The 144179-nt window shown below is 42.1% G+C and overlaps 3 protein-coding genes across 3 annotated transcripts; 2 read left to right on the forward strand and 1 right to left on the reverse strand.

Annotated features, from left to right (window-relative positions):
- Positions 1–5405: 5405 nt before the first annotated feature.
- NR2E1 (nuclear receptor subfamily 2 group E member 1) lies at positions 5406–27148 on the forward strand. The gene is made up of 10 exons (XM_060272279.1): positions 5406–5459; positions 10502–10693; positions 13912–13999; positions 16005–16240; positions 18491–18637; positions 23436–23532; positions 23932–24081; positions 24997–24999; positions 25099–25204; positions 26431–27148. Exons 1-10 carry the CDS (start codon positions 5406–5408, stop codon positions 26591–26593), a joined length of 1236 nt encoding a protein of 411 aa, XP_060128262.1. The 3' UTR covers positions 26594–27148.
- A 3020-nt stretch (positions 27149–30168) lies between these two features.
- SNX3 (sorting nexin 3) lies at positions 30169–51786 on the reverse strand. Its single transcript, XM_035109284.2, has 4 exons — positions 51377–51786; positions 32802–32897; positions 32371–32495; positions 30169–30367 (listed from the first exon to the last, which is right to left on the reverse strand). Exons 1-4 carry the CDS (start codon positions 51536–51538, stop codon positions 30262–30264), a joined length of 489 nt encoding a protein of 162 aa, XP_034965175.1. The 5' UTR covers positions 51539–51786; the 3' UTR covers positions 30169–30261.
- Positions 51787–60723: 8937 nt separating this feature from the next.
- AFG1L (AFG1 like ATPase) lies at positions 60724–116924 on the forward strand. Its single transcript, XM_035109283.2, has 13 exons — positions 60724–60942; positions 62886–63109; positions 67991–68042; positions 68824–68925; positions 70778–70908; positions 78600–78699; positions 84011–84069; positions 94828–94910; positions 98029–98099; positions 98356–98456; positions 108323–108463; positions 112138–112251; positions 114578–116924. Exons 1-13 carry the CDS (start codon positions 60831–60833, stop codon positions 114713–114715), a joined length of 1428 nt encoding a protein of 475 aa, XP_034965174.2. The 5' UTR covers positions 60724–60830; the 3' UTR covers positions 114716–116924.
- The last annotated feature ends 27255 nt before the right edge of the window (positions 116925–144179 follow it).

Below are 144179 nucleotides of genomic sequence, written 5' to 3' on the forward strand. Positions count from 1 at the left end.
GCTTGATGTAAGGCGACTGGTGGGCCAGGTCATTTTAGGGCGAGAGCGCGGGGCCACGGTGACATTTTTTTTTAGCAACATCAAAAATGCCTTTGGAAAAAGAGAAGCACGTGCGTGTAGAAATGCCCCCCCTCAAAAGGGCGCATTTGAGCTCACAAATCGTCTCCCTTTATTTCCTCTCCACCCTCTTCTTCCTCCTCTTCTAGAGCGTGTGTTGTTTGCTGTAACTGCAGACTAACTTTATTCCGAATTATCTGGCATCTCTCGATATTGACTCGCCTTCGAAACTTTTCCCCAGAGAGCAAAGTATATAAAAGAGGATATTATTCTCTCTCTCTCTCTCTCTCTCTCTCTCTCTCTCTCTCTGTGTGTGTGTGTGTGTGTGTGTGTACACCACCATTATCACGGCAAAAGGAGAAAGTAAAGTTTTTTTTCCTGTATTTGAGGATCACCAAAATATAGTTTGGGGCTGGGAGCGGGGAGGTTAGCGGGATGGATCTGATAGCAAAATCCCTTTGGGTCGATCTGAACAAATCTCTCCCCTCTGTTTTCCCGCAATCCTTGGAGGGGTCAGGGGACGGGACATCCGCGTTGCTTGTGGCAGGGGACATGCAGACTGTTATCTAAAGACAGGTGGAAATTATTCTCGGGCCAACTTTGTGAAATTATGGAGCCTGTGGATAATTTACTCAAGAGTAGTTCTGCTTTCAATGGAGCTTCCTCCAGGTCACCTTGCGTGGAACTGCCGCCTTACAGTTCGATTCTTTATATCTGTGACCTTAGAATTTAGTCGCCAGGATCCAGTGGGCGTGTGTTCAAAGTTGGTGCAGCTTTTTGCCGCAGTTCCCTGAGCTTGGCCTTGTTGTTCCACTAGTCCCTGGGGTTGAACCAAACTGCCTCGGGGAGATAGGACTCCCCAAGTGTCCCCGTTACCTCCCCTCCTTTGGTCTCTGTCGCCTCTTACACTGAGGGCCATCACAGGTTCTTTCGGATAACTTTATCCCTAAGGAGAAATAAAAAATTGTGGTGTAAACCGGGAAGGGGTGTGTGTGTGAGAGAGAAATGTGTTGGGACACTTTTTCTTTCTTTTCTTTTCTTTTCTTTTTTTTAACTAAATGCGATTTCTGTGACCTGGGAATGAGATCCCTAGAATGGGGTCGGGATGTTACTTGGAAGTAAGTTTCCTTCATTTCAAGGAGGGGAGACGGACTACTCCTGCCCCGTCTCCCGCGGCTGCAGCCCGCCCGGGATAGTTTAAAAACAAAATTAACTTGGCATAACGGAATAAACGCCGCTGGAAGATTAGCTCAGGGGGAACTCCGTCCCGGTCAGTTTCTGTTTGCTTGCATCTTAACTTGCCATTGATCCGCCTTAAGGCTCCAGAAATGATCCAAACGCAACGTTTTTGCAACTAGGAGAGTTTTATTACGTGGTCAGCGAGTTCTTTCCTCCAACCAAAAAACAAAAACGGACTCTGTTCACAATCCTAACTGATATCAATAAACAAAAAGCAAGCGCCATTGGTTTGAATGACATTGGGTTGCTCTCTGGCACGACAGCCTTGATTTTAGGTGATTGGTCTCAATCTGCGGTATGGGGGGATTCAAATGGATTAAAATAATAATAATCAACCAGAGACTTGAAGCTGCTCGGGTCTATTTGGATCGTCCCCTGTTTATGAGTTGGGGAACATTTTCTAATTCGGGGTATGCGCAAACTTGGTTATTTATTCTGCAGGATAGAAACTCTGGCTTCTCACGCCATTTCCCCCCTGGCGGACCCCTCCCCACTGATCCCTCTGGCCTTTACTCCCCCGCAGGATCTCGGCCCTGCCTTGAGGAGGACCGGGGTGATCTCCTGCGCCCCTTGGAGGGAGGGCGCCCCTCGCCAGGCCTTGGGGCAGCCCGTCTAGTCCCGAGCCGTGGCGCAGAAGTGGCCGCGTCTCCTCCAGCCTTTGGCGCTGGCTCCGCTTTCCCTTCCGCCAGGCTGGAGTGATGTCAGATGTGATCTCTCTGCTTGGGTGGTAACAAGACCCCGTCGAGGAGTCCTCGCAAAGCAGCCTAACTTCTTTCAACAGCCTCTGATGGTAATTACAGTAATCGAAGCTGCCATATATCTTTAAGCAATTACGAGGCGCGCACACACACAAAAAAGTGCCCCCGCCCCGGACGCCCCGTCGAGGGATGTTCCAAACGGTTTCCCAGCGCCGCCCGAGCCGCGTTTGTCTTTCCCGTTAGACTTCTGGGGCCTTTAAACAGGGGTTAATCAGTTATCTGGTGACCTCGTGTCAAGTTAACGGGGTCCCTCGTTCGCCTGGCATCCTTCGGAATTTTATTCTCAGCACAGGAGCCATGGTTGCTGGAGGTTGGGGGGGGCAGATTAATGGGCTGAGAGACTGACACCCACCCTCTCCAAATGCCATTAAAATGGTGGAGGGGGTAAGCGGAGGGCAGTGAGCCAAAGTTTGGAGCAGAAGAGGAAGATGGCGAAGGCGAGAAAAGAGGCACTGCCGAAGTTGAGACCCGCAGGGTTTCAATGGCGAGAGTTTTTAAGCTTCTCCTTTTGGAATTCGTAGGATTTAAACGGGCTGGATTGTGGCTGGATTGTTCCCCCCCCCCCGGCATTTATAGTAGGCTACTCTGTTGCCTCTTTCGGTGTGCAATGTTTAAGCTAGTACAGGAAGAAGAATAAGGAAATTATAGAGACAGCGAATCTAATATTCAGCTGATACTATCTCCTGTCTGAAGTGGGTGCCTGGTTGCCAAATAAGCAGGCATATTCAACGGGCACCAATACAATATAAGCACTTAAAATAGAGCAGAAACAAGAGGTCAGGTATAGCTAGCTACGTTGGGCGTCGGAGAGAGGAGAAGCAATACAAGAACATAGCAGAATCGATCCAAAATGTGGACAGGGCGAGCGGATCCGGAGGTGTTTAGAGGAATCCTCCCGGGCATTAATTAAGGCCATTAGTTTTTCCGCAGGCCGCGGGAAGAAATTCCGTGGGCGTGTGTTTAATATAAACAAACTTAATTCAAATAAGGAATATACAATATGGTGGAATACGTGGGGGTCCCAGTGAAATTAAAAGTTAAACCGCGGCTGAATTGGCTTGTCAAAACTGCATGCCTGTTCTGGGACGCTAAAACAGTTGTGCGTGTTCCGTTATTCTGTATTCGCCGCTGGAATATTTTGCCACCCTCAATTTTCCTAGGCACTTTTACTCTGGATTAGGATAGCAGAGCGGCTTACTCCCAAGTAAAGGAGCAAAGTTTTACCATCTTAATCCTGTGTGCACGCGTGTGTGTAAAAATACACGTGGAAATAAATCTCTTTGAACTTAGAATAACTTTCTGTTTCAGATGAAATATTATTAGAACCCGGCTAAAAGTATGTAATTGCACTTATGCTGCATTCAGCCCCTGAGGAGTAAATTGGGCAGCTCCGAAGTAAGAGCTATACATTTTAAAATATTTAAATTTAGGAATTTAAATGTTTTTTTATTTATTCTAGATATACAACTAGGGGCTTTAATGGTTATACCTCAGGTAGTCCTAAAAGAGCTATTTCAGATTTTCTAAAATAGTTATGACTCACAAGGTTATAACTATTTTCCTATTTTATTTCCCCCTTTCTTTTTCTTATTTTTTTAAGCAAACCCCTAGAACCAAGGTGCTACGATTTGGGGGAATGGTATCTCCAGAAATACTGGGAAGTAAACTGGTTATTTACTTTACACTTAATATGATGTTTACCGCCCTCTAAATATATTTACGAGATCCTCTGTTGGCTCAGAAGGAAATCGGATGGATTTCAACGCAACTGGAAGCCTGGTTAGACTATTTCAAGCCAGCGGCTCGCAGTCCCAGGGACGGCTTTGAGTCGGACGCGTTGGGGGACAGAGCCACCAAAAGGACACCCCCCCCCCTTTCTGGAGAAATGTCGCGCCCTCAAACTCGATCCTCTGAGGGTTTTTTACTCGGAAGGTAGCTCAAGGATCCCTCCCCCCCCCCGGTGCAGGGGGATCTCATCCTCGGTGGCATGGCACCTCCCGCCTGCACTTCGACGTGAAGTCTTATCGATCTACGCGGGCATTTGAAATCGGTTTGTGGGGCAGAGACAGTGAGAGATGAAAAAGAGCGAGGCTGAGATGCGCGTCCTCTGTGCAAGTGCAAAAAGAAGCGAGGAACGGGGGCAGAAGCCCAGAAAGCGAGTTTTGGATTTGCATAAGAAGTTGCGCGCGTTTTGTCCGATTAAGGAGCGGTGACATCCAACGCCAGGGGATCGCACCGTGGCATGTCCGATTTCCTTGCCTTTTCCCTTTTTTGAGAGTGTAAAGTCCAGCAGTGGCTGCCTGAAGGACTTGTGTGTGTGTGTGTGTGTGTGTGTGTGTGTGAGAGAGAGAGAGAGAGAGAGAGAGAGAGAGAGAGAGAGAGAGAGAGAGAGAGACGGCCAAGAGCGGTGTGAGAGGCAGGGGAGGGGCGGGAGGGGGAGTCGAGTGCTCTCCCCTGTGGCCATTGTCTGCAATGCGAATTCCCATGCTACTCTTTTTGACGGGTCACTGGTGACCCAATAGGCAGGTGGCAAGGAGGGCGTGTAATTACACAGTTCCAGAAGCCAAGCTTGGCTCGCCCGGCTCTCCTGGAGATCGCTTACCTTCCCGCTCCCCCCCCCCGCAACCACCACCCACATTCACACAGCAGCCAAACTTCACTTTTCAACTCGAGGGGGAGGGCTGAAGATTCCTGAGCACTGTCCTTTCCCCGGACCTGTTGTGACTGATCCCCCCCTCCTCTCTCTTTCCCTCCTTCTTGGAAGGATCCCTCCCTCCTTCCCTCCCTCTCTCGCGCCCCCCTCTCTCCGCTTCCCAGCGCGCCCCACCACCTAATCCCCCTTCCTCCCGCCGGCCCCGCATATAGCAGCTGTCGGGTTTCATTTGGAGGAGAAGCGGGCCGCGGTTGGCAGCTTGCGCTGATTGGAGGCAGTCAAACGAGTTCTCCATAGGGGGAAATCATTAAGTTAACGCGTTATCTAATGTCCCTATTGTCTGCCGGGGAGGCATTGTTTCAGGGCCCCGCCCCAAGCCCAGAAGCCAGGTCTCAGAGCAGCGCTCTCGCCGGCCTCGCTTCTCCAGAAAGCGGAAGAATCTGCTCGGAATTCCGTGCCCCCACCCCCGACGCCATTCGGGCAACCAGCCATCACACACACACACACGCACATACAGAGAGAGGGGGGGGAGAGGTAAAGGCTGGAAGCTCCGTCTTCTTTTGCGAATATTCCTCTTGATCTCAGCCTGCTCAGCTGCAAAAGGATGGTGTCTTGCACCTAAATCTTCCAAGTCCCTTCCACTTCATTGCGCCCCATCTTAAGAGTTTACAGCTTAAGGCTGCCCTCCCTGCAAACATATGCCTGCCCACTCACAAGGGAGCCCCGCTGAGTTCAATGGGACTTACTGCCAGGTAAGTGGGGATTGGACTGCAGCCTAACTTGGAAGCAAGCCCTCTGCAGTTCTAAGGCCACACACCTCTGCTGTACACCTTGGACAGAGGAGGTCTTTCCTCTGGGTTGCAAATGTATGGGACCCGGCACGAATCCGATCCAGTCCTCCTCACTTTTTACAATACCATTATTATTTTATTCTAACAAATACATTTGCTCCAGAGCATGAGCGTAGCCATAGGAGTGAAGAGGGGACAGCTGCCCCCCACCAAATCAAGTAAATAAATAAAAAATACTTAACTAACTGACCAATTGCGTCGCAGGTAATTCGGTTCTGCCCCCTGCCCAACATAAAGCCTGCCCCCTCTAAAATAAGTCCAGGCTACGCCCATGCTCCAGTCCAGAGCAACCCTCTTAGGCGCAACGCAATCCTTCGAATGCCTTCGCTGTTTGCAGAGTGTATTAGCCCGCATTACGTACCGTAGGATTGCAGTCTCCGTGGTGCCTCCAGTTGTGGCGGGGGTGCAAGGAGCTGCAGCTTCAGAGATGAAACTGCTGGCGCTGGGGCATTCAAAACTTTTCCTCGAGAACTACCCGTTGACCTTTGAAGTGCTGCTCTCCTAAGCGCCTTGAATTTTGCCAGCAAGTTCCAGCGGCTGTAACGTAGCTTCCGGAGATGCTGCTTGCCCACAATCGCAGGCTGACAGCTAAACACGATCCCAAAGGCATTTGCAAGGAGGGCTTGGGGTCTTCGGAATCGCCCCGGATGAAACTATGGTGGGCTGAGATGATCGCCCAGTAAATGCTGGTGTTTGCAGGTATCAGCTTTGAGCCTGTTCCTTTTAGTCAGGTGAGGACGCGCTTACTTGAGAGTAAGGACCGTTGGCATCAATAGGACTTTCTGGCTGAGAAAGTTCAAGAGTGTGGGGTGAGAAGACAACTGGGGTGTATTATTAGGTGAGCGGTTTTTCTTCGACACAGAACATTAAGGCATAACCCACCTAACGCGAAATTCTCGTCTGGGCCTGTAAAGCACCGGCTGCGCACCAGAGGATGGCGCAGCGCAATCCTAAATGTGTTTACTTAGCAGTTTCCCACAGAGTATGACTGGGCTTTGCCCTAGTCATCGGACAAGCCTCTGCCTGCTTTCTCGTAAGCAAGCCCCATTCGTTCCCGACTTCCCGTAGGACTTAACACCTGACAGGTGTCTTTAGGAATGTACCCTTAATCGAAATAAAACCTGGTTGATTTTAAGAGCTGTTCCACAGTGGCTGCCTCCGAGAAGGTGGTAGATTCTCCTTCTTTACCAGGTTTCAGTAAGAGCGGATTGGACACTCGATGCTCTTTCAGGTTCCCGCCAGCTCAGGATTACATATCATTACTTCCAAACAGAGCTAGAAGAAGAAGGCTGCACTCCCAAGCAAGTTTACTTGGAAGAAAACCCCCCGGGCTTCAGTCTTGCTTCTGATTAAACATGGATAGACTGAACTATAAAGTTGTTGCGTGTAGCAGCGGCGTGTTGGATTAAGGGCTGGCGAGGCACCAGTTAAAATCCCCACTCAGCCATGAAGGTTCATGAGCGACCTTCTGCTAATCACTAATGTTTCAGACTAACCCACCTCGCAGGGTTGTTGTTAAAAAAATGGAGTGGGGAAAGAAACTATGCACACTGAGCTCCTGGAAGTTAAGGCAGGAGATGAATGTAAGACATAAATTAAATCCATGCTTGTTTGAACAAAGAGTAAGCCAATGGACCGCTTTCCTAGTCACTTGGGGATCCTGTACACATTCGCCCGGAAGTCCTGCTGAAATCACTATTGCTTCATTCCTAGAGAACGTGCAGAGGCTGGGGGTGCAGGAGAGCTTAGGGTAGCAACACTAAGGAAGTACAAGTTTCTGTTTCCAGAGGGGAAGTGAGGACTTAACTGCCTTGTAGGGGATGGTTGTCTTTAGATAGGCAATGGCTTCTTACCGGTACTTCACTTCCTCCACAATGTGATATCCCAACCCTGCTGCGTTTGAGGGTCCTCCTCCTGCTGGATGAGACTCTGGACTACTACCCCAAAGTCCTGCCTGAGTTTACCACCGTCTAATTCCCGCACCCTGCAGCCAGAATTTCTGCTGCTACTCTTGTAACATGGCACGAGAGGACTTGCAGATGCTGGCCTCCTGATCAAAGCAAATGTAGCCAGAGAGAAGTCCCCGAAAAGCTGGGTGCAGACAGTGGTGCAACAAGTTAATTTTATACCCTGAACTTAATGTTTTTTTAAAAAAAGAGGAGCATGTGTATTACTTTAGTTGTGAAGCCCACCGTTAACACCGATTTTCTCACCACTACCATCACCTCCTGGTAATTCCATGTTTTACAATTGTTTCTACAATCCTAATATGTAGGACTGCTTTATTTATTTTATTTTATTTTATTTACTGGTCACTTTCTTTTTTACCAAAGTAACTCTAAGTTACTTACAATATAAAACAAACAAATACATTAAAGTCAGGTTAAAAGAAAACAAAAAAAAATCTAAAAGGCAATTCTATTTTTAAACAGGTGGATTGAAACATCCCACTCAATCATGGAAGCCATGATAATGAAAAGCCAAAAACCTAAATGTCTGCCCCCACCCCGTGCCTAAAAGCTATGCAATGATGGTGCCAGGCAAGCTTCCCTGGGAAGAGATATCCCTACATAGGGAGCCATCACTGAAAAGTCCTGCTCTTGTGTTGCCACCCTCCAGACCTACAAAGAAGAGCAGGTGGGGAGAGGTGGTCCTTGAGATTTGGGGCTCCTAAGCTTTATATGTCAGAACCAGTGCTTTGAATTGGGATCAGAAACTAACAGGTAGCCAATGCAGTCAAGCCAGGATTGGTGCAAGGAAATTAACAACTATCTGACTTTTAGAAGACATCTGAAGGCAGCCCTGTTTAGGGAAATTTTTAATGACTGATGTTTTAATGTATTTTTAATATTTTGTTGGAAGCTGCCCAGAGTGGCTGGGGAAACCCAGCCAGATGGGTGGGGTATAAATATTATTATTATTATTATTATTATTATTATTATTATTATGCACTCAGGCTATCTTGCCACAGTGAGCAACCTGGCTGCTGAATTCTGCACCAGCTGCAGTTTCTAAACTGTCTTCGGAGGCAGCTCCATGTATATGCATGCTGAATAAAATAACACAGCACGATGGCCAATAGCAATGGCACTAAGCACTATTTATAAACTAATATAAATGATCAGCTATTGCAACCAAAGTCTCTAAATCTTCTTCACCAGTCGCGGTAGAATAATTCAAAAGTTCAATATATACATAGTCTGTCACCAAATATCGCCGGAACAGAGTTTCTGGATAACCAATCTATTTCGTTCAATGCTTCATCAGCCAATATTTAGCAATTCTTCATCAGCCAGACTTGTAAGAATTGATATGAGAAGTTTCTTAACAAGTCAATCTTACATGTAAGTGAATATAAACGCTGTAGAAAATATGCTCTGGATCAGTGCTCATGTGATACTGTAGTCACTGATGTATATGCATTGCAGTAATCTAACCTAGAAGTTGCCAGAGCGTAGTCAACAGAAATCAGAAGTTTGCTGGGCCACCAGCCAAAGCTGATGGAAGGCACTCTGTGACCCTGAAGCCACTCAAGTGACAATGATGGAACCCGAAGTAACCCCAAGCTACTGCCTGCTCCTTCAGAGGGAGTGTAACCTCATCAAGAGCAGGCCACCTCCCATCCTTCAAGTCTCAGGACCCATTCACTACCAGGGCCTCAGTCTTATCTGGATCCAGTTTATTGCCTCTTATCCAGTCCATTACGATTTAAAAAAAGAAAAAAAAACAGCATGTGCATTTAAACTCACTTTAAATCAGCGTTTCTCAACCACTGTTCCGTGGCACACTAGTGTGCCGCGAGACGCTGGCTGGTGTGCCGCGACGTGCGGCGACGAGAAGGGCGATTTGCATTGTCACGTGCCTGGCGGCCGCCAATATACACCACTGACCCACCGGAAAGCAATATTTGGCAAGTGTTTCTTACAGTCATAATTATAATATAGGGCGGCACAGAGTTAATTTTTTTAACTTTTTTAATGGTGGTGTGCCTCGTGATTTTTTTCACGGAACAAGTGTGCCGTGGCCCAAAAAAGGTTGAGAAACACTGCTTTAAATCACATCACCACCATGACCTTTGGAATAAAATGGAATAAAATGTTCCTGCTGCCCTGATGCTAACTCATTCACTTGGGAACAAGTACCGTTTTCTTGCAGAAAAGGGCAGTACTGTATATTTTAAAATGAAACTGGAATCAGTAACCATGATCATGCATCCTGCAACTCCCTGACTGTAAGTTTTAAAAAGAAGAAGGAATACTGATGCCAGTCCTGTTTGATGTGCCCCCTCTCCATTCATCTGCCAATCCCTGAGTAGAGAGAGCCAGTGTGGTGAAGTGGTTAGAGCAGGCTTCCTCAACCTCGGCCCCCCTCCAGATGTTTTGAGACTACAATTCCCATCATCCCTGATTACTGGTCCTGTTAGCTAGGGATCATGGGAGTTGTAGGCCAAAACATCTGGAGGGCCGAGGTTGAGGAAGCCTGGGTTAGAATGTCAGCCAAGGTCCAGGGAGACAGCTGGTAGAGCATGAGACACGTAATCTCAGGATGATGGGTTCGAGCCCCATATTGGGCAAAAGATTCCTGCATTGCAGACAGTTGCATTAGATTAGATGACTCTCATGGTCCCTTCCAACTCAACAATTCTATGAAATCTTCGCTCAGCTGTAAAGCTAATCTAGGTGACTTCAGCCAGTCACTGTCCCTGAGCCTAACCCTACCTCGCAGGGTGGTTGTGAGGATGAAACGGGGAGGGGGAGAGCCACGTAAGTCGCCTTGAGCTCTTTGGATGTTAGGTGGGGTATACATGCCCTCCTTCTCATCATCCTTGTCATCAGCAGGAGGACTTGCCTGGACTTCGGTCTGAGGTCGAGCCGCATCACTGGTTGCTGGAGAGGCCCCCGTTATCCCGGCTTTGATGCCCATCACGGACTTAACCATGCCAGAGGGCTGACCTTCTTTTCTCTCTCTTTCTCTCGCCTTCGCCCTCAGGCCGGATTTTAGACATCCCGTGCAAAGTGTGTGGGGACCGCAGCTCCGGCAAGCACTACGGCGTCTATGCCTGCGACGGCTGCTCCGGGTTTTTCAAGCGAAGCATCCGAAGGAACCGCACTTACGTCTGCAAATCTGGGAACCAGGTACCGTATTCACCCCCAGCCTCCTCCTTCCGCCCACTTGCCCTCCTTTCGGGGCCAAAGCCATTCCTCGCTTTTCTGGGCGGGCGCAACCAGGGGAGGAGCTCGCGATCTCCACCACCCCACCCCACCCCATCCAGTGGGGCGGAAGGTCGAGGGGGCGGAGTGAAGCCGGATACGGAGGCCGAGGAGTCTCGGGTGACTGGAAGAGGAACATCACGTAGAGGAGACTTAAGCGGAAGGGGGTCGGGAGGTCGGCTGCGGAAAGAAGGAGCTTTTCTGTAAGCCGCCTGGATCTCCTGTCAGGGGAATAGGCGGCGTCCAAATAATAGGCCACTTCAGAGTCCAGACACAGGTCGGAATGCTCCCCAATAGAAAAAGAAAAGAACCCCCTGCAAATAGAAATCTAGTATAGCAGGCTGGACTGGAACATTTCTCCCCGTTTTCTACTTGCAGGAAATTTTGCCTTTTTTCAGAGGGGCTTTTCAAAGCAGGGCATCCAGCCTGCAGGATATCCGACCAACTTTAGGACCCCGTTTCCACCATCTAGTTCTGCTGCAACTGCAGACCAGGCTAGAGAGATAGACTTTGCTCTCCCTGAACGTTGCGTTGGGTGTTTTCCATCGCTGCTGAGTCCCTTGTTCCTGAGTGTGCTTGGAAGATTCCTGGTAAACCATGGGATTTCCAACCACCAAGTTTAGGGTGGGGCTGCCAAACTCAGTTGGAACAAAATTTAATTAAAACTCCCTTTGCAAGAAACCAAACAGGATTTTTTGAGCATTTAAATGGCATAGTTGCAACTTTGGTGGGGTTTTTTGGGGGGGAGGGGGTGTTTTAAAAAGAAAATCTCAAAAACATCCATATTTTGATCTCTTTTTCTCTCTCCACCCTCGCCTCCCCCCCCTCCACAAAAGTTAAACAGCCCTCGAACAAAGGAGAAGGATTCTTACAAAATGAATAGAGGGATTAGAAGGGAGCTCGGGGGCTCGAGAACAATCCAAAACTCATTGTAAAACAAGCTACTTTAAATACTGAGCATTTCTTCATTGCCTACACTCACAGGCCAGTGATCATTTCAGCCTCTAACAGCCATACTCACACGCCCATTATTCCCTGAAAAAATGGAGCAGAACCAGGGATTGATTCCAAAGTAACCGATTACTGCTGTTGTAATGACCGACTACAGCAGCATGTGTACCAGGAAAGGAGTCCTGCTGGAAACCAAAGGGGACTTGTTTCTGAGTAGACATGCATGGGATCCGGGTACAGATCTTTTACAAAACAACTCTTTTCCTCAGCATGCTTTGGCCACGGGGTGCGGGGAGAAGCCCTCAAAACAGAGTCAGATTTGCTTCCGAGTAGAAAGGTGCAAAGCTACCACCATAGCTGCCAAGTTATCCCTTTTTTAAAGGGAAATTCCATTATGCTGAATAGGCTTCCTCGCGAGAAAAGGGAAAACTTGGCAGCTATGCTACCACCCTCTCGGTGCAAAGCTAAGGCAATGCTGGGAATTTACTCTCGCTCACACCCTGGCAGGCAGCTCCCCCCTGCCTTTAACCGAGGTGTGGCAAATGGAGGTTTAAATGGGTGCAGCTCGCTTCGAATTGTGGCGCAGCGGTTGCACGTATAGATGAATTCCGGCCAAAATCCACTGGACCTTGCTTGGCCAGAGGATTGGAGGGAGTGTAGCTCAGCGGCAGAGCATCTTCTTCGCCCATAGAAAATCCCAGGCGCAATCCCTGGTGTCTTCAGGTAGGGAAGGTCCTGCCTGAAACTGGAGAGCAGCTGCCAGGCAACTCTGGACAAAGCTAGACGAACCTGTGGTCTGGCAAAGTATAATGCAACTGCTTCTGTTCCTATGGCTGTTCTCTTGGGCTGCAATAGGAGTAAGCCTTGTTTTGAGCCAAGTAATGAAGGGATTCCAGTATAGCAGGCGTGGAGAAGCTCAGCTGGGGCGCTCCAGATGTTGTCCAGCCTCAGCCAGTATAGCCATTACTCGGGGATGGTGGGCATTTTGGTCCAGGAACATCTGGATGGCCACAGGTTCCCCATCCCTGAAACAGAGTGCAGTGATGCTTCGGAGGGCATTTAATAAAGGAAAACAGTTTCTTTTGGTGATCGTTAACGAGAAGATTATCGTCTCCAACTGCCTTGCTCAAATAAGCTGAGGGATGCACGAAAGTGGATTCAGCTTTGATTGCTTGGATTAATGTTCCCAGACTAATACATCTGATCTTACAGTGAAATAATACAACGGGCAGCTTCACCTTTCTGGTCCGTTGCTCGATTTTGAAAGGGAATGGGGGACTGAGATATCCGAGGGCACAATTTAGCGAAAATGAAGCGCCTTCGATTTCAGTGGGGGGGGGGGGGGTAAAGCGCATATCTACTGAGGAGTAAGTCCCACTGAGTACCCTTGGCCTTTCTCCTATGTAGGTATAATTATTGCGGTTTCCATCTATCCTACATCCTACTTAAAGGAGACTTAGCGGCACTTAGCTTTGGTTGGATCCTGCCCCAAATTCATACCAGCTCCCTCGAGCCTGAACCCTCAGATTTCAAACACCTACCCACAGCTCAGCAGGTGATGTATTCTGCACACCGAATCCTAATCATAGTCTCCACGCAATCCTATAGGACTGCACCCTCAGTCTATAAAGTCTATTTAGTAGTCAGGTTCAGTTGAGGTCTGGATGCCTAGGGCTCAACTAAAACCAAATCTCTAGGGAAATTTTTCGAAAGAAAGATGTCCGGGATTTTTATTTTGTTTTTCTGGCAGCCACGTTGTTTGACACAGAAGTCCTGCTCTTTACCTTAGGCGCTTAGGTATTTATGACTGCGGGCAAAGCAAGGGGCAAGAAACCGAGGAATACGCGAGGGGAAGAAGATACTTTCTAGGGCGGCAGGTGGGGTGCGAAGCTGGAGGATCGTGATCAGTCGAAGGCTCCAAGTGCCAGGGAGCTGTCCCGCGTGCTGATGTCTATATAGAGATTTGTAGAACGCCCCTTTAATGTTTACTCTTCCCCACGGAATTTTCATAGATCCCTGGGAGGGCATCATACTTCTTTTTCTGGCAATAATCCAGCACAGGTTCTAAAAGAAGTGAGAGTGGCAGAAGGGAGAAAGGGTCTACACATCTTAGTAGGATCCCCAGACACCTTCCTGTTTCAGAATTTCTTTATTGAGACCCACCTTTTCAGAAATATGTCTCTGTTTTTTAGGGGGGCTGCCCAGTGGACAAGACGCATAGGAATCAATGCAGGGCATGTCGGCTGAAGAAATGCTTGGAAGTCAACATGAATAAAGATGGTACTTGTGCATCCTTCCACCACCACCACCCCCACAAAAAAAAAAAAAACAGAGAGAAATGGACAGCAAACATATCAAGCGCTTGTGAAAACTATTGTCCAGAGAATGGATATGTCCTTAGGGTTCCTATCAATATTGACAGTCTCCCAAAATTCTCTTTCTATGACCCCTCCTAAGTAACTATATTTTCACTTTACAAAGTTAAACCTCTTAATCTGCCTATATTTTTGGCTTGCAAGTAACTTTCCATAATCAGACCCTTTTGAAATACAACTACTGATCAGGAAAATGATTGCTATCCTAAATTACATTTTAAAGGCAGCAATCCTATGCAATCTTGCCTGGGAGTGAGAATCACTGAACTCAGTGAGACTTGTTTCCAAGCAGACATGCATGGAAAGATTGCATACAAATAAAAAATGAAGAGCTCCCAGATATGTCAGTAGGACAATATATCAGGAAATGGACCCAAGAACCTCAAACAAAAGCTGTTAAATAGCTACACTGACAGGGTCCCAGAATTCTCAACAGTCATCCTTCCAGCAGGACACGATTTCAACTTATCATGGATGATAAAGCAAATCCAGCTGCCCCATCAAGCAAGCGATTGCCACTCACAGGGTATGCATGTGCAAGTGCAGGTTTGCATTCGATGCTCCTACCTGCAGTCCAAAGATCTGCTTTTCCCATGTGCATATTGGTTACAGATGCCGCTGCACATAGGAGAGCCAACATCTTAATCAGTGATAGGGAGCCTTTGGATCTCCAGATGTTATTGGACTAGAAATCCTATCAGCCCTGACAGCTGGCCATTCTAATGGGAGCTGAAGCCCAAAGATACTTGGAAGGTCCTGGGTATCCCATCCCTGATGAAAGTGAGTGGGTGTAGATTGGCAGGGACAATATGCACCTGTGCATCTAGAGGAGCATCATCTAACTGTTATTACATTATTGCTGCATTAGTGTTGATCAGATTTGGGTTACCTTTGGCCTTCTAGATGTTGCTGGATTACAGCTCCCATCATCCCTGGCCATTGGCCATGCTTCCTGGGGCTGATGCAAGTTGCCGTTCAGCAAACTGTGGACAGCTAAATGTTCCCCACTGCTGGTAGATGAAAGTACATATCTTCATTTCCATGAAGTTGTCCTGGTAATCAAACACTTCTTTTCTCCACTCTCTAAAATGGGACTAGGATGCTTTACTTTTCCCTGTGTCAGGCAATTAATTTGAATTAGAGCTACAAAAAATAGAGATTCTAGTTCTGCTCATATCAAAGTTACAATAATCAATATATATTTGAATAATGACTACCCAAACAGGAAAGCTATTCATTTTCTTTGGTGATATTCCTGATGTGGTTGTCTATATTGGAATTATGTTAATTTCCCTTTGAAGACTAGTGAGGCTGCTTGATTTGTCAGTTATTCAGTCTTGTAAGCAGCAAATGTTTGTCTCTTTATGCTTTTTATGTTTCATGTGATCACTGAATATTTGAATCCTCCCTTAGTCATAATTTAAAATAGTTCCATATCACTGGGGATTTGACGCTGAATATTTGATCACATTACTAGATGAAATTCAGCTCCCACCCTAAAACAAACTCTTTATTCCTGCTGCCCCCTCATTCCACATCTTTAATTCTCAAAAGATCCCTTGTCTAACACATTACTTCTTTCCCCAATATAGAATTGCTGTATGAGTTTCCTTCCTAGCCAAATTAATGTTTCACTTTCCTCACAGAAGTTATACCATGTACTCAATTGCTCTTCACTCTCAAGAATTAGAACATATATGAGCATGTCATGACATCACAGCAAGTCAACAAATAGTGAAGTGGTGCTTGAATACTGTATAGCAAACAACCACCAGAGTTTAGCCTCTTTATATATGATTAGAGATGTATCGCATAGCAAGTTAATCCCATTAGAAGTTTCAGTGGGCTTCAAAAAGATTTTTCCCCCCCCCAATTCCAAGTAGCATGCTAATGCAGGTTTTTATTCTCAGCTGTTCAACATGAAAGGGGACCAAGAACTTCCACAATAAGGAAACAAGTCGCTCTGTATTTCAGAGGACACAAGGAGGATAATGGAGCCACGCCACATTTCCCCTCTGCAGCTCTACCTGCCCCAGCTTTCTTCACTGCTGTTACTCAGCTGGAACCTCACAATCTAGAACTGGCTGCAGTTTCTACAACATCTGAAAGGCAGACCTTGGTGGGTCTGGCTCAACCAACTCCAAAGGTCAGCTCCTCCTTCTTCTTGATTCAGGGGAAATACATCATTATCCTGAGAGACTTTAGAAAAAGAAACCAGACCTTTTGTGATATTGGTATGGAATGAGGCCTCCTCAATCTTGATTCCTCTTCATTTGGCTTGTGCAGCAATTACTTCCTGATAAATTAATGATGCTATATTTGTGAAAGCAAGACTTCTGCACAATGCATTGGAGTAAAAATGAAGGAAGTCTCAGTGGTGTTTACTTCCTCGGAAGCCTCTCCAGGATGGCAGCCTAAATCAATAGTAAAATATTCACTGTATGTCTTAAAATATGATGCATATTGCAAAGTTAAATGATTGACATGACTGGTGTGCCATGTGGGAGTAAATTGGTCAAGCCATATGAACCATACTGCATATTGGTTCCTTTTCAATGCTAGCAGTTATCCTGGTAGGTGTTCCAAACTGCCAGATAGTTCCAAAGTCATCAGAATGCCTTTAGGGTAGAGCACAGATGGGTGGTCTTCATTCTTACTACTTATTCATTGACTGTGTTTGATAAAAGTATTTATATGCCACCCTCTCACAAAAGATCAGGGTGGTGTACAGCAATGTAAAAACCTTTAAAAGCAATATGAACCCATCATTAAAATTGTTAAACCATACGATTGCCATGCTCAATTTCCACCCATTAATGTATGGAGGAATAGTTTCACATGATGGCACTGCTGCAAACTTGTTGCTAGGGGCTCCAGCCCAAGCATGGGGCGTGGAATTCAAGGTACCACTATTACAAACATTCCAACTGTGCAAGCATATCAGCTTGCAAGATAGAATCCCACCACTACCCCCCTGTGTGCTATTCTGGGGGTTCTTCTGACCCCGTGGGAACCAATTTCCTGGGGCACCTGGAGGAGGAGAGGGGGAAAGTCTCTTAATACTTGCCAAGTTAAATCAACATCCCTCACTAACTGAGTCAGGACTGAGAACCAAGATAGATGAGATGCAGATTGGGATTTTTTTGGGGGGGAGGGGGACATAAAAGGGGGGACAATCTGTAATGGGACCAAGGGCAGGGGCTAGGGGGACTTAAATCTTTTGCCTCTTGCTGTGGTCCCAATTTGAATCAGCTCCCAACACTACTGGCTGGGATTTTAAAAAATTATTTGCTGCCTGCCATGTGAGCATTTCAAGGTGCTACATATCACAAAACATTTCAAGATGTTGAATCAAGTTCAGTCAAACTGTCAGTGGAATACTTAAAATTCATCAGATAGCAAAGGACGTGGTGAACAAAAACATTTTACCTTGCAGTAAAAGACATCTGGCAAACCTAAATTACCTTGCTTTGAGAAACAGAGTTTTACAAATATGTCAGGATGTCCCAGTTTTATTCTGACCAGTTTTAAACTGTTACAGTATTGACAGTGGAATCCAAATTGGAAGTACAGTACTCACATAATACTTATGCCTGATGGTTACGGCATATTCTTAGTGATGGTTACGGACATTTCCCTCAAACATCGTAATGTTTTTTTCCTGTAATAACTTACAGGAACTGCCCATTTTTGCCCAAATTCACCTCTGAGGTCTGGGCTACATATGCAGCAGAATAAGAGAAGGGGTGCATTTTTGAATGCTTCACCACATAAGAAAAAAAAATCCCCTTGCAAGAGGAAAATGAGCACATCAGGGACAAAAAAATCCAGCATGGCCCTTCCTCTGACTGTGCTAGTTTTTTACTTACAGGGAGAATGTTATGTCAGGAAGCATTTTAAAACACCCTTCACCTATAGTCTGGAATGGTAAAGTATATTCTACTAAAACTTCATTCTGTTGCACGTGTAGATTTAGTCTGAGCATCAACCTTCCTAAATACAGGATCCACTTACTGACTATGCATGAAGCGTGAAAGGCAGGATGTGGTGCCTCTTAAGCACATATTCAATTCTTCAGTTTGACTTTTAATTGTGTATTGCCTTGATACTTGTCCAAACCAAACAAAATATTTACCATTCACTTTACCAAAATTGAGTAGCTATGTAAATCAGCTTTTTCTGGGGTGGGGGCGTATCGTAAGATAGTTGGTTAAGCCAGTGGTTTCTAAAATCCTCCACAACCATTTTTCTTCTTTCTTTTGTTTTGCTGATATTCTCCTTTGTAAGACCCAGATTCAATAATCAAGTACTTAATTAAATAAGCAGCTCTTTGACAAACATAAGCTCATGCCGATTACCTCCTAAAATATTTTTTTATGCAACCTTTTAATTTTAGTACCCACACGAAGTCAGTGGCACTCCCATGTATCTCTACGAAGTGGCTACTGAATCTGTTTGTGAGTCTGCGGCAAGGCTTCTCTTCATGAGCATCAAATGGGCTAAAAGTGTCCCTGCTTTTTCTACTCTATCATTACAAGATCAGGTAAGATTTACCAGTATATAGAATTGGGTGTGTGGGTGTGGGTGTGACAACATTTCTCTTAAGCTGATTGCTCTGTATTGATTTAGACCATGTGATTATCAGTGCTGTTGTTAGCCAAGTGATGGATTAAAACATATATACTTCATCCAGTATATATCCAGTATAATTTAAAAGGTTCCTTTCCAGTTGCCTTCTCTCATAGTATGAGTCTTGGCTCACTTAATTATATAAGATGAGCCTGCTGGATCAGGCCAGTGGCCCATCTAGTCTACCACCCTGTTCTCACAGTGGCCAACTGGATGCCTGTGAGACACCGGCAAGCAGAACCTAAGCATAATAGCACCATCCACTGCTGCTGCTGTCTCCAGCAACCAGTATTCAGAAGCATAATGCCTCTGACAGTGGAAGCTGAGCAAAACCATTGTGGTTAGTAGCCACTGGACAGCCTTCACCTTCATGAATTGCTTGAGTCACCTGCGGCTGATTGCAGAGCAAAACCCCTTCTGCAGAGCACCTCCTCTTTCTTTGTAGCACACCATGTGCTGCAGTGAGTTGTTTGGTTGGAGTTTGTGGTTAATATTCCTGGCTTTTAGTAGGATTGCTAGACTGGATTTATTTGTAAAGGGTTAGGTGGGTAAAACATTCAGAACAATAGGGGGTGTAATAGTCAAAGTCATAGCATAATTGAAAACAAAGGCAATCATTATCATGAAAGGTTACCAAACACAGTCCCTGGCAATGTCACTTGCCTATTCTCTACAGGTTTTTTTGGGGGGGGCAAGCCTCCATTGAAGGTGAAAGAGATCCACAATAGGGGGGGCATCAAAGAGAAAGCTTCACTTAGGGTTGCCAGACACCTGGAACTTCCCAGACATATACAGAATCAGCAGCAGTATCTGGGCAAAAATCAGTAAAATGTCCAGGAATATCTGGATGTACAGCAGCCCATGTGGGCAGCTCAAAAACGGCATTTTATTTTATTTTATTTGTTGTTTTGCCAAAACTAAAAAAAAAAAAAAGCTCAACAACTTTTCTGTCCAGATTTTCACTGAAATATGACAACCCTGGTCTTGCTTCATGTCTTAGTTCAGGGGTGTTCAGGCAGACGTGTTGCTTTTTAAAATCCTCAGGAAAGCCGTAAGAGTTAATCAAACTGATTGTTTGGGTAATGCTTGCAGTTTATTGGTGTTAGCACAGTCCATTGCCACCCCAAAACCAGCTTGGTTGGCAGAAACTCCCACGTGATCCCTTGCAGGAAGGTGTGGGGCCTTCAGCAGACTGTCAACTCAATGGGGATTGCATGAAGGTGTCATTTATTTATTTATTTATTCATTTATTTATTTTGGGATGATTCCTCCAGGTGGGGGTATGCAAGACTGCTGAGATTTGGATACTAAAGGCATCTGGAAATGCAGAAACCATGTTAGCAACATATCTGCCTCCATGTGAAGCTAACATTTAATACAACTGGCTTCTCCATGTGATCTGTTGGAGCAAGAGTTCAGTGGTGCCCTGTGCGCTCAAGGCAGACTATATGTGTTGGAGCCCCTAAGCATCTGAACTGTGGCGGTGTTACACTCGTGTGCTACTGAAATCAGTGGGACTCTAGTTAGTCATGTGCCTCCCTTCTCCCACTGATGTCAACAGAACTTAGGCAAAACTTTACTTGCATCAGGGCTTCAGCTACATTGATTCACATTGGTATAGGAGTGGGCTATGTTTCTCATAGCCAGTGGTTCCCAATTGGTGGTCCGAGGACCCAAGGGGGACCATGTAACCCAACCGGGGGGGGGGTCTGTGGCACCATTCACATAACAAAAACTACCAGAGATTTCAAAAGTAGGGGGTCCATAGCTTGGCTTTTGAAAAACAGGGGGTCTGCAGTACTTAGCTAATTTATTTATTTTTGATAGCCACATTCCCCCTCCCCCACCCCCCAAAACCTGACTTGTTTTAAACAAGCACAATTCAAAGTATTGGTGCTGACCTTTAAAGCCCTAAACGGCCTCGGTCCAGTATACCTGAAGGAGCGTCTCCACCCCCATCGTTCTACCTGGACACTGAGGTCCAGCGCCGAGGGCCTTCTGGCGGTTCCCTCACTGCGGGAAGCAAAGCTACAGGGAACCAGGCAGAGGGCCTTCTCAGTAGTGGCACCTGCCCTGTGGAACGCCCTCCCATCAGATGTCAAAGAGAACAGCATCTACTAGACTTTTAGAAGACATCTGAAGGCAGCCCTGTTTAGGGAAGCTTTTAATGTTTGATGGATTACTGTATTTTAATATTTTGTTGGAAGCCACCCAGAGTGGCTGGGGAAACCCAGCCAGATGGGCGGGGTATAAATAAATAAATAAATAAACAAATAATTACTACTACTACTACTACTACTACTATGTCAGCTTAAATTGGGTGTGAGCAATAAGAGCATTAGCAATCCTAACCATGCCTACTCCCGTTGAATTAAAATGTTGCTTACCTTAAAGCAAGCAATCATCTCTCTGCTTCTTCCTGCCTTATGGGAAAGACTACGTATTCTCCTACTGTAATTAAATTAGTTGCAACACCCCATCCTCCACATTCTTCCTTCCAGTGCAAATGCCCTGCCACCAGCAAGGGTGACTTCTAATTAAGGGAAGGCTTCGTTTGCTTTACCGCAGAACTTTCTCCAAAGAACATACCAGTTGAGAAACTGAGACCTAGGAAAAGTAAAGGGGGAAAGAAACTTTCTCAGAAATGAGAGTCCCATCAATATACAAGGAATGGCTTAGTGCAGATTAACGTGATCACTGAACAGATCTCTGTAAAATAGGCCTATTATCCATGTCAGGAATCAGATTATCCTGTCATTTTAAATGAACTGGCTGCATATCTAACATTCAAAATTAAAGGCAAGTTGCATGAATTGTTACATGAAATTAATCCCTCTTTTAAAGCCCAAGGATTTCACTAACTGCACCATTATCCTCTCTGGGCTTTATAGACCAGACTGTCAGTTGCAAAGTTTTGGCTTACCCAAAATTCTGAACTGTGGGTTTTTGTCTAGACATTTTTCTTCTGCTGCCCTCCCACTTACATCAAATGCAAGTCATAGTTCCAATAATCACAGTCAGTAATGAAGGAGACAGAAAACAAAGAATGTGTTCTTTATACTTAAATTATTCTGTTGTTTATAACTTAGTCATTTGCACCTCAACTTGGGAACAGCAAAGACTTTATCTGCCCACTGTGCACCTCCTATTATCATAGATGCTGCATTCAGCTATGGGGGAAGATGTTGTGGCATCTTCAGCGCCAAAGTAAGATTCTGCTGCCTGTCCAATTGGATTCTGTATGTGGAACAGGAATGCAGTGTCTGTCTTGTCCTTTGCCCCAGACAGCAAAATATTTTGGGCCAGCAGAGTGGCTGGTCTTCAAAACACTGGAGACCGATTTTGTCAATATGGGAAGGTTGTCAAATTTTGACTCCCAAAGGGCTATCAGGAATCTCAAAGTCATATAGGAAGGTCATCTCTGGATAATCTTGGCTCCCCAAGGCTGGGAAACCTGCGAGTTTTAGCCTTCTCCTGACCAGTGGAGAATGGGATGGGGCTTCATACACAGCTGAGCAGCTTTGTAGCAAGTTAGCCAACATTACCACCACCTGGTGGCTGAATGCCATCATTATCCATAGAAGTGGTTGACAGTGAAACCATAGTAGGGTTGCCATATTTCAAAAAGTGAAAATTTGGACACAGTAAAATTACCAGATTATTTTCAGTGAATTCAGGGACGCTTTTCAACTTCCTACTAAATAGATGGATTTGGTCAGGGGACTTATTTGTAAATCCGGGGATTGTCTCCGGGAAACAGGGACATCTGGTAACCTTACACAAAAGTATGGGCTGCCATACGTCTGGATTTTCCTGGACATTTCAGCGATTTCCCGACCGGATGGTGCTTAAGGGGGACTGAATACCAGCTATGTCCAGGAAATTCCAGACAACCCTATTATACAGCAGGGAGAACAGCACCAAGGGATGCAGGAGGCCCAGTTAGTTACAATGTCTTCTGGTCCCTTTTGTCCAATATTTGACAAGCTTTGTGTGCATCTATCCTGACAAAAGACTTTGCGTAACACCAGCACTACCTGTGCAATCCACGCAACTGATTTAGTCCAATGGGCCAGGTCTGTCCTGGAGAGAGGAAAAGTACCCTGGAACCACATGCGGCTACCTAAACAAACCCAAGGAGAAAGGACTATCTGCAAGCTCTATACAAATTATAATAAAACTTGTATGGTAGTCATTTGCTTCCCTAACCAGATCAATTTATTATATTACATCACAACTTCTTTGAGACAAATGATGACAAGAAGGTTGCAAAAACAAAGAGGATGCTTAGTTGTGGAAGTCAAATTCAACCTAGAAAATAGGTTCTCCCCCCCCCCCCCAATATTTTCAGTGGTGGGAGAAGGAAAATAGCCTGGATGGGCAATGTTCATTTTATATAGAGTAGCGCTTTTGTGCAACTTTCACAAGAAGAGCTTCATGTATTGTTGGTTTTATGCAGGAGCTTACAGCTGAAGCCATACCTTTCAAGCAGCACCCGAGCATCAAATATGTGGTGTTTTATAATATCCATGGATGCTCTTAATCAAGATGAGAAAGCGAGAACTAAAATGTTCCCGGCAGGAGTGGGGATGGGAGAAAACAGCGCAGGCATTTTAAAGCCATTTCTAAAACAACAGAAATTTACATAGTGAAATTGTTTATCAATCTATAAATTATACACCATGTTATATCGTACCTCTATTGTATGACAGCTGATGCTTTTGGAAGACGCTTGGAGGGAACTGTTTGTTCTAGGAATAGCACAATGGGCCATTCCAGTTGATGCTAACACTCTACTGGCTGTGTCTGGTAAGAATTGCACAATTTAATGACTTTGTTATAGAAATTACCATAAAAATACATTACTGAAAAAAAGGACAACATGTAAAGAATAACAAATCCCTTCCGAACAATAGAGTATACCTGTCATTTATAAATCTATATTTAAATGCAAATAATGTTGTTTTGTTGCATTCACGACTGCTTGCATTGTCATTTAAATGCAAATTACTGTGTTTGTTATCATCCAACAGAAGATTTCATACTAACTTTCCTACATTATAGTTAGTTTTGTGTTGAAGCGGATCTCAATGTAACAATGGAATAGCTATTGATACATGTGATTTTTAATTTTTTTTCCAGAAATCAATCCATAAAATACATTCAGATGACCTATTAGTGTATTTATTTCCCATGTTTGTGTTCCAGGAATGAATGGAGACAACACAGATTCTCAGAAGCTGAATAAGATTATCTCAGAAATACAGGCTTTACAAGAGGTTGTGGCTAGATTTAGACAGCTTCGGTTAGATGCTACAGAATTTGCCTGTCTCAAATGCATCGTCACTTTTAAAGCTGGTAAGGGGAATATAAAAATAGCCTTTTTGGCATCTATCAGTAGGCTGTGCAGTGGCCCAGTGTCCTACCTCCAATAGCAGATTACAACGAACATCAGAGATTAATGATGTGGGCTGAAGTGCAGAGCCACTTCTCAACTGGGACACGCAGAAAATTCCAATATAAAATGAGTACCAATCCTTGTTCCTTGAGATGGGCTCTTTTAAAATTCCATGGAATACAGGGGGCTTTTTCAGGAAAGCAATTGTGTCCTCAGTTGCTGAAGAATTAAGCATATTGGTATCTTGATGAGTCTGAGAAATTTTGTATTGCAGAGACTACTGGGGGCAGACCTATAAACCCCTCAATAGCTTGGGTCCATCATACTTAAGAGTCATGTCTCCCTTTTCATCCTATTGTGAACTTTATGATTGACCAAGACTGGCCATCTAAATGCTGCCTTCCACACACCATATTTGGTGATCATAAGCATTCAAAGATGGATTCCGGTATATTCTCAGCCCTTTAATGTTCACCAAGGCCAGGCATCCCCAAACTGTGGCCCTCCAGAGGTTTTGGCCTACAACTCCCATGATCCTTAGCTAACAGGACCAGTGGTCAGGGATGATTGGGATTGTAGTCCAAAACATCTGGAGGGCCGAAGTTTGGGGATGCCTGACCAAGGCCCAAGCCTGAGTATCTTGTCAAAGGAAGTCCACAAGGTTCTTATTGGGTTGGCCATTGGAGGTTGAAATGAAAACAAGTAACAGTGTTGCTCTCATCTGTTTATTGTTGCTAGTTGAAAATGTGTCACCGCTTTACACTTATTAAAATCTGTGGGAGCTTTTCTGGGTGGGACACATGTTGACAAACTGAAATTGTAGAATGCCATAAGCTGTGAAATGGAATCACCAAGATGTGCCTTCATGCTTGTAGGTGGTGCTATGGAGTTAAGTGGTGAAGTGTAACATTAGTTGGCATCGAGTTAATATTGACTGTTCTGATTAATGAGTGAAGAGTGGTCAATCTGCTTTTCAGTACCTACGCATAGCGGTTCTGAACTCAGAAGTTTTAGAAATGCTGCCGCCATTGCAGCTCTTCAAGATGAAGCTCAGCTCACCCTGAACAGCTACATTCATACTAGGTGAGGACACTAGATTTGAATACATTTTTTTTCAAGCTCCTAATTTGCTGTACCTGCAGTAAGTTTATTCATCCCAGGCAAATGATTCAGATGAAAGGGGGAAGAGAAATAAATGTTTAATACCTGATGAGAAACAAAATGAATTTAAAACAACAACAGCACAGAAAGCTTCTCTCTCTTCACAATCAGATTACAGTCGTACCTTGGGCCCTGAACATTTTGGCTCCCGAACGCCACAAACCCAGAAGTGACTGTTCCAGTTTGCAAACTATTTTTGGAAGCCGAATGTCCAATGGGGCTTCCGCGGCTTCCGATTGGCTGCAGGAGCTTCCTGCAGCCAATCTGAAGCCGAGCTTTGGTTTCCGAACGTTTTAGAAGTCGGACGGACTTCCAGAATAGATTCCGTTCAACTTGCAAGGTACGAACTGTATTAGCATTTTTCAGACACGTTGCTTCTGTGAAGTGGCTTTTAATCTGTTGTGTAAATGAGAGATGGCTTTAGCCTGGAATTTCAATCTTGTTGAATTTTGGAATGCTTTCATGGGTGAAAATTTGTATTTTTATAATTTTAACTGATTTTTTTGTGGCGAGGGGAGCATGTTACATCATCAAAGTGTAGGATCAAGCTACAGTTCTGCAAGTAACCAATCCCACTGATTTCAAATGGGAGGACCTTATGGCTGTGCAGAGATCTCAGCCAGTCCAGCCTTCATTCCATCCACTATACCAATAGTGGGCAGCAAATAAATTGGAATCTACTGGAAGATCTCTGGGATTTGTAGTAGGTTGGTAAGGGTTTCCAATTCTCAATTGTCTGGTGATATCAACAGCAAAAAGCCCTCCTCTCATTAGGCTGCTGAAACAAAGAAGGGGGACAGAATACCGGAATGGCACTGTGGGCAGACAAGACTGGAGAGCGGTTCTGGTACTGCAAATTTCTGGGCTGATTGTGTGTTCAGAGGTGCCCATAACTGTAATTCTAATGTGCATCTATCCCATGAGTTACTATTGTGAAAATTACTTTAACTGAGGTTCTGGTAAAAAAAAAAGTAGATTCTACAAGCCTGAATTCTGTCCACCTTTGCACTTTACCACATTCAGATTTCTTAAAGTATAGTATTTTGTTGTCATTTTGATTGTTGGCTTTCAGGAAGGCAATGAACAGCATAAAAATATTATGTGTGTTATTTATATCCATAGCATTAACTCTCATGCTTGCCTTCCAGGTACCCCACACAGCCCTGTCGCTTCGGGAAACTCTTGTTGCTTTTGCCAGCTTTACGTTCGATTAGTCCCTCCACAATAGAAGAAGTATTTTTCAAAAAAACCATTGGGAATGTGCCAATCACAAGACTGCTTTCAGATATGTACAAATCCAGTGACATCTAGACTGACCTGGGGAGGGGGGAGCAAATGAGAATGATCTGGGTCACCATTTGTGAAGAACTTCTCGATCAATGGAGAGCAAGCCTCAGCTAACAAACTCTACAAGAAGCTGGAGCCTGGAAATGTTTTAACCTAGTGACAAAATATACCCAATAGATATGGTTTTGCGGCCTTGAACAGAGCAACATTAAGTCCTTGGTGTGGGTGGGAAAATACTGTGCTCCATGGAAAAACCTGCTGTAGAATGAACTTGGCTGCTGCTTCTCCTGGTGGAGCCAATTCAGTTGTCATTCATAGTTAACAAAGGCTGTGCTAGTCTGCCATTTAGTTGGCAGATGTGACAAGATAAAGAAGAAGGTCCTTTAGGGTTGTTGTTTCTTCATACTTTGAAAAATGGGGTAACCAAACATTGTTCTGTCGTCATGTGTCATGAGGTGGCCTTCAAAAATGGTTTGGTTTTTTTTAAGTAGCTTGTTCAAGTGAATGCTTTTTATATGAGAGGCAACAATGAATACCAGGTTATAGAAACATTTGCTTCATCTGTAACGTAATAATAAAAGTGGCCTTCATCATGGATTTTTAAGAAATACACCGGCAAATACCTTTTGAATTCAATAGGCTATGCCTCCTTGTTTAAAAAACACACGAAGGGGTGGACTTTACGTCTAAGTCTGGCCAACATTTCAGTTCAGATTACCATCTCAGACATAAGAGCTTTAAATAAAAAGTTTTTTCTTTTCTTTTTAAAAAAATGCATGTTAAGCGAAGACTAAACAGCAAAACCAAATAAAAGAAAAAGGAGAGGATTGATACAGCAAACTGATAGCTGTCCCACTGGCATAGTGCTGAAACCAAAGGCAACGGTGGTCAAACTCTTTGTCAATGAGATGTGCAAAAAAGGTACCTGACTTATAATAAAAAGTTTTGAACCGTCTTACAATGGAAGAAAAGGATGGTTGTTCAATACAAACCTAATACTCTAGTGGCTTTTTAGAAAAGTCCAGGTTCTAATAAAAGCCTCTCTCTCTCACCACTCCTCACAAAACACACATATTATGAGCTGCTTAATTTGATGAGAATACACTTATGGAAATGTAGGGGGGAATTAAAAGATAACTGCTGTACTTTTCAAGTTTTTATTTGTTTTAGGAACTAGCACTGAGAAAGGAGAACCAGCACTTGAAGTATCATAGAATGAGTAAAACTTCTCTTGTACAAAAATGGATTAACTGATTTGTGAAGTTAAGATTGTACTCATTGTATTTACAAAGAATAAAAAATATATTAAGTTTAAAATGGTATGGCCTTTGATTAAACACTACTCCCCACTGATGGTGCAATTTCCAAGAAACAGGTAAAAAATAATAATGGGCTGAGTATACTGCTATGTTTTATTTAAAAGTGAACAGGTGTGGAGTACTTTGGCTCCCTGATGTTGGTGAACCACAGATCCCATCAGTCCCAGTTAGCAACTGCCAGGGATTATGGGAGTTGCAGTTCAGCAACATCTAGAGGGCCAAAGGTTACCTAGTTACAGTTCAGCAATTGCTTGCATGAAGGGTCCTACCCCCCCCCCCAGTCACACAGCTCCATCCCACATGCTCATGGCAACTGTGCACAGCCTGCTACAGAAGGGTAGGCTCCCAGTACAATTTAGGACCTTATCACACAAGGTTGTAGATAGTACAGGAGACTTATAGCAGCACCTCTGTGCTTAATGTTGCCCCTCCATGCTAAGTATGCCTGAACACAAATATCGCCTTAGAATGTGAACAAGCAGCTACTGTCAAAGTTTCTCAAGTATATTTCAAAAAGCTGCCTACAGCACCATTCTAACACCACTGGAATAGTTCCTTCAGAAGTTCTTATTCTGCTCCACTAAGGGTAATTTATATAGCTTGCCCACCAATAAGCATTACTTGAGCATCTCGCATAGAAAACAGTAAATACGTAACTGTGATGAAAGTTAGTTGGGCCTCAGCTAGACCTGCAGAGGAGTATGTACAAGAGAAGATTTAAAACTACTGTATCTAGAAAAACCATCTTAGCACATACTGCTGAAGTAAACTGGCATGCAAGAGTCAGTATTATATACATAGTGTACACAGTAATGAACCTGGAAGGCAAAGCGATTCATGGTAGTCATGCTTTTTTTTTCTGACAACTTTAGAGATAACCCCCTTGTGGGGCCCTGCATTGACTTTATGCTCCTCTTGAGCTGTCCTATTGTCTATGGCAAACAGAACATTTGGGGGCAAATGCCCTCAAGGAATGGGGAAAGTTTTAGCAGTAAACCAGTGCTGGTCCCCATCTGGAATGGCACATGTTCTGGAGTGAAGCTCTGCTGCTGCTTTTTCATCAGAATTAAAGGAATGGCCAGGTATTAATGCTTTTTTTTAAAAAAAAAAAGTGAAGGGTTACTTTTCTGATTCCAACCCTACATGGGTTGCCTTCCTCCATGGCACACTTGACAGCTGTTAAAACAGACACATCTGAGAGCTATTAAATTTTGGTTCACCACATTGACTGAACCTACAGATTGGATCCTTATGCGGTTAGATCCCAGGACATGGGGGTGTTGCAAAGGGATAGCTATGTTAAGTTCAAGGAAATCATTGACATACTAATGGATGCAATTAATTGTTCAGGTGCAGAAAACTCACATAGACTTCAGAGCTATAGCATGATAATTCTAGCTCAGACTGAATATTGTTACCCAGAATAAGAGGAAGAAGTACTATAATTTTGATTCAGTGATTCGGTACTCCAGAAGCTGTAACTGCATGGCCATATGGAGGAAACCAACAATCCTATCCCTGTTAACTAGGGAGTCCCAAAGATTTATGTAAGACTTGCCCCGAAGCAATAACACATGGGACTGTAACTTACAATGGGAGTTTTAGTATTTCAAGCTAAATGAAGTCAAGTAATTTCAGAACCATTTACTTAAGTGGAAGGTACAGCCAGCATAAAAAAACACTGCAGTGGGACATTTATCCAGGGAGATAAACCAGCCCAAGGTATAGAGAGAAGGACTATTTTTTCCCATCATAGCAGGAAGGAGATGCTAAGTGCATTTTTACTTTTTATTTCAAAACAACTTTTAGACAAATGTTCTTAGTATACAAATCTGTTTTCTTTTTACACAATATAAAGAAATGCTCCCTCATTGCTTCTCAGTACAAAGGCTGCCCCCCCACCCCGCCCCTCGCAAGCTTAAAGATACAACTACAGAAGTGCTTGTTTTATACAAGGGGTTATTGAATACAATGCACCATGTTAGTCACCAAATTGCAGGTTGAATACTAGCTGTTGTACAGAAATATTCTAGTGTTTAAAAATCAAAGAAAAGTGAACGTGTGACACCATCAACAGTGCAAGTTCGAGTAAGGCTGAGTCAGTAACCACCACAAGGGTCATTGCAAAAGGAAGAAGGGAAGAGTTTCAAAATACCGAGATCTTAAAAAGCCATTTAATCAACAGTCTGACAGCAGGTTTACCTAGAGTTCTTTAATGCCATAAAGATCAATGCAAAGAACACGCAGTGCTGTTAGTATATTGAAGGCTTCTGGTGCCAGTTTGTTTGCAGCATGCTAAAAACCTTAAACTACATATCTTAGACGAAGTATGTCACCACTAACATTTATGCCAGTTAAAGTGTTGTGCAGCATTCAAGCATGTCTTATTTTGGAGGGCGTGTAGGTTTTGTCTATTACTTCATCCTGCAAGAACATATGAAGACAGCGTTCATTCTGCGCCAAGGGGTGGCCTGCAACTCTAGAATTTGAGAATAAAAAAAAGTTAAGACTTCCAGTTTTAAAAATCACTCTCCCACCCTGAACTTTCAGGAAGATTTCCTATTTAGACTTGTTTTTAAATACCCCACAACAACAAAAACCAAACTCTTCCCTATCTTAAGTGGCATTTAAACAACTCCACCAACGGCTAGACGTATTAGCCATTTGGAATTTTGAGCACATCCTATATGCAAAGACTCAGCAGCAAACCTACTTTCCCAAGAAACAGCTGCCAAGTTAAAGACAGCCTTAGAAGGTATCCAAAAATCTGGGACTGTATTCAATTGTGTAACTAATCTTTCTCTTTCACATCTTCTCCACCTCCCACTCAGCCTACAGTATTCAGTAGGTCCACCTGACTTTGGAGAGGGAAAGATTGCTTACAAAAGCTGCCACTCCCCTCCTGCAGCCACTGGATGCCATCTGAGATGTTGAGAGCTCATGGATGATATAAGCCAGCTATGAAAAGATTACTGGCCCATCTTGCCTAGCACTGTTAATTGCTTTCAGACTCTGCGCTGTCAAGTCAGACACCCCTTCCCAAGTCCTGCTACCCAAATTCCCTTCGCTAGAGACAGGCCACATTCCCACAGCAGTTTATTCCATTTGTCCAACGTTCTCCTGTTAATTTCCACGTTATATTGGAGCTTTCCACAAGATAAAAGCCACATCCAAAAAGGTATGTCAAGTTTAGTGCCAATTCCTGTGTCATTTGCAAACAAGATTTTCCCCCCGGAAGCAATCTGTTTGCAAATAACATGACGACTTCAACTATATTTCACTGTATTTCTGGAAGTGGCTTTGACATTCTATGAAAGCTCAAATATAATGTGGAAATTAAGAGTTACGGAAACATGAGGAAAACAGAATCAACAGCCGTGTGACTGCAGCCACTGTCTAATCCGATGTCATAAGGACAAATTTCATGCCACTGAACTGCAATTATGAAGCTATTAGGACAAATACTAAAATGACCATGAGAAGCATTGTCATATTCCTATTTTATATGCAAATAAAGTCCATGCACAATTAATGGTGACCATCATGTCCAAATAAGTTACAGTATTACCAAATGAGCTGGACTTCCAGAACTGTGTTTTTGACTTGATAACGTTCATCTTCTCCTTTGATTTATTAGAGGGAGGATGACCAGTATTATTCCAAGAATCAAAATGGAATGGGGAACTATGGAACCAATCCTGGTCATCCTCCCTCTAATAAATCAAATGAGAACTGGGCAGTAGTAGGCCCAGCCTTCTTCCAGCAAAATAAAATAATTTACACTTCATATCCAGATGCCTTAAAATAAGCAAGTTTCAGAAAGCAGGATGGAGAAGCACGTGAAAAATGCATTACCAACTACCTGTTATATCCCCCTCCAATTTCAGGATTGGAAAGCCTATAGGCAACTGCCAAGGAGGCAAAACTACCATGCAACTCCAGCCACTGTCCCCTCTGACCTAATATGGAAGCCAAGGCTTAACTGTAAGCAAATCTGAAGAGATGGCCACCCTAGCCAAAGCTATGTGTAAAAACCATTTTGCCACATTACGAGCATCAGCTTCTCAGGCTGCGTAGTCAGATTGTAACCTAACTGTTCCAGCTGATGAATCGCAGCCCCTCCCCACCTCCCCCCAGCCTTATTTGTATGATTCTATCTTTACATGCTGTAATTTTAGCAATTTGCATAAATTAAGCAAAACTGAAACAAAACCCAGGTCACGACAAATACTTCAATCATTGCAGCAAATGTTAAAGCATTTGTACACTGTTCAGCTTGGATGCTGATAGCGCTTATATGCTAGTTCAACCCTGAAAGTAGTTCAGGAGCATTTAAAAAGGTGAACTGAGCTTTGCATGGTATGAGAGCAACTGCACTGCTAAACCCACCGGAGCCAATGACAGATGTAAGCATGTGTAATGTGGTTGCCTTTACACAACTGACATTTCTACACAACTCAAGAAATAGAATAGTGCACTTACTTGTTTATGAATTGTTCAAGCCCTTGCTTCCTTTCCTCTATAAAAGAGTCATCAAATATCCCATCGTCTCCTCTAAAAGGCAATTGGCGGAAAAAAGCTTTTCCAGGCAAGGGAGGCACTACAACCTGAAAGACAGTTGTGATCTAAATTACTAACACACTGAAAAAACAGACTGCTTATTTTGGGCTGCACCCTTCCCTTAGACATGGCACTCGAGATGGATGACTGATTTAGTATGGGATGCACAGAAGTGCCAAGCTTAAACACAGCTGCAAGGATTTAGAATGGCCTGTGCTCGGGTCACAGTAAATTCCAGAATTGAGTTGGCAATCCTTACCACCACCACCACTGACACCACATTACGTAACAGCCCAGGGCAACTTTTTTCAGTGCCACAACACGTTTGTATCCAAGAAAATGTTTTGCCTTACCTTACTCTCTCTTTCTAGTTCACTTCGAAGCCATTCAAAGTCACTGTATCTTCGCCTGACACAAGACTCCTTCAATTTGAAAATAGGAAGGTTTGTCTAAAGAAAAGGAAAGGGGGGGGGGGAAATGTCCCATCACTGTTCATCAACAATAGAGTACGCAGACTTGATTATGTTGAGACTGTCTTCCTTCCTAACACTGCATTCAGGATGTATTGCTCATACGCTACAAGCCCAAGTGCCAAACTTAACATCACTGTGAGGGCTAAGTATAGAGATTTTACTATTTTAGCTCTAATTGTTGTCCACAAAAGGGAAGCATCTGTCCTACCCCTTCTGGATGATAAGTACTTATCTCTAGGCTGATGGTGGCATTGCAACACTGCCTATCCTAATCATAAAAAAGTTCATACTAACAACTAATCACAGCCTCACTCTAGAACATATTCTGAACACTTTTCTGCACAAAGTTTCATTTCATTTCAGGGAGCTTGTAGACTTCACTCTTGAAGCACCCATCATTCCCTCTGTCTTCTTGGTTAGGTCATCCAGCATGACTAAGGAAGTTTGCTCCAAACTGGGCCTGAATCCAGAATTTATAGCTTGTTGGATTCTAGACTTATGTCCTCTTTGATGTACACATGGTCAATATGCCTTTTCCTACACTTTATTATTTAAAACTTACATCCTGTACTTGGTTGGAAAGCCCTAGGACAAGTTACAACAAATGCATACATAACACAATAGCAAAATCTTCTCACTACACAGGCATGTGTTACTGTTTTAAAAAGCCAGCATGAGAAAACAGGTCTTCAGGCAGCACCAAAACGTGTACAATGTTGGCACCAGCCTAACCTGCAGCCAGGGAGAAAACCCTCAGATGGACAATTGATCCCTCATTTTCCCTTTAGGCTGGGCTCTCCGCCCCCAGCAGATCTCATTTCATGGGCTAGATGTTGGGAGAGAGGTGTTCCTGAAGTAAACTGGGCCCCAAGCCATTTGGGCATTATTTAACAAAAGTTGTACCCTAAAAATTAAAAAGAAATCGAAACAGAACTAGTCCAAACATCTCACAATGCAACCATGTGTCAGAACAAATACCTTCAATCTGGTTCAGTGGTAGATTAGCAACCACTGAAATTCATTAAGAGTCCCTGTTGTATGGGACATGGCATAGTTGCACGTTTGCAAGGATGACCACTAGTGCAACAGGACTTCCCCATCCCACCCCCCACCATTTGGGGTGGGGTGGGGGAACCCAGAACAGATTTGGGAGGATGCACGGGGAAGAGGAAAGGAGAGAACATCCCATTATGCAAGGAGAACGCTTGCCTTAGCACTATGTTGAATACAACCCATGAGCTCTTGGTATTAAACCTTCTCTTCCCCCCATCCCCACCCCAAAACTGGCTCAGGAGAACCCTTGGAAGAGTGGGGGGGGAGATCGCTCTGCACAGCAATCCAAAATGCTTGCCCTGACTAAACGATCACCTTAGTGTGATGCTGAAAATCCTCCCACTGTGCTCCATCATGTACAGCAACATCCGTATGTACATGGTGTGAAACCCAACCCAAGCGGAATTAGGAAGGCATTTGCATTTTCCCAGGTAAGCACAACACTGTTCATTGTATTAATGTCTTAAGGTATATTTTTTCTCTTAACAAGTTCCTTTATGCTAAAAAGTCATGCTTGCATTGAAAGCTGCTGGCTTTTGTAAAGGCATTTTTGTCCCAGGCAGGGAACACCACTATACAGTTTCCCCAAAGCTCAGGAGTAAAGATTCCCAGAATAAAAACAGTGGATTATTGCTCTCTGATTTCACCTTTTGGCTTCTTAGCAGAGTTCCAAATTAAGTCATTGTAAGTGTGTAAGGCCTGTAGAGTTTTAGTGTTTTCTGCAGGTGAGATTTTCACCTTTAACATTCCATTTGCTCAAGTTACTTAATCCTTCTTGTTAACTGCTCTTTTATTCAGTAAGTTAAGATAAAGCAGTGAAAGGAGTGCCTCGGAAATTCTTATTTCTTGGTACAGGAGCCTATAAAAGTTAATCTCCAAGCAATATATAAGGCTTAGACGTACACTGTTAGGTAAATTGAGCTGACCCAATATAGGTACCCCTCCATTTTTCCTCTTTTGAACTTCTGACACAATCATGATTTAGACTCCCAACACGTTTAGCTGTTTCACTCTTGCCAAGTCGTTTCCTGTTAAGATATAAGCTACCTCAAGACAGCTGCTTAGAGAACTGCAAAGGAGCGTGAGACTTTCTGCCACACTGGTTAACGCTTCAGTTACATGCTTCTAGTAGTCTGCAGCAGTGAATTTATCCCTGGATTCAACCTAATCACTGTGGTTTTTTTGTTTTGTTTTTTGCAGTTACTTTAAAACCGAGTTTTGAATATGTGAAAGGGAGAAATGCCTTGAAATATAGAAGCGAGCAGCTAAAAAAGCTATTCATGATTCTTGCAGGGTATCTGCGGGGTGGCAAATGAGATATTCTACATCACTGGTATTCAACTGGTGGGTTGGGACCTTTTATATAGTTGCAATGGCAGTGCTAACTTCATACAAATATGGTGGCGGTGGTGAGAATTAAGAAATGGCTTCCCAAATACATGTTTGGGTTAAAGGCGGGTCCCAGGTCTGAAGACTACTGATCTATTCCAATGAGATATGCATGAGTGATAAGGGCTGCACTGTTCCAACCTTGAAGTTGATCAGTTGCTCTGTGATAGCAGCAATTCCTTCCAGCAGACCAACTGCTAAAACTACATCAAAGCCACAAGGACAGAGAAGGTGTTACTTTATAAGTGTCAGCGAGGCTGGATTGCACTTGGATCCATCCCAAGTAATGAAAGGGAACACAAAGGTCCCAGTTTGAACCAAACAAATTGTACGCTTTTACAGCACTATAATGTACGTAGGATCAATGGTGCAGTTTAGGGCGCTGACCTCCCAAACCTATTTTGTTGCAACTCAGGTTTTTTTCTAATAAAACAAACACCTATTTATATTGACATTTAGTTACAAAGTTTATATCCCACCCTTCTTCCAGAGAGCTCAAGAAGATTTAACATTAAGGGATGGGGAACCTGTGGCCTTTCAGGTGCTGTTTAACCACAATTTCCATCCTCCTTTGCCACTGGTGATGCTTGCTGGGGCTGGTGGGAATTGGAAATCAATCTCCTAAAGAGCTGTGGGACATGGGTGGCGCTGTGGGTTAAACCATAGAGCCTAGGGCTTGCCGATCAGAAGGTCGGCGGTTCGAATCCCTGTGACGGGGTGAGCTCCTGTTGCTCGGTCCCAGCTCCTGCCAACCTAGCAGTTCAAAAGCACGTCAAAGTGCAAGTAGATAAATAGGTACCACTCCAGCGGGAAGGTAAATGGCGTTTCCGTGTGCTGCTCTGGTTCGCCAGAAGAGGTCATGGCCACATGACCTGGAAGCTGTATGCCGGCTCCCTTGGCCAATAACGCGAGATGAGCGCCGCAACCCCAGAGTCGGTCATGACTGGACCTAATGGTCGGGGTCCCTTTACCTTTAAAGAACCATAGGTTCCCTGTGATCCTCTGCTTTACCTTCATAACCAGCTCCATGGCTGAGTAGGAATTAGATCCTGGGTGTCTCTAGCTCTAGCCCAGAACTAACCGCTGTGACAATGGCTCACTTGACATACTGGCACTTAAGAGTCAACGCAGCATTGTACCCGTGGGTTAACCAGAAAGTATCTGGTTCACATCAGTGGCAAATTCATTTCTAACCACCTCATCAGCTGCTTTCTGAAACACTGAGATTAAACACCAACCTCCCTCACAATTTTACCAACAATTTTTGCAGGAGATTTGCATTTGCACACTGAAAAATAGACTAGAAGGTATAAGAGGCATGCCTTGCAAAGCAAGCACCTTAACCTAAAAATTCAAAGGGAAAGGCAGAAGAAACAAGGGACGAATGTGTGCAAGTGCCAGTAACTAGGTAGACTGATGTTTATGGCACAGCAGCAATAAGGCTGCTATTACAGCACACGCAAAGTCCTGTTGCAGATGCAGGAGAACGAGTCAGAAACACCCCCCCCCCCAATAACTCAAAGTGTATTTTTGTGGTATAAGAGAAAGAAAAGAAAGTACAGTTTAAGAACCTGAATTAAGCTTACAGACCAGCAATGCCACACAGAACCAATCAAGCAGAGAGCAAAGTACGCAGAAAGGCCCAACACACACACACACACACACACACACACACACACTGTGGACACTCCAATACAACATGCACCACAAGGCATGCTGGGACACACATTTAGGACTTGTTTCAGCAGGGGATTAATACTAAGGTGTGTGCCCAAAGGTCTCACGGAAGATGCACTTTTGACTAAAAGGTGATATCATGTAGAGAGTTCTAGGTATATGGAGCAACACCATGCAACAAGTTGTGTAAAGAGGTGGCTGGTCTTGGGGAGTTGACTCCAGCAGAGCTAGAAGAGGGAAGCTTTCCCTCCTCATTCTTTTCACATCATAAGATTCCTAGTCATTTTTTTTTTAAAAAAGGTACGTACTGCCTCAAACACTTTGGTAGAAAGGTGCTCTATTAAGTGTAATAACTAAATTTAAGGAAAGGCATGGCATGGGCAGAGTGATAGGTAAGTTCTGTGGACAAGGTTTGTTCTTGAGGCGCTCATTGCAGAGGGCCTACTTTGAGACACCATTGCACGTACAAACATTGATAAGTCAAATGTTTTTGCCAAGAGGCCTAAAATATCACTATGCGAGCAAATGAGTATACCATCAATTAAAGACTATTGGTTACGGAAGCACAGTGAAAGAACCACCACAGTGTGGGGACTTATAGGGATGTTACAGCATTTTGGTTGCACACCAAAGAAAAGAAATTGAATAATCCTACTGTTTTTCTACAATAAATTTTTGAAAGGGAAATGTTCTCATTCTGGCCAGCCATTTCTAATTAAATCTATAACAAACCTGCAAGTAAAGACTCCCTGAGTCTCTGGGCAAAGCCATCAATTTGATGCCACCTTCATAGAAGCTAGCCTTCCTACAACTCAGTTGCCAACAGGGAGGTGTGGGTGCTTCTAAAAGCAACCAGATGCTCCAAGAAACTTTCTATAATTACGGTAGCTATCAGGCAGAAGTGCATGGTGTAAAACCAGCATATCTGAGACTCTCTTGCATGTGCCACCTACACATTATGAAGGAGTTTAGGAGAAGTTACAATGCTCTTCTACTGCCTCCTACTGGCAGATTCTCTCTGGTTAACATTATTTGGATACCTAGTGAACCTTTCTTAAGTCTGCTAAAAGATATGCGATTGTTGTTAAAAAGGTTTAAATTTAAGAGGAAGCCAAAGCTTGTAAGCCACTCATCCATCTTGACTAACAGGTGGGGCGATATCTTTCAACAAATAAACAAATAAATGTGCTTATGTGTGGGCCATCACATACTCCCCCCCCCCAAAGGAGAATTTCCATCTGGAAAAGCCAGTCCGCCCCCCATCCTGATCTTCATTTACACACCTTTATTTGTATCAGTTATGCATGTTGGGAAAATACCACCACCACTGACCAGCATCATCACTTCCCAACATGTTTAAGTGGCAAGATTCCTTTTTCAAATACTATGCAAAGATGTTACAATATAGAAAACCAGATTCAAAACTGACCTTCTTTTTAAGTGCATGGCGAGCTCACTGGAGGACGGAGTGAAATTATCCAGATGAGTCGAGAGTTCTCTTATGCTACTCTCTTCATGAGTCAACAACCCTTAACACACCATCAATGGTAGTTCCATTTTAAAAATGGAAGGTATATTAATCAGTTCCTCCCAAACCTGAGTTTTTTTCCATCTTGGATTACTTGTGATAAGATGCATGCAAGTGGGAAAGTCAAAAAGGTATACAACAACAAGAAGTCCTTTAATAGGTTTTGAGATATGAAACAGAAGGGAGGTTCTAAAAAAGGCCCTCTTTCTAAAAGATAACTAGAATAAGTGCCAACTGATTGTAGCCTATACAAACACAGCACTAGAAAGATCAAGGGCTCATAGATTGGGCTTTGGTACAAGATGCCATTCTGAATTATTAGAAGCAAAACGGTATTCAGCACAAATGTGTGATACTTATGAGAAAAAATAACCTTGAATCCCTTTGCCAAATGTGTGTTGCCAAACCCATAATTACAGGGATAGAAGAGACGTTTGTAAGAGAATTGGTAGAATTCTCAGAATTAGTGCTGCCAGGTCTTAACCTCTAGAGCAGGCATCCCCAGACTTCGGCCCTCCAGATGTTTTGGACTACAATTCCCATCATCCCTGACCACTGGTCCTCTTAGCTAGGAATCATGGGAGTTGTAGGCCAAAACATCTGGAGGGCCGCAGTTTGGGGATGCCTGCTCTAGAGGCATTACAAAAAGGAAGCTCAAACTGCCCACGGTAGTACTTCAAGGCAAATCCTGTATAACATTCCTACTACAGGGCAACTTGCAGAGTTCCCATAAACTTTTACCACAGGGTACCAATTCTGTCAGCTATTCAACTAATTTGTACATGTTTTATTTATGTGGAGGCAGCCTTTTGAGGGTTTTCATGTTGCCTATCAAGCCAATATGTCGGATTGGGCAGTTATTTGGCCATCTGCCACAGTGATAAGCCTTAGTCATGAAAAAAGAAATAAGGCTCACACAGGGGGATTTTAAATTCTTGACATTAACCACAGTTCAGAACACTGTACATATCAGAATCCCAGAGGGCTGCACATATTGTTAACAAGGACTACAGTGTATTTTTGGAGAGAGTAAAGTAGCCTTGCAGGCTGAAAGCCTGCTATAACCAAGGGCCTAATGTGACATTCAGTATCACTTTGGTCAAGGTCATGATTGTTCAGAATGGTGCAAAATTACAAGAAACAAGTGTAAGCAGAGCTACAAAGGTTTCATCAAGTTCAGGAAGGTTGAATTTATGCCTTTGCAACTATTTACAGAAAAGAGATTTCTCTCTTCCCTGTGCCTACCCTCTCCCATGTTTCTGAATTTGAATTATTTCTTACCTGTCCTTCATCTTAAGTAATTCCAGAGTGGAGTACATTAAAGTAATTAAAAATCCAACAATGGCAACCATCAGCACAATGTCACCATAAAGCAAAGAGCAGATACACATCGGTAAATGGCACCTAATACTGTACCGTATTTCAAAATTCAGGGTATGAGAGAAATCTGCAGCTTGAACAATACCAGAAATCAAACAGCAGCAGCACATTTAGGAAGCTAAAATTCTTAAGCACTCACAGTGTAAGTGGCCTGACTCTCAAATCCTAGTTGATAACTAGGGATAGATCAACTCCATGAAATGTGGGGCACCAACAGAATGTTCTGCCAACTGTCAAGGGCAAGCCAGCCTCTTATGTCGGTTGCATCTGCAAAGAGATTCCTTACTGCAAGTCAGCAATCAGATGAAGATATCTGAAGGTGTATCTAACGTAGGTTCTTTAAAGCTTTTGAGAAGCTATCTGGTCTAACAGATAGCTAGGTGACTTCTTGCAAATATTAAAATTTGGTATACTCCTGGAAACCAACAACCTACTAGGCTACTTCATTCTATATCAATTGAAATTTCGTTACTGCATCCAGAGGTTCCCATACTGTGGTCTGCGAGTTTCATTCAAGTTGTCTGTGGTACATCCGTAAAAATACAATGAAAAACCATGCAGCATCTAGCACAGTACATTACAATTGCTACAAAAGGCCAAAAAAGCATTAAGCGGTCCTCCAGGACCCTCTGCAATTTTTCAAGTGGTCCTTGGGGGGAAGTTTGGAAATTACTGCTCTAGTAAAAAGGTCACCATGGCAGCTGGCACAACAGAAGCAGCAAATAAAATTCTCAAGCAATAGCCTTTGAGAATCCAGGAGGCACAAACTGCATCCCCTTTAAAATGCAGGTCAACAGTTTAGGAGTGAAATCTCTTCTCAAACAGACAGTTCAACCACTTTTGTCCATCAAAAGAAACTCCTTCATACATGGATTGTTTTTGCTTATTTCCCCTCCATCCAACCCATCATAGGCCTCAGGTGGTCAGTCATTCAAGGACTACCATCATACTTGATTACGATGGAAATGAGTAACAGCTGGGCATCATTAAGATACCAATGATAATCCACTCAAAATATATATTTCAGAAATCCTTCACCAGAAGGGTAATGTGAAAGTTAAGGAATGAGAGACTGAATGGAACTTTTACAGAATGTTGCACGAAGGCTCCCATGGATCTGCAGGTGAAGTATGAGCAGAACCACTGCAAAGCAATGTTCCCTACTCAGAACCCCAGTTGGATCGGGGGGCTGCCAGGCCCAATGGCATCAAACATGGCTAAGCAGTCAGAAAACAAAAATTATTACATTCCTCCCCCTACATCTCTCCTGGGGAAAGCTGCATGAAAGTTGCAAGAGAATCTTGAACACAACCTTGAGTGTCAGTAATTGACACCTATCCAATAAAAACCCATAAGAAGAGAATCTTAACACCTCTTCTGTATTGACTTCAGTGTCAGAACAGACGCAAACTTTTTTGTCTGCAAAACTGCCTGTGACCTGCTAGACACATGTAATGATACCTGCATATGGAGAAATTCTCAAAAGCTTTAGTGGCCCTGCAGATGTTGAAACGTCACCCCTCAGCTCCAGGCACCGTAGCTCAACCAACACCTGGAGGGCCACAGATTCCCCCACCCCTGATGTAGAAGCACTTAAAAGCTGCAAAGCTACTCCTAAGAAATCCCCTTCCCAATATAAGCCCTGCAATTTGCATCAATAGCCACCTACGGTATTCTGGGGGAGGGAGGAGGAGGAAGAGAGAAAATCCCCAGAAGCGTAAGACCACTCAAGCTATACTAATGACAGGAAAAAGAAGCTTCCGGAACTCGCAACAAGCACATGCATGCCAAACACCTGAGTCATCAAGAAGGGGATGGTCCCTTTGCACTTCTGTTTTGCTATATCCATCACTGCAGATGGCATCAGCTACAGTTGCTCAATTCTGAAGAGGACTCCAGCCTCCAGGGACAGTTCCACTTAATGCTGTCAACACATGGGCTGAACTGCTTCTCAGTGCAGATTTCCTTCACCTCACGTCATATCACAACAACTCTAATAACACATCTGCTTCGTACTGTACTGTTTTTAACAGCAGGGGAGACATTCAGACCTGCTTGCAAGAAAGCTCACAATCCTTCTGAAAAAAGGAAGGAGTGTGATGTGTGGCATCCTGCTGCTGGACTCTGGACCACTGATCTCCAACGGAATATTTTTAATCAGCTAAGTGGGCTTACCCAAGTAGGAGCAGCTGCCAGCCCACCCAATAAGCCACCAGTTATTTTATCCTCTAATACAGGTTGAGGAGACTTCATAGCCAATGGTCATTTAAGCATTTGTCTAGAACAGATCCACATGTTTTCAAACTTTTATTCACATTGAATTATTGACCCATGTTAGAGAACAGATTCTGGAATTGAGGTCCCAAGCAAAAATCATCAACTGATTCTGTAGGAATTGGTGACTGTCAGCTGATAGTCAGGGCTTCAAAGCATCTTGCAAAGGTCCTTGCAGGGGCTGCCGAATAACTTCTGTGGTGCCTGCAACCCCCCTTTCGGCTCAGCCACCTAACAGGAGGTGTGGGGCAGGTGGGTGTGGCCCATGGACCAGAGGTTCCCCATTGCCAAATAGGAGAGTCATAGAGGTTCCGTGTATTTAGCAGCTATGTGGAATCTTACTTTCTTTATCTCAGAGAAAACCAAGGTCTTTTTACATTAACTGATTAGAAATACTTCCTGGCAACACTAAATGGTCAGGCCTCAACCATGAAAGTCACAATTTTTCTTGATACAGTATCTAGAAAATCATTATGAAGTTGCGTCAGTTAATTTACCAGCTGATTGTATAATCAGTTTAAGAACAGGTCTAAAGTGCTTTCAGGAGGTCTCTTCTTAAAAGGCCAGAGAATTTTAGTATAAACACTGAAAATACTTACGGTGGGATTCAACTAATGAGTCATGTCAGCTGCGCAAGGACTTCTGCTTGCACAATGGGGCTTTCTCCTCTCCTCTCCTCTCCCTGCAAACTCCCCACCCCACCCCGCGACTGGCTGTGGGGTTAAGCGAATCCCCAGAGCAGTGTGGAGAGGAGGGATCATTCTGTCTGACAAGCTCAACTTGCCCCGACAGAACAATAATCTTAGCAAAACATCAAATTCCTTCCTTAGTATTTACATAAGTATAGCTTTACATTATTTTTCTGTCACCAAAGTGAATTATTCAATATATTACTTTTTGAAATTATCTAATATTTGAGTGTCATGATGTATTGATTGCATTTGTGTCGTGAGCCACACTGGGCCTAGTTAAAATGGAAAAAGCAGCATACAAATTGAAACAAAAATAATACTTCAGAGACTTCTATCCCATGACTAAGTATACTTCAGACAGAGCAAGCGCATGCTCAAGTAAGTGTTGCTTAATATTGTTGCCACCCTCATCTCCCCAGAAGGACTTTCGCTTGGCTCTTCAAAGTTGCTGAACAGCAGAAAAGGAAGGAAGGAAAATGCAGAAGGAAATATAGATGATACAGAACTGTTCAGCTTGGACCCTCAAATCAGCAGAATTTGCAAGAGCATCATTCCAAGGACAATTTAATTAACCTGATACTCTGTTCTTAAAGAGATCATTTGATTCAGGAAAACTGAGAGAAAGAAACATGCGCTGCTACCCATATCACCCAGTTTGGAAGAACACAGTAACTGGAAGAGTAACCTGAATGGAAAAGTTACAGGTAGGTAGCCGTGTTGGTCTGAGTCGAAGCAAAATAAAAAAATTCCTTCAGTAGCACCTTAAAGACCAACTAAGTTTTTATTTTGGTATGAGCTTTCGTGTGCATGCACACTTCTTCAGATACACTGGAAACGGAAGTGTCAGACCCTTATATATATACAGAGGGTGGTGGGGTGGAAAAGACCTGGTTCTAGGACAGCATTTCTAATATCAGTGGAATCAGACACTTTTGTTCGATTCAGAGATGAACATTTTATCCCACCTTGCAACACTAAGAAAGATTGTGTAGTTCTATGACATGCCAAGGCATTAACTCATCAGCAGCACCAAGGTATATTTCTTCTAATCCCAATTCAAACATATACTTTTTTCCTTTTGTAATTTTTGATCAGAATGCAACTTCTACAACAGATGCTGACAAAATAAAAAATAAAACCATTTTATTTGATTGTTAGTGTTTAAGCTACAATATTTAAAAACCAACCTGAACTTTAAACACTCTTTAAAACTCTATGGTCTTATTATGTACAACTACTTTTCTTTAAAGGGAATGAATTGTGAAAAAAACTAACTTTGTCAAGTACAAAGTACAAGTACATAACATTGATACTGGTGGACTGGCAAGTCACAAGCTTTACCTACCAAAGCAGCTAAGTGACCTTAAAACTTGCTTGATAATTGGCTTAATTCTTCTACTGTATATTCATGATGTAAGCAATTCTAATGCAGTGTGACAGGATTATAAGTTACCGTATTTGAAATAAAGCAATTATTCATCATTTTCTAAATAGTAGGAAAAACAGTGCAGCCTTCAAGGATGTATAAAGGCTCTGAAGTTTAAAATCAAAGTTTAAGATTAAAGTAACCAGTATGCATGCACTTTTACACAGGAAATATCTAAGTAAGTGGAAAACTCTGATTTAAATCAATGATGTATGTTGGCCTTTTTTCTTGCAATTTAACTATCCTTGATCTATATCAATCCAGCCAGGCTTGTGATGACAGAATGAACCACCTGCTGCTACACTGTTAAAATATCTGACTCTTAGTGCTGTTTAATCTTTGTGGTATAAACTACTTGAAGCAATATTCTATTACAATGATATTTCTGTTGCATCAATCTAGGGTACCTTTGCTTGATGGAAGAAGTGAAAGTAGACTAGTGACTCAATTCCTACTCTAGTTTTTAACTGTATGCTTCATGATCTGAGAGCAACTTTGTTGTTTAGAGTGGCATTTCATATTTCATGCTTGTCACTGTCAATGGGGAATACCTGACCTCTACGGTTTTCACTGTAAACAAAATATGACTCACTCAAATGGAGCATGTAGTAGAACCGTTTTTATCTGACAATGCAATCTTCCAAGTCCAAGTAGAACTGGAAATACAACAGTAGAGAAACATGGATATATGCTAGAGACCAAATAAATGTTGAGTGGTGGAGATCAGATCCTTTTCAGGATTTGATCCTTTTCACAAATTTGAATTGAAGACTGCAATCCTGTGCACTTCTGAATAGACAAGAATATATTGGGATAGCCTAAATGGCTTTAAGAAACAGAAAAGTTCTAGTCTCAGAGAGGACTGAGACAATTAAAGTTTCTCGTTGTGCCAGGAATGGTGCCCCACTCTAAATCTTCTCCTTCACACAATGGAATGGGAGGAAGGTGCCATCTCATCCTTTGTCTCACAATGCTTCGGTCTAGACCCAATGAAAGGAAGTGTTTTGAATCCACTATTTTAGGAAGGCAACTCCATAAGAAAGCGTGCACTCGCCACAGTACCACAAAACACCACAGATGTGTGCAAAGAATCGCTCTAACTGAAAGCTCACCCCACCCACTACTTATCTGCAGTTACAGTTCTTGTCCATTTCAGATAAGAAGAAATCCTAAAGTGCAGTTAAAGTGGACTTTTATGCCTTCCTCACCTTCAATTTCTTCAGCGCCTGGATTCGTTAATAATGGAAAGCCAAAAAGGGTACAAATAAGATGTGTGTTTAGTTAAAGCATTAAGCCAATTCAATGAAGCTTTTCTTAGGTGGAGTGTTTAAGACAGCAATTTATTTTTAAAAAGTTGTGAACATGAAAGACTAAATCTACGTGCTTTATATTAAAAGTTAATATAGGTTAAGTGGTAAATGCAATATATAATAGCTTTTAAGTATCTAATCTGAGGCTTGCCAAGAAAAAAGGAGCTTCCATTAGAAAGGCTCAATAGTAACTTTTAGTTTAGTCTTAGAAATGCATCTGTCCTTGTCTTTTGTGAAAGCAATGTACTCAAGTTACGTGCAAATTCACGCTGTTGATACCTTCCAAGCTCTCAAATCAAGTGTGGTCTACAAATTAGTTTTAGCCTTGGGATTCTGAGACACTTAAAGATTTTCCCATAGTAACAGCACCAACAGCATAAAAGCAATAAAAAAAACTCATTTCCCATTAGTTTGGTGGCTCAGGAGCTGGGGAGAGTAAATTTAGCAGGCAGGCACATCAAGATGTGATGCTAAGCCATAGCTTCAGATGTGATGCTAAGCCATAGCTACAGCAGTTTTCTTCAACATGGTACCCTCCAGATGTTATTGAACTCTAATTCCCATCAGCTCCGGTCAGCATGGCCAGCACTGAGGGATGATGGGTGTTGTGCTCCACAACATTCATGCTGATGAAGGCCAAGATGAGCCTAGACAAACCTCACATATATGTCCCCCACCCCTCCCCCAGCCCCTGATCACAGGTTCAGAAGCTTTCATTCTGGTTTAGATGAAACATATCTTGCCATATCATCTGGAATCAAACTGTGGTTACTCTTACCCAGGCTTCCTCAAACTCGGTCCTCCAGATGTTTTGAGACTACAATTCCCATCATCCCTGACCACTGGTCCTGCTAGCTAGGGATCATGGGAGTTGTAGGCCAAAAACATCTGGAGGGCCGAGTTTGAGGAAGCCTGCTCTTACCTATAGTCCGTTTGAGCAAACCACCTTAACTCATGGATTAAGAAGCTGACTTGTTTCAGCAAACTATAGTTAAGATTAACCAGTCTGGAGTAATCTAAAACGGAAGTGAAAACTTCCAGTCTCCTTGCAGCTGCATCTAAGAACATTTAATGATAGTTTAGTGTGGTGTGTGAAGTGGTGGGGTAAAGGTAAAGGGACCCCAACTGTTAGGTCCAGTCGCGGATGACTCTGGGGTTGCAGCGCTCATCTTGCTTTACTGGCCGAGGGAGCCAGCGTTTGTCTGCAGACAGCTTCTGGGTCATGTGGCCAGCAGGACTAAGCCACTTCTGGCTCGTTCAATTAACTTAAGTCAGTTTAAGTGCAGAGGCACCTTCATTTCTTTTCCAAGTTTATTAATAGTAATAATTACAACAACAACAACAACAACAACAACAACATTGATCTTTTATCCCAGTTTCTAATTTCCTTCAACACTTCCTCTGGGCCCTTTCCCCTCAGAAGGAGGAGATCCTTCTCCCTCCCCCTCCCCCCCGCATCCAAACTTCTGTCTCTCGGCCACCTTTGCTCAGCATGCAGGGAGTTGCTGGTGTTGGCCCTGGTCTAACCATAAGGGAATGACCTGACTAGAAGACAGGATAGGCAGGTGAGGAGGCAATGGGCTGGCTGAGGTACTGAAGGTCCACCTGAACATGGCTCAAGACCTACTGGTTGATCCCAGTGCATGGTTGAGAAACACTGAAATATAGTGTGTTTGCCTTGGGCGATACCACATTTCTCCGACATTACAGGACTGTTAAAATGAAATGGGATAACCCTCTTCCCAACAGGCTCTTAACCTTGAAGAGAAAAGGCAAGATACAAAGGTAATGATGTCTGGTCCTTAAGCAGGCTAAATGCAAGGAAGTCACTGAAACGAAGACCAGGTGAAACCAATTCATTTGCAAGGCAAACTGTAGTCCCCCAAGCATTTCATGGTCCCCACGAGTCACAACTTTGCTGTTTTAGGAACCACTATTAGGCCAGGGTCTTAGTAGCAGTCATCATGGACGTAGCCAGGATTTTTGTTAGGAGGGGCAGGACTTGGTTGGAGGGACAGGACTTTTGTTGGGGGGGGCAGAAACGACATGATTAGTCAGTTAAGTATTTCTATTATTTTGCTTGACGGTAGTCATGGCGTGGCAATGAAAATAAATTAATAAATAAACAGCAATGAATTATTTTTGCTATCACCATCTGCTGAAGGGGGTGCAGTGTCTTATATTTTGATCTGGCAATTTGGTCATTCAAAATCTTCATGATTATACTGCACTCTGCAGCTTTCAAGGCAGCTCTAACAACTGGTACACAACATCAACAAGTCTTGTGATGGAGTAGTACAAGAAGGGCATATTGTAGAGGTGCACTGAGGTAGGCACTGCCAGGCACAATTCACTGGTGTGAATGGCAGTTAGTACCCAAAGTAGGCAATATCCACCAACTACCGTCTTTCCCCTTTTTTAAGACACCGTCTTATAACTTTTTTTCCTCAAAAAAACACAGGGTGGCTTACTTTCGGTGGGATGTCTTATTTTTTTTTATTACCGGTACAGTTTTTACAGCTCAGGGTGCTGGCTCAGGGCGCTGCTCGGTTCTCTTGAGTGCTCGGCGCTGCAGCAGCCACTGGTTCCGGGTGGCGGGGCAGCAGGCATCCTAGGCCGGGCCAGGCAGAGGCCGCTGGCTCAGGCGCTCCGCCTGCCGCTGCAGGGCGCTCCAAGCTCCTTGGCCAGGCCAGGCAAGGAAGAAGCAATGAGCCCAGCGGTGGCGACAAGCACAGAAGCGGCAGGGCGGCGATGGACGAGAAGGCGGAGCGCGGGAATGCAGCCAGCAAGGTGGGAGCGCGATCAGCTGTTAAGCGGAGCTCTTGGAGCACCACTTCAGAGCTGATCGCGCTCCTGCAGTGCCAGCTGCATGGAGTGACTCTGTGAGTGGAGGTGCCTGTGGGGGTTGGTTTCCGCGGAGCGGAAGTATGGCTTATTTTGGGGGTATGTCTTATATTTCTCAAATGCTTAAAAACCCTGCCATGGCTTACTTTCTGACTACGTATTAAAAAAGGGGAAACAGGGTAGTTCCTTCACAGTTCATACATAAGCATTTTCTGAAGGCATGGGTTATACCTTGCTATCTAAGAGCCTGCACTGCATCAGCAAGCATAGTTCATCAACTGGATCAGTTAAAAACATGGAGCCTTTCAGCTGGAACAGGATACAAGTTCCAAGTGACATGCAGGACTGCACAGACAACCAAGCAATCTAATGGATTAAAAGGAAAACATGACTGTATTCTGTAAAACTTGGCCACACTGGCACATCCTCAAGCAAAAGTTCTTCCTCAACTCATTAAGCTACCTTATTCCTAATTACTGTACTGGTCTATGTGATCTAGTACCCTCTGCACTAGGGACCCAGGTGGCACTGTGGTTAAACCACTGAGCCTAGGGCTTGCTGATCAGAAGGTCGGCGGTTCGAAGCCCTGTGACGGGGTGAGCTCCCGTTGCTTGGTCCCAGCTCCTGCCAACCTAGCAGTTTGAAAGCACGTCAAAATGCAAGCAGATAAATAGGAACCGCTACAGCGGGAAGGTAAACGGCGTTTCCATGTGCTGCTCTGGTTTGCCAGAAGCGGCTTTGTCATGCTGGCCACATGACTTGGAGCTATACGCCGGCTACCTCGGCCAATAATGTGAGATGAGCGCGCAACCCCAGAGTCGGTCACGACTGGACCTAATGGTCAAGAGGTCCCTTTACCTTTACCTTACCCTCTACACTAACTGGCAGCAGCAGCAGCTCTCCCAAGATCTTAGGAAGAGGTCTTCCCAGCCCTACTACATCAAGATTTGTTCAACTGGCAATGGAAGGGACTGAATTCAGGACCTTTGGAATGTGAAGCAATGTGCTATGGGCTCCCTCTTTTTGAGTTATCTAACCTACACAACCTAAGCACATACATTCTTTCTCCTGTCCCACTTATGTACACAACCAATTAAGATAACATTAGGCCATCTATTACCCTAGACCTTACTTACTTTCAGCAATCCATAAACATATTGGCCAATGGCTCTAGTTTGCATTATCACACTCAGATGTGCTAGAAATACACAACCTGGTCCACAGTAATTAGAAGCAACAAGAAATTCATTACTTGTTTCAGATCAAACCTACTTTTACAATGCTTATCATAAAGGGAAGAACAAATTCATAAACAAATGCCGGTGGAATACACCTTTATAGACAAAGTGTCATTCTTAATAAATTCAAGAACTCTACATCCAAGATGATGTAACATAAAATTACTTCTTCCACAACCCTTGCATGACAGTTCTTCCATTACCTGAAAAGCGGGAGAGGGAAAGAAAACAAAGAAATCCTTATTCTCTCCTGCCAGGTTGTCTAAAACCCACAAGAGACAAGTGGCAGGCCCTGATCCACTATGGCAGTTACAGAAGACCTTAAAGCCTTCCCCGAAGAATGAGATGGCACTATCTTAACTCTGCCAACTGCACAGCCTTGAGATTATCTTTTTGTTATCATGTAGAGTAGACACAGTTAACACTATGAATTCGAGGTATTCCACCAGAGAATAAATTCCCTGGTTAGCCTTTAAGTTAGAGGAATGCAGAGAATGTTATTATCACATGAGGGTGAGAGTCAGAGAACAATGTATTTCCTTAATGTATAAGGCTGCTGTGGGCTTCCTTTTAGAGTTAAAGGCAGAGTACAAATACAATAATATGAAAAATGGACCAAAATAATTACCAAAATTGTTCAGAGGCAGTGACTACTACCAGTTACTAGACATTATGTAGGGAAGCATCACAATTTAAAGCTTTTTAAGCATGTATCACTGGTCACTGGAGGCCCTTCTTACAGCAGTTTTCTTTGTTCTCACATATACCGTAAGTAGGTACTCATAAAAGTACTGTGAATAACCAATGTACAGCCATATCATGGAGACCCCACAAACAATGAGTATGGGAAGCTAGCTACACAGACTACTTAGCATAACTCTGGTGTGCGATGAGAGACATGGGGCCAGTATGGAACAGCACCAAGGTGAAGCACACTGCATTTCTGGACTGCAGAGATAAGGAACATTGAAACACACACACAGTTCCAATTGCAAGTATCTGAAGGAAGCCAAATTGGGATCTATATGTGCATTCAAGAACCTTGGCATGCGCAGTCTGTGCATCAGACTTTTCGTTCTGTATGAATATGGTGCTAATGGCATTCGCATAGGAATGAACACTAGAAGATACTGAAAAAATGGACAGCTTAAAATATCTCTCCCTACACACACACACACACACACACACACCCCTCCCCCACCCTCAACTGCACAGGATGTCGCTGTCAACCTCAGCTAAGCTTGCCAGATCAGAGTGCTAAAGACATGTCGGTTATGTATATGGGACTGCAGCATCTTCTCTGAAGGTGTGCCAGGGAATCAGTGAGCTCTCCAGTGAAGAAATGCCCCTGACCTTACATTGGGGGGGGGGGGTATGGAAAAGAAAGAGGTTGTGAGGGTGGGGGATAAAAACAAGCCCTTCAGTTTGGGCTCAGGCACTTCTAAGCTACAGCCAGCCCGCCAGCCAGGCAAGGCACGTATTTGAAAGAGTGAAGAGGCCTTACTGCTTGGAAGTTGCACAGGCAAGGCACCTCCACCTTCGCTCCCCCATAGCAGATAAGCCAGAGACTCCAGCAGGGCCCGCCCCCCATAATTCCCCGTCCATCCGCCCGCCCTCCGTCCACTCCTCGTTGGGATCCCTCACCTTGACCCTCACGTCGTAGGTGGTGAAGCGGCCTCTGCCCACCCCCACCGTCTGAGGGTTGGAGACGTCGATCTCGAGGAAATTGCTCGGCGGCCCGTAGGCGTCGTTGAGGTTCTGCGGCTTCGTGATCAGGCGCCTGGTGTCCGCGATGGTCTCAGCCATTTCCCCCACCCGCGCGCGCCCGCCCGCTCGCTCTCAGCAAGAGGACCTGGGAGGCAAAGGACCACGGAGGAAGCACCGGGGGAGGGGAGGGGGCAGCGCCGACGAGGGCAGGCAGGCAGGCGGGCGGGGAGGTCGCTCGGGCGTCACGGCGCAGCAGCCCCACCCCAACCCCACCTCTCGCCTTCTTATTCACGGGTGACCAGCCGACGTGACGCCCCCGCGACACGCTCCGGCCCAGCCGCCGACCGCACCCGGAGGGAGCGAGCCCTGCTATGCGCGCAAAGCACCACGGGGCTTGTAGTCTTCCTATCGGAGGGAGGCCGCTTCGATGTGATGCGCAGCGGCGGCCGCGGGGACTACAACTCCCGCAATGCTGCGGCGATCCGTAGTAGAAGAGGCAAAGCGCAATTAGCGGAGCTTGGAGAATTTTCGTTGGGGGCCTTACTGAATTCGAAAGGGGCGTGGCTAAAAAAGCTGGCTAGATCCTGGTAAATACCCCACACAGCTGGGGAAATAAAGGGGCGCAGGCTCCGAATCATAGGAATCCTCGGCGTATTTCCCCTAGCGCGCTTTGAAAAATGGCAATAAACGAGCCGTATCTCTATGTGTACATATTTGAGCGTCGTTCCTGGGGCGAGGGGAAGCGGAAAGGTTTGCGTGAGATTGCTCTCTTCAACCAACCGGTGTAGCTGTGCTTTTAAGAGGAGCCTGCCTGGTTGTGTTTGAAAATGCTACAGAGAGTAAAAGCGGCGATTGTCTGCAGAGTGAGGCACGCCCATTGATTCCGGGGGCGGAGGGGGGGGGTTATATGTCTTTCACTCTGCAGGACGGGAAGCCTGCATTCCCCTTCCAGCACCCGCGCTTCCAGACACGACAGAGATAAGGAAGCACATGCTTGGTGCTAGATATCTCTCTGAAAAGAGCAGGACAGTTTTACAGCACATGCTTTGTGATGGGGGTCAGCCCTGTCATGAGGCAAAGTAAGGCAGAGACCTCAGGCGACCGATGCTAGCGGCAAGGCAAAGGAGTAGAGAGTTGGGTGTGTCATCATGCGGCCTATTCTGCACCCCCTGGGCTAGCCTACTGTACCCTCAGTTTTGGAGTAGAGTGTGTGCGCGCGATCCTGTTAACGATATTAAAAGTCTGGTTGCCTTCTTGGACTGGGAAGGTGCTAATTTGTCCTTGGCTTCAGGCAGCAAAATACCCATGACCAGTGCTTTCCATTAAAAGCATTCCTGTTAAATGATTAACAAAGAATAAACTCTCATAATGGTGACACCCATATCTTTTAGCATTCAGCCTTACCTCTGGTGCTGCTTACATTACCGAATTAATACCCATAAGTCATAATGATTATCAACAACTGTTTTTAATTTAAACAATAAATATTATTAATAAATGAGTACAATGTTTAATACCAGAAGATATGAGGGTTGCCAATATGAGATCTCATTCTGTATTACAAAGCTAATACATAGGTAAATGTCAACCATATGCAGCCACACAGTGTCTGTCATCCGTACTAGAGCAATGAGAAAAAAATATCTGAAAGAGCAGCTATGTATGGGCTGGCTCTGAACAAAAAACCAACACATCAATACAGTTGTGTGGATAAGCTCTGGGACTGCTAGAGTACTGTGCACTCTTCCTTGGAACTCAGTGGGACTACTTTTGAGTAAACCTACAGAAAATTAGGCCATTCATCTGTCACATCTTGTGAATGGTTCAGCCAGCATGTAACCATGCTGCACATCACCACACCTATGGGTAGAGGTTTTTTATACATATAGTAAGAGATAGTAGTTTGAGTTATAAACACGGGATGAAATCCAGTGCCCATCTGCCAGTGGAATGGACTTCTGTTTTTGTATGACAAGATTCCCCTTAACTCTACTCCCCCTCCTCCTATAGCTCACCATGCCTCCCAAAGCTCCTAAGGGTTGGGGAACCATCCAGAGGAGATCTGGGGGCATGAGGAGACTCAGAAAGGAAAGAGGAAGGGTATGTTTGCTTGAGCAACATTGGATATCACCCATGGCATATTTGTAAGATCAATTCATTCCGCCAAAATCACTGGGAAAAGTTATGTTGATTGTACTGTATTAAAACTTGTTATGCAAAATGGCCCTTAATCATGGCTTTACGAGAAAACAGCTCAGTCACACGCCTCTCGAAGAGTTTAAACACATATTGCAGCTTTTGAGAAAGGAACATTTGCTTGAAATGTTCAGAATTTTGAGAAACACTGATTCAGAAACACATCACTCAATTATGCAATACTTACTTAGGAAACTAAAAAGACACTTTCCTGAACCCTGAGTTCTCAAGTATACACTTTGAATACATAAATTATGCTTGAAATTGCTAAATAGAAGTAAGGAAAAACAAGATAGGTTCATACAGAAACAATGGCTTCAATAATACTCCATTAAAAAAAATCTTGATACTAGGGATAAGGAACCTCAGATCTAGGCCCAGATGCAGCTCTCCAGGTCTCTCTGTGTCTGAGAAAGTCCACTTGGCCACCCCAAGTGTGCCAACTTGAATAAAATAGAGGGAGTTCAGGCATCCCCAAACTTTGGCCCTCCATATGTTTTGGACTACAATTCCCATCTTCCCCGATCACTGGTCCTGTTAGCTAGGGATCATGGGAGTTGTAGGCCAAAACATCTGGAATGCCGCAGTTTGGGGATGCCTGGAGTAGGTGATCATACGACGCGGTGCATGTATGCCCTTTGAATGACAGTGCCCATCAACTTCTTCAAGGAATGAAGAAAGAAAACATTAAATATTATTTCCCATTCTAATAATAAAACTTAGAATGTATACATATCCTGCATGTTCTTTTAGTGTTTTTGCAGGGTCTTTTAAAGGAAGGTGGTTGTTTTGAAAACAAACTTCAATAGACATCTAAAATCTGAGCAATTTAGACATTTCACTGTATACATTTCCACTACAAAACCTTTATTTTGAAACTCAACAAGGTACACATGCATAGCACAAAGCAGTAAAACTCAGAAGTCCCACAGCATATAGACCACACTTTATAATCTCAGCTATACATTAAGTGTTACAGCCCACATTAAAGAAATAGGTCTTCAAGGCTCTTTTAAGAACATGCAAGGGATGAGAACTGCAAGATTCTACAAAGGATTTATTTCAACAGCTGTGAAGCTGCTCCTGAGAAAGTTCTATTATGCGTGCCTAGCAACCTAATTGCCTTCACAGGTAGGTACCTAAGGAAGCCCTCTGACACTGAACTTATAGTACAGGTAGGTTGATATGGGTGCAGTCAGCCCCTCAAGTAACATGGTCCCCAACTTTCCAGGGCTTTAAAGGTCATAACCAGCACTTTGAATTAGGCCCAGAAACACACTGGTAGTAGCTAGTACAACTGGCTGAATACAGGTGTAATATGCCTGAAAATAGCTGAGTGGCCAAATTTTGTACCAGCTGAAGTTCCTGAACCGTCCTCAAAAGCAGCCCCATGTAGCAGGGCCGGCTCTAGGGGTAGTCTGGGTGGTGCGGGGCGCTGGCCCGGTAGGGGGGCGCTGCGCGGAAACCATGCTGCACGCGGCGCCCGCCCACCAGCCGCGGCAAGAAACGGAGCAGGGTGGGGGCGCCGGAGCGATCTCCGCACCAGGGCGCCCGACGTGCTTGAGACGGCCCTGCCATGTAGAATGACTTAAGAATCTCTTTCCTGCTATGCTACCACACACAAAAGGTAGCTATTGTTCATTAAAGCGTTATCCCATCATTTCCTGCTAACAGAATGTACTGAAAACTTGTGGTAATAATATGTTTGCTTACAAATATACAGCATGAGCAGTTAGAAAGAAAGTTGGCACATAGGCAGACAATACTAGCCCCAAGCCAGCACTTGTACAGCACTCTGTGGTCATTTTTGGACTGCTAGTGCAGAACACCACAGCCCAGGGGATGAGTGCTGCTGCTTTTTAGCCACATATCACACCTGGGTGCCCATTGGCCACCAAGCCAATTTTAAGGTTCTGCTGCTTAAATATAGCACTCTAAATAACTCCAGGTTACCCAAGAAACATTTGTCCTTTTACTTCCTGGTGATAAGGGCACTGCAGGCAGCTTCATGGAACCTGATTAGTTTTGCCACGGCCTGACGATTATTGGCTTGTGGTACCATTGAGGTGAGCTATTTTACTGGTGGCGCCCATGTGTAACACTCCCCCAATTTTGGCATTTCTTTGGCTCCTGAAGGCACTCCTCTTCACCTGAACATGTAATATTATTGTTTAAATGTTTAACTATTGTAACTGGTATTCTTTTTTAAAAAATTATTGTGTATTTTAATGAAGGATGACTTAAGGCCCCTATGCATTTGTTACTATGCATCAATTTTATAATTGTAAACTGCTTAGAAGCCATTTTGGCATATAAGTGGTATAGCATATGTGGCATATACATTACTGTAATTAAATAATAATAATAATAATTATTCCCAGATAACCAGTTCATTGAGCAATCATTATTATATGTTTCCAAGCACAATTCAAAGTGTTGGTGCTGACCTTTAAAGCCCTAAACGGCCTCGGTCCAGTATACCGGAAGGAGCGTCTCCACCTCCATCGCTCTGCCCGGACACTGAGGTCCAGCGCCGAGGGCCTTCTGGCGGTTCCCTCGCTGCGAGAAGCGAAGTTACAGGGAACCAGGCAGAGGGCCTTCTTGGTAGTGGCACCCGCCCTGTGGAACGCCCTCCCACCAGATGTCAAAAAGAAAAACAATTACCAGACTTTTAGAGGACATCTGAAGGCAGCCCTGTTTAGGGAAGCTTTTAATCTTTAAGAAATTAGTGTATTTTAATATTTCTGTTGGAAGCCGCCCAGAGTGGCTGGGGAAACCCAGCCAGATGGGCGGGGTATAAATAATAAATTATTACCGGTATTATTATTAAATTATTATTATGGTTTATTTGCACAAAGTTTGCAGGAAGGATTCTGATAAGTTGTATCAGAGGTTGTGTTATGTACTAAGAGGTGGTATTATGCCAAGGCAAACAATTCTTATCTCACACTTTCCAGTGGAGCATAGAAAGCTACCTTATGCTGACAGGCAGTGGCAATCCGGGGGTTTCAGACAGGGAGCTTCTCTGTATCTAGAGATGTCAGGGATCAAACCTGGGATTTTCTGTGTGCCAGGCAGATGCTCTGCCTCTGGGGTGGGGGGAGGAAGAGTGGATTTGTTGTGTAAGAATGCCAAATCCACTTTAATTGTACAACCTAATTACTGGTATGCAACTGTATTCCACCAGCAAAACAGTGACAGTCTAGAGCAGGCATCCCCAAATTGCGGCCCTCCAGATGTTTTGGCCTACAACTCCCATGATCCCTAGCTAACAGGATCAGTGGTCGGGGAAGACGGGAATTGTAGTCCAAAACATCTGGAGGGCCAAAGTCTGGGGATGCCTGGTCTAGAGGCAGCCAATAATATACTATATAAAGTCAACCAGATCTCTTCTACCATCCACTCTGTAGATAGCTAGGGATGGTCACAGTTATATTTTCAGGTAAAGGCTAGACTAATAGGCCTTTATTGGACATTCAGCAAACAACCTTTTGTTCATCATCTAGTAACAGGCTATGAAATACTTGGAAATAGAGGACTAGTTTGTTTGACAGGATCACATGGCCCATAGCACTTGGTTCTCATTTTCAGAAACACAGAGGAAAATAAGTAGCAATACTTAGTCCTCCTGTTATTCACTGGCCCAGTTGTACACTCCCTACCATGCCATCAAGAACAAATTTGACCCATGTTTGAAATCTGATTGTTCCCTTAACAATATTTCCCTTTATTTCTTTTTCTTTTTTTGCATGGTGCTAGGACCATACACCTGGATTGGGCATGTTTATATCAGTCTCACAGATGCACAATTAAAACCCTGTTTTTGCAACTGAAAAGAGGTACCTGCATTACCGAAACTGTAAATTAAAAGAAATGCAGACAAGACGGCATTCATATATTCAACATGCTCTTTACTGAAAGAATCTTCGAAGCTATATTTAGCACAAACTTGTTTCTTGTGAATTCCCAGATTCTGTGATTGGAGCCATGGCCCAGGGTCATTTCAACCCCTGAGAAAGAAAGTACAGGATGCAGTGTTTGCTCTTCGTTCAACATACAATATGCAGTTTTGTTGATACTGTGTGAGAAGACGGAAGATGTTCATCACACACAAATGTACAGTTTTTAGCCTGCTGGATTGCAGATCAAAAGGTTAAAGAGAGGATTTATTAAGAATGAGTAGTGACAATTTAAATAAATCAGATGTTTTTGCCAAAGAGTATGCTGTGATTTTCTCCAATTATTCCTGACATTTCACCCATTCATATCGTGATGAGAGTTAATAATGCAAAGGGGAGGAGGAGACAAAGACTCTTGTCTCCTTGTTTATTCATTGTTCTCAAGGAGCTAAGCTGTTTATAAGAGAAGTTATTTGTTATTTAAATCACTTTTACTGAAGTTGTTTATTTCCTTGTTCGAGTTTCTAAAAATATTGCTTCTAACAATTGCAGTGCCTTTTTGAGATGTCTGCTGTTCAATTCATAGCGATGTGCATTGGAATTCTTTGTTAAATGAGCCCAGGTGCTGATGCATTTAACAATTTAGAGCGAGCTGAACCCATAAAAGCTCCTAAAAGGACAGCAAAAAGGAAATTGATTCTAAAAATTCATAAAGAAGTGATTTGGTATCATTATTAAATTACAAATACAAAGCACAACATTTTCAACACTTTGTGTCTCTGACAGGGTACAATCCTGCTGCTTTAAAAGAATATTTTAATGTGTTCAGTCAGACAAAATAAAGTACTTCTTCACAAAGCGCATCATTAAGCTATGGAATTCGCTCCCACAGGAGGCAATGATGGCCACCAACTTGAATGGCTTTACAATAAGATTATACAAACGCATGGAGGTTAATGCTATCGGTGGCTACTAGGCATGATGGCTATGTTCTACCTCCACTGTCAAGAGACAGAATGCCTTTGAATGCAAGTTGCTGGGAATCACCAGAGTGCATCAGCACACATTCTGTCTCTGAAAGTGGAGGTACAACACAGCCATCATGGCTAGTAGCCACCAATAGCCTGTACCTCCATGTGTTTGTATAATCCTCTTTTAAAGCCATCCAAGTGTGCTGATATAGTCAGATCCTGCTTTCAGGCTTCCCATAGGCACCTGGTTGGCTTCTTACATCTGATGAATTGGATACTACCCCATGAAATATTAGCTACAGTCAATCTGTTATTTTTTTTATGGTGCCACAAACTTCTTTGTAGTTTTTCTCTTAACCGAGTGTCTGTCATGGACTGGCTGGATGCAGAGGAGTAGCTGGAGGCACCAGCAGGGGAACCCCAAGGGAAGATGGCTCAAAGCCAGAGGATTGGCGTTGGGATGACAATGAGTGGTCGGGGGGGGGGGGGGAGAGGAAGCAGACTGGGAGCAAGAGGTGTTGGAAGCTGAAGAGGTAACATGGTTTTGGGAGCAGGAAGAGTCTGTGGCAGAGGCAGAAGCGGAGGCTGGAGAGGAGAGGCCAAATGACAGAGATGAGTCAGGCTGGTGAGCAAGCCAAGGTGTCTCCCATTCCTGCTGCAACTAGCTCCCCCCCCCCCCCGATCTCCCAGAAGAGGGCGGAGCAGAAAGGACCCTCAGGGAGGAGGAGACTTAGGGAAGTGTGGGAAGGCGGGGACCTTCAAGCCCTACAACTGCTTCAAAGGGGCAAGATCTACTGGGATGAGTTGCTGTGATCACTAGCCTGGCCCTCTGAGTCAACTGTGTTTTCTTGAGTAAAGAATTTGCCGTGTGATTTATTGCGGACCTGCTCCCGACTCCTGTTCCTGACACAGTGGCTCAACATTCCACCATGACATAATGCACACTAGTGAGTATGCAAGCATCCTATTATGCACTGGAAAGGTGTCAACAGAGCCATGTCTCCAGAATGGGAAGATTCATGGAACAGCAGGGCAGTTGCAGGGGATAGAGCTGCTAATCTAGCTCTAATTGATGGATATGTGTTAGTACATTCTCAACTGCAATCTCTTCCCACATTGCATCAAACGAATGGGGGGGGGGAGCTGAAACAAGTGTTTTACAGGTTGATCAATGTAAATAGCAATGTTATGACTGAGCATCTCTTTCCTCAACTGTTTATCAGTTCCTTTTGTTGGTGTAGTTACAACTATATTTATATGGTTACATCCACACCCTAACCACATTTTTAAAAAAATCCTCAAAGAATCCCTGGAACTGTAGTTTGTTAAGAGTGCTGAAAATTGTAGCTCTGTAAGGGATCCGCTAACAAGTTTGTAAGGGATCTGCTAACCTCTGTAAGGGATCCGCTAACCTTTGAAAAACTAGTCTCTAGGATTCTTTGCCCAGAGGGGGGAAGCCATGAGTGGTATAAGAGTGCTTTAAATGTGTGGTGTGGATGTGCGACGCAGCAAGAATTTGCTGAGATTTAAGGCACTGGTTAGCTCTTGTAGGGGTGTGAGGGGTAAATCCAAATCAAATAAGGAAAGAATAATAGTACTATAGTGTTGTCATTCCAATGCATTTATTGGCATTAAGTCCAATAATATGGCAGGTAGTGATGTAAAAATTACTTTATTTTTATTTTTAAAAAGAGGTATTAATGCTGTTTATATATTAGACAAACTTTATGCCAAGTGGCATAAGAAAGGAAAACTGTTTGCTATATGGGGCAAGGCCTGCTTTATGGACAGCCTCCTAGATTGCTTTTCCTGCAACGTAACTTCTTTTCCTGCCTCAGCATAAAAGATGAACTTATTTTGCTTATTTCGCATAGGATTGGGAAGCACGTCATCTTGAGTAACTTCTCATCTAACGGGGTTTTGCGTTGCCTGGTGTCAATTATTAAGCTATTGCAGCAAGACTAGTGCAATGTACAGTCTCTTACACGGGATCAAAAGGGCATGCACGACGTGTAGCTAAATAATACACGTTGTCTACTCAGCCTGCTGCGGTCCCGGTGCACATTTATTCACCCCAGCGATCTCCCAGTTCTGGCACCATAGGGCATTAAAAACAACATTTCCCGGCATGCCGTTGTATCCGGCTGCTTTCCATCGGCACGAGGGGAGCGGCGCGTTGCATTCTGGAGCGTGTAGTCTGTGCCGGGAACGTCGCCTCAAGGTGAAGGTGACTGGAACCGGCTTGACTCGTGGCTGTCTGCGTCCGTTTCTTCTCAATAAAGTTTTCCTTCATAAGGAAAAGGGTAGGCGGGGGGTCTCGGCAAGATGGCGGCGCCCGTGTCGCCCTTGGTTACTGGGCGCTGCTTTCTAAGGGCTGCCGCTCGACACGCTGCTCTCCTGCTAACCGGGTGGGCTGAAGCCGGCGCCCCGCGGAAAGGTTAGTGCCGCTTAGATCTGGGACGGCGTGGTCCTGGCCGCGGAGGGCTGAGCGCCCACTGCCCAGAGTTACGCTGACCCGTATCAACGGGGAGCAGCAGCAGCCTGTCAAACGGCGGCTGCTCCTGTGCTTCACCGCCGGGTAGTGACTGGGCCAAAGCCCCAGTCGCCTCTGGCCAGGAGGAGCTTCTTCGATAGCTAGGAGCGCTGCTTCTCCTCCCTCGACTTCCTCAGGAACAAATGTACATATTGGAGATGTTCTGCGGGCTTCCCTTCACCGCCAACTTAACACAACACACACTACCTTAAATATGGGGCCTTTTGGAACAGGAGCGTTTATTCTCTGTGGCATTTAAGGATACTTAAAGTTTTAATCTGTGATATTTTAATGTCTTTTGGTATTGTTGGAAGCCGCCCAGAGTGGCGGGGAAACCCAGCCAGATGTGCGGGGTATTAATAATAAATAATAAATAATAATAACTCAGATAAGAAGTGTTTTTGACTGTGATGTTTCAGAATACTTGTCCACCATGAAGGGATTTTCTGTTGCCTATCTTTTAAGTTTGAAGAATTCAAAATGTCAGTGCTTCCCTGCAACGTTGTACACACTGTTTTATCATCATTATTAGTGTTTTTTCGGTTTAAAAAAAACGAGGTGCTGGTACTTTGTACGGGTGAGTACTGTCACAAAAAAGCTCTGATTATTATTATACTATATTTTTATGCTGCCAATCCTTTGCAGCTGTTTAAATGGATGAACCAGTCATTTTATTTATTTTTATTGTGTTTTATGTTTTCTTGTTCACAGCCCTGATATTTTATCTTACGGTGGTTTAGAAATATTTTCATAAATGATGTGCCTAAAATCTGCTAGATGCTGCACACAAGCTTCCAGAATGTGTTTTATGCAGCCATAGTGAATTTACTGTGTAATGTAAACTTAAAACATTTTATGCATCCAGTGAAATGCACTGAAGTCCATTAAAGCTTATGTTGGCCTTCCTCAGTGTCCTATTTTCCAACTGTTTTGGACTTCAGCTCCTTTTAGCCCTAGGCTAATTGGTCCTAGGCAAATTGTCATAGAATACTATATGTGAACTAATAAAAATTTCAAACTTGAGCAATGAAACAAAAGGCAGAGCAAGAAGAATGGATAATTACAGATTTGACTTTTGTCTATGCTGGCCAGTTCCAAAGAAGACTTTTTTATATTTGTGGTGAAGAGGAGATTTCAGCAGGCTGTGTAAGTGCATCTCATTATCTTACTTCTGTCCCAACACCAGATAACAAAACCTCCTATCATATCCTATACATCCTACACATATATACCGGAAGGACAGGTACCTCGGTTTATGAACACAATTGGTTCTGGAAGTCTGTTCATAAACTGAAGCGTTCATAAACTGAAGCGAACTTTCCCATTCAAAGTAATGGAAAGTGGATTAATCTGTTCCAGATGGTCCACGGAGTACTTAAACTGAAGTGTTCATAAACTGAAGCAAACTTTCCCATTGAAAGTAATGGAAAGTGGATTAATCCATTCCAGACGGGTCCGCGGAGTACTCAACCTGAAGCGTACTTAACCCGAAGCATGGGTGTAATTGGTTCCGGAAGTCTATTCATAAACTGAAGCGTTCATAAACTGAAGCGAACTTTCCCATTGAAAGTAATGGAAAGTGAATTAATCTGTTCCAGATGGGTCTGCGGCGTTCAAAAACTGAAAATTCGTAAACCGAGGTGTTCATAAACCGAGGTTCCACTGTACTCCCAAGAAAGTGTGTATAGGACTGCAGCATGAGGAGCTTAATAGGCACATCCTAGACTAAAAGAGTCTGATATGGCTATGTGTATATTTGAACATATAAGAATGTCTCTGAATCTTCAAGCTTTTCATTGACAATAAAATAAATCATTATTTACCTCCCCCACTTTTCTTTTTTACAGCTTACACAGTTCAGGCAGCTGAGAAAGCTGCCAGTGGGACTCGAGCAGATGCTAATTCCAAAGCCTTGTTAATTTGCAATGGACCTTTAGAACATTATGAGTTTCTGATCAAAGCCGAGGAGTTGAGGAACGATGAGCAACAACGAAAAGTTGTACAATGCCTGCAGAAGCTACATGAAAGCCTTAAAGGCTACAGTATCAGTCCAAAGCACATCTTATCAAAGGTGAGATTCTGTCACTAGGCATTACTGTAGAGTCTTTAATGTTCAACTTAGGTTTTTTCCCTTACTTCTGATTGCAACAATTGTGTAGACGGTAACATTTAATAATTCTTATTTACACATGAGAAACACGGGCTGAGAATATCACATCCAGGACCACCCTGTGAGGCAAAGCTGGGACTTCAGGCCTCATCTCACAGTTACAAAAATAGCAATGACCACTGCACTACATTCTTTGTCTAAATGAGAAACTTGTTAAAAGTTGATCTTTTCACAAAATGATTTTTAGCAAATTTAGTATACCAGTTTATATATTTCTGTTGAAAAGGGTTCTGATCCAAAATCCTATGATGCACATATGGAGCCCAGGTATGACATCATTTCCCCTTTGGTTTTTTTAGCTGCGGAGTTCTGCAAGTTCAATGAAAAAATGAAGCCTAAAACCATCATGGAAGGCCTTTCTTATGTGGGAGCTCTATGTGCTCTATATCTGAACTCCTCTGGTCACTGATATTTTACAAAACTTTACCTGTATTCCCCTACTAATTTTTTCCCATGCTTTGTGAATCCCATTTTCTTTGTTGATGATGAACTGTCCCATGTCCGCTTGATTGTGCAGGCTGCCACAATGGCAACCTGCTTTGGTTTTAATCATGCAAAAGTGCAGTTGGTTGGCTTTACCTAATCTATAAGTCCAAGCTAAAGTACTAGTGGCAAGGCTGCGGTAGCATGAGGTGCAATATAGTCTAGCTGCCACTGTTCCATGAACTTCAGTACATCTGCCTATGTGCTTACCAAAATCATGGTGAAAGCCATTGCCCCCACTTCCCAATGAACAGATTCACCATTAGAATTGCTCATTATTGCTGTCAGAAGGCAATTCTGTACCTTGGTCCCACAAAGAACTTTTTGCCAGAACACAACTGTCAGAGTTGTCAACAGAAATGATTGATAGAAATTGATTATTGTATTGCACTATACTTGATCCCATAGCCTTTGATACTTCTGCCTAAGTCTTTGGATCATTGCTGCTAGACTTTCAAGCCACTAGGCTACAGAGAGGAAAATGCCAGTAGTCCCTTGTATTGTCATGTATTGGGAATTAACTAAGAAGACCCATGGAAAGGTGAATATGAAAAGGGTAGGAAATATGTGGGGATACAGGACAAAGTGGATGAGATGAGTTGGGTAGAACATAGTGGTAGGCAGTTGAGTCTAAGGTTGTAATAAGCAACCTTGCACTCCTAGACCAATGGTCCATATAAACCACCACCACCAGTGGTCACCCTGGTTGCCCATATGCTACTAGGCCAAGTTGAATGTTCTTGTATTAATTTACTAGGCTCTTAACAACTTGGTTCCAGGATACAGCAAGGACCACCTAATCACTTATATCCCTGCTTAATCATGGAGGACTTACATGAGGGAAGTCACTGTCAGCCGCCCCCATGGCTCAGATGCATGGCTCGCATCTACCAGAAGCCATGTATTCAGTATTGTGGACCCAATTTTGTGGAACTCTCTTTCAGTTGAAGTCAGGACAGGCCCCCTCCCAGTTGAACTTCTGGCACCTACTGAATACTTTTTTATTCTAGCAGGCATTTTATTTCAGCAGTCTGATTTTATACCTTTTCTGTGTTGTATTTCTTGTACACCCCATAGAGACCATTGTAGTTAAGCAATATATGTAGTTAAGCAATATAGAACTTTTAAAAACAAAAAACTAGTCTAACACTATTACTTTTATATTTACTTCTTTATCTTTTTTAACAAGGCTGTTGTAACACAAGATATAATTCTCCCCTCAACCCCCCCCCCTATATTAGGAATTGGCCATTAGATCAAACATCCCCTCCACAGTTGCATACAACCTTTCCCCACAGCTTCAGTCATGAGCAATGCTATGAGGATTACCTCTTAATAATGAACTGATATTTTCAGTACATGTTGTTCTGTTATCCAAAGATTTCTGTTTAGCACAAGTATTGACCCCCCCCCCCTCGACATGCATGCAATTAAGATTTTCTTTCTCCTCCATCCACTCTCTGCAGTGCGCATCACTGTTGTTCAGTCTTCTGGTTTGGAGATACAGTACTTTTTTTGTTGGTGCTGCTTACAAGTTTGCCATCTTGAATAACTTGTGTCACCTATAAACTAGTCCACCTCACTGCTCAACTTTAACTCCAGAACGCTTATAAATACTCTTCTTCTTCTTCTTCTTCTTCTTCTTCTTCTTCTTCTTCTTCTTCTTCTTCTTCTTCTTCTTCTTCTTCTTCTAAAAGGGAGCTGTTGTATTTGGACTGTTAACGATGTAAAATGTAATCTCCACAATTTTCTACTCTGTTCTTAAGTATTCTAATGCAGATCACCATTTCTGTTCCCTTATTTATTTGTTCTTTCCTTGTTCAGTGTTTGAATATTAGTAAGCAAGCATTTTGAAAACAATTCCTTTAAAAACAGACAGGCTAGAGAAACAACCCTAATTTTGTCTTGTTGTATTTTCACAGCACAATTTACTACAGTAGTTGCAGCTAACTATTACTGAAACAGTTTCAGAACATCTGAAACCTTGTTGCAAATGTCCACTGAATTTTGAGGCTCTAAATTAAATCTTCCAGTGGTTTAGTTGTAATAGTTAGCTTGTGTGGCTTGCTGAATATACTGATTTTTAAAAGGCAAAGAAACTTGAGAAACTGATGAGGAAAATACTTATAAAAATGCAGTTTTTATTTGAAACACAGTCTAGAAATTGCTCAGCTCCACATGAGATCAAAAAAATTGAACTTTAATTTGTTTCAGCTCTGTTACATTAAAAAAATGTAAAAGCAATAACTAAATTAGTACATTTGTGAAATATGATGGTGAATATCTATGCAATCACAGAAATTGATGAAACCTGTCTCACTACCACTACTACATGCATATGTAAAAATAATTCTCTCCAGTTGCTTAGCAAATGATGTAGTGGGTTGAAAATCTAAAGAGAAATATTTCAGCATGCTTGATTGTTTTTATATAAGTGATTGAGATCCAAAGAGCTACTTGAGGTGAGATCAAAGGCTTTTACTAATGGTTCTATGCTTGTTTTCTTTGTACAGCAAACTCCCAAGTTTCAAAAGTTGTTTTCCATGCAAGTTCTGTTCAAGAAATGTTATTCTAAAGTCACACTGGGCACAATAAACCAGTTAGATAATTCTTTGGATGCTAGCTTATTTATCTTTAATTTTCAAATAGATCTGCCTGACTGACCACTATTAGTACTTCTAAGAATACCAGATTATATAATGTTACATTAGATTGACTATATATGTATAGTTGATGCATTTAAAACATCCTGCCATCCTGTTCCAAAAATTTGGATGCTTCTTCCAAAGCCATAAATATGGGAATTGCATATAATGCTGGCCAGAAATATCACCATTACTGAATCTCTCCATCTTAGGAAATATAGATGGAACCTTGATCAATTTAGTGGTTGTTATAGTCCCCACCTTATTTCATACATATACATCCATTTGGCACATATGGGGTCAGATGAAGAAGTGCAATTCACACGCAGATGCCTGTTTCTATGCAATGATATCTCCTATGTGATCAAAACCCTGTATCCATTATTGGTTTTTTAAAAAAACAGATAACCCATGTAATTCTCATGGTTGCAAATAGCCACACTGATGTAATTGTGTACTTGATTTCTCTTTTTACACACACACACACACACACACACACACACACACACCAGTTAGCTGAAGAGATAGACAAGTATAAATTTACATTTTAAAAAATCTGCATTTTTCTAATTGCATTTTTTTTTTACAGACTATGGACTTTTTCCATAGTTTTATTTTGTGGAGTTTTGTTGTTGTGTGTGTTGAAGTGGTTCTTGTTGCTGCAGATATGTACTAGTTTGCAATTTTTATTTTTAAATGCTTTGAAATGTGGTTATTGGTATGTGTTTAATAAAATATTAGCAGCAGGAAGTAAAGCTAAAGTGCAGTTTAATCGCTATGAATCAACTAGCCAATAGAATATTTTGATAATCAGAAATGTCTGCAACATGATTTTTTGGTCGCAGACACACCAGTGCTAAACACTGGTGACCATTTATGAGGTTTCTGTTTTGAGAGGAATTTTTAGATCACCATCCTCACCACTATTACTTCAGAAAGGCTAATTGTATGACAATTGTACTCCCAGGTACAGATCTAAGCAACCATGAGAAAATACCAGCATCATAAAACTAAAAATAAATTCAGATTAGTTGAAGTCATTTTTCTGAAGACTTGTCTTGGACAGAAAATTAGTATAGATTTAACATTTCCCAAGTAACATTGACACAAACTGTAAGACAAAGCTGTAAAGATCTGGGTACAGGGAGTCCTCAGAAATGCAAGTTGGGTGAGTTAGGAAGCAAGGTTCACATATTTATTGAAACAACTCTTTTAATTTAAAGGGTTAATTCCTTTCCTAGTTGAACATAATGGGAACTTTAACATTTAAAAAACAAACAAGCCCAAACATTATTTTCCGGGATATTATTAGGTATATATGTTATAATCCAGCCTTATATCCTTTTTCCTACAATCCTTGCAGCATGCCTGAGAAATGGTATATTGGGCTTACTAGATGATGATGCCAAAGTCATCCATTTAATCTGGACTCTGCCTAAACCCAACAGTCAATTCATTGCATTGATAGGACACCATCTGCTATCAAAGTTTGTTTTTTCTTATATTTTCACTGTATGTAAAAACTAAGCCAGACTCAACTTACTGCAAATGACAGAGTACCTGATAAATGTGTGTTGTACATTGTGTCTATTTTCATTATTTAGCTTTTATCAGAGCAAAATAAAATATAATGAATAATTTTCTTTATTTTCAGTTGTTTACCAGACATAAACCCCCCAAAGGTCTTTATGTCTATGGAGATGTTGGTAAGTTTAGCAGAAGTATATCTGAATGTTTTCCAGTATAAAATTTGCAAATGTTTTCAAATAATACTTAGTCATTGGAAAATGTTAATTCTGTTGATGGTAATGGGACTAAATAGATCAAAGTATTTTTGCCTTGAGCTGCTAAAAATGTGTATTTCTTTATCCTTAAGTGCAAGACAGATATATCTACAGTACTGACAAACATTGAAGAAGAAACCGTTAAACCCATATTAATTTGGTTCCTTTTGCAATGCATCAAATTTAAAGTTTAGCTATTGTTTCATACAACTTTCAGATTCAGTTGCAGTGTGCTTCTGAAGGCTTGGTACTGGGTTGCATACAATGTAGTCAGCCAGCTGACCTGATGCCCTGCTTATGTGGGCTTCCCAGATGCATCTGTCTGGCCACGATTGGAAACAGGATGCTTGGTAGATGGACCCTTGGTCTGATTAAACAAGGCTGCATTTGTAGTTGATACATAAAAATGGAAAATAAGATGAGAGGCATCACATTTATTCATAATGTGTGCTGCTGAAAGTATTTCAAATGGAAGCAATAATTACAGTTGCTGGTTCTGATATTATATTTAGTTCAGATTCTGATAATACAAGCAATTCCATCCACATAAGCTGAAGTCTTGTTTCCCAAAGATAATGATTTTGTACTGTTCAGATCACGATTATGATTTCATTAGCTCGATGCTAATGAACAGTCATTACTGTAATCAGTACATAGTGTTTTAAATTAACAACCTGTTGGATATGTGTGTTTTTATTTGAAGGCACAGGAAAGACAATGGTGATGGACATATTTTATTCTCATATAGAGGTAGAAAGAAAAAAGAGAGTCCATTTTCATGGCTTCATGTTAGATGTGCACAAAAGTAAGTTTAAATCTCTTTGATGAAGTACAGTATGGTATGGATATGTCTTATGTTCATAACACTGTCTGCCTCTTAATGTCTTGTCATCCTCCTCCTCCTGAATCCTTGTGCTGTGACAGAAGGGAGAGCTATTCTTTGAAAACAGAGAAGGGATTTTTATAGGTTATTTCTGGGGGACCTCTGATCTTTCACTTTGAAGAAAGTTATCCCCAAATGCTCCTTTCCCCTAGAAATTGCTGTGGGGAAATTACTGCAAGACTTGAGTATGTAGACTTCACTTTTTCTGTGGCATCAGCAGGCAGTAGACCAATTGTGTGACATCATAGTTATTTGCATGATTACAGACTTTTAGTTTTAACTAAAAAGCAGATCTTGTCTTGTGCATTCCTGTTACATTCATATTCAGTGATAGAAATATACATGAAAATGAGTATTAAAAAAGAGGGGGAGGAAGAGTGAGAAACAGATACATAATTTCTGTTTCTCACTCTCACTCAAGTGAACATTATGGAATTGAGATGTTTGGACAACAAATTAGGAATATCGGAAAAGGCCATCAAATGAGTGTGAGTGATTTCCTTATGCAACCAACCACAGGCATCTTCCTGTTCATATATAAGGTAGACTAAAATATCTGGCTGCTGATTACACATTGCTGTGATGTCCTACATTCTACAAATATTATTATTCCAGTGCTCGTTGTCCCACACAAATGTAAAAAGTATCAATAGATAGATACATCATTTTGTCCCTAGGTCTGTGCTTGAGGAGGTGTTCCCACAACCATAATAAGATGATAGTTCATATTTCTAGTAATTTGTTGTCTGCAAGTTTAGTAATGCTTTGTGTAATAGGTGGCATGTTAAGTGGGATAAGAAGTTTTATTTATCCACAGTGCACCTTCTTAAGGACCTGTAGTTGAAATATTTAGTTATTTTGAGTCAAAACATGAAATTTGGGTTCATTGTGCTTTGGCACACGGACCTCTTCCACCTCCCATTCTAGTAACGTTCAGTCCTTAATGTTCCCTGACTTTATGTGAGGTTTCTTCACAGCTTCCTTATATCCTTTCCCGCTTCTCTGTTTACTTACACTTGCTCTATTCACTTGCCTATTCACACTAAGACATGGTTTGGCTTAATATTACATGTGAGCCAACTCACTATAGTTGCACAGGCCTTCATATTTCTGTGACTGACTCAGTTAACTGAAATCATTTCCTGAGATGTAGTTTTCAACAATCAAGGCTACATTCCTGCCTCCATGCTGCCCACACCATTTTGTAAACCTATGAAGATTAATTTTATTACTATTTTACAATACTTTGTGGTTATCCCACCCCCCTCAATGATATAACTTCCAAACAGAAGTGCTCTTTTTCTTTTTGTGATTTGGTAATGCAAATTCTCATCCAAGGTCTAGAACAAAGCAATACTGATTAAAAATAAAATAAACCTCCAAAAAGTCGAATAGACAACTTTTAAAATGTATTTTTAAATTAACTTTTGACTTAGCCAGTGTGGTGTAGTGGTTAAGAGCGGTGTTCGCGTCTCCGCTCCTCCACATGCAGCTGCTGGGTGACCTAGGGCTAGTCACACTTCTTTGAAGTCTCTCAGCCCCACCCACCTCACAGGGTGTTTGTTGTGGGGGAGGAGGGGAAAGGAGATTGTTAGCCGCTTTGAGACTCCTTCGGGTAGTGATAAAGCGGGATATCAAATCCAAACTCTTCTTCTTCTTCTTCATTGTCATATTGCTGGTTTTACTAATAGGTAAGCATAATGCTATATTTAGGCTTACTTAGACCATCTCTTATTAGTTTTTGCTTATTGTCTGTGCACTGTCTTCTTTTCAGGAATACATAGCCTTAAACAGAACCTGCCAAAACGGAAACCTGGATTAATGGCTAAATCATATGACCCAATAGCCCCAGTAGCTGCTGAAATAAGTGAGGAGGCTTGTCTCTTGTGCTTTGATGAATTTCAGGTAATAATACATTAGACCAGAAGTGCATTAATTTCCTTTCTGGGAAATAAGTTTAAACTAGCAAAACATTTTTCAGCTTAGCCATTTGAAGACTGATACAAACTAGTCTAATTGCATGGTGTCCTGGCTGTTCCACTAAGATATTTTGCTGGCTTTAGATATCATGTGCTATTGGAAGCATATTGTAGAACATTTCCCCCTCCCAACTTCTACCAGAGCCTGTAGCTGTGGGCTGCCCTGTTCTAGATCTAAAGTTGTATTGTAGATGTTCACATGGCCTAAAGCCACAGCTTCAAGTAGATGTATAGGTGATAGACCCAAGCCCTCTTTGTACATTATGTGTATGTAGAAGGCAAGTTGCGGTGAATTCACTTTTTCTTTAGCATGTGGAGAACTAGCTTTTTTTTTATCCACAGCTGATTCACCTTCTAATTGCTCCCATCAAATATGATATGTCTGTATTATACTGTTTATCAACACCTTTAACTGTAACACAGTGGCTGTGATACTTTAGCCAGCCACACTTTTATAAGTACAAGTTACAATATGTTATTTATTTATTATAAACTATAAGTGTAAAATAAGGTAAACATTGTAAGTCAGTTGTTAACTGTTTCCTTAAGACTTGTATTTGCTTTAATAAGGTTATAATATCTTTAATTGACAGTTACAAAGGTTTACCTAAGGCTGGCTGGTAAAGTGCAATTCCTGATCTTATTTCCTTTGAAATACCAGTACCTGGTAGTGACTGGGGAAGAGGGACTAAAGGTGGTAGCATACAGTAGTGGCAAGTGCATTTTGTGGACCCTTTGTTAAACCTTCCCACACACCAATTCTTCCTTAAAAATGCACCCCCAGCACCTGTGACAGACAGTACACCAGCCTAGGTTCAATTCTGTGGGCTCTCTGCCAAATTATTTTTATGTGCTTTATGTCATACACTTTTTAAAAGGTAAATACAGTCATACCTTGGGTTACAGACGCTTCAGGTTGCGTCTCTTTGGGTTGTGCAGCACACAAACCCAGAAGTACCCGAACGGGTTACTTCCAGGTTTTGGTGCGTGTGCATGCACAGAAGCACTAAATTGCGCTTTGCGCAGAAGCACCGAATCGCAACCCGCTTGTGCACAGACGCAGCACTGCGGGTTGCGAACGCTGCGGGTTGCGAATGTGCCTCCTGCACGGATCAGTTCGCAACCCGAGCGTCCACTGTATGTGTTTAATTTTTTAAAAATACCTTATTTAACTGTTGCAGAGCTCTGACCCAGAGCTCCAATTGGTGCAGAAAACTGTGTCCTGCTTGCTATCTTCTCCACCAGGGAGCACTTAATGGATTCTGCTGTCCTGGACAGTTAATGGGGTGGCTTCTTGACTTAGCCTAAATACAGTGTTAGAAACTGAGATATGAAAGCTAGGAGCTAAATGGCATCTTAAACCTAGGTTATGGGTACAACAACAGAATGTCTAGGCACACTTTTCTTTTTAACAAGAATACAAAGCTGAAAATAATTGAACTGCAGCTAAAATATTATGTTAATGTTTTCACATGGTCTGGTCCTTCCTTTCCCACCCTCCTAATATTCTTAAGAGGGTCTCTTCTCCAGCTGGAGAGCAGCTGGAAGTGGGGAGGCAGAAAAAGGTCCTCCTTTCCTTCCACTCTGCATTTTAATCAGAAATCTTAGGCGCAGTACTGCACCCAGAGTTCAGAAACTGCTCACGCTAATGAAATTTCCTGTTGAAAAATGTGCATGGAACAATGGGAGTTTCTAATGCTGCTTAAATATCCACAGTCTGGTCCCCCTTCAGGTCCTGCGTGGGTTGGAACCAAATAATCTACCCTTTAATTTGGGGCATCTACCCTTGTGGGCCTGGGTGGCTTTCTTCCTCTACAGCTCTTCTTCCTTCTTGACTCATTTTTATATGGGCTACTTTGGCTTATGGAATTTTAGCAATACCTTGTTTCCACTCTCAGTCGGTCATTCTCCCCTCCCAGCCCCTTACCTTCTGCTTGCTTGCTTCTCTGCAGTTGAAATCATAAGCCAGCCAAGGTGCAAGTTCCTCCCTCCCTCTTCCAGCTATCTGGGTGACATGCCACTAACCAAAGGGAGGAAGAGGAGAGATCCATTCACATTCCTCTGATGTCCACAAGGGGTGGCAGGTGACCTTGCGTCCCACCCTCCAATTCTTACTCTCGCCCTGCTCCGTCCTCAGAGCCAACTTGGGGAAAGTCTCCCATTCTGCTTTGTCCCCAGAGCCATCTGCCTCCAGCAGCCACTAGGCACAGCTATGCCCGGTTCATCTTTGACTTGCATCTAAAGCTGCTTCTCCACAAGTTGCTACAGCAGGAGCTTGGGCTGCCTCAGTCACCATCTAACCCTTTCACCCACAAGAAGTGGGTGACCAAAGGAGTTTGAAAGCAGGGGTGGGTGATCCAGCCATCCTTCCTCTGCACCCAGCAGACAGATACAGAGGGCCTTGAGTGCACCAGCCAGTATGGCATTTGCCAGATGGACAGTCAGGGCCTGCATAGCCCTTTTGCATTATGAAGCCCACACAGGGTTGAGAATCCTGTTTTTGACCTTCTAAAGTTTCATCTTGCGCTACCTTGGGAATGAGCTGAAATCTGCTCTGATCAGTGTACTGATCTTCTGGATGCCCTAAATAGCATAGTCAGTGTGGATGCTGTTTCTGGCCAGCACAATCACTTAATAATGTAGATTACTTTCTTTGTCACAGGACAAAACAAAGAAATGAAGCTGTGGATGCAATTCTGAACTGGGCGGCTTTCTCCACTCCTGCATTCAATAGGGCATTTTATTCCACTGTAATAGTTAGTTACTTCATTCAGCAGAGTTCTGTCCTACAAACAGTGCCTTCAGAGACCTCTCCATGCTATAATACTTGAAACAAGATTATCTGGAGTTTCCTTTAGACAAAAGTACATCTACAAAGTTGTAATCCAAATTTATTCCATTTTTATAGTTCAAGAAGCCCAGAATCAGAGCTGTCCACATTGTTGTGTGGAATCTTGCCACTTCCCTTTTGCAATATCCCAGTATTTTTTCTCTTTGGCATGTGAAAATTCACAGCTGGGTTAATAGTAATCAAGGTGGCACAAGGCAATCAAGTGTGTTTGTTTCCTGACAGGTGATAAATCTGTTGAGGAGTTCATCATTAAAATACTTGTAGTCCCATTGTGTCCCTGTTATATCCAGCAACTGAGCTGCAGACCATTTATAAATGACCAGTGGAGAATAGGGAATATGATAAATGGCATGAATCAGCCAAAGACAAATTACAGCAGTCTAGCCTAATTTCCTCCTTTGATAGCAAACTGGCATAGCAGACTGTGGAGATGTAGTGTACTGTATATAATATACCTTGACTTTAAGGCCTTGGATACTGTTAAATGGGTGAGTGAGGTAAGTGTTGGCTCCAGAGCCATTAGCTGAACGATCATAGAGTATGTGTATTAATGGGCTGCCATCAAGATGAAGTACAGTGAGATACAATTTTAATGGGTTAGATAGTTGGGCACTAGACATGTGGATGATGATGGTAGCTTTGAATTTCATATGCTACAACAATAGCTTTCTCCACTGGAGAAAGGGAGCATGGAAAGAATACCCTTGTGCAGGTAATTTTAGAAGCAAGATATTATCCGCTGTGTACTTCTGAAGAAGAAAAAATGAAATGGCAACCAAGATACATTATCTGATAAGATACCACTTCCCCCCTCAAAAGAGCTCTGTGGTCACGATGATTTCCATTTGCCAATTGATACTTGAAATATGAGAAAATGATTTCACCAGAGTTACCCAGCGTCAGGGAGTTGAATCTCAGCATGGGCTGCTGGACCCAAATGTCTTCTAGCATTCACCTTCTCTGCTGCTAAAACTGTTTGAAGAAAAGCACCTATAAAGTTGCTTCCTATAGGTAACTGATAGAAAGGATTTGAAAAAAAAAGTTAGAAGCTAATGTTTCTATAAAACGTTTCTATATTGTTGTGCCCTGGGCAATAACTTTAGATTGAGTTATTCCTTTTTCTTTAATTCCTTCAAATGACTGCCTTGGCACTGAAATAATGACAGCTGGGTACTGCATCTGCCCTTGTTCAAGGGGACAACAGCAGACCAAGAGCAGCCCTCATGTCCTACTGGTTTGGGAGGCACTGATTTTGCTCTCTAGCAGCCATAGTTGTTATATGTACAGATATCAGGCCAGGGACACATGCTTGAGTTGGAGACTAAACTGGGCTTATAGAGTGAAGCAGTAGTGCAAACAGGATGGTTGGAATGGATGGATGTGAGGTATATCACCTGAGGCAAGCCACAAAATGGCACCCCCCCTGCCAAGGAAGGCAGGGTGAGTGAAGATCTACATCGGGAACAAGGGTGGTATTTGCCAAGGGGCCATAGCTGAAGTGGCATGGAGGGGGCTGCCAAGGATAAGGCAGATCCAACCTTCCACCACAATTGACTTTGCATTGGCAGGAGTGGGTGATGCATTCCTTGGAAGCCTGATCTGCTGTCCCTGTGGATCGTGCTACCTGAGGTGGCCACTTACCTTGCCTTTTTGTTGGGCTGGCCCTGTGCCTAGGTTTGTGTCAGACGTGTAGTCCTGAGGCGTATACTATTTTTCAGTGACTACCACCATAACAGTCACTGCATAAGGTACTGTAATTTCTAGCTGGTTCTGGGCTTTAACCTCAGGCGAGCTTCTGTGGCATTCATTTCAGAATGGCCTTACTGCTCACTAGTAACTGGGTGACCATTTTTATGACTGTGGCTGATACCCAATCAGAAGCAGTAAAAAGTGCTTGATTAATTGATTGGTCAACTTTTCAAGATGTCATATTTGTAGACTTGAAACAAAAAGAGAGTGTCAACGTAATTACAGTAACCTCCTCTTATGAAACAATATGTCAAAATTCTAAATTATTGTATTCAGTTATTATTTATAAAATTTGTAACTGTTTGTAAATATGTAACTATTTGAGCTACCCCCCGGGTCTTGAAATACATTCTGCTGTACAGTGGACCCTCCGGATATGAATTTAATTAATTCCGGGGGTCCGTGCACACCCCAAAAATTTCATAAGGAGATGGAGTGCTTCTGCGCATGCATGCGCTGCGAAACCTGGAAGTATACACTTCCTGGTTTACCGCGTTTGAACCCAAAAGTTACGTTACCCAAAGGTAATGTAACCCGAGGATCCACTGTATTTACTACATCGACAGTATTCAGGAGAGATGGAAGAGCCAGTTTGGTTTTCACTTCAAATCACAGGATTGATTAAGCAGTTACAGATTTTGTTCCAAATGAAATTAAACACACACAGTAACTATAAAATATAGTAGTTGCTGTCATTGCTATAGTATGTAGGTTGATTGTCATTGCCCAAATTCTGTTGCATTAGTCCATATTGGGATGTGCTGCTAAAATAAATGCTATTTATCATCCTGCATCCAGTGAATGCTCTTTTTATATTGCATCTGTCTTCTCCCTTTGTCTTATGTCATCCTCATAAATCCCAAACAGAAATGAAAAGGCTCTTCAGAAACAGAGTAGTCTGAAGTAATTATTAATGGGGGGGAATAGAATGTTAAATGTGTGTAAGACAGAAAATTTGAGAAGTACTGTGTGATGTTATCAATATCTCATATGTTTGGTAAAAATGAATATGCTTTATGCAATGCTTATAGTCCGGAAAAGCTGTTGAAAGCATGTAATAAAAAAACTTAAGCTCTTATTTTTGAGCTAACACTAATTACTGCTTATACATGCTTATGTTCTTCATTCATTATAAGAAACTGTACCAATCAGAGGATAACTGAGCTTCAAGCACTTACACACATACATTATGATTTTTTTTCAACTTAAGAGAAAAGAAAGCAACTCTAGGTCATAAAAATCTTTTCTCTTAAATGCTAATGAAATTTCTCCATTCTCTCCATTAGCAGATCTCTCTTATTGGTAATTTGTATCCTTTTCTTTTGTTCCCATTTATAATGAATGCTGGGCACAGAAAGAACCTGAGCTTTGAGAATGCTTTCACTTTTGTCTTCTCTTCCAAAGCTACACAGGATCAAAAGGACATAAATTGGCACCCAAGTACACAGAATGACTCTTGCTTTTTTAATTATGTAGCTTTTAAAAAAATTAATGTATTTTGGTAGGCAAATAGATTCAAATTCTGAAACATCAAAACACCAACTGAGAAGGCCTCTTTGCATTTCCTCTGGTCATAAATATTTTGCAGCTTAATGTGCCAGAGTGTTATGCCTTGTCAAAGTCTCCCTCTTGTAAACCTAGATTGTCGTATTGCATGATGCCTTCCACTTCAATTTCTAAACTAGAAGAAAGGTGTGTGTTTCTTCCTCTTTTCCTTTCTGTTTCCTTCTGCATATTTCAATGGCCTCATGACCAAAGACCATTTTCTTTCTTTATTCCAAAGATCCTAATTTCTCACATGGTTATATGTCAGGATTGATTGTGTTTGCATGTGCAGCCACCCCATTCACAGTATTGCAGCAGTCAGCCCCCCCCCCAGGTCCTGCAGCCGTGAGTCAATTGGTTCAGACAGAGCCTCTTCCAAAACTAGCTCTTAATGTGTCACAAGTGCCTTTTAAAGAAGCATAGAAGGGCACTATGGGCAAAGGCAGCTGAGCTGTTTGCTCTGATTTCAGATGTATTACAGCTACTTTGTTCAAAAACTCAGCTCTGCCTTAAACCATTTTCAGCTGGCCTTTCTCATACCTGCTTCTACATTTGTTCTTTTTCTCCATGGTAAGTTTATGTGTTTAATTTAAATTCAGCATATAATAGTTAGTATTTTGAGCCCAACTGTAATAATTTGATGAACAATAAGCAAGAAAGTGAAAATGTTCAGACAAAAGTTTCTTTTCATTATTAATTGCTGCCCTCATTTTTATTGAGACAACGAGTTAGTGAGTTAGTGTGTGTGTGTGTGTGTGTGTGTGTGTGTGTGTGTGTGTGTGTGTGTCTATGAAGGGAGAGAGTGATTTGTGTCTGTGAAGGTTAGAAGAGGCTGACTGTGCTGGAACTGACTGCAGTGCCTTTTTGATTATTCATGGACAGTAATAGAAGGCACTTAAAAAGAACAATGAAATTGCTTATTTTTTGTGATGGGCCATCTGTTGAATTGTTTTGTGCAACAATTGCACAATAGTATCTATGTCATATCATTCTATTTTCAACAGCAGCTGATTATGTATACTTGGCTACTTGTCCTTTTTTCCAAAAGTTCCATGACCATTTAAAGTCACCTTTGTGATCCTTTGCTGGAAAGGTAATAGAAGTGTAAAGCAGCTGGTTTGTATTTTCTTCCTTGATCTTCTGAGATTTGTGTGTGTTGGTCCAAATTAATGAGGCCTCTTAAATGTTTGGATCTATTTTTCTGCATTTCCCACCTGTAGTTTTATAATGGAAGTTAACACAGAATTGTTTCAGCAGTTTGTTAAAAAATGATGGGGCTCTGTAATGAACTGACATATTGTTGCACATTCACTACTTATTAATTATTCCCTCCTTTTCTGCTGCAAGTGGTAATTAGAATCTTCTGTCATTTAACCAACAAGCCTCTTTTGTGACTACAAAAACCAGTTGCAGATCAGTTAATGGAGCAAGTCAAAATCAGCCTCTCATGATGGCGGCGTTGTCTTCTGCAGGTCACAGACATTGCTGATGCCATGATTCTCAAGCAGCTCTTTGAAAACCTGTTCCAAAATGGTGTTGTTGTTGTAGCAACTTCCAACAGGCCACCAGAAGGTAAAACCAAACAATATGTTGCTATTGGCCTTTTCACTGGAAAGGAATAGATGCCTTGATAGGTAGCATTACATGTATTCCTTTTCTAATTAAGATCAATCTCTTGTGTTGCTTCTATTGTAATTTTTTAAGGTTCTACGCTGTGCCCTAAATGGCACACTTCCTTGGCTTCTGTTCAAATATATGGAAGTGAGGAACATAGTCATGCTAAGGAAACTGCATGGTATATAGGAGGTAGGAACTATGAGCAGGAGAGTTGCAGTCATGAACTTCTGTGAATGAAACTCTTCTTATTTGAATGGAAATGTCTTCAGTTCATGGAACAATTGTTGTAGCACTGAAAAGCCAATAGTCCTTTCAGGCTAGAAGATGGAAAGTGGAAGGAAGAAAAAGGTGCAGGGAAAGGGTGATCAGCACTATGCATTTATGACTGCCCTATTTATAGGATTGGTAATATTGCTGATCATCAGGGAGAATGAGCTGAGAAAAATGGATGCTCACATAAATGTGATGTAGTATTCAGAGTGTCAGACTAGATCCAAGGATAATGGGTTCAAATCTCCACTTAAGCCATGAAGCTTAGAATGGCTATGGACCAGTCATTTCCCCCCCTGCCTAACCTACCTCACAGGATGGTGAGTGGGGGAGAACAATGTACATTATCCTGAGCTCTGTGAAGAAAGACAAGGATAAACATACAATGTAATAATAAATGCATGATAAAATAGACAGATGGTAGGGATGGAAATTTGATATATTCTCTGGCATAAGGCCAAAGATTAATGAGACCTACTCTAAAACAACCAGGTATACCTGTAGCAAGAAATGTAATAAATAATTGGAATAACAAACTAAGAAAATGACTGGCTGCTACAAGAAAGAACATGAAAATCTTTAAAGTTTGTCAATAAACTTTGAATGAAAATGCAAATTAATGTGGAAACATGTTTAATAAACTTAAAACTGAAAATGAAACTTCACATATCTTTGTTGCTAAGTAAATGTCTAAAAGAAACAAAAGCTTTTCTTTAATCACTTTATATTTTGATTGTTTCTTAAAAACTAGTAGGGAACAAAAAAAATCTACCAGTTGTACTATTACAGAGACATAATCTGTAGTCAGCCTTTTGTGGGTGAGAGGAGTGGTTTATGGTAAGTACTGCAAATATGATATTGCAGTTAAAAACTGCATATTCACCCAGTACTGTTATTTTCTGCAATCTAGTGTAGTTATGTTCGTTTCTCAAGAATTTCTGAAAAACATACAGGTATTTACTAATACTACCATTGCTGGTTCTGTATGGATAATATGGTAAGATCCTTAGTAGACTTTCACAGACTTCATTCAATACTTACATGAAACAGCAGGTTCAGTTGGCTTCTCGCATCAACAAATGACTGGTGAGGAAGTGCTCTCCATGGCCTATTACCAGATACCCAACACTGCAATACAAGTGAACGGAGTAGGAACTGGGAGTTAAAATAAAATGAATCTCCCTAATAAACAGATGTTGGGTCTCTGGCCGGTGTCTACCCAGATAGTGATAAGAAGCATGGAGATCTAGCAAGCTGGGCCCAATTCATGACTTCCTATCTTCAAACAGTATCCTGTCCATCAACTAACTGTTTGGAATAAACCACCTAGAGATGAGTTTTTATGTTTGACTGACAGCTTTATGATTTCCTCTGGAAGCCAGCTCCCTCCAAGGTTATTGGAAAGGTCTGTGCAGGAAACACATGCAGCTTTAACAGGGATTGCAACATTCTACTAATCTTAAGCAATCATCTTTGTCAACTGATAGCCTCCATTATTTATGTTTTGCCTGTTTCAAGTTGAATAGTTTATTACCCTTTGTAGTTTGCTCCATCTCAAAATCATGGAAATATATCAGTGAGCTAATCCAGTTTTTAAAAATACATATTTTTTAAAACCCAGAAGTCATATACCATGGTAACCTTGCCTGCTGTATTACTGGTTTAAGCATAGTTTTCAAAAATGAGTACAAAAAGGGGGAAGTGATTGGCCACATTTCTATGAATAAAGTTCAGACTTTAGGTGTTTTATGTCTTCGGAAGAAAGGATTTATGATTTTGGGGTAGCCACTGATAACAGTGCTTTGCTTGATGAGCAGATGCTATATTCAAAGAACATCTTTATTGGGTGTAGAAGTTGTGAAGGGGTTCTGAAAGAGGATGTGTTATCTTGATTGAACCTGTACTGCCAAGAGTTCTAAATACGGTACCTACACACCAAATTATGATCACAAGTAGTACCGTAGGAAGACAGGCTAGGAAGCTCATTGGCATGATGAGCTTCCACAGACTGCCTCTGGCTAGAGGCATAATACTAATTTCTGTGCCAGCTAAAAGTTCTGTATATCAGCAAATGCAACAATACAGCATTATAGTAGGTCTAGCTCTGATGCTACAAAGGCATGATTTAGGCAGCCTGGAAAAAAGGAGCCAGCCTTACCAAATGGCATTGGTGAAAAATCATTTGTGGACACTGCCAGCAACACCCTTGAGTGAACAGGAAAGACTGAACCCCTGGGATGGTAGGAGTTATTGTCTCCTAATAAGCAGAACCATACAATGGTGATCTCACAGATATTTGTCCAGAACCCCATCATTAATAATGTAATGCAATAATGGGAAACTTTTTTCAATTCAATGGCCACAAATCAGTGGTGGGTGTGGCCAGAAACACCACTTGCCATCCTTCATCCAGGCAAGCAGTAACTCTCATCATAATTCAAAGACACTTTCAAACTAGTTAAGATTACTAGAGGAAAGGACATAAAAGGAGCAATGAGGGGTTCCACCTTGAGCAGAATCTTGGGGACCAGATGGAGACACTGGTTTCATTTGGCCCCTGGACCTGAGATTTCTTACTCCTGCCTTAATTATAATGCTGAAGCTCATTAAAAAATGCCATAGCATCTGCAGGGTCCTGTTGCTATTTAGACAGATTTAAACCAGGCATAGGCAAACTCGACCCTCCAGATGTTTTGGAACTACAACTCCCATCATTCCTGATCACTGGTCCTGTTAGCTAGGGATGATGAGAGTTGTAGTCCCAAAACATCTGGAGGGCCGAGTTTGCCTATGCCTGGATTTAAACCAATACCTCTAGCATAGTCTTCATGTAGTATGTACGGTAACTGAGAAAATTGAAAGGTTCATAGAAATGAGAAAAACAATGTTGTAATTTCAGGTACCAGTCTCTGCCTATGAAACTTTAAAAAGCTTAGACCTGTGGTTCACAGACTTTCCACTCCCAGCTCCACGGACTACTTGAAAATTGCTGACGATCTCTCTACCTGTTCTTACTGTTGTAATGCACTGAGCCAGATGTTGTATGCTTTTTAATTGATTTTTATTGTTTATTTTACTTATTACATATTGTAATAAGCAACCATTTTAATGAAGCTCGCGAATTTCAGTTTGAGAACCTTGTCTTATACCCAGCATAACATCAGTGTCAGGGCTGCCATATGTCCAAGAGGGATTTCTGAAATGTGGCACTTTGTCCTGTATCTTAGGCAAGTCAATCTTAAAAGCTCAACAATTTTGAGGTCTTCCTAAAAAGAAAAGCAACCCTGTCTTTGTCTAGGATTAACAATCGTGGCATGCTCTGCCTCTCAGAAATTCACTTAATGAGTGTGCAGCTCTTCTGGAAACATCATAAGGCTCAATAGTTTTGGCTGGTTTTCAGGAACTGAAGCTAAGCTTCCAGAGGAGTAGGGATTTTAATGGAATTTATTCTGAGAAAATCATGCTCAGCTTTATTGGAATTGTCCCGATCCTGGGAGACATGAACCACATATTTAGATAGATAAGCAAGCAAATGATATTGCATGACATTTAAACTATTATGGTCCAGTTGGCTTTGTTGGGGCTATGACAGTGCTTAACCATTACAGTCATACCTCGGTTTAAGTACGCTTCGGTTTGAGTACTTTCAGTTTAAGTACTCTGTGGACCCGTCTGGAACGGATTAATCTACTTTCCATTACTTTCAATGGGAAAGTTCGCTTCAGGTTAAGTATGCTTCAGGTTAAGTACAGACTTCCGGAACCAATTGTGTAAAACTGAGGCACCACTGTATACAAAAACAAGCATTGAGTTCACAGTCCTTTATAAATAGTCCGAAGTATGACTGGATATGCTTGAAACTGAAACCCTTACTAAAGATAGTCTTCAGGCTAACCCATATCCTTGGCCAGAGTAAAGGTATTCCTGGAGTTTATTCAGGATTTAATTTTCTTATGCTTACCTCCAGACAGCAGTTTTGTTGCTCCAAATAAGCATTATAGCACATCCAAAGGGAAGGTGTATGCTAAGTGTCTTGGGCAAGTGCATTTTACAAACCTTTCCTCTGAGATACCTTCACACTTGCTGCAGAAGACCAACTCTACTGACTACACACCTTGCATTGGTTCCTATCAGCTTTTCTGTCTAGTCTAGTGGATTATCACTCTGAGAATCCACAGTGTGGGTCTGGCATGCATTGACACCGTGCTTCCAGTTCCTGCAGCTGGCAATAGTTTGATTAAACGTAAAGCTGATGATGCCTCCAGGAGGCCCAAAGTGTGCTATTTAGAGTGTAATGCAGTCAAATTTATTTTTTATGATGTTTTTTGTCTCTTATACATTAGAGTTTAAGTATATTTTAAAAAGCAGATACTGAAATGTTAATCACTGTATTGTGCAGCTTTGCTGTTTATGATTTATAAAGTTAACCTCTCCAAAGCAATGAGATACATTTAAACTATGTGGTTAATTTAATTAAGTAAGAAGAATACAGTATATTAATTACTTTAAAATACAGTTTAATTTAAAAAAAACATTGCAGCCAAAGATTTAAATTTAAATTATTTTCTTTTTTCCTCCCTTATTTCTTGATTTGGTAGAACAGAGATGGAGAGCCTGTGTTAAGGTTCCCATATTTCAAACAGTGGGGAAATTTTTTTTTGCCAAAGTTGTTGAGCTTTTGGGGCTAAAAAATATATGCTGTATTTCCCTGGACACTGCCCAATTTCTGCCTGGACACTGATGCTGAGTGCACTATTCCAGATATGCCTGGGAAAATCTGGATGTATGACAGCCCTAGCTGTGTTGAACTCAACCATGCTGTTGAACTCTAATTCCCATTGGCACAGCCAACATAGCTGATGGGAATTTAGTTCACAATGCTAGGAAGACCAAAGGTTCCTTCTCCCTAATGTAGAACTTGTATTTGTAAGTAAGAGCAAAAGACAGTCCTGTCAGAAGTATGTGGCAAAGATAATATCCATGTGTTCTCTTTCAGATCTCTATAAAAATGGGCTCCAAAGAGTGAACTTCGTGCCATTCATTGCTGTTCTTAAGGTAAAGGAAGATGTGCTTGATAAGGGATCTTGGGTTTGTCCTAGCTTACTGATAAGCATCTTTATTGCAAAACTGTTTTGTTCATATTTCTGGGAGGAATTTTCTTTAACTTTATGGGATTAACTCAATTAGGGGAGGCAGAAGTTAAGATTCAATTTGTAATATTTTTGAATCTCGAAGCTCTACGTTTCTCCAAACTGAATGACTGAGTTCAGAGCAACAACATAAAAGGAAACATTACCAGAACAGAATTAATTTTTTACTTCTCAGCTTTGTTTTTTCACATGTGGTATTCATGAAGATAGAAAAAAATCCCAAGCCAGGTCTAGGAGAGCATTATCTATTATTACCTGTTACTATTCTACTCTTTTCAAAAATACAAATGACTATAAGGTTCATTTTTCCTATGATTATTTATTTTATTATCTTTTTAAAATTCTTCACTACTTTTCAGAATACAATATTTCCCATGGTGGCTTACAACCTTTAAAATAATTTAAAAGCATATAAAATATAAACAATATAATCACAGTCATCATAGCAGTAAAAACATTTCAGATCAATACATTATGGTAATCACCCATGCCAGATACCAAAATCAGGATTTTTAAAAAATGAAATTGCTATTGTGCCATGGGTTTCCCAAATTCAGGTTTCCCAGCATTTAGGTACAAAGAGAAAGGGGAAATGTATTAGCATTTGGATTTATATCTTAATCTTACATGAAGAAGGGTTCATTGATGCATGGTTTGGCTGTGGGTTACCAACGTTTATGAACTACTTCCTAATTTTTCTATGGGAGTCCAATACAAACTCAATTTGGACTCCTGGAGATTGCACTGCAACTGCAATTGGTTTTTGCAGCCATTTTCTGATTGCTTAAATCCTTTTTTGGTAACCTAGAATTTCATTATTTTGATCAACATTTTAATTGTATAGGGAAGGGTTCTTTCAGTTTATTAGTCTATAAACATCTAAATACACATTTCAGATGCAAGTCCCATTGATATTAATAGGACTTGCTCTCAGGTAAGTGAAATAAGACTGCAGCCTGCATCTCTCCATTAAACTGTCTTTTAAAAGTCTTCTACGTGGCCGAATCATGCCAATGTAAAATCAGTTTGATGTGAAAGAAGTGAATTTTTTTAAAAAATAGCGTGGAGAGCCTTCCATAAGTAGAAGCAAAGACATTCACTGTGGAAGTGATAAATCCACAAAGACTGCTTAGAAGATACTAAAGGTGCAATCCACATCCATTTAAGTCTGTGTTGAGTCTGGGTTATTTTACTTAGGTTTCCTTCTTCTATGAGTGGGATTCCAAGTAGCTGGCTCCTGATCCTTAGAAATCAAGACAAGAAACCCGATTGTGTGCAAACAACTGTGTTTAGTATTGATTCTTTTATAGAACATCCATTAGCACTTATGCAGTGTGATAAAACTATATGTACATTGCCTTGGGAGTAAGTCCTTTTATTTGAACTCAGTGATACCTGCTTCTGAGTAAACGTGTATAAAATTGGACTGTTTGATTATTTCCTATTCTTCCATTGGCTTTCACCCCAATAAATAATCATGTTGTTGTTTTTTGTCAAAAAGCCACTATTAATGTTTGGAAGACTATTCAACTTTATACTACTATTACGTCAGGAAACTACTACCAGCAGATTTAGAGCGATCTTGGGACAGGGGGTGGGATTCTGGCACCGGTTAGGAGATATAAAATGTCTTTGATTATGTGTTCTGCCTTTGTCAAGCCACCTGTGTTAGAAGCACACAGATCTGTGAATTGACAATTTCTTTTTAAAATAAAAAAGTCATCTTGGTGATTAAATTGATTTGTCAGTTAGTTCCATTCTAATGCTGTGATAGCCCAGTAGCTTTCAGTAAGCTGAATGGTTAAAACTTGCTTTTGTGGTCAGTGTCAGCACCCTGACCTCTGCTGAGCTGTCACCTGAGTCAGAATTGCTGGGATTAAGTCTTTGATATTGTGATGTCTTCACTTATCAATTGACTTTTTCATTACTGAAGATGTTAGGCCTTTTGTTTCCCTTCTTAGTAAGTACCCAAGCAAATCTTAAATAGAAGACTCTTTCTTTCCCAACCTGTGGAAGTTGTAGGCTCTGCTTTTCTCTTTTTTTCCTGTGTTAATTAAATGGATTACTTTTGGAATTTACAATACAGTTCAGTTGTGAATCATTGTGCTTAGCATTAGAAAACGAGAGTGAGAGAAAATGAGGGGGTATACACGTGCAAGTATACACTCAGTAAATATAAGACTAGAACAGACTTTGGCTCAAATGTTCACATTGTATTTTTTTGGCTTTTAAAATGTGATGGTATATCAGAGTTTGAGTTCAAAAGTAGCTACACTTTAATGCACAAAATTAGAAGTCTAAATACTCAAAAATTCTGTTTGATCATCTGAAAACTGTCTTTTGGTAGGTATGCAAATCCATACCACACTGAATATATTAATAAGTTTTGTATCTCCTACAACAATCCAAATTAATAAATGTTTAAAAAATCAGGTAAGGTTTTAAAATATAATTTTCGTGTGCATGCACACTTCGAAAACTCATACCTATGACAAACTTAGTTGGTCTCTAAGGTGCTACTGGAAGGATTTTTTTTATTTTGTTTTGACTGCGTCAGACCAACACGGCTACCTACCTGTAAAATATAATTTGTTAAACATATTGCATTTTAAGTACAGTAAGATGATTGCTTTACAATATTTCATTTAAATATATATTACCATATATATATTTGTCATCTGAAGGTAAAATAATGATAGCAAACTCTCGCATTCTATTCCATTTTGATCTGTTTAAGCAAATGAACTCTTTGGTTCCAACAGCTGGCTCAAATTCTGAGTTAGATATGCAATCTTGCATTGCTTGTAATGCGATTGATTTGTTTAATGTTTCCTTTGCTTGTGATGTAATGCAAAATAAGGTCTTCCTTATCTTCCTCCATCCCCCTCACCCAAAAGGTCCGAGCCAATTAATAAGGCTTGTAAGTGCTTTGTCACAGGCTACCATGGAGGTCTGCAGAGAAGAACTTTAATCCAATAAACATTTCATTTAGATCATGAAAAGAAAGTGTGAGGAGAAGATCCAGAAGGAGAGGGTGTTAATGGCAATTCTCTCCTTGCAGTGACATGAGGAATTTGCCAAATTAAGCAAAAGGCCTTCATATTTAACACATTAAACCTGTCAAAACTAATAATGGGAATAGTTTAATTTGGGTTGAACCTTACATTGTGAATATTCTAAAAAGCCACAACTGTTTTCTTCAAAGACTTACTGTTGAGCTGGATGGACAGGGCAAGAGGAGGTTGTGAGAAACCCAAATAGCAAATAACACTGGCCGAAAGTTGGGGTGGGGAGAGGAATAGATAATTAGGTGTAATTAGCGTGTATGAATTGTTGTCTCCCTGCCCTTGGCTTGAATAAATTTGGAAGAAAAAAACCCAAGTGGTGAAAATGCTTTGATGTAAGAGGAGTCATTGTGGCTTGGCAGCATAAAGGCAGTGTTTTATACTTCTTACATAATGGTTGTGATACAGAAAGACTGAATGGACTCTGCACCCCCCAGTCTGCTTTACAGCAAGGACTTTTGGATTCTCTTGAAACAAAATGCAGCAGAAGTTTTCAGTTGTTGGTAATGAGGTAGCAGACCTCATCAGAGATAGGCGTAAGCCATCCTTAGTCTGCTTAGAACTTAATCATTTATTTTTATACTGGAATCTAGTTTCTTAAATCAACACTTTCCCTTTTCTCCTTCATCCCTGTTTGGAGCTCTGGCAGGACCAAAGATTCATGCCAAGGAAGGAAGTACAAATCAGATTTTGAAGTAAGAAAACATTGTGAGCAAATTTCATATTGGATGGAACTGAGTTAAAGTAACTTAGTCATCTTTATATATTCGACCTGTTGTTGAACATTTGGTCTAGCATGAAACATAGCCAGTCCTGTTCTGCTTTGCAGAAAGGCATACTGTATACCGCTTACTTGCAGGAATAAGAGCTATCCTTAGTTGGGGGTGCGCATTCTTTGTAAGAGTTGTTTATACTTTTGGATATAATGCAAAGCATCTTGTCAAAGACCAAGATTTTGGTTTACATATTGCTTCTGTTTGGCGCAGTGGGTAGGAAATGATTATTGAGAGACCTTGAAAAAGGAAGCCGTGTTATGCTCTTACCTTACTCCCCACTAAAACTTAATATTGTTCCCTTTGTTTAGGACTTTCTCTTGATTATGTACTCACTAAGCTGAACTTTAAATAACTTTATAGTTACTGCAGCTATGGTCTGAGATCTGTTGCATAGCTACAGCTACGTGGTATGCAGAAACAACTGTAAAGCATCTAATTTGAATTAAGGAACCAAATTATCAATTTTGTGTGCTGAAGCAGAGAAACTAAACTTATTATTCCAGCTGAGGTTCTGGACAATGATACAGCTATGGAAAATGAACAGTTACTTCATATCCACAGGGTTTTAACAAACATAGGAAATAAATCAATATTAATAGAGAATAATTGTCACCCTTTAAAAATATTAAGCACAAAAAATCTGATTTAATACATACAAACTTCAATTATGCAATGTAGCAGCAGTAATAGCTATAGCCTTACGCACACATTTTATGCATAGTATTCTTTTCGAACTTGAGGGCCTGATCTAATCATTTTGGGTGTTAAAATGCTTTTAATCTTTTCAGATTTAGCATTTTATATTTATTAAAAAATGTAATATTTATGTACATGCACTCTATTCTCAATTTAGAGTTCTGTAGCTACTGGGATATGCTTGAGAAAAGGAAACTGGCATTTCATTTAACCCTTTGAGGGTTTATTATGTAGAACAAGTAGCCTTTTGTGCTTGAAGTTGTACACTCTGAAAAAAAAGCAACACCTGAATATCTCCGGAGCTTGAATAATTATGCCCGATTGTGTTTTGCTGGTGTAGGTCACAGGAAATTCACTTAGGGTAGACTCTCTACAAAGCTAAGATATATGCAGATTTTCTGTTGTTGGATTGTGTAAAAATTATTTACTGTTAATACTTGCATAAAGGTTAGAAAGGTTGATGAAGTGATATTTAGTATTGCTTTACTATTCACTGCGTGTCAGGATGTAATTATGACTGATTCATGGAACTGTCTTAGGAACGAACCATCTTTATTAAAATGCTGATCAAGATAAGAGCTGACAGTAATAAAGAATAGAACATTTTAGTCTTGTTGCTTTTCAATGATTGCTAATTACCCCAGAGGTCATGTATAGTGCTTGGGAGGATTCATTGACATTATTTTCTTTTAAGTCTGCTGTTTGAACAACATCTGAACATGAAGACAAAGACTGAGTGCATACTGAACAATAGTTTGACCAAGTTTTTTTATTCCACAAATACTAGATGATTCCTCTTTTCTGTTTTGTTACAGAAATTTATGTTCACACGATAAGGCAGGATCTTTGTTTTAAGATCATATCCTGATCATATCCATCACTATCTTCAGAAGGTCAAACAAAGATGAAACAATGTACTACTATCCTATAGTTTATTGTATGCAGAGCATAACCCAAACTAGAGGTACCGGTAATTAAAAGCCCAATCTCCTTCCTATGACTTTGGTTATCTTATAAATCAGAATCTTCAGTTTCTTTATTAGATTACAATGGGCATTTAACCTTCAATATACCTTCAGTCCCATCACCTCCTGGCAAATAGAAGGGGAAGAAATGGAGGCAGTGAGAGATTTTACTTTCTTGGGCTCCTTGATTACTGCAGATGGTGACAGCAGTCACAGAATTAAAAGATGCCTGCTTCTTGGGAGAAAAGCAATGACAAACCTAGACAGCATCTTAAAAAGCAGAGACATCACCTTGCCGACAAAGGTCTTCATGGGGTCATGAAGAGTCGGACACGACTAAACGACTAAACAACAACAAACAACAACATACCTTCAGATAGAAGACTTTTTAGTACCCTTTGTACCATGTTTGGAACTGAGGTGTTACATGTCATGATTTGAAAACAAACTAATATCCAGACAGAAGAAATACAAAGCATGGGGGAGAGATTTAGGCCAATGAAATAGTATACAGAGAGGAGTGAAGCAAATGTTTTCAGGCTAAATGTGTTTCTTAAGGGGTTTTTTTGTTTTGTTTTTTAGTCACAGACCCCTTTGAGAATCTGATGAAAGTCCTCTCCCCAGAAAATACACATAAACACAAACACACACACAATTTTGCACACAATTTATTTTATTTCAGTAGAGAGAGAGAGAGAGTTTGTGTGCTCAGTTCACAGACCTCTTGAAGCGTATGGGGTCTATGGGCCACAGGTTAAGAACCCCTGGTCTGAACCCTAGGTTGAACAGCCTCCTGCAAGCTAGGGCTACCCTCTAACTAATGTTTCATCGATGGCAACTCTCATAAACCCCAGCCAGTATGGCCTTGCTGGCTGAGGCTGATGGAAGTTGTTGCATCAGGAGAGGAATCAGCTTTGAATGCAGAACTAGAAGAAGTGGCACTTAGTGGGGTGTGGGGGAATGATTTATGGTATGTGCATGAAGTGAGTAGATTAGGTAGGTGCACAGAACTCAGGAACCATAATGAGGGCAGCAGGGTTAGAAATAGGGTAGCTTGGGTATGGGTAATAACCTTTCTCAATAGTTAAAATAACCTTCTGAAGGCTTCATGATTGGTGGGCCATAAGCAAAAAGTGGGTGGGGCAAAGGTTGTGATTCTTATCTTGTATAGTGGGCTATATTTAAGCCATGAAAAGGTTAGTGGTTTCTTCATACACGTGTATCTCCTCTCCATTCAGGCAAGCAGAAGGCAGCATCATAGTTCAAGGACACATTTGAGCAGGCAAAAGCAGAGTCTCTAGAGCAGGGCTAGTAAGAGGACATGACTTAGAAAGATACTTTAAGAGCTGGTTTCAGTCCCTGGGCCTGAGGTTGCCCTTGTAATAATAATAATAATAATAATAATAATAATAATAATAATAATAATATGCCCTGCCCATCTTGGCTGGGCTTCCCCAACTACTCTGGGCAGTTTCCAGCACATATAAAAACATAATAAAATGTGAAATCAACATTTCAGACAATTCATTTGCAATTCATTACAAAACCCATCAGCAAAATCATAGCAGTAGGTACTTGTACTTGCAAGATTGGTATAGACACAATACTGGGGAGCTTTTCAACATGCCTGAGAGATCAGAAACTGGATACAGGATATTGTTCTCTCCCCTTCTCACTCTTTTTTATGGGAGGAATTCCCTCACTTCGACCCTAGCTAGAGCTATAACAGATGTGCTAGAACAAACATCCAGAACAGTTAGTGTTAACAGTGAAATGTTAAGCAGGGATTCACCTTAACCAAAACCTGAAATCAGATTTGAGACATCGGCAGAAATCCTAGCTAATTGGCTAAATTAGTGAATTGGAAATACAACCAAATCTTTGGAAGAAGTGCTGGCACATAGGCGTTGTAGCAGACTTTAATGGGGAGGTATTCCTCCTGTTTGAGAAATATATTTCTTTTTAAGCTCTTGTAATGACTTAATTATGTGTTTATTTATCTTTAAGAACAGATGTCCAAGTAAAAAAAACCACTTAATTTAAAACGAAACTTAATTTTTTAAAGGAAAACTGGGTATCAGGCTGGGGGCCGGCATGCAAATCTTTTTTGGGATGGGTCATAGCTTGGTGGTAGAACATCTGTTTAGCATGTAGGTTCCAGCTTTCATGCCCAGGATCCCCATTTGGGAGAGAAACCTGTCTGAAATCCTAGAGGGACACTGCTTGTCACTTTAGACAATACTGAGCTAGAAGAACCAATGGTCTGACTTGGTATAAGGCAGATTGCTACGTTCCTATGCTGTATTTTCAGTATGGATCTTACATCTAACTTGTAGTGATTATTTGGAGGAAAGCATAGTTGTCTCCAATGGCTGTATCATTTTCAGTAGTGTTAGGGTTATTATTCCATTCTAACAGAAATTCCAAATATCAAGGTTTGTCTCCATTTCAACCTTACAGAAGCCAAGTAAAAGCTTTCTGAGTCTAAATTTTTTCCCCTTACAGTAACGTGTGTGAGTGATAAGGTTTTTTTAACCTTCTTAATTATATTTTCAGAATGTAATTGTGTTTGTCCTTTGCTCTACATAAATACATAAACCAATACATAATAATGCGAGCAGCTGAATAATTCTAAGCATTAAAATTGAATAGTGTAAGAAGTCACAGTCTTTACGCCAATAGTATTGAAATGCTCCTTTGATGTGACACGCAGCTCTGCTATGAATAGCTTCTACTACCATTGGGGAAAGGACAGGAGACTTTTAACACTGCAGATGAAATAGGATTATCGAAAGACTTTAAATGTAAACCAACTGTTAGGAGTGTAGCTTTAAAATTAAGGGCTAAAATATGAAGACTCCAGCTAAAAGTTCTTTAGCTGCTGATTAGGATTCCCTGATGGTGATTAGTGAGTGTGGAATGCAATCATGCCTGTAGGCTTTAATCAATCCCATGATGGAGAAGTCAGTTGCTCAAAGAGAGACCAAATTAATACATGTATTGTTTCTATTGGGCTTATTATTTTTAACACTTAAAAAAAGGAGGCAAATTTGTGATGAAGCATTTCGGAGCATGCAGAATTTCAACAATCCAGAAGCATGTGAACTTCACTACCAAATATTCTATCTGTCTTTATCCTAAGAATGCTTTATTTTACATTGCACAACATTATGACATGTCTTTCCTGTTGTGTTGCAAATGAAGAAGTGTGCATGCACACGAAAGCTCACACCAGTGGCAAACTTAGTTCTTAACTAGAAGGAATTTTTGTATTCTGTTGTGTTGTGTGAGCAATTAATCTCACTGTGCAGTAACCCAAGACCTTTTCAAATAGCAATTTTCCTTGTGTAAGTATTTCAAATGTTGAGAGATCTCCATTTTTATTTACATAACCACCTCTCTGTGTATATATTTAAAGTCATGTATTTCTGTTATTACGATGTTCCAGTGTATGGAAGTTTAGAGAATAGTTTGTGATGTGAACAGGCCACCTGATAATAAGAGACCCTGCCTGTGCTTAAGTCAGGTGATCCAACAATATGACCATGATTTTGCTGCAGACCATGGAACTAGCATCTCAAATGCAGATTCCAGAAGCTTGAGCGCAATTATAAGAACAGTTTTCACTATAAGGGAAGGCCTTCGTGTTTCATTGGGGTGGGGGTAACCCAAGTTCAGATCTCCTTGTCCTTAGAAACAACTTTTCCCTTCCTACTTCCTTATGTGTTCTGATCTATTATCCACCAGGCAATCATTGCTATTATTATATAATTATTAATATGTATGTATGTATTGCCTTTATGTGCCAAGACAACACATAGTTTCAAACAATATTAGAATAAACAAATGATACAAAATATCCTAAGGCAACTTCAGGAACCGATGCCACAAACTCCCAGACCTTGCGTCCAGCTTCCCTCAGAGCAGACAGTTCCTAAGAAAGGTGGGAGAGGGATAATAACATTACTAATAATAGCAATTTATACATTTAAAAATATTCAGAACTGCGCCTTCCAAATTGCAATGAAATTAAGTATTTGCATACACTGTGCAAATTTACTCAAACTGCAGAATAATTTTAAAGGCATTTTTCCAGATTTGCCGCAGAAATCCATTCTTGTTGACCACTGTGTGCTTGGGCTGCAATTTTATTCTTGATTTCCGGTACTTAGAAGAAATTTCTAAAAGTTTGATATGTAGCTTTTCTGAGTTCAAATGCAGCTTACACATTGCAATTCAAAAAACACAATCTGTGATATTCAACTAAGTCATATTCTGAGTAGACCGGTTGTAAAAAATGAACTTGGTAACTCAAGGTACTCACCAGAGGTCCCTAGATTTCATTGAGTCTGCACTGAGTATGACTGTTGGAAATCACCCAGTCTCAATAAAACTTCTTTTAGAAATCTAAAAAAACTTACAGCATGCCATAATACGAAGCAGCAATTTATAGAGAACAGGTGAAGAAAAAAGTCTCCCAAGTCAAAGAGAGGCTTGTTTATGTAAAGCTCACTTTATTTACCTTCAAGTACATATGCAGAGAGTTGGGCTGTTCTTGTACATTCAAACTAGGGCTGTGATTGCTGGCATTCCTAGCCCCTATTTCATCTTGATGAGCAAAAACTATAGAGGTTGTTTGAAACTTTGATCCCTTTTTGTCTGATTTGGATAAACATCAACTTTACATTGTTGTTCTTGCCTGGCTCTACTACCTTGTATTGCAGCCATCCCCAAACTTCGGGCCTCCAGATGTTTTGGACTACAATTCCCATCATCCCTGACCACTGGTCCTCTTAGCTAGGGATCATGGGAGTTGTAGGCCAAAACATCTGGAGGGCCGCAGTTTGGGGATGCCTGTTGTATTGCTTTCTGAGTGATGCTGAAAATGTATGTTTGTAACAGCTGTATTAAGGCATTCTTAATGGCCGGGAGGAGAATTCTCAGTGATTTCTTGGTATAACTTTGAAGCAGCCTTGATGGTGGAACGAGCATAATCCTTCCAAGTGAATAACTTGCTGAACCCATCATTGAGTTTGCCTTATGCTGATGCATAGGGACATATGAGATGATGCACTGCTAAGATATGTTGTACTCCCTTGCAAAATTCCATAGCATCTGCTTAAGGAAAGTAACAACTGTTTTATTTTGTTTCTGTATTCAGAAATACTGCAGCACTATCCAGCTGGATTCCGGAATAGACTATAGGAAACAAGCGCTACCAGCAGCAGGAAAGCTATATTACCTGTAAGTTGCTAAAGCGAAAAGTATTTTTTTCCCCTTCACTAGCCAACATTTATTGCCACAGGGACAAGTAAAAACACTCCCCCACCCCACCCCACAAAACCAAAGAAATGCCAACTATCTTCTGTTTTGCCACAGTGCTAGTGCCATCAGATGGCATTTTCAGTATATTCAGTTACATCGTTTAAAATGTGTGACTGAATCAAAACTAATTAGATTTTGGGGGGAGGTGTGGTGTTTGCAGAACTGAAGTGACAGATGGTTATAAAGCAATGAATATCCTCTTGTAAAAGAGTGTGCAATTCCCTGGTAAATAAAAGAGCATCCTTTATTGTAGTAAACTAATTATTTATACAAATCCTCTGACAAGGACTCATTTACTGTTGGGTGTTACCATTTGTGGATTGAAAAACTTGTCTTATTTTGACAGATGATCTGCTTGTATCTAGGATGTTGATTTCCTTCAGCATTTATTCTCTGTTTGAAGATGATAAAAAATAATACCATAATACAGCTATAAGTACAATTTATCTGTATAGCTTTGATTTCTGTTTCCCTAATGATAGTTTACCCTCAGAGCAATTTGAGAATACAAGTATATGTGATGCAAAGTTGTTCCAACATTTAAGAAGAGAAAGTGGTTTTAATCAAGCCAATACAAGTACAAATCTACTTGTAGCTTTATTATGGCATTGTTTTTTAATATTATTTTTGAGGAGTTTAAAAGACTGGGCTTTCCAGCTAGCAAAATAATTAGCCCCAGTCTAGGACTATAATGGGAGTGTACCATTTAGTTCACAATCCAGGGGTAGCACCTTGATATAATTTTTGGAGTGAGTTTTATACTTGAGTTTGCCAGACAACTGGATATGACCTGAAGTTTTAGGTTTAACCTTATTCTTAGGCTTCTGGGGAATGAATAAAATATTGGAGTTAGGGACTTGTTAATTAAAAGTTACTGAGCATTGCTTCCCATCCTGAGCAGGAAAAAAGAAATTTCACTTCACATAGCGGTTTCAAGGCCACAATTAGTGCTTGCCAATACTAACAAATGATTTTGAAATACTCAAATTTTATCTTTTAAGGGAGAAACAATTTATTTTCTCATTTTGTGGTAGAATTCATGTATGTTGATATTGTGTTAAGCTTGGACTGCATTGAATGTTGATTGGTACTTCTATAGAAACGTGTTTTTTCCTCCTGCAAATCTGGACTGAGCATCAAAGGGCTTGGGCAAAATTTGCCTGTTTCACCCATAAACAGAGTTCTCACTCCAGATCTATAAAGGAGAGGTGCTAGGTAATGTTACGGGGATGGATTTATGCTTCTGGCATTGCTACATTTTGAGCTAAATGTATATATATGGGAACAAGGGCAGAAGAATCCCACAGTCTAACCTACCGTATATTTCAGGGCCTTCTCTCCTAGTGGGCAAGATGAGATACTAATGGATTACTAATGGTGAGGCACCATCCTTAGTATACATATTTACTGGCATTGTACTTTTGCCTGAATTCACAAAGGGCTGAGTCAAAGATTGCAACAAGTTGAAATGGAACAGCTGTGGTCTGTCTGAAGGATTGAAATGTGGAGAATACACACACACACACACACACACACACACACACACACACACACACACACACTTTAAGGCAATTTTTCTGTGTTTGGTTCCATAGTCCCAGTCTTTACAACTACCGGTACTAGCACTTTTTACTGTGCAAAAGAAGTTTATTATAACATTTCTGTATCCAGACTAAGTCCAGTTTAAACATAAAGAACCATAAGAAGAGAGACCAGGAGTCTCTAACAATAGTTAACACGTGGACAGCAGATCAAGCAAATACATATGCCACATGGTCATAGTATTTCCCACTATAGTAATATGTATTGCATTTCTATTTAAATTATAGTAAATGGGTGATGTCTAGCTGAATCCCTTTGAGAGACTCTCTGGAGCAGACTTGGGAGAGGTATCAGGGGCTGCAGGGGAAGGATAGGAAAGGCCCATTGCACAAGAAAACTTCTGCTTATGCAACAGAGAGTATCAACATATAATTCTAAAATGGTATATAAACATATAAATTACCACTATATGTGAATTTTATGCAAATCTGCTTCCTCTTTTGTACTTTTTGGATGGTTATGCATAAGTGACTGCTTCAATCATTGCTGAAAATTTCCTGTAATTTCATCATCTTTGGCCATCTCGAATTATTTGGAGAAGGATTTTAGATATGTCAAAACTAATTATATACAGTATGATCCAATTCCAATACATGTTTACTTTTAAGTAAAGCCCACTGAATTTAGTGGGACTCATTCCTAAGTAAGCGGGCATAGGAATGCAAACTTTATTCTTGAAAATGCCAGATCAACAGATTACATTTTATTTGTATCTATTTAACTGTGATAAAATAATAGTTACTTCAGATATAATTTCACTGCACCCTCTTAGAGGTTTGTAAGGGTTCCCCTTCAGATGCTTGCTAGCTTTTGCTTCTTTGCTCTCATTTTGTGTGTCAGATATAGACAAAAGCTTATCTTTCTCACTGTGTGTGTGTGCGTGTGTGTGTATGCATTGTTGGCATCTGTCTGTCTCAAGAGACAATGGAATAGTGCGCTATTGAGAGTAAGTCAAAGCATCGGGCAGTTATGGTGCCTGCTGTGGCTGTAGAGACCAACATGGGAGAGACATGTTTGATTGCAGGTGGGGCAAATGAAGGTGTCCAGTTTTGCTTCTACTGATGCACCATGGGGTTTCTTCTCTCTGTGCTCCTCCCAGTGTGTGTGTGTGTGTGTGTGTGTGTGTGTGTGTGTGTGTGTGTATCTGATGCCCTGGCCTGGCCTGGCTGGCATTGCCTCATTACTGGAAACAGCTTGAAACACAAAAGTCTTCCTATGTATGCAAATAAAGCAGAATCATCTACCTGAGAGTTAATGTTCTCTGCTTTTAAGTGTATTCTAACTCTAATGTTTGTATTTACAACATAACATCCTGTTCTGTCTTTCTCACTCTCTCTCCTTTTTTATGGGCAAAAAGCTAAGCAAGCCCAGGCAGCTGTTTGATGTTGGCTTCAAGTGTTATTAATTTCATATTCTATTATTCTTTTCACTGTAGCACAAGTGAAGCTGATGTGGAGGCTGTCATGGATAAGTTGTTTGATGAGCTGGCTCAAAAACAAAATGATTGTACGTAAGTTAATTTCTCTTGAAAGAGAATACATTTAGAACACAATGCCCAATCTCCACTGACCAATTAATAAGTTCCACTGCTGTATATGGGTTGATGCCACACTCAAGTGGCAGTCATTGTATCAGCATTTTGTCTAATTTATGTGTTGAATCATGTGCTATTATTCATCAAGCTATGCATTTCCTATCTGTAAGAGATGAGTTTTGTAGTAATTATCCAGACAAGATTGAGTCTTTGTTCATGTTCCCATAGTAACTAGACCAAGGATTTTAAAAGTACAAGGCAGAGAGCTGAGAGTGAATAAAGCGTGTGGAACCATTGCAGACTTCACATTTGAAGAGCTGTGTGACAGAGTGAGTACCCAGTCAAGCCTAGATCAGTTGGGCTTTTCAGGCTTTCCCCCCTCTCTCTTTTTTATTATATTATACCAGCTCCAAACAAGCTTTGAGATATCCTTTGAGCCTACAACTACAAGACTAACAAGGAAACTTGAATTCTAGAGTTGAAAAGTAAAACTGAAAGGGTGAAAAAAAGCATAGCACAATCAGTTTCTCTTGAAAGTGATCTCTATGATAAACAATTTAAATGTGTGAATAAAATTCTGGAACTTGATAATGCACTAGTGTCCAAAAGAAATTCACATTTAGATCTCAGTTGTTAAATGCTGATCACTTAGGTAAGGAGCACAAAGAATAAAAACTTCCTTTCAGAATCAGACCAAAGGTCCATCTATTACATGTCTCCAATGGTGAATTACATTTGATCTATCCTAGCTGTTTTCACTTACCTCCAGTGAGACAAAGGACAAGACTTCCATCTAAATATCTTTTCAGCCAAAGATTCACATGCTACCCTTTGAGTTACTACTATGTGGTGACTCTGTGAGACCCTAGAGAATATTCTTTAAGAAAATGTCCATCTGTACCTGTACTGATAATGTAGAGCTGCCAGCCAGGTAGCTTAAAGAAGAAGCCTGTTGCCTTGACCAAGGGCAAAAGCTGTTCAATGGTTGTCTTACCTACTGTGACTTTATAGGTAAAGTATATTAAGATACTCTGATAGGTAGTTTTGTGTAATGTGGATACTAGAGTTTTATAATTGCATATAGTATATATTCTAAAAAGGTTTACTTTTTTTAAGAATGTAAAATGATCTCTAGAAATCTTATCTAATGGCGTTGTATATGACCAAAAGTGTCCAGCATTGTGTGTCTTAAGAGTTAGCCTTGTTGGGCCTTTTTCTGAGTACTCAGAATTGCAGCTCATGAGGAGAGCAGTTGTATAGTCTCTGCCCCTCTGCAGACATGCCCCCAATATATAGGTCATATTGGAGGTAGTGTGTGACTCAGGAATCCATGTAGGGCTGATTTGTACAGCCCTGACCTCCTACCTCAAACAGTTATGGCTGTTATGGGACAAATAGGGCTTCTACAATAAGGATAGGCGCCACTTAAACTGGAGAGGAAACAGATTGCTGGCACATCAAAAAAGTGGCAGAGTAGTTTTGAAACTGATCCCTGAGGAAAAGTTGATAGGAGCTGAAGAGCACCTTGGTAGGGTGAAAATGGGAGTGTTCCATATGGGAGTGGAGCAGAATTAGGCAATGAAAGTTTAAGTTTACATGATAACCATTTAGTGTTGTAGGAGGAAATATGGAGAGCGACACCACATACTCTTCCGTGAGCCTAAGTCTGTGAGCCTAAATGTGCAAGCTAGAGTGTCCTTCAAAACCAAAGGAGAACATAGATATAGTAGCCAATGTGGAATGGAAAGAACCAATGAGATACAGTTATCTTTTGGGTACGAATATTCTGTGACGCAAAGGGAAGGGCATATGAGAATGGTGTAACTGTATGTGAAAGAGAACATAAAATCAAAGAAATGTGACATCTCCAAAGGATCAGGCTTTTTCACAGGAAGTGGGATGGTAATACCCCAAAGTAATAGAATTGAGGATATATTGTTAACCCCTGAGCCCAGGGGGATCTTGAGATGGACAATGCAATCAATTAGGCATCTAAAAGGATAAAGTGTTGTATTGAGTGTCTTAAATTACTCTCACATTGACGGTAGATTCATCTTCTGGTCACAACACAAAGGTAAAAAAAAATCTTTTGTTGTTGTTTAGTCATTTAGTCGTGTCCGACTCTTCGTGACCCCATGGACCAGAGCACATATTTTTAAAAATCTAGAAAACCCTAAATCACTCTGCCCTAAGACAATTGGTGATGGAACTGATTAGAGGGGAGTTTCAAGTGATGGCCAGGACCAGATGGAAGGCAGGAAATGTGCTGTTGAACTGATGGGGAACAGTGATCATAGTGCTATCAAATTCAACATATGGACAATTGTCAGAGAAGTCCAGCATGATTGCACTTGACTTCAGAAGCGGGGGGGGGGGGGAGATGAGGTACAGCTGCACCTGTGAAACCAGCCACCTTCTGAGTCTTTCCCCCCTCACAGTCCTTCCTCTGGAAACAGCTCCCTTATGAAGGCTCCTAGGGCCAGAGGGTGGGGCAAGGCAGGTGGAAAAAACTATTAGCTGCTCGATATTGTATCAATAGAAAAAACGCAGAAAAGGGGTTATAATATTTTGGGGTTTCAGCTGAGAAAAAAAAGCCAAGTAAGAGGGAGGGACTCCTGTTTAATTCTTTGGCCATTGGCCTGTAGGACCCCTCAGGACTAATAATAATAATAATAATAATAATAATAATAATGGCATCAACTTATACTAACTTTGAGTGTAACTTTGGGTCAGCACAAAAAACAAATGCTCTTCTAGTAAATGCGCTGGTGAAAGGTCATTTTCCTTGGTCAGACAAGTAGGCAATGAAACATGATTGTTGCCTTTTGTGGTAAAATAATAAAATGGAAATTTAAGAGTTTAGTCCTATGCATTTGCATTCAGAGATGATTACAACCAAATTCAGTGAGGCTGGCTTCTTAGTTAGTGCAATTAGGATTACATGCTAAATTCTAAACATTACAAAATTATTTTTAACGTCAATTAAAGCCCCAGAAATGTTCAGATGGCAGTATTTAACACTGAAGAAGATGAACTCTACATACAGATTGTGAAAATGAGTTGGTAGTTATTTATAGTCTGAACACACACTCATAAAAGTCTAATTAACTTTGAAATGGAAATATGGTTTTTCTTTCATTCCTAGGTCATTCAAGCCCAGCCCTACCTTCGTGCATGACCACCCTCCTGATTTAGACATAGTGGTTGAATCATGCCCCAACACACACACACACACACACACACACACACACACACACACACTGGATTAGTCCATATGCATTAGACTGCAACATAAAATAGTTCTTGCAGGTTTCATATTTGCAGTTATATATATTTGTGGCACTCAGAGCTTTAAACAGTGACAAATCTCAGCGGACTGATTTGCACATAATGATTTAGCACCATGTGCATGAGCTGGAAGGAGCCTGAGCATTGCCTTGGGCTTGGGTGCTCTCCTCTCCTCCACATAAGGAAGGAAAGGACCTCGGGAGTGTCTCCTTTCAGTTTCAGATAATACTGATGTAGCTTTATGTACAGACCTGATTGTGCTTTAAAAGAAACTCTGGTTAGTTAAACAAGCCAGCTTCATAATCCATGGTTTGAAGTTGGCTTGTTAGAAACTTAGCACAGAGTTTCTTCTAAATGACAAAATCTGCTTCCTTTGTCACTGCCAGGATTTGCGGAATGAAAAATGAAAGACTGCAGAACTCCTCTAAATCACACAACAGGGTCAGGAGTGTGCAAAACTGAGCTTTGATCTTGTTGCAGCTCATGCACATTGCACTAAACCATTGCTTAATACAGAGGTTGTCAATCTAGAGAACACCTTCTTCTGTGAGAGGTGCACATGGGGTCTATGTGTGAGAGTGGGAGGGTGATTATGTGTGGTCTGTGAGGTATGTGTGATTTATTGAGTGTGTGAGAGAGATGTATGTTTGAGGTCTGTATGTGTGCAGTGAGTGTATTGCATGTGCATGAGGAAGTGAGTATTATTTAGCCACCTTGTATAGTTTCCCTGGTACTCCAGAATGCCCCCTGTTGTTAGACAGCAACGGCATCAGTGTGTGAGAGAAAGAGAAATCAATATTGTGTGATCTCTACAGGACCAGTCAGACATGTCTGACTTCCCTTGATCAACTGAGGTTGTCTGAGCAGGGGGTGGAGTGGGGAAGCAACAATGATTGTACTTTCTTTAATTTTGTGTTATGCTATACCCCATGGCAATCTTTTTCTCCCCATGCCATGCCCCAAAGGCAGCTGTTTTGTGGCTGGTACCCACAGTGCTATCTCAATATTCAAATGTGTGCCCACTGTCCCAAACAGTGGTGACCTCTGTCTTAATGTTACATAAAAACTACAGAGTGCCGTGAGTTCTTTGTAAGTCTAATTTATATACCGGTATGTGTTAACATATTGGTCTGCTATGGGAGGAAGGGCAGGATATAAAGTGAATGAATAATAACAACAGCATACCCAGAATGTGTCAAGCTCAAATAATAAGCAAGTGCCATGTGCAGATTTTAAGTATATTATTTCACAGCTTCTGCGTCGGTCTTAAGTTCTAGACATTGCATAGCAAATGGAAGAAGGTCCATTGCATCATGTAGAACAATTGTTTTCATTACACAGTTGCTTTTTATAGATGGCCCTGACTGTATAACACACAGAAAGTCGTTTCACTTGTCTCTTCCCACCATCCACCCGTTTCATCCATTTAACCTAGTTTCAGAATCTAGTGTCTGTGTATAATGTAAATTAATACTGACCAGAAAGGTAGGTGCAGCATAAATCTTATCTTTAATATCTTCATGTTATCTATATTTCTTAATGCTTCTTTGAAAGAAAAACTTTCAGCCATGTTTATGCATAGCAAATACTGCCCCCTGATGGCAATACTAACTTTTTAATGTGATTAAGGCTGTGTGGTGTGTGGTGATGGTTCTTTCTCTGCAGCAACAGTGAACTTCCTGATCCACTATTAGTAACTTGATAGTGGCATAGACATAATGGAGACGCTCTCTAGGGGCAAAAGCCTGGTAACTCATTCTTCAAAATTCTTAGCAGCATGTTTTGGCAGTCAATGTCAGTCCTAAGGATTTGCACTTTTTTATTTTAAGAGCTACATGGGCATCTATATTTATATGCACCCCTCATTTGACGTACCAAAATATTTAATTAAAAAATATTCAATCCAAAAGTGTGGTAACCATGAAGGCAAGGGGATAGTTACTTTTAATGGACACTACTCAATAGCTGCCAACACCAAACACACCGAAACCTAGAGAGAAAGAGCACAAGAGTTGTTTCCCCCCCCTCTGCTTTTTAAAAAAGTGTTTCCTTTTTGAGGATATCCTTGATTGAAGAACTGAGGTTATTTCGCCTAGGGAAGACTGGCTCTAAGTAATGCAACTGCAGCCATTTGTAATTCTGCACGTGTCCAGTCCACAATTGTGTGGAGAAGGTAGCAAGGATACCACCCCTTTCATGAATACAGCCAGTCTCCAAGTAGTGATTTCTACAATTGCAGGAGTCCTTTCATCAGCTGCTACAATCATGGAAATGATTCTATCACAGTGGTTGTATCGTCTGTCAGGCTAGGTCACTTACGAACATTCTTCATGTAAAGGATGATGCTGGGATGGTTACATATCATCCCTTAGCATGTTAAGACTGAAAGTACTTGTTAATGACAAATTACAATGGAAGAGCCCACAAAAAGTACAAACAACACAGACCCAAAAGGTAATTTATCTTAAATAACATAGAAAGAAGGAAATTGTAATAGGTAGATTCCAGAGCTTGACTTTCTTTTCTGCTTCCTATTTCTGTGGGGTTTTTTATATTTCTAGTACCAATAATAAAAACCTCACCTCGGAGCAAAGGGCTGTTGCTTTGCTGCTTTTTTTTCTTCAGAAGCAAAAAAAGTCAAAGCCATCACCTTTGTGTGTTATGAAGTTGTGACATTCCCTCGGCACAGAGGTGCATCTGGCACCTTCACTATACTGTACAGCTTTTGGTGAATGTGGAAGATGCACCTCTTTACCCTGGTTTTTGGTACCTGAGATGTGTAGGACCCACCCTTAACTCCTGTGACTACAATATGTTTTAACTGCTTTAAATACTGAATTTTAATACTGAGACCTGCTGCTGAAGGGGGGTAATAAATTTAATGATAATAATTAATAGAAAATAAGGAAAAATGGAGTGATTTGTTAGAGCATTACAATATATAGACAGCTATTAAAATAACTTGAGTTGAGATAATGGTAGCAGAACACTTGTTAACTTGGTAGTGAAATGGAAAAAGAATGAAGTGGACAGCTCAGTCAAGCAGGCTAAAGTAGATTAACAGCTTGGTGGGCTTGAATTGGCATGAATGTGGTTTGAGTGAGTGTGACATCGATGAAATCCTACTTCCCAGTATTAAGAATTAGTAACAGAAATCCACAGTGGTTGGTCTTTATTATCCATCTTTTACATGGCAGCAACAAGGTAGAAAGCCAAGTCATTAATCACAGAAGTTGATATTAAGATAACCGTAGACACACTACAGACTTAAACGAGTTTCCCATGAAGTCCTAGAACTATCTGAATTTTTTTTAGAGTCCTGCAGAAAGGGTTGGGAGTGTAGCTGAGATTGGGCTAGCTATAGGAAAAACACCACTGTCTGCAGAGTGGGTTTTGGTGGTCCCATCTGGTTAAAACAAAATAAGGACATCAATAGGTATGTTCATAAATAAATAAGTAAAATTAGATGTGGCTGAAGGTGTCATTGTGAGAATGAGGAATTGTACCAGGTAATCTTATTTGTAGCTTGAAGTGGAATAACATGCCCAAATACAGCACTAGCTGAAGTGCCATTGAGTATTCAAATTAAGCAAATCAGTTCTTCCTAGGGCAAGTTATGTAGCTTCAGAATAATTATTTCTTTAAAACTAGGCATTGTATTGAGGCTGCTATTGACTGATACAGAAGTGTTAAGCTCTTCAGAAAGGTGACATTTCATAATAAATTATACCATCATAGACTTCTAGTATTTACATGCTAATCAGTCAATTGTACAAAGCAAGACCTTGGACTCCAGATAGGTTTCCGTAACTTGTCTGGCACATTCCACAAAATTAAAGCATTTCCCAATAAATGCAACTGAAAGAGCAACAAACTTCAGGAGGTGCATAGGAAGCTGCCTTATACGAGGTCCGGCCATTGGTCCATCTAGCTCAGTATTGGCATCATTGATTGGCAGCAGCTCGCCAGGATTTCAGGCAGGGTTCTTTCCCAGCCCTTCCCTGGACATATCAAATGTTGAAACTGGGACCTTCTGCATGCAAAAGAGATCTCTACCACTAATCAGTGGCTCTTCCCTAACAGACTGGATTTATATAGTTCTTTAGCTAGTTAATAGGGATATGTTCAATGGGTTCACTACACAATGGCTCAGAAGTTGTGCATAGCAGGGAGTCGGACTCAGTGACCAGACGCAAAAGCAGGAAGGGCTCCTGCAGCTTTAATAATTACGTAGAGGAGGGAATTACATACATTGTGTGCTAATCTACTGTATATACCTGGTGCAATTCCCTCTTCTACACAACTATTACAGGTGTAGCAGCCCTGTCCTCTCTTGCATCCGGCCACCCTGCCTAGTAAGAGACCCCATGTAGGAGACGCCAAGTTCAATTCTTGGCACCCTTGCTTAAAAAGGGCTCTGCCAGCATGACGGGGAAGGGGGCCTGGCTGAGGCCTTGCAGACGTTAGTGAGCTAATTGGACCCTCAATCTGACTTGATATAAAGCAGCTCTACCTGTTCACAGGATCTCACTGGACTTCACCGAATTTGTGGCGGTGTTTCCCCTGCCAGGTTTAAAGAATACTGGCATTATACAGGGCACCTGGGTTTGTGATATTTAGTGGCTTGTATTTCTTCCTTCGGAACTCTTGGCTTATTCATTGGCTTGTAGGGGTTCTCTCCCTGTTAAGAGTCCCAGCATAAAGAAATCACATTGCTTGTGAGGCTACTCAGGATCTGTTGCTAGCACCATGCTTTCAGTGCCCAATTCTGTATCTCCTCAGCAGATGTGCCCAATACCCTCACAATGCCTTCAAGGGAACAGCAGCTGTATGGTGGGCAGCTGGCAAAGCTGGAGTAATGCTTTTGAGAAGCTTTTATGGCAGGGCACATGTTTTCGTGTGTGGAGGGTCTAAATCAGTGGTGCAGCTTGTTTCCCCCCCCCTCCAAAAAAGGGAGGAAAACTCCTCTGTCACAGGGCTCCTGCTCCTCTGTAGAAAGGCAAGTTGCGTAATAACAGTGTACAATACATGGAAACAGAACTTTGTTTCAAAACAATGTTGGGTAAAGACTTGGCTTTTTCATTTCATTTATTTTACAACATTTTTATATCGCCTAATAACATTCTCAGGGTAGCAAACAATACAATTTGCAAGCCCATGGCCATCACCACCACCACCAAACTTGTAATCACTTAAAATATTAATCATAAAGTGGTATATAAATGTATTAAATAAATAATAATAAATTGCTCATTAGAAACAGTAGAGATAATGCCACCAGCAGTCACCCTATAAAAAGCACTGCAAAGCACTGAAAGATGATTTTTACATACCGCAAGAAAATAAAAAGTTTTCCAACTAGTGTTGAAAGGGCCATAACGTGGGTGCCAATCAAGACTCTCCTGGCAGGGCCTTCTTTGTGTTTCAGGGGTTTCCCTCTATTCCAAACATGGAAGAGTTGTTTTTTTTAAAATCTGCTGAAACCAGAAATAAAACCTAAGCACTTGCTTTGCTTTTTTAATCTTAGGTATCCAGGGCCATTTAATTAATTCTCAAATGTGTGGTGTACTAAATGATCCATGATCCATCTTTTATCTTTTATGTTTTAGCTGCTATTTTAATTCATAGGAATTTAGTTAAACCAATCTGGTATTAGACTGGATGATTTCAGGAACATATCTACTACTGTTGTAAATTTCAGACTAATTCATATAGCCTATTTCTGTAATGTGTGCATTCCTGCATGAATTCTCTGCAGCTATAGTTAGAGCTTGAGTAAGTGATTTATTCAGGGCTTGTTCACACACCTGGGTTTATTGCATTGTGCTTATATTCCTGTTGCTTGAGCTTGAGTTAGAATGCTTCAAGAAAGTAGAAGACTTGTTGACAAACTACATGTGATGTTAAATGTGCAAATGCATTTCTTTCCATGGGCGTAGCCGGGGGGGCAGCTGCCCCCTCTAGATCAAGTAAAACAATAGAATTACTTAACTGACCAATCATGTCAGCTCTGCCCCCCAAAAGTCCTGCCCCCCCAAAAATCCTAGCTACACCCATGCTTGTGTCTTTTAAAAAATGTACTTTCAGTGCAGCAGCTGCAAGAGGGGATCAAGATCAGGACTATGGCATATGAGGAGAGAGAGTTTTACCCTCCTACCATGTCACAATCCTGGCAAAACTCCCTTCTCTCTGATGCTGTTATTTGCCGCAGGAGGGAAGCTGCCATTTGCACCAATGGTAGCCTTCCTCCCAGAGGCTCTGGGAGGGGGAAATCGTATCTGCTTGAACCACAGCATAAGAGGTAAATGCTAAATCTTCCTTGCTGTGCAACACATTTCCAATCCTAATCCCTTCACTGTGGGTATTAATTTCATAGTTGGAAATAGACATATTAAATGATTAATAAAGACTGCATCCTATTTGGTTTTACCCTGAGGAAATGACTCCTTTGTCTTTTAAGTTTATCCTTAGCATTAACATAGGATGTGGGTGGGTGGTGGGGAGGCACCTGCTCTAGTCAGTTAGTACAAAATTTACAAGGATACGTTCACAGAGTGCTGTTGTACTTAGATCCTGCTTTCCACGGGGATCTCTGGTCAGCCACTGCGAGAACAGGATACTGGTCTAGATGGGCCATTGGCCTGATCCAGCATGCTCTTATTTGCTCTGTAATTTTGGCAATATCCAAGCAAATTACTTGCTGATTTAATTAAGAGATCATGAAGCTAAGCTTAGCCACCAACTTTAGGAATCAATCTGTTACTATCGCAGTCAACCTTCTCACCTAATACAAGAAATGGAGGGATCACACTGGTTTTCTTGAGATATGATGGTAGCATTTCAAAATATATATTCAAAATGGTCTATTGGCTTTTCAATGGGTTACAGTTCCCATTTTCTGTTTCAGCCGCTTGGAGCCAGTGATTACTTGGAAGTAGCCATGCATTTTGACGTAGTCTTTGTTCGTCACATACCTGAGTTTACAGTGGCAAAAAGGACCCAAGCTCGCCGCTTCATTACTCTTGTTGATACTTTTTATGACAAGAAGGTAAGTAGTCAGTTGGTAAATTCTTACAGGATGAAAGCATCTTGAATTGCTCTGGAAATTATCAGTATAAGATTAATGGGTAATGCAAGTTAAATCTTCCTATTTTCTCTCATATTTGCCTGCTGTTTTGGGAAATTGGTTCCACATGAGAAGTCATGGGACAATTTAACCCAGATACAGTTTAGGTCATAGGTCTTCAACGGGTGGGAGTTAAATTTTGTGTGTTTTTAATTTCCTGGAATCAAATGGCAATGCCAATCAATTTCATTAGGTGAGCCTGAGTTCCAATGCTATAAAAGAAGAACCAAACATTTTCTCTTGTTTTCTCCAAACCAGGACACATAAATAAAACATTGCTGCTCACCAAATCCTATCCCTGAAAATTTGCAACTCCAAGATGGAGTTTAAGATAGCTTTAGATATTAGAAAATTGTTAGTATATTCTGCCCCATGCCCTCACCAACTCTCCTGAGTCAAAATAATATCTTTCCAAGAGAAATGATCATGATTCATTTTTCTTGATTGGTAAAAAGTCACATCGTGTTTTGCAAGCCAAACAATAGTTAAATTGAAATTATCCACAAAGTTTTGTTTGCTGCTATAATTCCAGGGTACAGATCTGCTTTGTTTTTATCTTATTTCACCTAGAGTCCCAGTCATGATTCATTATAAGTGAACAGACGAGTAAAGTGTTAATGGGTTTGCCCCAAAGTGATAATAATTTTAGAAGAAACAGCCACTCTTGGTTTTAGTCTGAGTTGTGGGACGTCTAATGAAATAGTAATGATAAATGCAGCACTTAGCTTGGATTTACAAAGGTTTCAATCATGGGAGCAAAATCAGCAGTATTAAAACAACTAAAAAAGGCTCTTTATATTTAAGCTGATGTTTTTAAAAGTAATGGAAGACATTAAGCTTCACCCTATGTGTGATTATAGCCACACACTTAAATATTTATGCAATCAGGAAATATCGATTGAGATTAAAACCTTTTTCAAGAATGTCCTGGCAAAGAAATTCACACAAAAAACCCCACCTTTAGTTCAGCAAGATGTTGTTGTTTAGTCGTTTAGTCGTGTCCGACTCTTCGTGACCCCATGGACCACAGCACGCCAGGCACTCCTGTCTTGCACTGCCTCCCGCAGTTTGGTCAAACTCATGTTCGTAGCCTCGAGAACACTGTCCAACCATCTTGTCCTCTGACGTCCCCTTCTCCTAGTGCCCTCAATCTTTCCCAACATCAGGGTCTTTTCCAAGGATTCTTCTCTTCTCATGAGGTGGCCAAAGTATTGGAGCCTCAGCTTCACGATCTGTCCTTCCAGGGAGCACTCAGGGCTGATTTCCTTAAGAATGGATAGGTTTGATCTTCTTGCAGTCCATGGGACTTTCAAGAGTCTCCTCCAGCACCACAATTCAAAAGCATCAATTCTTCGGCGACCAGCCTTCTTTATGGTCCAGCTCTCACTTCCATACATCACTACTGGGAAAACCATAGCTTTAACTATACGGACCTTTGTCGGCAAGGTGATGTCTCTGCTTTTTAAGATGCTGTCTAGGTTTGTCATTGCTTTTCTCCCAAGAAGCAGGCGTCTTTTAATTTCATGACTGCTGTCACCATCTGCAGTGATCAAGGAGCCCAAGAAGGTGAAATCTCTGACTGCCTCCATTTCTTCCCCTTCTATTTGCCAGGAGGTGATGGGACCAGTGGCCATGATCTTGGTTTTTTTGATGTTGAGCTTCAGACCATATTTTGCGCTCTCCTCTTTCACCCTCATTAAAAGGTTCTTTAATTCCTCCTCGCTTTCTGCCATCAAGGTTGTGTCATCTGCATATCTGAGGTTGTTGATATTTCTTCCGGCAATCTTAATTCCGGCTTGGGATTCAGCAAGATAGTTGGGACTTATCCAGACAATCTTATCTTTGTTTAGTAAATGACTTAGATGCAGCTCATTTTTTCTGGTGGATCCAGATGTCTTTTCTCAAAACTCTTGCATTTTCCTCACAGTCAAACAACCATATTTTCTCACTGGACATTATGGTGAGCCACACACACAAGTATGTTATCTCACCTTGCCCATTGCAATTATAAGTATTATTCTAGAAGTGTCATGGGCCCTGTTAGCTACTGGCTGTATTTTAAAGCTGGGGGAGTGCTTGTTCTTTCTTCACTAGACAATTGCCCTATAATAGATACCAACAGTTTAAAACATACATTGGCACCTGCAGCTTGTGAAATGACAGGCTGTGTACTAGAGGTTCTCAACTTTATTAACTTTTATCTTCTTTAAAAAAGGATGTTAAAACATAAAGGCGGACAACTAGCAACTCACATTAAAAGTATTTTAGACCATAGCCCCTATTGGCCCCAGGCAGCAGAGCATCTAGAGGGCACCAGGTTGGGAGAGTCTGCTCTAGCACTTGTAGAACAAACATCATGAAGCAAAATGTGCAGGTACCATTCCAGGAATTGTTTGGTGGCAAAGGAGCCTCCTCCCACCTTTCACAGTTTTTAGTCAATGAGTGAAGTCACAACTGTGATTGAGGAGTGCTATGGCGAAATTTAGAATGACACACATCAAAGATGCCAAAATGACTTCAGAATTACTCCAGGCAGTGTAGAAGGAAATTCCTGGTTCACTTTGAAACTGTGTTTTGGTCTTCCTTGTTCTATGTATGCGTGGCTCTATATTGTTCTCTAGACTCAGACAATGGTCATTTTGAAGCTGACAAAAATTCCCTGGTAGAGAAGTGACAATTGTCTAGAAAGAGGGAAAAAGCAAATACAAAATTGTAATGTTGTGGTGGCTGGCTATAGTATTTCCACCCAAAAGCAAAAGGTAGTAGCAAAATTTATTCTTTCTAACACAGGTTTCATGCCATGCCAAAAGATATATTATTTTGTATTTAACATTTCAAAATTCCATGAGACACACTTGTCTTTTCATATTTTCTGGCGATTAATGTTGTTTCAAAAAAATAAATGACAATAAATCAGCAATTAAATTCGTCACAACTAAATTTAATTCATCTAACAAGGCATAACCAATCTGATAATTTGAATTAGTGGCCTTATTTCAGTTCATTTCTGCCCTGCCTTCCATTGCAGCACAGAATTTCTATATTGTTTTACTACAAAAGGAAAGTGAGCTTATTGCATGATAATGCTCAATGAGCATAAGTATTTTAAATTGTGTGTGTGTGAAAGAGAGAGAGAGAGAGAAAGAGACTGTAAGCTAAATGCTGTACAAAACCAGTAGAAATAAATGCCCTAATGCTGGCTTACATTCTTAAGAATAGCAGAATAAAAGAATGGCCTACATTTTGATAATATTTACTACATATAGGTTTTGACGGTAAGATGCTATACCCAATGACTATGTAAAAGAACAAAAGTTAGTGGTAATTGTGTTAGAATGCCACATTTTTTATAAATGAGTTTATGGTTGGTGTTTGTGAAGTGAAGAAGGAATGATGGTATAGTACAAGCCACTTGCATTCTGCATTCTTATGGAGAGCTACTTATGCTTGGCAAAATCAGAAATCATTTCAGTTGTTGTCTATCTCAAAATTGCTACTTACACCATACAAAATGAAAACATGGTGGGTTACAAAATTCAGATGGAGAAATAGGAGCTATAAGTGATAGCACCTACAGCTGTTTCACTCTCTTCCAGGTGCGTATTGTTTGCTCTGCATCAGCGCCACTCCAAAACATATTTATTCAAGAATCCCATGATGGTGGATTGGACGAAAGTAGGGTAATGATGGACGATTTGGGGTTGAGCCAGGTAAGCACTATGACCATTAGAGCCTTTGTTGCAGGAGAGCATAATTGGTTTTGGTCTGAGTGGTGGTGCTAGGGGGGCAGTGAGCAGCAAAAGCATTTAACCGGTCATTCTGTAGCTTTCTGGCAGGATCAACGTTGCACATTTTCTTCTATTCCAACTTAATGTAATGCTGTTCATAAATGGTTTGAACCAATCCATTTTAGCGTAATTCTAGAGATACTTCTAATCTTTTACTCAGTATGTGTTTCTAATATATTAGAAATATTGGGTCATGCTGCTGCTTTAATACATGTTCTTTAGATTTAGTGCAGCTACATTTAGCTTTGCACATTGTACTTGTATCATCATCATCATCATCAACCTACCTTTTTCCTGGACTGGAACTTATTTTACTTGAGTCACCATGTTGGGAATCTGTTTATTGTCTAATAGGTGTGTTATAAGTGTCTCTTTCACTCCAGGTTTACAAAGGAGAGAGAGCTGATAAATACTGCTTCCCAAAACTGATATGCACAGGATTTGCAATTAACTTTTACTCAGAGTAGACTCATTGGAATTAAGGAGCCTAAGTTGTTGTTTAGTCGTGTCCGACTCTTCATGACCCCATGGACCAGAGCACGTTAGTCATGGTCATTAAGCAATTACTCTGAGTAATTGTTGGTTGAATACAACCCAGAGTACAAGAATCTGTTGCTTGCATTTTTGCATTATAGATTATATTTCTATTCTTACATTATATAGTAAGAATAGAAATACTATATAATGTAACACTAATATACTAATACTAATACTATATAATATAATATAATATACTAATACTAATACCTGACAGAAAGTTAAATCAGAAGTGGGAAGCCTCAAGTAATTTTATCTATGGCAAATAGTTTCCAGTGTTTATCCAGTAAAATTAGGTTTCCTAATAAGTATTGTTTTCTAATAATGTCTTCCTTTTTGTATCTTATAAAGAAATATGGTGGTTATAAGCAACACTTTTGAAAAATAATTTAAGGGTTGCAGCTTAGTCCTCTTTTGCTGATCTTTCAGTGTATGGATGCTGTTAATGCACAGTAGACACACAGTTTTCTATCTTAAACAGTGACATTCACCTTGGCGGGGGGGGGGGGAGCATAATTTTTCAGAATATGAGCCAACACACATTTTAAAAGCCTTGTCCTAGCATGTCATATCCTTCAGAAAACTTGGTTTCATTTTAGTCCTGCTGTGAGAGGAAATTCAAAGAAAGTGAGAGGAATGTTTTGTGAACCCAGTCTGTTAATGCCTAACTGATAAGGATAAAAAAGCATTACCAAATGTATGTTAAACACAAGTGTCTCTGAAAGATCTCTGTCATACAGAAATGTTGTACAAAACTGTGATGTGATGCAGAAATGGAGGGAGGTGGGAATGGAAAGAGATTCATCCTCACAGTACATTGGCCCCTGCAGGGCCAGCTGTGTTATGGTGATATTTAGACATAATGTTTTGTTGTGGCTTTACCACTGGCAAAGAAAGATATAGGTTAATCATTATCGTAGAACAACTGTGTGCTTTTCAACTAGCCTCTATATTTGGGGTGGAGAACCAGATGTTATTGAACTTCAACTTACAACATGTCCATTGGCCATGCTGCCTGGGACTGATGGGAGATGGAGTCCACCAACATCTGGAGGGCCATTGGTTCCCTATCCCTATGAGGACATCAAACCTGCCACTACAGACAGTAAAAAAAAAAAAGGTTACATGGGCAATACCATTTTATTGCACAAAGACTGACACATGGAGTCATCCAAATAGCCTTTATCTGTGTAGGTGAAAGGATGTGTAAGCAGTGTGTGTGTGTGTTTTACTATTATCAACCACAGAAAACAGTCCCAGTCCCTACTCTTGGAATAAATATTTTTAAAGCCCCTCAAACTTCTGTCTAACTGGGAAATGTTTGTGTGCATGTATTAAAGTGTGTGCTTTAGAATTAGCTAGCTGAAGTGTGCCTGGGGTTCAGAAACATGTAACCCAGAGACCTGCAATATCACCAAAAAAATATTGCACAGAAGCACAGCCAAAAGCAGCAACTGCAAGGTGCTGCTCCCTGTATTATTTTTTCAATATTTAAGAATAGTATCGTTCTACAAAAGCATGATTGCAGAAGAAAGGGAGCTCAATAGTTAATGAACTGCACACAAACCTGGGGGGTGAGGCAAACTGATGCACTGTGAATATGTGGGCTCAGGCCACACTGCACGTTTGAGAAGTCTTTCATTTTCTGGTTTCTTTTTAATGCTTCCTGCATTTTTTTAAAAAAATGTTCTTTGCTTCCATCTCTCTCTAGAATTCAGCTCAAGGACTTTCAATGTTCACGGGAGAGGAGGAGATTTTTGCCTTTCAGCGTACCATCTCACGACTGACGGAAATGCAGACTGAGCAGTACTGGGAGGAGGGCGACAGGAGCAACCAGCCACAGTTGTGAAAAGACTAACACAAATAGTGTTTTAACAGGCACACTGCCCAATTTTGCACCTCATTTCCTAAACATTTACCTTTGTTATACGTTAACAAGGGACAGGTTACATGCTGGAATGCTGGTGGGAACAGCTTTATGCCTGTGTGTGGAAGTCTTTTCTGCAGCCTAACACAAAGTCTTTCCTGACCAAGAATCCAAATCCAGTTTTAATCTACAAATTATGTTGAAAGGAGGGGGCACATACAGTTATGGTCTGCATTTTATATCATACTTGAGCAAATGGTAGGCTCAAACCAGGCAAATTAAATACATATTCCTGCACCCGCCTATATCCAGCGTTTTGGTTACAGATAACTGCATCTCCAGTACCCTTGAAATTTTTTTAAGGAAAAATTATTCTGGGCAGCAACTGAAAAAATTCAGTTTCTCTTTTTACGAAGTACAAAATCACATGTTTGCTTTTTGTTAGCTCTGCGATTCTAAATATGTTTCCTATTTCTGCTTGTCTACTGCCGCGGTAGACCTATTTATTGTTATTCCATTGTCTATATGTGTGGCCCCCTATCTCAAATTCTTCTGATCGGGAGGGTGCAAAGAGATAATAGAAGTGGAATTACAGAACCAAGAGTAAAAAATGTCATTGTACTGATAGTGAAAATGGACTTATATTGAAATTTGACTAAGTTGCCCTACTTCCCTCCTGATGCTGAGGATCTTTTCAAGCAGCTATGCAAAAGACAGTAAGTGCAAATCTACACACACATACCCGCCACCACAATCCAGTGATCCTTCTACACCAGATAATCACCATTGCCACATGTAACATTGGTGGATCATGCTCTTTCACTGAACAGCACAGGAGAAAGCAATGCAAATACAGAAACATCTCTTGGCAGTTCAACCGCCCATCAGTCATGATATTGCTTTACTAATAAGACCACCCACATTGTTCATTTAGCGCAGGTACCAGTCAATGAATGGTGATGGCAGCATAACTCTGTGATACCCAATGTACACCACAAACAATGCACAGTCTGGTATCCTCAAAGGCACACTTCCCATTTGCAGACCACCATGGTACAGTAAGCAGGAGGCCAACACTGATAGTTATGGCTATTTACTCCAGGGCTTGTTAATGACAATGTCTTGCAGCGGACAAATGCAGGCAACCAGCCACCATTTTGTGAGTTAAATAGGGCCATGCGTAGAAAGAGAAACCAACATTCCTTCCTTAATAATTGCCCATGGGATACTTGAGAAATCAAATTCAAATACTTCCAGACAGGCAATACAAACAGTATAACCACTTTTGTTTGAAGGACACAAGCTGTTTTCAAGGTAGAAAGCTGTATGACAAGGGAAAGGAGAAAAGGGATTATGTTGTGAGTGCTCTGCTAGCAAGAATGACATATGCCACAAAAAGCGGCCTGGAGGGGGGCGGGGAATTGAACTAGAAGTCATCCTTCCCACCCCACAGACCTGTTCTCTATCCTCACAGCCACAGGAACAGAAAGTCGTATGATGAGGTCTTTGTCATCTTCCAGAGGCAAAGGTCACAATATAACTCCAACCATATTGGCCAAGATTGACGACATTTTATATGGACCCATAAACACACATTGTGTAGGTCCTGATCCTAAAGGCATCTGAGCTTAGTCACAATACTTTTACTAAACTTCATAGGTGGAAGATAGTTCTGATAGCTTTATGAACACAAAGGACTGTGCATTTGATGGTGAGAAATAAGTACATTTCCCCCCATCGTTGCCCCTCCATGCTGGGTACAGCTGTATCTGCTGTAGCAATTGTCTGCCATGCATGCTTAAGACAAAGTTACCAATTCCACATTGTGGTAGCTTGATTCCCACGGATCACTGCTGGATTTGTTGTAGGCTGCCTCTTAGGCAATGGAGAATAACCTTGCTTCTTCACCTCTTGGAAGGTTTCCTGTAGAGAGCCAAGTGGGATGCAGGGATAGTAATGAGTAATGGTTAGGAACTTCATCAGTATCTGGAGGCAACCAAACCAAACTGGAATGTTTATTTTACTTCTTGAAAATTGTATACCACAAATACCTGCGAAAGCCCTTCCAAGATGCCAATGGACAACGTGTAAGAAATAGTTGAATGTGGAAGATTATTGCCGTTATTGTAAAATCCATTTTACGTGTATAAGCCTTGTGGTATACAAAGTGTAAATAAAAATGTCGATTATATTTAAAGCCTACTACCAGCATCTAGTTACAATATAATAATATTTAAAGGGAAACTGTGTGGCAATTTAATATACTCATACTCCTCCTTTTCTCCCCATTAACCTCTCTTCTGTGAACCCTCTGGAGCAGATTTTTGAGGATGTGCTGTAGGGTGGAGAAGAGTTCCATTGTGGCAGGTAGAAGTCTGCTGAACCCATGGAATAGCAACATTGGATGCAGCCCTAAGAAGTAAGCCCCACTGAATTTGCTTGAATTCAACTCTGAATACAAATGCACAGGACTGAAATGTTAGCTATGATTTTGCCACAGAAGGCAACAACTATGCTGCCATATTATGAATATGTGTGCACATGCAAACCACCAAAAAGAATCAACCCCAAGCAAGTAGAGTGAGCCCATAAATATCATCCATATTAAAATTGTCCAGGGGTTATTATTAAACATCAGGTATTATTTCAATTTATCAATTTTTCCATTAGAAAAGACTGGTGGTAACTTCCATTCCAATATACTAAAAATAGATGACAGCCTCTTGCTCTCACAGTGGATACCTATGGGAAACCCACAAACAAGGCCTCCCTGCTTGTAATTCCCAGCAAGTGGTATTCAGAGGCATACTTGAAATAGCACATCCTGGCTAGGAGCCATTTATAACCTTATATTCCATGAAACTGTCTAATCCCCCTTTAATGTCTATCCAAGATTGTATGTCCTTAGCCATTGGTCATGCTTGCTGATGGGACTGATAGGAGTTGTAGGTTCAGCCACATCTAGAGGTCAAAGGAAAAGGGGGAGAAAGATCTGTCTACATTATAGCATTAGGTCCTGTGGGTCCTTTGCTTCCTACAAAATTCTAGCAATGAACATAACACTCCTGAGAGAAGGAAATGTGCATCTGTTAACCATCAGTTGATAGTTGATGGACTATGCTGAAATGGCAAAATTAACTGGGAAGCTCAAGAATCAAGAAGACAAGAACTTAAAAAAAAGAATGGGGAAAGTTTATAATTTATATACAAGATCATTGTAAGCAGGCTAAAACATTGGAAGGATTTTAAACACACTTGTGGAAGAATGTATGAATAATTTAGAAAGATAAAAAATTGGAAAAGTATTGATATGCAGTGGAGAATAGGAGCAACAGGACCCATGGAAGGGATGGGGGAAGTCGGGAGATTCAGAGTAATCTTGATATTCGGATTCTGAATTGGTTTTGTTGTATGTTTATATTTTTGAAAATCAAATAAAAAATTATTTCAAAAAAAGGAAAAAGGAAATGTGCAGCTAAATTTTCTACAATATTGTTGGTAGCCCAAAAAATGAAAAGATTTTGCTAGGAAAACAATCGTGGGGAAAAGAATAAATCAGTAACCATGCTCTCCCCCACCCCAGAAAACAGAAACTGACACTTGGAAAATTTAAATATGCTCTTTGACACTAATCTCCCAGACATGATAAACAAAAAGTTATGAAATGGGCAGGACCTGCAAACAGGAAAAATTAATAAAGGTTCAAGAGACCTGAAAACAGTTATTTGCTTGTCTACACTGGGTTTGATTACCCTGCAAGTATGTTTTATTCCCCTGAAAAACAATTTTTAAAAAGGTGGTGCAGCCTGTAAAAAAAGAGTGAACAAAGGATGGCAATTCCAGGAAAGGGGTAGTGTGGAAGCAATCATCGTCAGGTCAAAAGAGCTTCATAAATTTGAATTCTTTGATACCAGAATAGATTATGCAATCTTCATTCTGTTATATTCCAGCCACAACCTGCTTTGTCACCCAGGTACATTCCAATCATATTTATTTATGATAACAAAAAATAGCTGCAATTATAGTTGTGTGATACAGGGCACAGAAATAACACATTCCCCCAATTAATGGTCCCATTAAAATAATAAAGTATCTCAAGATAATGTAATAATAATAATAATAATAATAATAATAATAATAATAATAATAATAATAATCAATTATACCCCGCCCATCTGGCTGGGTTTCCCCAGCCACTCTGGGCAGCTTCCAACCACATATTAAAAACAATACAGCATCAAACATTAAAAACTTATCTAAACAGGGCTGCCTTCAGTTGTCTTTTAAAAGTAAAATAGTTGCTTATTGCCTTGACATCTGCTGGAAGGGCGTTCTACAGGGCGGGTGCCTCTACCGAGAAGGCCCTCTGCCTGGTTCCCTGTAACTTGGCTTCTCGTAGTGAGGGAACCGCCAGAAGGCCCTCGGCGCTGGACCTCAGTGTCCGGGCTGGACGATGGGGGTGGAGACGCTCCTTCAGGTATACTGGACCGAGGCCGTTTAGGGCTTTAAAGGTCAGCACCAACACTTTGAATTGTGCTCAGAAACGTACTTGGAGCCAATAAAGATCTTTCAGGACCGGTGTGATATGGTCTCGGATATTGTTACTTGTAGCTGAAAGCTGGGAATTTGCTGTCTATTCCTGAATGCAGTTATAAGGAAACACCAGAAGCACCGACTCCATATGTCAGCATCTAGCACCACCAAGTGTTCAACTCAGTTTGTCTGCAGCAGAGCTCAAGAAAATACGTATCTTTTTCTCTGCACCATTGTTGCGGGTCTTCACAAGGCACAATCTGGGACGCTAGAAGCCTCCCATTGCTTTTAAATAGACCCACCCAAGAGCATCTTCACAGAGGACAGTACTCTGTTTGAAGAGCTGCCGCGTGACCAGGAATTTGCCCATCAACAGCTCGCACCAAGACACCAAACTCTGCAAGCACATGGGTCGCTACGTAAGTTCTCCTCACCATGTTGAGATGTATCAGAAATAGCTATTATTTCTAAACTTGTGTCAGAATGTAGGCAAATTTGTATTCCCTTCTGCCCTCTTTTTTGTCCTTGTACAGTAATGCTTTCTCATTTTTTATATTAACACATAGTAGCCACAGTTAGCCTTCCCTAGCCCTCAATATTATTTTTCTTCACCCAACTGAGGTGCACACATTTTAGGAGAATGACAACGTTCCTTTCATCAGGCTTTTGAAGGTGAAAAAGCATGTCTGACGTTAGTTTATAGGGGACTCTCTGATATATTCTGGCTTTTATTTTTAGTGTTTCTTTTCTATTGATGTTTCAATCAGTTTTAGAACATGTATCGATGTGTCTCAGTGGGCAAGAGTATACTAAGTTGCTACAGGTGCAGAATGAGTTCTGCACAATGCGACTCCCCCCCCCCACGTGCCCATGTCCCCCCTAAATCTGCTCTGGGGGGTTGAGGGGAAACATAGAACAGGTTTAGGGGACAAACAAGAAGAGGAGAGGGTGGGCCTCATTCCCTGTGTGCATACCCCACTTAGCATGATGTTGAATTCCACCTATTAAGTTCTGCATCACCCTGTGACCGTACAGTGAAGGGTGACAAAGTAATACCTAAATAAATAAAATTATTGACCCAACTCTGTTTATTGTCAGGGATCAGCCACTGCCAACTTTCCCACTCTTGTGCTGTCTGAAAGGGAAAAAAAGATTTTCAAAAATTCTTAAATGGGTTAGAACCAAAATGCTATGTTCTAGAACTGTAATTGTCATTGAAAATGTCATCATTAAAATCCTCAAACAATGGAGGAAGGGGGTTGCACACATCCATGCTTGTCTTAGGAATTTTGGGAACAACCCCGGCTCCAGGTCCAGGTTCCTGGTATACATGGTATAGCATGGCTGCCCAAATTTATTTATGGTGTTGATTCATCACCCTGGTGTGGATAAGGCTGCCAATGGCTGCTAGTCAGGATCGCCATATACTACCACCAAGATCAAAGGTGCCATGCCTCTGAATCCCAGGTACTGGGAAACAGCAGCAGGCGAGAGGAGACCTCGCTCTCATGTCCTGCTTTTGGGTTTCCCAAAGGCATCTGATTGGTCATGGTGGGAAACAGAATGCTGGATTCAGCTCTTAGTCAGATACAACAATACTCTTCTTACACTCTTAAAAGATTGCTCTTTTCTTGTTTTTAGAAGGGTTGTCACCAGTTGATCATAAAACAACAATTTGTTTATTATTCCGTGGAACTCAAGGCAGCATATTCAAACCCTCTTAACTTAGTGTTCCTATTTTCCAGGGACATCCCCAGATTTATGGAAGCTGTCCCAGTTTCTGGTTTGATCCTGGAATGTCCCGCTTTTCCTCAGGACATCCCTATTTTCATCAGAGAAATTTTGGAGAATATGCATACTTTTGAGTTTCCAAGTGGTCCTCTGCTGGCACTGAGCGGACTTAGATCTGCCTGGCTTCAGCAAGATTGCTGCAGTCAGCCTTCGGGCCACGACCTGGGACCATTATGGATATATTTTATGCATGTATGACTTAATTAATCTATTTGTCTGGAGAACTGCAAGATTATGGTTGTGAAAATTCTACATTTGCTTGCTGGACGTTCAAGACCTAGAATTTGACGGTGAGTTTCAATGCGGCCACAAGATGGCAGAATATAATCACTGTTATTCAGGAACAAGTGCTTCTGATTTCATCCTATGAGAGGGTTGGTTGTAGCTTCATTTCACTGCGATGTTTAAGGGACTGCATGTCCTAACAGATAGTCTCAAAAATAATCATAGCGTATCTTTTATGTTAAGAATCTCCCAATGTCAGTGCAGGAGCCTTGTTGGGTAAGACATCACAGTAGATGGGGTAGATTTTACAAGAATTCCCCTGAGGTCTGAATACATTGGGGGTCCATAAATGAGGTTACCAGATTTTTTTCAATGAATCCGGGGACACTTTTCAACTTCCTACTAAATAGATGGATTTTGTCAGGGGACTGATTTGTAAATCTGGGGATTGTCCCCGGGAAACGGGGACGTCTGGTAACCTTACTGTTATGTACTGAGCTGAATCCTAGAACAATAGGATTCAGAATCAGCGGGAGCTACCCAATCCAACTGCAGGTGGAAGTGAATCCGCAACCTGATTGGCCTGCTGGAGCAGCCAATCAGGCGGCTGGCAGAAGTGAATCTGCTACCTGATTGGCCTGTAGGAGCAGCCAATCAGGCTGCAGGCAGAAGTCAATCCACAATATAATTGGCCCACAGGTGTAGCCCTGAAGTAGCCAATCACGCAAGGCCCATTGTGTAAATAATGTATATAAGCAGATGGTTTTGGGAAAAGAGCCATTCGTCTTCTCTTCTCCTCCTTGATGACTATGAGCTGAATAAAGAGCATGAAATTCACTCTCGACTCCGAGTATATTTCACTTACCATAAGAACTTGTGCTAAATAAATGTGGAATAAACAGGATGTCTGGAGGCGCTCTTAGACCCCCTGGGGTCCACCCCCCTCCCCATACACACACACCTTTGTCACTGTCAGATTTTAGGTGTTTCTAACATTTTACTCCTGCCACAGGGCTTTTGTGCACAATGCAGCTCTCATTGGGAACGGTTCCTCCCCTCTTTTTAAATCAGCATCAGCAGACACACCCAATTCCTGGGGAGGGTCCTAGCATGCCAAAACCTTCTGTTAGGATCTCTTACTCTTACATAGCATAGATAGAACTACAAAGTCTTTGGAAGTTCAAAATCCACAGCCCCGAACACCATGGCAGATTCTATAATATCCAGTCTACTTGAACTTGATTTTTCATGGCATGGTGAGCCCTTCTTAATAACAGTAACACCAGTTGATTGCATAAAGCTGATGTCAGAAAGCCAAGCCTTGGGCTTCACATACTCATTAAATTTCCCATTCAATTATTGTTTTGGTTGTTAGCTGCCTTGAAGGAAAGACGAAAGGTGGGGTATAAATCCCTAAAATGAACGAACGAATAAAAGTGACACATTTCCAATAAATCAATTGGTTGATGACCCTTTCATTCAGGCTGCAGACACTTGCTGGGGAATTATCCTCCTTGGAGAAGTAAGTGGGGCTTACTTCTGAGTAAATATGCATGGGATTGTGCATATAGTTTAAAACGGTGCAAAAGAGAACAAATAGGAACCCTTCAAGCAGCTGCAGCCAATATTCTAGTTGTACAGTGTATCTTTGTACGATCATATACATCATGCTTTGACACCACTCTGAATTTTAGAACCTGGGAGATATATTATTGCAGTTAATAGGGAGGAGGAGGAGGAGGAGGAGGAGGAGAATAATTAATTAGCCACTTAATATTAAAATAGGACCACTCAATGCCAGTGATCTACTGAGTGTACACATTGAGTGTCAGGAGGCCCACTGGCAGGAAACCACCAAACTTGATAAAATGAGGAGGTAAAACCATGGGGCAGGGGGTGTCCATGAATTGTGCCCTATCCAAGGCCCTCCAGAACTGAGACTTGGCACCTACACAGTGGCTTTCTATGGTGGACAAGCAAGATTCAGAGCTTAGGTAGGAGCTTAGGAAGCTGCCATACTGAACCAGACCCGTAGCTGGTCCACCTAGTTCTGTATTGCCTCAATTGACTCTTCAGGGTTTCAGACAGGAGTCTCTCCCCACCCTACCAGGAGATGCCAGGGATTGAACCTGGGATGTTATTGTTGGAGATTTATTCCCCGCGTTTGCATTCATGGGATTGTTGTCTATCACATGATGGTGTATATTTTCATTCACGGAGTCGGACGTGACAGAAACAGGATGTTTGTGTTACTGTGTTTTCTGAAGTGGGACTATTATCCTTTGTTCTTCCTCTTTGCTGTGTGATGCTAGAGAGAGAGGGAGCCATGTTGCAGTGCTCCATGTATGTTTATATGTAAACTAGTGTATTTCAGCCCGTTCAATAACGGGCGCTAGAACATCCTGGGGTTTGGAGAAGCGCTTGCGCAGCGCTTCTCCGAACCCTGGGACCTGTCCTTACTGTCGGCGGCAGGGGGACAGGAACGGAGGAGGAGAAAGCGCTGCTTTCTCCTCCTCCGTTCCTCTCTCCCAGCCGCCGACAGCAAGGAGACATCCTGGGGTTTGGAGAAGCGCTTGCGCAGCGCTTCTCCGAACCCTGGGACCTGTCCTTACTGTCGGCGGCAGGGGGACAGGAACGGAGGAGGAGAAAGCGCTGCTTTCTCCTCCTCCGTTCCTCTCTCCCAGCCGCCGACAGCAAGGAGACATCCTGGGGTTTGGAGAAGCGCTTGTGCAGCGCTTCTCCGAACCCTGGGACCTGTCCTTGCTGTCGGCGGCAGGGGGACAGGAACGGAGGAGGAGAAAGCGCTGCTTTCTCCTCCTCCGTTCCTCTCTCCCAGCCGCCGACAGCAAGGAGACATCCTGGGGTTTGGAGAAGCGCTTGCGCAGCGCTTCTCCGAACCCTGGGACCTGTCCTTACTGTCGGCGGCAGGGGGACAGGAACGGAGGAGGAGAAAGCGCTGCTTTCTCCTCCTCCGTTCCTCTCTCCCAGCCGCCGACAGCAAGGAGACATCCTGGGGTTCGGAGAAGCGCTTGTGCAGCGCTTCTCCGAACCCTGGGACCTGTCCTTACTGTCGGCGGCAGGGGGACAGGAACGGAGGAGGAGAAAGCGCTGCTTTCTCCTCCTCCGTTCCTCTCTCCCAGCCGCCGACAGCAAGGAGACATCCTGGGGTTTGGAGAAGCGCTTGTGCAGCGCTTCTCCGAACCCTGGGACCTGTCCTTGCTGTCGGCGGCAGGGGGACAGGAACGGAGGAGGAGAAAGCGCTGCTTTCTCCTCCTCCGTTCCTCTCTCCCAGCCGCCGACAGCAAGGAGACATCCTGGGGTTTGGAGAAGCGCTTGTGCAGCGCTTCTCCGAACCCTGGGACCTGTCCTTGCTGTCGGCGGCAGGGGGACAGGAACGGAGGAGGAGAAAGCGCTGCTTTCTCCTCCTCCGTTCCTCTCTCCCAGCCGCCGACAGCAAGGAGACATCCTGGGGTTCGGAGAAGCGCTTGTGCAGCGCTTCTCCGAACCCTGGGACCTGTCCTTACTGTCGGCGGCAGGAGGACAGGAATGAAGAAGGAGAAAGCGCTGCTTTCTTCTCCTCCGTTCCTCTCCCGCAGCCGCCGACAGCAAGGAGACATCCTGGGGTTTGGAGAAGCGCTTGTGCAGCGCTTCTCCGAACCCTGGGACCTGTCCTTGCTGTCGGCGGCAGGGGGACAGGAACGGAGGAGGAGAAAGCGCTGCTTTCTCCTCCTCCGTTCCTCTCTCCCAGCCGCCGACAGCAAGGAGACATCCTGGGGTTCGGAGAAGCGCTTGTGCAGCGCTTCTCCGAACCCTGGGACCTGTCCTTACTGTCGGCGGCAGGAGGACAGGAATGAAGAAGGAGAAAGCGCTGCTTTCTTCTCCTCCGTTCCTCTCCCGCAGCCGCCGACAGCAAGGAGACATCCTGGGGTTTGGAGAAGCGCTTGCGCAGCGCTTCTCCGAACCCTGGGACCTGTCCTTGTTGTCGCCGACAGGAAGGACGCGGGACACAAACCCCTACTTCGTCGCCGCTGCTTCGTGGCCTCCTGCCGCTCCTCTCACGGGCCAGGGAGGGTTGTGAGGAGGAGGTCTCCGCCGGCCTCCACCCTCGCTTCCCTGACGTTCTGGCCAGGAGTGGCGGTTGGAGGAGGCAGGGGGGGGGAGAGAGTGCGCGCGTGTAGTCTCTGCTGTCCAATCCCTGTGTCGCTGGGGCACATGCGCAGTGACCCAGGGACACACGGGACAGCTTGGACGCAGGGACAACTTGCAAATTATTATATAGGATAAACGTAGATTAGCCAGAATGCTGAGTTCTGTTACGCAATTGCGCAAACTTTGCAGATCCGTAAGTGTGCTGATGTCAGTTTGCATCAGTCGCTGTGATGTTTGGGCTGAAGAAACCTTTTGCTGCTCCCAAACGATCGACCAGGAGGGAGGGAACATGCCAGTCGGGCATGTGTCTCTACCAGGGTCCTACTCAAGAGTAAGAGATCCTAACAGTTATGCCTGCCAAGCAGATGCTCTGAGCCACAATACCCAGCCTTACACTTGCCCCAGCTCAACACCAGAAGATCGAATCCTGAACAGGCTAGCCAATGTGGTGCCTTCCAGCCAGCATGCCAATGGTCAGGGTTGCTGTAGCCCACAACATCTGGAGGCCACCATGTTGTCTGCCCCTGCTTTGACTCTTTCTGGTGTCCCCTGACCAACCCTTCTCTCACACAGCTTTAGTGGGTGTTCTGTCTCCTCTTATCTGCTTCACAGCTTCCTCTCATCCCCTTTCTGGAGGGCTGCATCCAATATCTAGTGGGTCATTTAGAGGCTCTGCATCTAAGCAGCAAAGCAAGCGCTGGCTGAATTCAGAGTTTCCTTTATCAGCCAAATAAATGTCAAGCAGCAGGAGGATCTTTGCCAAAGGTCTATGAGGGAACAAGATTAGGGCAGCACTTGGGAGTACTTTTCAAAGAAGACACAATAACCACACAGACACCAGCCATGTCACTGTTTTCCACTCTGCATCATTGGACCATACCTGTCAAGTTGCTGTCAGAGAAATAAGGGACCAGGCCGGAAATAGCAGACCGGAAGTAGCGCTGCCGCCATTTTGGAACTGGGCGGAGCATGCTCAGAAGTGACTTTTGATGCTGCTTGCCAGTTCCAAAATGGCCGCTGCGCCAGAAGTCGCACTGCAGCCATTTTGGAACTGGGCAGAGCAGCATCAAAAGTAGCTTCTGAGCATGCTCCGCCCAGTTCCAAAATGGCCACCGCGCCAGAATAAACCAGGGGAAAACAAAAAAAATCAGTTTTTTTGAGCTAGGAACAGCTGGAAAAACAGGGATTTCCCGGGGAAAACGGGAGACTTGGCAGCTATGCCTTGGACAACTTGGTGGAGAAATTGGAAGAAAGGTTTTGGGGCTATCCTTCCAAAGCATCCCTGACATAGGATCTAAAATTACTACCCACATAGGGTACTGGCACTGTGGTCTAAACCACTTGGGCAGACATCCCCAAACCTGGCCCTCCAGATGTTTTGGAACTACAACTCCCCTCATCCCTAGCTAACAGGACCAGTGGTCAGGGACAATGGGAATTGTAGTCCCAAAACATCTGGAGGGCTGAGTTTGGGGGTGCCTGCTCCTGGGCTTGCTGATCGGAAGGTCAGCAGTTTGAATCTGTGTGATGGGGTGAGCACCCATTGCTTTGTCCCAGCTTTTGCCAACCTAGCAGTTCGAAAGCACATCAGCACAAGTAGATAAATAGTAGATAAATAGGTACCGCTGTGGCGGGAATGTAAATGGCATTTCTGTGTGCTCTAGCATTCATCATGCTACTCTGTGCACCAGTAGCAGTTTAGTCATGCTGGCCAATGACCCGGAAAGCTGTCTGTGGACAAACGTCGGCTCCCTCGGCCTGAAGCGAGATGAGTACCATACCCCGAAGTCGCCTTTGACTGGACTTAACTGTCCAGGGGTCCTTTACCTACTTTGCTAATATGAGAGGGGTGAAAACAGATAAGGGTCAGGAAAGGCATAAACAGCAGCCCATGGCACAAATTATGTACAAAAACAGCCACCCAAGAGATGTCAACACCAGAAAAGTCTGGCAAGAGGATGCTTGTTCATACAAGCTGCGAGACTGAGGTCAGGAGGGTTTGTATAACATGTGGGGAAGTGTTCACACTTTAATCTAGCCTAGAGTGAATGAAAAGAGAAATACCAAGAAGTAGCAAGGATGGGGGTGGAGTCCACCCCCTTCCTAGTATAAGTGTACTTGATACGCAAAAAGGTTGCATGACAAAAATAGTGGTGGGGTATGAGTAGTGTTGGTGCGATTTAAGTGCTGCTTAACTATGCCAGAGTTACCAACATTTTAAAGCAGACATGGCTCCTGTGTGGTTAACTCCAGTTGATCTACAGACATTAGCAGGCTGCGGTGCTTATCTCCATGTCATGGAAAGCTACAGGCTGGCTTCTGAAGATCCAGTGGTTGTCAAAGGCACAGGAGCAGCTCAAACACTTATTTTATAGTCAATCAGCAACCCTAGAAAGCTGCCGTTTTGGAGGAGGAGATCAGGACTGGAGAAGCAACAAATAAGACGGGGGTGCTGACCCCTTTTCCTACCCTCAGTTACCCCACCACAACTCCCAGAGCAACCAAAACGGGGGCGGGATAGTGGTTCAGGGAACATTCGGGGCAAGAAAATGGGTGGTGAAAGGGTTAAAAAATCACCTCCTGACACAAAACTACTCAACTCCTGACCGGCCCCTCTGGAAGTGACCATTTCTTCTTATAAAGTGTTTTCAATGTGTTTGTCCATAATATGTAGCCCTACCCACTGTAGAGAGGGGAGATAAAAGCGCTGAAGAGTGTTAGGTGTATCTGCCCCTAATGTCTGTTCTTAGCAAGGTATCAGTTCATTAATCTGCTCTCAGACCATGGCTTTATGCTTCTACCATAGAAAGGAATAGGCACAACAATATTATGAGGGTATTTGAAACCATGGATTCCTTAAAAAAAAAAAGGCAGGTTCTCAGGATAACTGGATTATAGCAATAAAGAAACACAAAGCACAGATCTGGAAGGAAGCTGGCTTGGTGCTCATCCAAATGTTAAATGACAGAGGATAATCTTTTTTCTCTCATTCTAATGGCCATTTTGCTTGGCTATCATGGAAGCATGGGAGTGTGCCCCTGATGGCTCTGATCCTTTTATCTGGCCTAACAAAGTTATACAACAGGTCATGACCTAGGCAATATGATTGAGTGAAAACCAGTTCCTCTAAATTGTATGCTCAGAAAAAGAAAGCTCCCAATTCCTTGTCTCTCTGTCAAAAAAATAATCTGCACTAAAAGGCTGATCAGAAAAGTTGGGAACAATCTTCCTATCAAATATTATAACTTGGTTTGGAAAGACTAAACATAACAGCTGATGAGGTGTGGGCTCATGTCATTAAGCGCTTTACAGGTCAAAACACCTTGTGCCTGCAAACTAATGGGAAGCCACAGATGTTGGAGCACCTGTGTAATGTGCTGTGGGTGATCAACCTATCAAGGGATTGGTACCACGTTCTGAACAAACTGAAGCCGCCAGACCATAACCAAAGGTAGCACTATGCTAAGAACATTACAGTAGTCTAGCCTTGGAATTACAAAAGCATGAATATGGATTATGGGTTCTGATGAGACAGAAAGGATTGGAATCTTCTTATAAGATGGCTCTTCATAGAAGATATACTAGAAATGGCACACTAGAATGTCAAAAAAGAAACAAAATAGTCACCAGGCAATTTTTTTTAAAAAGGGCAGTAAAGGTAAAGGGACCCCTAACCATTAGGTCCAGTCATGACCGACTCTGGGGTTGTGGAGCTCATCTCGCATTATTGGCCGAGGGAGCCGGCGTGTAGCTTCCAGGTCATGTGGCCAGCATGACAAAGCAGCTTCTGGCAAACCAGAGCAGCACACGGAAACACTGTTTACCTTCCCGTTGTAGCGGTACCTATTTATCTACTTGCACTTTGACGTGCTTTTGAACTGCTAGGTTGGCAGGAGCAACGGGAGCTCATCCTGTCGTGGGGATTCAAACCGCCGACCTTCTGATTGGCAAGCGCTAGGCTCTGTGGTTTAACCCACAGCGCCACCTGCATCCCAAAAGGGCAGTAAGTGTACTAAAAATCAAACTAATCCTATGTCACATTCCTGATCATATCAGAGAATAATGAAAATCATTTGACTTCCCTAAAATAAGAAAGGAATAAGCTCTCAATTTTAGCCTTCATGTTGGAATGGCAGCACCCATGCTAGCAGAAGCTGCCAGTTATAGATAGATAAAAATGCACAGGTCTGCAGGGGGGAAAGTTCCTCTCAGTGCTCCATTCTCTGAACAGCTGAGACAGCAAAGTCCTGACATGTTGAAGGGCAACCTAGCCTTCTTTGGACAAGGAAGGTCACTTCTGTTTGTTGTAATATTTTGGTTAAAAGAAAGGATACTAGATATGGTAAAATAAAAGGAGAATTCTTTGCATGCCTAAATCCAGGCTTTGGTGAGGGAACCCCAGCAGAGATTTAAAATCACAAAAAATGCAGCAAAGCATGTAATATAGGTGGTTAGACCTTTAAAATATCCCCTTCTGATTTTCTTCCAGAGCACCCCATTTCCCTTAGCATGGAAAGAGACCACATAACTGTTAAATTAAAAATGGTTTACTTACAAGCTCTTTAGAGGTAAGACTCATGGGTTTTTCTATACAGCAGCAAGAAAAGACAAATTTTAGTTTCAAAAAGTGGTAAATGTTTCTAAATTATTTGTACAGGAACACAAAGATGGCTTTCTTAAGCCACCTGGTCTAAGCTTGGAGCATCCAGCTTAGACATCATAACTGGTAGGGTTCACATGGTGGAAAGGAAGAGAAAACAAAGGTGATGGGTAAATGGCCTAGCTAGGCCTGGAAGTATGGCTTACTCTATGGCCTTAACCACTTCATGCGTTAATTAGAGTTAAGTACTGTGTGTTGGCTATATGAGGCTGGATATATCCCACAACTTCAACATACAATTGCCCTCAAAAATGAAAGTGTGCATCAGAACTGAAGGTAAACAAGTTTCACCTGATCATCCAAGCGCAAAAGAAAACCTCCTCCATGCAGCAGAGTTACACCAGACTCTAAATTATTGGAAATGGGCTGTATTAATAGAAAAACCAATGGAGCCTCTTTGCACCTCAAAATACTGTACAAATAGGCTTTATCTGGGGCTCTTCCACACATAGCCTACATGCCTTACATAAGGGTGGGCTGTGCAAGCAAAATGGATGGCTCTTCTGAGACACGCCTGCTAACACCAGAATTTACAAGCGTAGACCCCCATTCACATTAAAATGCTTACTACAACAGAGAGGGTTATGTGAGCCTGAGGCTTAGACCTACACTCTGCTACATGTATAAACAGAAACATAGGCCCTGCACAAACCAGCCTTGCATCTGAACATGCAAGTATTTAGGGTTTTGTTTTTAAAGTTTAGGCACAACAGATGTATCTACATGGCTTTAATAATTTCAAGACATATCAGCTTAAACCCATCATATCCAATAAGGCACTGTTCAGTTGCTTCCAGCTGACCTGTTTATTGAGCATTCATCTTGACTCGTCTGCAAAAAGTTTGCAGGAAGGTTAGACAGCATTGACTATTTATTGAACACTCATTCCAATTTGTTTGCAGGGAGGCGATACAATCTTGTCTTGAGCAAATGTTACCCCACACCTCCCAGTCCATTTTCCTGTCATTTCCCTTATCGTAACATGTATAATTTTGGCAATAAGTAGGTTTGTTGTGTTAGAGCCCCAAATCAACTTTAATTGCACAACCTGAATCTGTCAGTGTCTGGTTGAATCTCACCCCAAAATGATGACAGGCTAGAAGCACCCCTTGTCCTTGTCAATCATCTTTTCCATTTATTTTAAAAGCCTTTTTTCTTAGCATATGTCTGGAGAGTGGATTTAGAAATGTTTTCGGTTTATTCTGGCTTTTTATTTGTACATCACACTTTCAAAATCTCTCTAGATTTATCTGCCTCTCTCATTGTCTCGGATTCACTGTTCCAGGGACATCCCTTACTTTACAGCAGCCTGATGCAGGCAGTAATCTTGATACATATTTGGTGACCCTGCAACATTAAATCACACACTGTAGTGCTTTATTCCTCCTCCAGAAGACTTTCTGCATTAGTGGGTATATAAAATTACACCCGAAAGATTGAATACACCCTGCAAAGTAATAAATGACACCATATGGCCTTCATTTTTCAAAGCAATGCACCACTGTTTTAAAGCAATTTGTGTTTAATTTTCCAATTAAAAGGCTTGAAATAGATTTCCTAACACAGGGACACAGAAAACAGACACTTCAGGGGTTCTCCCTAGCTAAGAGATCAGGTGAACTAACAGCCTTGACAGTCACATGTTGCCCTTGGTCAGGTAGGGGCCCATAAGCCTGAGCTGTTAATTTCTTCCCCTTTCTACTCTGAAACGGCGAGTCATCATTACAGCAAAGACAAGGGGCATGATGCTTCTCTCAACAAATTAAAATGAGTATATGCTTCCTTAAGCCTCTTGGGCTTGAACATATGTCAGCTCTGAACTACACCCTTACTACCCCCACTTTCCCACTCAATTTGTAAAGAAAGAAAATCCATTTTAAAAGAGCAGATCTTTGCTGTGCTCCATAGAAAGCAGCTATTGTGGAAAAAACAAACACATATTGGAATCTTCTTCCCTTGTAGGCTTGTTTGTTTGCTTTTACAGTTATGCCGTTGACAACTATCAATGTTGACTGTATTATTTTTTTACTTCAGTAAAGATGTATGAAAAAGTGAAATTGAGCAGTCTAGAAAACTTTTATGGCCTTTTCCTTTCTGAATCTACTGAGTTTCTGAAAAACCAGAGGTTCTGATATTTTATTGTCAAATAAAGTGTGTCACAGCAATAGTGAATGATTGTGGAGATATGGCTGCATTCTCAAGGGGGACGTGTGTGAAATATTAAAGTGAAACAAAATAATATGGACACTGGACCTGTGAAAGAATGTGGCTTCAGTCATACCCACTTGGAAGCACTTCCCATCGAATCTAGAGCTCATGCATAGATCCTGGTGTTGCCATGTTTCAAAGAGTGATAATCCGGACAGAAAGGTTGTTGAGCTTTTTTGGTTTTCGTCTCGGACATTTGTGAGATTTCTGTCAGGGGTGGAGAACAGATGCTGTTAGATTGATCAGCCTGAGTCAGGGTAATGAATCATGGATAATGTGAGTTGCAGTCCATTGTGGAGGGCCACAGATTCTCCATTGTTGCTATAGGTGAAGCTACAATCAATTTGTCCTTAAATTGCAAAACATTGACTGGAATACAATTTATTTCCCATCTCTATTTCTCATTTACAATACTTACGCATGGCATTTAATAAATAATAATAAAATAAAGCAAAAAGGAAGCTGCAGATGCACAATGATTTATTAAAATATTTTATACCAACCTTCCAATCTGTAGATTCATAAAGGAGGTAACAAAATATATTAAATTACAGCAATAATGAAATCAAATTCAATAAAGAAGCAGTAAGCACAGCAAGAAAACAATGAATTAAAACAGCCATAATCAATACTCAGTGAACCTCAAAAGCTCTGTAGAAGAAAACTGAATGTCTGGCGCCTGTGACAGTGCAATGGAACTCACTAGGAAGTGATTTCCATAATTTTGGCTCCAGTTTGGGAAAGGACAGTCGGGAAACCAACTGGAAATCAGTAAAGATTGACTCATGGTCCATGCAGTCCAGCTCCGTCAGTATCCTAGTGGCTGCATTTTGAGCTCCTTGAAGTTTCCAAGTGTTCTTCTAAGCAACTCATAAGTAACTTACTCCCAGAAGCAAGAAACATCGTAACTAGACACTGGAAGGACCTATCAGGAGTGAACACAGACTACTGGTACCAAAATGTATGGGAAACCGCCCTAGACTAGAAAAGCTAACCAACAAACTTAAATTAGCACGGGGAGAAGCAAAGGAAAACCCCTTCATCCCGGTGTGGTTCCCCTTTATCACAAACACAGCACAACAGGACAATGACCTATCCCCCCTCCACAGTACACGAATCAATACTGTATGGCTAACCTGACTCAACAACCTTCCCCCTCTAACACACACACACATACAGACAAGCCACACTCCAATCAACTGAATGCAACAAACCAAGCTCTGGATCCCCTAATCTTTCATAATGTGTGTGTGTGTGTGTACACACACACACACACAAAGGACCTACCCATGTGATGCTAACACAAATCGGTACAGTAACACTGCAACGAAAGAACAATACCCCCACCTCTCTCCCTTCCATCAACTGCAAGATGCCTATTACAAAAGTGTCTGTCACTACATGTAAACGAACTGTGAAAAGGACTATGAATTGAAAGTGGAGAAAATAGGTGTACTTTTCCCTGCTTATTTTGTTTTGTAACACAAGAAAATATTTAATAAAAACTAATAATAAAAAGAATACATAAAGCACTTCACTGTAGCATCTTTAGAACCATGTGTGAAAACAGACAGCACACACAAATCTTGCATATGGAAGTGAATACCTCTGTACTATCTTTTTTAAATTTAATTTTTTAATGTACAAGTAGACTATAACGCCACACACACACACACACACACACACACACACAGTGTGACAAAAACAAACATGATAGGAGAGCTTGTAGTAAATATGAATGAAGTCATAGCCCAAGAGACTTAAAAAGCAGACAATACAATTACTATCACAAGTTGGATAAATGCATCTTTCCAGAAAGGTAAATGTAATGGCCGAGGACAAATTTATTGGTGTAAGAAATTAAGGGAAACCATATTGGTTCCCAAACCTTTCCCAACATGTACGACTTGTAAATTGCTGAGGGTCTTGGTGAACCACTTAATGGTATGGTATTTCACCACCTGAATAAAACTTGAGGACCACTCTGCCATGTTCCAGCCACATAAACAGACAGAATGAAAAAACAACTCAGAGCTATCTTATTTCTGCTGAATTTGCTGGAATATCTTTTCTATCATCACATACGGTATGTTCAGCTTCCCCAGCCCTAGGCCAGAAAAAGCAAAGACTTCCACAAATGATTGCATATTTAAGAATATATTCAGACATCCATAAAAAAGCAATATTGTGAAGCTTGGTGTGTATTTGCCATAGACATCCTTGTAGATCTATTTCTCCTCAGGCTGTATCTCAGCTTTTTGACAACTACAGACCCCGGATCAAGCATGTTCAATGCACTATCTTTAATTAAGCCAAATAATATCAGACTCAAGGCCACAAGCAGCAGGCATGCTGGTGCTGTGTGCCTGTTCCTGCTCACCCTTTGCCTTCCTCCCTTTACACAAAGTCGGGGTGTAAATAGTTCCAGGCTTGGCCCTATGCTCGGCATCGTGTCAACACAGAACGAGATTCAGATCTGCCTTTCCCGCAACAATACTCCCTCGCAGAACATCCTGCTAGGCACCTTATTTTATCCTCTGCAGGGCAGGCAAAGAGAGAAAGAGATGGAGCTGTGTGATCCAGTTGCTCAACTCACTCATTCTACTGGCCTCCCCTGCCCGAACCCCCAGCCCAAATACCAGGTCCCTTCACGTTCTTGCGGCACTCAAGATCTTCCCCTTGCCCTTCCCTGGGTGAAGGCTCGCCCGCGAGGACACGCGCCCTTTGCAATCCCGGGGCTGGCAGTCTCGAGACCTCCTTCCCTCGTGCCAATGCCACCGTGGGCCTGACTCCCTCGCTCCAGCCGAGGGCTCCCTCCCTCCCTTCCAGTGGGAGGCGCCTCCGGGACTGAGCCAGCTCCCAGCAATGGCACTAAACGGGACCGGAGCAAGGCGAGGAGGCTCCTCTTGCACGGGCTGCACAAGGGCAGCGGCGCGCAACAGGGCCGCTCGCCCCATGCGTCTCCAGCCACCCACCAAACCCTCCGATCGCAGCATTTTACTAGATTGTTTATTATTTTGTAGTGGGCGGGGGAGAGAAGAGCAGCTGGGCCAATCGCGGGCGCCCCCGCCTAGACGGACGGCACCTTCCGAGCAATGCGAAAAGAGGGCGGGCCCCTGCGGTCACGCGCTTATTTAGAGAATGACATCATCCCTTGGCGCGCGGCAACCGAGCTTGGTGGCGATGGGGCGGGGCCCGAGGGAGGGGCCTGCGGCGGGGAGCGGGAGGAGCCAGGGAGTTGGGGGCGGGGCAGGAGGGAAGGGAGGGGCTTGGAGGAGAGGCGGCTTGTGCATAGAGCAGAATTGTGGGGAGAAGGAGGTCTATTGTGGCGCTGCGTTCCGAGCCCGGGCAGGTTCCGCGTCTTCTCCCCGCTACGCCCAGGGTGGCAGCGGGAAGGCTGAAGGGAGCACGTTGCGAGGGAAAAATAAAGGCAGCCGTGTGGGCCCCGCGGGGTCAACAGCTGCAGAAGTCGCTGTCGACAGCGCACGGGCGCTGAACGAAGGGAAGCGACCAAGCGGGTTCCTCTGCTGCGGAGCGCTATTGGGGGACAGGTGGGGGGACCCCCTTTCAAGGCGGAAGGTCACCCACTGACTTTTACGCGCCTTCCCGAGCAGCGCCCGGGCGCGCTCGCTCAGCAACGCCGAGTGGGGCGCCGTTTTGCGCCTCCCTCGGTGGTCCCGTCGCCGTGTTTGCACCAGCGGAAGAAAGTTAGAGGGCTAGTAACAGGAGGAGGCGCAGAGAGAGCCAGATTGGTCCTTCAAATTGCCGCTCCGCCAATGATCGTTTCCGCAAGCAGCCCTTAGAAATACCGCTGACCTATAACGCGGAGATGGCGCAATGGTTCGTCTGTTGTGCAGGCAGTCCTCCCCGCGCGGGCTGCTGCAAGCCGTGTTGCTAAGCTTTCAGGGGACGCTTTAATTTGCCCGTTTCGCATTACCTAAGCAAAGCAGGCTGGGTTAAACTCTTTCAGAAATGTATGTATCATGTGCTTGGATCGCGCGAGGTGCAAATAACTAATAATCACGCTGCAATTAGGGGTTCATTATGTGTCATTATAGGGATTTACCTACGGACAAACCGAGGCAGAAACCGGTTGTGTCACTTATGCAAGGTCACAAAGGGTGTCACCAACAAGGCAAGGAACAGAATGCGTATATCCTCCTCCGTCTTAGTCTCTTCCTTGCCATGTGAATGCTTTAGGTGGCACACTGCTTCGGGCAGTTCATTCAGACTAGGGATGGGGAATCTGTAGCTTCCTACCTGGCACTGGAAGACATCTATCAGGCTGGGACTGAGGGCAGTTCTGTCCAATTATAGCTCCAGGGCCTGCTACAAAAAACAAATGTAAAATAGTGCTTTATGTTGTAATGCCAAATGACTTTCTTTCTACGGCCTGGAAAGACCATCTCTGCATCTTCTGAATGGGTAGCTGTGTTGCTACAGAAGAGTCTTGTGGTGCCTTAAACTGATTAACGAGTATAAAAGGACCAGGGCTGGCCCAAGACATTTGGGAACCTGAGGCAGATCCAAAAATGGCACCAGGGAAGAAGAGGTGGGGGAAGATCTACATCAGGAACAAGGGGGTGGGAAAGACTGACATTGAGATTTGCTGTCCTGGTGAATCCTGCCGTCTGAGGCAGACACCTCACCTTGCCTCATAGGTGGGCTGGCCCTGAACAAAGATCTACACCAGGATCTGTTGGCCCTGTAGATCCTACCACCTGAGGCCTCCCCTTGCCTCAACTGCAGTGACTATTCACAAAGCAGGGCAGGTGATAACATACGGTAAATAACATGGTTGGCTATGCTCTCCCTCCATGATCAGCAGCTGCATGCTTCTGAAGAGCAATTCCTGGAGGGAAGAGTGCTCTTGCACTCAAGGCTTACTTGCAGGCTTCCCACAGGCTTCTGGTTGTAAGAACAGGCGGTTGGACCAGATGGGCCACTGACCTGCTGATCCAGCAGACTCTTCTTATGCCCTTATGGTAAACTAATTGTTATATGAACCCTCTTATCCCGATTCAAGCCATAGATATTAGAATTGAAACACATGATAATTTGTAATCCAGCTGTTTCACACTGCTGTCTCCCTTTGAAGGTCCTTTGTTGAAGAATAGCCATCTTTAGGTCAGGGCAGAGTAGCCTGGAAGGTTGAAATGTTCCCCTACTGTCTTTTAAACGTTGCCATTTTTGTTGTCAGGGTTGTGTCTGTTTACTCTTGTGCACAGAAAATAGGCCTTCTCTTAGGCAGAATATAGAAGGGCAGCATCTATGCCACATTGGAAGATGACGAGTGGGTAAATTTACCCTCAGTGTTTTGGCTAACATTGTTCGTTAGGTCTTGTACTTGTTCAGTAGATAAGGAGACAGAGTTGGCACATGGTTTTGTTGTGGCATCTGATCCCGGTGTTTGTGTCTCTGTTTTGTGGCCTCTTGTTGGGTATCTGTTTTAGATCAGGGGGCTGACTGTAAACAATGTAAGCAAGGCTACCACCCCATCTTACAAAAGAGGAGTGCCATTATCCAGGATGGGCTATAGATCCTTGGTGGTATGTTGCAGTGGTTTTCACCTTTTCCTTATTTTAAAAAAAGCCCCTAGGTTCTACTCCTTTAACAATTATGTACCTCTAAGGAATTTAACAGGAACCGCATTGCCAGGCATTGCAAATTCACGGGAAAGCTAAACCTGCTGAGTTTCTGTCACTTGGGCAGCATAATACCAAAGCCTCCAATATTATAATTGTTGTTGTACCCTTTACGGAAGCAGCCTCACTCAACAACCCATGTTTCAATAATACCTGGAGCCAGATATCTGCCAACAGGCAGACACAATAATATTTTCACATCAATATTGAATTTTGTTTGACTCCCAGTAAACAGCACCAGTGATATTTTAGGGGCAATGAGTACTACAATTCAAATATATGAGGTGCGGGGCACATTTCCTCATATCATGTCTTTTCATAGTTGCTCATCTTTCGCATTTATTGTCCTGTTGTTTTTGTAGCACTGAAGAGTGAATAGAGGTTTCCTTACCTATCTTTTTGATCCCATTCATTATTTGTATGCCCACGTCATGTATCTTCTTACTCATCTTTGTTTGAAGATCAATAGCCCCAGTCTTTTCCATTCCTTCTAGGATGGACAGTTTTATTAAAGTCATTTTTATTCAGTGGCTCTGTTCTACTTCTTCTTTACACATATATCAACCTGTCCTATTGGGATATTTTTTTTCTTTGTTTTAGTCAAAACATAACACAATACAAGGCAGGAAATGAGTATGGCCTCTGAGCTCTGTACTGAACTAACCTGTTTAATCCTCCTTCTGTACACTGTGGACATAACCTTCCATAGACTGAAAGTTGATCAAGTTATTCCATCTTCCCTGAGAGCCACAAGTACTATGGTTTAATGATATGGAGCTAGAAAATTTGTTGCTGCCGCTCCAAACTATCACTCTCAGGATTCTTTGGAAGGAATAATAAAATATGAACACAAAAAAATCCAATATATTTCTAGAGCAGGGATGGGGAACTTACAACCCTTCAGCTGTTAGATTTCAACTCATTATCCCTCACCATTGTCTATGGGAATTGGACTAGAACAACATCTCATAGAATCATAGAGTTGGAAGAGACCACAAGGGCCATCCAGTCCAACCCCCTGCCAAGCAGGAAACACCATCAAAGCATTCCTGACAGATGGCTGTCAAGCCTCTGCTTAAAGACCTCCAAAGAAGGAGACTCCACCACACTCCTTGGCAGCAAATTCCACTGCCGAACAGCTCTTACTGTCAGGAAGTTCTTCCTAATGTTTAGGTGGAATTTTCTTTCTTGTAGTTTGAATCCATTGCTCCGTGTCCGCTTCTCTGGAGCAGCAGAAAACAACCTTTCTCCCTCCTTTATATGACATCCTTTTATATATTTGAACATGGTTATCATATCACCCCTTAACCTTCTCTTCTCCAGGCTAAACATACCCAGCTCCCTAAGCCGTTCCTCATAAGGCATCGTTTCCAGGCCCTTGACCATTTTGGTTGCCCTCTTCTGGACACGTTCCAGCTTATCAGTATCCTTCTTGAACTGTGGTGCCCAGAACTGGACACAATACTCCAGGTGAGGTCTGACCAGAGCAGAATACAGTGGTACTATTACTTCCCTTGATCTAGATGCTATACTCCTATTGATGCAGCCCAGAATTGCATTGGCTTTTTTAGCTGCTGCATCACACTGCTGACTCATGTCAAGTTTGTGGTCAACCAAAACTCCTAGATCCTTTTCACATGTACTGCTCTCAAGCCAGGTGTCTCCCATCCTGTATTTGTGCCTTTCATTTTTTTGCCCAAGTGTAGTACTTTACATTTCTCCTTGTTAAAATTCATCTTGTTTGCTTTGGCCCAGTTGTCTAATCTGTTAAGGTCATTCTGAAGTGTGATCCTGTCCTCTGGGGTGTTAGCCACCCCTCCCAATTTGGTGTCATCTGCAAACTTGCTCAGGATTCCCTCAAGCCCATCATCCAAGTCATTGATAAAGATGTTGAACAAGACTGGGCCCAAGACAGAACCCTGTGGCACCCCACTAGTCACTACTCTCCAGGATGAGGAGGAGCCATTGATGAGCACCCTTTGGGTTCGGTCAGTAAGCCAGCTACAAATCCACTGAATGGTAGCATTGTCTAGCCCACATTTTACCAGCTTCTTTACAAGAATATCATGGGGCACCTTGTCAAAGGCCTTGCTGAAATCAAGATAGGCTACATCCACAGCGTTCCCTTCATCTACCAGGCTTGTAATTCTGTCAAAAATGAGATCAGATTAGTCTGACATGACTTATTTTTCAGGAACCCATGCTGACTTTTAGTGATCACAGAGTTTCTTTCTAGGTGCTCACAGACTGTTTGCTTAATGATCTGCTCTAGAATCTTTCCTGGTATTGATGTCAGGCTGACTGGGCGGTAATTGTTTGGGTCCTCTCTTTTCCCCTTTTTGAAAATAGGGACAACATTTGCCCTCCTCCAGTCTGCTGGAACTTCGCCTGTTCTCCAGGAATTTTCAAAGATTATTGCCAGTGGTTCTGAAATCACCTCTGCCAGTTCTTTTAATACTCTTGGATGTAGTTCATCTGGCCCTGGAGACTTGAATACATCTAAACTAGCCAAGTATTCTTGTACTACCTCCTTACTTATTCTGGGCTGTGTTTCCCCTGCTGAATCATCTGCTCCATATTCTTCAGGTCGGGCGTTTTTTTCTTTCTTGGAGAAGACTGAGGCAAAGAAGGCATTGAGGAGTTCTGCCCTTTCTCTGTCCCCTGTTTGCATTTCACCATCTTCTCCTCTGAGTGACCCCACTGTTTCCTTGTTTTTCCTTTTGCTACGGACATACCCATAAAAGCCCTTTTTGTTGCTTTTAACCTCTCTGGCGAGCCTGAGTTCATTCTGTGCTTTAGCTTTTCTGACTTTGTCTCTACACGTGCTGGCTATATGTTTGAATTCCTCTCTGGAGATTTCCCCCCTTTTCCATCTCGGGGATGGAAGCAGAGGTTCTCTATCCCTGACCCAAAATGAAACAACCTCACCTCCTTACAACTGTGAAACCATTAGTTCTTTAAAAGTTTCTCAAATTTTTGTGGAATTAAATAATGGGTATTTTGTATGATCATATCCCACCTGCATTCCATATAAAGAAAGGATGGACCAGGCCTTTTCAGTATAAGAAGAGAAACTGGAAGTGGATATATTTACTGAAATTATGCTAGTATGACTAGAACAGTGGTAATCCTGCAACAAGGACTGTTGTTCAAAGAACTTTGAACAAAGAACTTTGAATTTATAGTCTCTAAATGTGAATAAGGCAATGGGTAACCAGAATTGCCACATGACTGGTTTAAAACCACCCTGGCTGGTTTTTTGTGTGTACGTGTGTGTGCACCCACACACTTTCAAACTCATACACAGTGATGGATAAGTACTTTGGCAACTGGATTGGTGGGTTCCAGGTGTTGCAGTCTGCCCTGAATGTAACACATACAATTATTTGGATATTCTTTAATCGGTAATTGCTAGGTGGCGCTGTGGGTTAAACCACTGAGCCTAGGGCTTGCTGATCAGAAGGTCGGCGGTTCGAATCCCTGTGACGGGGTGAGCTCCTGTTGCTTGGTCCCAGCTCCTGCCAACCTAGCAGTTTGAAAGCACGTCAAAATGCAAGTAGATAAATAGGAACCGCTACAGCGGGAAGGTAAAGGGCGTTTCCATGTGCTTATGATCCTTAATTCTGATCTATTGACTTCCTCCTTCCACCTCCTACTGTGGTTCTTAGCATATCGTACTTAGTAAATTCTAAATCTTATGTAAACTTTGCTTTTTTAAGGACTGCCATATGTCCAGAATTTCCTGGACATATTCAGGACTCCCCTGCCAAAAATAGCATCCAGGCAGAATTTGGTTAAAATGTCTGGGAAAACCAGGCATATGGCAGCCCATTTCAGTGCGGATTTTTTTTAATGAATTAAAAAAAAATAGAGTTAAACAACTTTGCCAAAAAAACTTCCAGATTTTGTTTCTGGATTTCCCTTTTTGAAATATGGCAATCATAGAATCATAGAGTTGGAAGAGACCACAAGGGCCATCCAGTCCAACCCCCTGCCAAGCAGGAAACACCATCAAAGCATTCCTGACATATGCCTGTCAAGCCTCTGCTTAAAGACCTCCAAAGAAGGAGACTCCACAACACTCCTTGGCAGTAAATTCCACTGCCGAACAGCTCTTACTGTTAGGAAGTTCTTCCTAATGTTTAGGTGGAATCTTCTTTCTTGTAGTTTGAATCCATTGCTCCGTGTCCGTGTCCGCTTCTCTGGAGCAGCAGAAAACAACCTTTCTCCCTCCTCTATATGACATCCTTTTATATATTTGAACATGGCTATCATATCTCCCCTTAACCTTCTCTTCTCTAGGCTAAACATACCCAGCTCCCTAAGCCGTTCCTCATAAGGCATCGTTTCCAGGCCTTTGACCATATTGGTTGCCCTCTGGACATGTTCCAGCTTGTCAGTATCCCTCTTGAACTGTGGTGCCCAGAACTGGACACAGTACTCCAGGTGAGGTCTGACCAGAGCAGAATACAGTGGTACCATCACTTCCCTTGATCTAGATGCTATACTCCTATTGATGCAGCCCAGAATTGCATTGGCTTTTTTAGCTGCTGCATCACACTGTTGACTCATGTCAAGTTTGTGGCCTACCAAGACTCCTAGATCCTTTTCACATGTACTGCTCTCAAACCAGGTATCACCCACCCTGTATTTGTGCCTTTCATTATTTTTTTGTCCAAGTGTAGTACTTTACATTTCTCCCTGTTAAAATTCATATTGTTTGCTTTGGCCCAGTTGTCTAATCTGTTAAGGTCATTTTGAAGTGTGATGCTGTCCTCTGGGGTATTAGCCACCCCTCCCAATTTGGTGTCATCTGCAAACTTGATCAGGATGCCCTCAGGCCCATCATCCAAGTCATTGATAAAGATGTTGAATAAGACTGGGCCCAAGACTCAACCCTGTGGCACCCCACTAGTCACTTCTCTCCAGGATGAAGAGGAGCCATCGATGAGCACCCTTTGGGTTCGGTCAGTAAGCCAGTTACAAATCCACTGAATGGTAGCATTGTCTAGCCTGCATTTTACCAGCTTCTTTACAAGAATATCATGGGGCACCTTGTCAAAGGCCTTGCTGAAATCAAGATAGGCTACATCCACAGCGCTCCCTTCATCTACCAGGCTTGTAATTCTGGCTTGTAATCCTAGCTTTATGTTTCTTTTTGAAGCCCAGCCAATATATCTTGGTAGAAATTTCCTTATCAGCTTCAAAAATGAGAGTGTATGAGGTCCTAAATGTGAAAAAACCCATTAATTCTGTCTTTACAAAATACATTTAATTAGAATGAAAGTCTGAGTCACCTATATCCATAACCCTCGGCTCCATCTGAAAAACCATTTTAAGACCACAACTGTGGGCCCAAATGAAAATAATAAGAAATGTGATAAATCCTTCCTAAATATATTTAAATTTTGTTTTGAAACTGGACAGGTTCTGTGAAAATTAGGGTTACGGTGTTAGTAATACAAAGGAAAAGCATAGGAAGGGGTGATCCTGGGACCCTGTGCTAGATTTTGCTTATGTTTGCATTTGATGTCACTGAGGCTACAGAGAGCAAAGCAGTTTGGACTGGGCCTATGCACAAAGCTCTTCCAGTGGAGAGTTGTTTAAGAACATATAAATGAACCTTGCTGAATCCGACTGAAGAGCTAAAGTATCTCACTCAGGTATGGGGAACCTCTTGCTTGCAAGGCTTGTGTCTCAAACCATGCCTTTCTGCCCCCTTATCTGGCATCTTAAGTGATGTCATGTCTTGGCCAGGTAAACACATGGTTCTGCTCCAGTATCCTGTTTCCCAAACTGCCCAACCAGTGTGTGTATGGTATGTGTTGATTTTAAACCAATAAAGATTGAATTAAAAAGAAAGAAGAAGGGGGGTCTGGTCCAAGTGCTGTTAATGGATGAGGAATCATGATGGGGAGAGGAGGGGGGAGCCTTGAAGTTGTCAATCAACAGTTAGTACCTGGGCAGTAATTCTAAATGTGCATATATACACAGAAGTTAGGGGGGAATTATGCAAATTATTAGTAGCTAATGAAACACTATGTGAGATCAATTATCAGTTACAAATGGGAATGTATGGGAATTAACTGAAAAGTCAGTCCTGGATAAAGTGAACCCTTTATCTGTTTGAATGAAATGTTGACTCTTTCACAGCATCTCCACTATTTAAACAAGGTAGTGTTTAAACAGAGCACTTTTGGAATAAACATCAGGGAGGGGAAGAGACTTTTTAAAA

The sequence above is a fragment of the Zootoca vivipara genome, chromosome 3 (assembly GCF_963506605.1).
Source record: "Zootoca vivipara chromosome 3, rZooViv1.1, whole genome shotgun sequence".
NCBI lineage: Eukaryota > Metazoa > Chordata > Lepidosauria > Squamata > Lacertidae > Zootoca > Zootoca vivipara.

Coding starts and splice junctions, on each gene's coding strand:
- AFG1L (XM_035109283.2), top strand. CDS start 60,831: ATGGCGGCGCCCGTGTCGCCCTTGGTTACTGGGCGCTGCTTTCTAAGG. Junction 98,100..98,355: donor GGCTCAAAAACAAAATGATT/GTACGTAAGTTA, acceptor ATGTTCCCATAG/TAACTAGACCAAGGATTTTA. Junction 112,252..114,577: donor ACGATTTGGGGTTGAGCCAG/GTAAGCACTATG, acceptor ATCTCTCTCTAG/AATTCAGCTCAAGGACTTTC.
- NR2E1 (XM_060272279.1), top strand. CDS start 5,406: ATGCCTGCCCACTCACAAGGGAGCCCCGCTGAGTTCAATGGGACTTAC. Junction 14,000..16,004: donor AGTCAACATGAATAAAGATG/GTACTTGTGCAT, acceptor TTTTATTCTCAG/CTGTTCAACATGAAAGGGGA. Junction 16,241..18,490: donor TGGCTCAACCAACTCCAAAG/GTCAGCTCCTCC, acceptor TTTTAATTTTAG/TACCCACACGAAGTCAGTGG.
- SNX3 (XM_035109284.2), bottom strand. CDS start 51,538: ATGGCTGAGACCATCGCGGACACCAGGCGCCTGATCACGAAGCCGCAG. Junction 32,898..51,376: donor CCTACGACGTGAGGGTCAAG/GTGAGGGATCCC, acceptor CCTTTTCTTTAG/ACAAACCTTCCTATTTTCAA. Junction 30,368..32,370: donor CTTGAACAATTCATAAACAA/GTAAGTGCACTA, acceptor CTCAAATTCTAG/AGTTGCAGGCCACCCCTTGG.